Genomic DNA, 126,232 nt, shown 5'->3' with positions numbered 1-126,232 from the left:
TCTTATGTGTCTAAAGGGCCTGTGGTATGTTAAATTTAGACTCTTACCTGCATTTCTGGGGGAAAGGAATACTAGGCAAACTGAAGCACTCTATCCAAAACAATGCTAACTAAACATTAGCCTTTATTCTAGATTTCTGCATCTTAGCACTGTGGAATTTTGCATGTGCTGGCAAATGTGCAGGAGAATTATGATACGAGAAGCGTAGCTGTATTAAGGGGGAGACAGTTGGGAAGTGGTTCGGAAAGTCAGTAGACAGCCATTGGGACTCTAGGAAGCAAGGAGGAAGAGAAGCCAAGGAACAACAGCTTGCAAGGTTGCAGGTAAGTAGACACTTGGGACGGAACAGATAAGTCAGTGGCAAGTTAGTCTGGAGACTGGAGAAGATCTAAGCGGTGTCTAAGGAGCGAAGGTCTAAGAAGCTGTCAGAAACGTGATTTAGTTATATTTGTTTTAAATGTTTTGTTGATTTTATATTTGTTTTTCTTGGTGGTTTTATGTATATTTGTTTTTAATTTATTTGTGTATTTTAAGTCATGGTTTATATATAATTTGACTTGTATACTACTTGGGAGACTTTTTTGAGCAAGTGGGTTTGTACATTTTCTAAATAATTGTGGGAGGAATTTAAAGAGGTGTTGTATACAGTGGTACCTTGGGTTAAGTACTTAATTTGTTCCGAAGGTCCGTTCTTAACTTGAAACTGTTCTTAACCTGAAGCACCACTTTAGCTAATGGGGCCTCCTGCTGCCGCCACACCACCGGAGCACAATTTCTCAATCTGAAGCAAAGTTCTTAACCCGAGGTACTATTTCTGGGTTAGTGGAGTCTGTAACCTGAAGCGTCTGTAGCCTGAAGTGTATGTAACCTGAGGTACCACTGTACCTGCCTTCCCTCTGATGAACATTCCTTCTTTTGCCACCCCTCCTTCCATGCCACTCTTCTCCTCTCATTGTGTTTGGGTCTGGGATACATCTTTCTGTCTTCCTGTGCTTGTAAGTGTAGTCATAAGAGGCTACACTGGCCAGCTTTAGCCATGCAAGAAGTGGGCTTCTGAAAGAGTTGGGCAGAGAAACAATGAAATGTGTCAAGCACTGCAGCCTCAGGGATGTTTATACATCTTATCCCCTTACCTTGAACAGTGTTGTCTGATTACAGTTGGCCCAAGCCCACTCCTTGATTTTGTTCAAGACCCCTATTTATAATTCCTGAGGGGAAGAGGTTGTTGGGAGGGCGGAAGAGGCACTTGAAGAAGAGACTGGATGCTGGAACAATACTGCTTGTGGCCCAGGAATAGGACTTGCATGTCTGGTTGCTAAAAATTAGGATTCCAACTTGCAATTCAGGGCAGTTCATGGACATTGATGACTCGGGCAATAGGATGCAGATAGCATGTATATGTTGTTAGGCTTTCCAACTTGTGGTTCAGAAAACCCAAGTGGTTTTATTAAAAAGAGGAGGGAGATTAACAACACAATCCTATGCAGATCTGCTTGGAAAAAAGTCCTGTGGAGTTCATTTGAACTCCCAGGTAAATAATAATAATAATAATAATAATAATAATAATAATAATAATAATAATTTATTATTTATACCCAGTTTCCCCAGCCACTCTGGGCAGCTCCCAATCAAATATTAAAAACAATACAGTGTTAAATATTAAAAACTTCCCTGAACAGGCCTGCCTTCAGATGTCTTTTAAAAATAGGATAGCTACTTATTTCCTTCACATTATGTGCAGGTTTGCTGCTTGAGTTAATAAGAGATTTGTTGTTGATGGTAAAGGCAAGTTTTAAATGTTCCGTAGTTTGGTAGTTGTCACTTTCTGAACTGGCCCCCATGAAATACCTTTACATCTTCAGACTAACGCAATGGTTAAATATTTCCAAAATTATCTGGTCCAATGGGAAGCCCTTTAAATGGCTCCTGTGCATTTCCACAGCCTCCTAAGTGGAAAAGTTTTGCAGAAATGGAGTTCTGTAAGCCCAGGCAAAGCATAGGTCCACTTAGATAAGTATTGTTTGCAGCAACTGGCATCAGCCATCCAGGGTTTCAGACATAAATCTTGCCTGGAGGTGTCAGGGGTTGAATCAGACCTTTCATATAGAAATTGTATATTCTAGCAGTGAATTATGACCCCTGAATTTGAGCAGGGAGGAACTATACTATGTGACGTATTTAGGTGATATCCAGGGCAAAACCTTGTGAGCTCCTCAGAAAAAAAGGGTTGTCTTTTCATTTAGATCAGGGCAAACTTCTAGCTTTCATGCTTTTAGGTGGAACGTAAAACCATTAATGAGCAGTGTACGTTTTGTGACAATGCAGAACTTAAGAGGCTGCTATGCAACTGGTCTGATAGCACTGCATCACCAGATACAAGTCGGTGATGCTGTCCTTTGCTTTCAGAGCAAAAGAATGGCTCTTAGAAGCACTTCTCCATCTCTAGTCACAATCAGGTCAAGAGGCCCACACACGCACACTTGATTAGTGTGGAGCTTGCATTGCCATGGTAACTATGCTCTTCACATACTTTTTGGCACTTGGAAAAACTCATTGGTTTCTTCCCACGATCTAAGAGATTGGAGGACTGTTCAGTGCCCTTGCAAGATTAGGTCTGTAATGATGGAAACAAAGAGATTGCTTCTGTCAACTACAGGCCTTAATCTTGCACTGCACTGAACTTCCTGCTCTAGTGAACCCTGCAAGCCCAATGGCCAATAAATATTTATTGCTTGTAGCCATAGGCCATTGCAAATGCAGTAAAAGACCTATTAGCACAGGCATAAAACATGAATAAGTATACACTCTGCTTAAAATGCAATCAAGATTGAAACTTCCTGGGGTTAGATTTAGCTTGCTCAAATTAACAAGTCACTAACAGTTCGTTGAAAGATTCTCACTTGGATTTTCTTCGCTGCTGTTGCATATAGTGCAGCTTGATAGTATATGTACTCCTATGGGTTGGATAACAAGTCAGTGACTCTGTTTTGCACTGGTCACCCACTCCATTGCATGCAATGTAAAAGAATGGTTTCTTTTCTAGGACAGGCATACAGTGGGCAGTGCAATGAATGTTATTGGCATCATCTGTCTGGAAAGACAATGGCAGGAAGTTAAACCGCTGCATTAGCAGCACTGAAGTGACTTCCCCAGGGCACATTTAGTCTCTGGCTAGACTAAAAACAAGCACGTGAACACCTCTGTGCCCTGGCTACACCATGCATGGATTTTCTATATCATCACCATATGCTATGAGCCCCAGCCTTCAAAGTTAATATGAACCGTAAAGGCCTCCAAACTCCCCAGTTTCCCATCAGCTGCAAGCTTGGCAACTTTGCTATCTCTGATTGAATCTGTGTTTTCCCTCCACAAATCACCTGTGTTTGCTTTGGGATTCAAGCTCCATCAGTATGGTACAGAGGATGACAACCATATAAATTTCCAGAGAGAGAGATGCAATCCTTGTAAGAGCAAGCTTATTATATTTTACTTGCACTAAGGCACCAGATGTTCTTGTGCATTGCCTTCCGTTCTCAGAAGGACATGCATAGGAGATGATAATGGGCAATTGCTTTTCTCTGTGTTCAAGGCAAAGATTTCATCAGCTCCACAGAAGTATCTGTCAGCTAGCCAGTTATGAGTTATGGTCACAGCTGTTGTACCATGGCCAGGAATATGGGAGGAGTCACCTTATTTTGTGATTGTAAATTGCTCTAAACTGTTTTCAGCATTGTGTTTTAACAAGGCAGGTGTTCTTGTTGTATATTTGTAAATTCATATTAGAAAAATACATAAAGGTTGCTTCCAGACAACTTGTTTATTGAGCATTCATCCTGATTTGTTTGCAGGGAGATTAAGACAACGTTGGCTATTTAATAAGCATAAGGTTAGATGACGTTGCATAAAGCGAGTGTTACTCCACGCCTTCCAGTGCAGTCCCCCTTTACTTTCCTTATCACAAAAAGTCTGATCTTTTGTGAAAGTAGCTTTGTTGCTCAAGACAGTGTGGTCAACTACAATTGCATAAACCAGATTTGCCAGTTTTTGACTGGGCCCTCCTGCAAAATAGCAACCATCTGGAAGTGGCCCCTCCTTCAGAAGGAAGTCAGATCTGAGAAACACTGCCCCTGGCACTTTTCATCATTTAGGAAAGTAAGGAGTAATGCATAGTCGTCTTTTTCTGAGCTGTAATTCTCAAACCACTTGCCACTTTTGACTAGAATGTTTCCTCTCTAATACAGAACAGTTGTTTGGTAATTATAATGGTTCCATCTCTTTTTATAACTGTGCATTGTGCTGTTGCCACCACCCTGGGACCTCATGGTGAAGGGTGGGTAAGAAATATAAATGGAATAAAATAAATAATAAAAATCAAGGGTAATTTAATTTAAAAGTTAACTCTTAAATGTGCATGAGCTCTCTGAACCCAGTAATCCACTGTCGTGAGTATCACATGGATGTGTGGGATCTGTCCATCTAAGTCAGGTGCGGGTTCCGAAAAAGGAATCTAGTGCCAGTTATGTGATCCAGTCTGAAACTGACATCCAGTTCTTTTTGTTGTCCACTCTGTTTGGTATGGTTCCTTTTAAAGGTTTTGTTTTATTTCACAATGTTTACTTGAAGATTAATATCCCATTTCTTTCATTTATTCTTTTGGGGTGGAAACTGCTGTTGCTTAGAGAGTCAGTAAGTATGCAGTCTGCCTCTGTATAATCTAAAAGCAAATCTGTAACAAATAATCTGCATCCCCTATCCGGAAAATTAATTTCCATATTAAGTTTGGAGCTTGCAACGCACTGAAGTGGAAAGTAAAGAATGATGCACAAGATTTTTGACAGAACACTGCCTCCCAGTTTTATTGGTTTAATTTTTCCTAATGACTAAAACTGACACATTTCCCAGCACCACCAGAAGGTATTTAGTGAAATTACAGAGCTCTAATCGACATTAATACACATGTCAGTTTGTTAGCATATAAACTGAGTGAGTCCTGGAATTAAATTGTGAAGCTGGTGATCTGAGAGATAAAACTTTTGTTCCCCATCCCACGCTGTAAGGTTCTGTCAGCTATAGTGTAAATTTGAAATATCCTTGCTGAGGACAGTTTTGCAGATGTCGCTACAAGATTTTGGCTGAATGTGCATGTCACGCTTAACCATGTTCAGGGCGATGTGCAGGAGTGGGCTACAATGAGACCCCGAATTGTGTATTCCCTTCTCCTGTGCCCGCATCACCCAGAAGAGTTCAGAAGCTCCTAAGCCTGCTTTTGGTTAGCAGTGGTTAGTTATGTCATCTGAAGTGGCAATCTGGTTAACATTAACCATGGTTAGCATGAAACAAGCCAACTTCATGGTTTCTAGAGCTGGCTTATTTGAACTAACCATGGTAAACAATAATTACTGTTCTGGGCTTGGATGATAGGAGAAGATGTGGTTAACTAAATGGAAAGGAAATCTTCTGAACTCTTATGGGTTGCATGGAAGGAAGGAATGGGACTGAGAGAGCGGACAAACCCAAAGTTCACTGTGTCTCATTCCTGTTTGTGCACACCTTGCTAAAACCATGCTGTGTGGCACAGCCAAAGAAGATAAATGAGATCAGCATTGGGAGAATTACCGGTAGATCAAAGTAATTTCCACATCAGCCTAGCTCCTCTACCAAGTGAATGAAATCCTGAGAGAGCAATCCTCACAAGTTAATTCTGATTTGATGGCTGAAGTAGAGCAGGACAATCAAAACAATAACAAAATGTAAGACTGCTAGTTAATCTTTAACATTTGGCATGTAAAGTATCTCTTAGCTATTCATGAACGCTGTGTACATGAATCAGAAGTGAGATAGGCCCTTCCCCAGAGGTCTTGCAATTTGCATTAGGTTGGTCAGGATCAGTAAGAGACAAAAAGAGTTCAGGAGAGTTATCTAGCAATAAAATGGTATTGGAGCATTGTTGCTTTAACATCTATTGATTGCCACAAATCAGATGTATGTGGCAAATGGTAAATGTGGCTAGGTTTTATCTTCCTGCCTTTCACTAGGCGGAAATGGTTTTCGTTTTACTGCATTTGTCAATACTATCACACATCGTTAATGACTAAGAACGTGTTTTGTTTTAATTAGAAGTTTCTTATACTGTGTATCACGAAATATTAAGACGTTTTATAACAATTAAGCAATAATAAATCAAACAATACAACAAGAGCACTTAAAAAACCAAAAACCCTGAGTAATTGACCATATGTTTATGAGATACTGATAACACCCTTCCTCCTGTTTTCTCAAATCTTAAAAAACCTTTTCTTTCTGCTGAAACCTCCCAGATCCATCAGATTCCCCCCCCCCACTTCGCATGACTTTTCTTTTATACAGCCACTCTTCAAAAAATAATTAACACACGATGCAGCCAAAGCTAATCATTTTATGCTCCATGGAATTCAAGGAAGATAATTAAAGATGGGGGTGTCATCCAATGAAGCTGAATGGTGGGGGGCCATAGGACAGGTAAGAGGAAGTACAGTGCATTGTAAAACTATGGAATTTGGGGGTTGTTTTGAGGGGGGGTTGTAGCTGGGGGGCTTTCCGTATCTTTATTTTAGATCTTGTGATTTATGAGGAAATTGTTCAGTTTGTGTATTTTTTTAATCTTTTATTTATTGTTTATGTCTACTTTTGTTATGTTGTAGTTAGGCATTTTTTCTCCCATATTGTAAGCCGCCTTGAGCATGGTTTGAACTGTGGAAAGGCAACATGCAAATAAAATTATGCATTATATGTAAAATTTGCTGCCACATTGTGATGGCTACCGAGTTGGGTGGCTTTAAAATGGGCAGCAACAACAGCGGCAAGAATTATATTAGCACAAGCTTGGAAGACAGAAGAAATACCAACGAAAGAACAATGGCAAGGGAAACTTACGGAATATGCAGAACTGGCAAAATTAACAGATAAATTACATGAAAAGGATAACAAAGATTTTAAAAGAGAATGGGAACCATTTACTACATATATGAAGAGACAACATAAAGAATTGGACTCACTGGCAGGCTTTGAATAAACAAACACAATTGTATATAACAAAAAGTAAGACTATTGGGAAATTTTTGGGAAACACACAGGGAGAGTAATATGGAAATAAAACAAAATGGGAATTATGAGGGAAGTCCAGGGGAGGGAGGGGGGGAATATGGAAAATTGTTAGAGAAATGTTAGAGGATGTATACATGGAAAAACAAAACAAAACAAAAATTCAAAATAAAATGGGATTAGGCAAATCCATGAAGGGTCATCATCAAATAGCTACTAGCCAAGACGGCTGTATATTAATTCCGGTGCCAGAGGAACATGCTTCCGAATGATAAGTCTATGGAGCAACACTGCTATTGTTCTCATGACTTCCTGGGTGGCCTCTGTTTGGCCACTGCACTAAACACAATGCTGATCTGGATGGGTGTTAAGTTTGATCCAGCAGGGATCTCCTGGGAGGTGTGCCGAAAAATAACAATACCAATTCTGAGACACAAAGTACAAATGTGGTTATTCCTAAACTTTTCCACTAGAGGGTACTCATTCCACATTAATTATACCAGAAAGTAAATATACGTTCTGAACTTCCAAATCTCTTGCAATTGCTCCCAAACCTATAGTCCGTAAAACCTCATCAGGTGCCCCGTGTGCACATTAAATATCCATGCTGATTTTTATTGCAGCTTATTGAGTCTTTCATTTCTTATAAGAAACATTGGGATGTGGGTGGCAATGTGGTCTAAGCCACTGAGCCTCTTGGGCTTGCTGATCAGAAGGTTGGCGGTTCGAATCCCCACAACGAAGTGAGCTCCTGTTGCTCTGTCCCAGCTCCTACCTACCTAGCAGTTTGAAAGCACGCCAGTGCAAGTAGATAAATAGGTATCACTGTGGCGGGAAGGTAAACGGCGTTTCCGTGCGCTCTGTTTTCCATCATAGTGTTCCGTTGCACCAGAAGCAGTTTAGTCATGCTGGTCACATGACCCGGAAAGCTGTCTGTGGACAAACGCCGGCTCCCTCGGCCTGAAACCGAGATGAGCGCCGCAACCCCATAGCTGCCTTTGACCGTCCAGGGGTCCTTTACCTTTAAAGAAATAAAAGGTGTGATGAAAAATACAATGAAAAAATCATATAGTATCTAGCACAGAGCAATACAATTGCCACAATTGGTAGGGGGGAAATAATTAAGTGGGCCATCACAAACATCAGCAGTTTTATGTGGGGATATTCCAAACTTGATCTATTCCATTGGTCTTGGTGGAAGGCCCCTCCCCATGTGCCATTTTAGGCAATCGTGGCTGGTGTTCTTTGGGATTTGTAGGACAGAAGACAGGGAACTTGACAGTAGCTGGAGCCAGAGTGAATGACAGGGAGGGTCAATAAATACTTGTTTTGTCCCCATCCTTGTCAGGAACAAGCTGGCAGGATTTATATTTTAAATTTCTTTGTATACTGCCCTGAAATCCATTTTTTTGGGTTGAGTGGTTAGTAAAATAAATGGATAGTAAAAGTGTTACCAGTTACCTGTCTTCCTTGCATGCATATACCAGCAGAGCTACTACAGTGATGTTTAAGGTGCATTTTGAGCTACTGTGCAATTAATTAGCTAGCTCCTAGATGTCGCTGTTCTACACACTTGGAAGAAACACTTCCTCAGCTGTGATCAGTTCTATTATTTTCTTGGTTTAATTTCCCCTGCTTCCCCCCCCCCCCAAACACACACACAGGATAGAAATGGAATAATCTATTATTTACACACCACGAGCTTTTTAAAGAGTTTGGAGAGAAATATCCAATTAGTTTGCACAATGTCAGCCCAGCAGTTCCCGAAAGACTGCAATCTATGGTTTTCCTCTTCTTTTTTCTGGGATGTGGTTAGATCCTTATTCACATTGGGGGCCGGGGAAATTCATTCAAAATTAATCTTCACCAGGAGAAGACAGTGGCAGAGAATCATCACTTCATGGCATTTTTTCCTGTTTGGGGGACAAAAGGGAAAGGAAAGATGAAGTACTATTGAGCAAACCACAGTTTTATGGGGCTTGGCCAACTTTTTCGCTATTCTAATGGACAATACCAGTGATCTTCAACTTGCCCAGGCCAGACACCCACCATGCCTGGAATATGGGACCCACTTTCACATATCCACTTTTGATTTCTTCATAATAGCACTAACAAGGCACATTATTCATCCTAAAATGAAAATTCAGAGAGTTCATAGTGTTACCTTAGCACTGCTACTAAATGAAAATCAGTGGGGTCTTTTTGTTTTTAAAGATCCAAGTGTCCCTATTTTGCAGGAATAGTCCTAGATTTACAGAAGCCGTCCCTGCTTCTGGGGACGGATTTACAGAAGCCGTCTCCAGAATTTCCTGCTTTTCCTTAGGACATCTGCGAAATGTTGGAGGGTATGGTTATGCAACACCTGAGCCAACCTTTAGAAGACATCTGAGGGCAGCCCAGTATAATGAAGGTTTTAAAAAATGTTTTACTATGTTTTTATATACAGTCGTACCTTGGTTGTCAAACGGAATCCATTCTGGAAGCCCGTTTGACTTCCAAAAACCAAGGCACGGCTTCAGATTGGCTGCAGGAGCTTCCTGCAGCCAATTGAAAGCCGCATCAGACATTAGGGTTCCAAAGAACGTATGCAAACCGGAACTCTCACTTCCAGGTTTGTGGTGTTCGGTAGCCAAAACATTTGAGTCGCAAGGCATTGGGGATCCAAGGTATGACTGTATGTTGGAAGGTGCCCAGAATGGCTAGGGCAGCCCAGTCAGATGGGTGGGGTATATATAAAATAATAATAATAATAATAATAATAATAATAATAATAATAATAATAATAATAGGACATCCCTATTTTCATTGGAGAAATGTTGGAGGCCTTGCACACATATTCAGCATGTGTAAATGGCTGTTGCCTGTATTTATTGCTAAATGTAAATTTTAAAATTAGAAAGTGCCTTGAGGACCCATATAGCAATGGAGACGAGGATAAATTTGACCTGAACAAAGGTTCCCCACTGCTGCCCATATATTTTCAGCTGGCAAAATCACCCGACGGCTTTAGCATCATGTGGGCTTGGCTGTAGAGAGATGACATGCCATTAATATAAATGATACACTCAGCAACCTGTATGTAGAGTTCAATGCCAACCGTTTCCCTTTATGTTTCCATGCAGGTGAGCATACAGGGCTTAAATAGCTGATGACAGTGCCATCTGCAAAAGGCTAACGGCACGCTTATTAATCAGTACGAGCTGCTATTTAATCAGGCGTGTGTGCAATGAATTATTCAGCGGTGACCGGCATATCTTTAATACATATTAAGAGAAGCAAAACCGCACATCTGGTACAACAAAGAGATGTGGAGAAACTGGCATTTTCAAGTTTTCCTAAGCGGATGAGCCTGATTAGACAAGGCATTAATTGTGTGTGCACTTAACACCCGCCGAATTTGAGTCATACGTTCAAAGGCCAGGTAATTGTCCTTGAAGAGCTTGTTCCGGCAAAGTTTGATTGTAGAGCTAAAGGTATCGAAGGAATCGAAATGATACAATGTGAAGTTTGGGTGGTGGGGAGCAGCAGAGTGAAATCTCGTTTCTAAAATTGCCACCACACTCCTGCACTCATGTTTCCACCTCAGAAATTCGCCCTTGAACACTGGTTTCGCAGTTTGAGGGTGTGGATTGCGTCCAATGTTATTCATTCCCCAGAGTAGACCCATTGAAATTAATGGACACAAGCATTGCTTCTTTGGTTTAAAAAAATGAGGTGCCAGTATTCATACCCTGAGAAAAGGGCCGAGGGGGCCAGCACAAAATGGCTGCCACAGGGAGCAAAAAAGAGGTGATAGTATTCTGTACTGATGAATACCAACCATGACAAAAAAGCATCAAACATGACTAACAGAGGTCCATTAATACTTTGAGCAGAATGTATTTGGATACAAAACCCTGTTTCACAATGAGAAACATTCCCTATCTTCTTAGGAATGTTGGAAGGTATGAAGCAACAGGGGAAAAATGTAATTTTGTGAGAGAGCTTTTTCTATAGGCCAGAGCTGGCTCCAGCATTAGGTAAAATGAGTTGGCTGCCTCAGGCAGATGATTTTGGCTGTTGCGAAAGGGAAACATAAACTTTTTCCTGCCAGGGAGGGGGAGAGCACTTGAGTGGTCTTTGGCTTTGACCAGCCGTGAGCGCTACCCACCTTGACTTGAGGGTGGGCACCATTAGCTGCTTGGTCTCAGGAAACAAATGTCCTGGGACAGTCCTGAGTGGAGCTGGAATGTCTGTTCCCGGCACAATTAAATGCAGGGCTGGCTCTACTATTAGGCAGTTCCAACCCACTGGCTGTTCCTCCAAAGTCCTCGGCCAAGCACCTCTGTTGCAGACTAGAGTTGTGCATGTCACACGGCCTGCTCTGCAACCCTTAAATGTGCCTGCTATCTTCAGGTTTCCTGGAGGATATTGTGCTACCTTCCTGTTAGCGGATTTGTAGTAAGATCCAGTTGAAATTCAGTGTAGGAAGCTCAAGCTTGAAGAACTCCTGGCTAAGTGAGATTGCACAGACACCCTCCTTACTAATCTTCAGGTGTGTGACTAATAATTTCTTGCTCATTTTAAGGTAATCTTTCGTTTTGTGATATTGTTTTGCCATTTCATTTTGTGTGTGGTTTGGTTTTCTGTACACCACATGGAAATGTCCATGATTAAGTAGTATATAAATGTCTTATCTGCCAGTACAATTGACTTCTGCACATGGATTTGAGTTGTGTGTGTTCTCTTCTCCTTAGCCTCAGGCAGCAAAATGCCTTGGGCCAGTCCAGTCTATCATTCGGCAACTCTAAGGTTTGCTGTTAGCTGTTACAGCAGGCTTCCTTAACCTCAGCCCTCCAGATGTTTTTGGCCTACAACTCCCATGATCCCTAGCTAGCAGGACCAGTGGTCAGGGATGATGGGAATTGTAGTCTCAAAACATCTGGAGGGCCGAGGTTGAGGAAGCCTGTATTACCGTATATCAGAGTCCTGCCCATTTTGTTTTCAGGGACCAAGATCAGAACTCTAGAGCAGTAGTGTTCAAACTTCCTACATTGAGGGAACCCATGTACACATCAACTCATCTGCCAAGGGACCCTTGAATATATGTCACAGAACCTCTGCTCATTCAGAGAATATTTTAGCATTTAGTTCCCAAATTCCCCCCTCCATGGATGACTCGAGATTTCCAAGGGCCATAGAATCATAGAATTGTAGAGTTGGGACCCTGAGGACCACTGCAGTGCAGGACTACTGGGATCGAAACCGCAACCTTGGCATTATCAGCACCATGCTCTAACCAAACGCGGCTGACCACTTAATGATTTTTCTGCCTATTTTGTTGTTGTTTAGTCGTTTAGTCGTGTCAGACTCTTCATGACCCCATGGACCAGAGCACGCCAGGCACTCCTGTCTTCCACTGCCTCCTGCAGTTTGGTCAAACTCATGCTGGTGGCTTCGAGAACACTGTCCAACCATCTCGTCCTCTGTCGTCCCCTTCTCCTTGTGCCCTCAATATTTCTGCCTATTACTGTATAGCAATCACAATGCACCATGCTAGATGGTTTTAAACTGCAAATTTTTTTATTGCTGCTTTTATTTGTTACATGCTGTATTTTATTGTATTCCAAATAATTCAAATCTTAATGCAATAAAATGCAGTGTTAAGAAATAATGGCAGCAATTAAAATACAGTTAAAAATCAATATTAACTAAGCTGATGGATGTGCCATATTGTCTTCACCACAAATCCACAGACATGTTGAAAACCACCTGAACGAAGATTGGCCCATGGACCGCAATTTGGGAAAATCTGTCCTGGTGTGCACATTCTGTTCAAAGCACTGGCCAAACCTTTTTGGTCTCACTGCCACCGCAAATGTACTGGGAGTTCATCCTAAAAAGGATTGGTCATGTTTGTGATCCACTTTTCTGTTGTTATGAAACTTTGCTCCATAGAGTTCTTGGCTCACCTCACACTTACGCACTGAACAGCTCTAGGTTGGTACTTCATGTCTTCACACTATACCCTTTGAAGGGGGAGATCGGTAGTTAAGGGCAATCTTGTCTTTTTCCGAAATCTTAGAAAGTAATACAAAGCACATTAAAAATCATATTAAAGGCCTCTCACAAACAGTAGTGAATATATTGCTTAAGTTTGTAAATAATAACACAACGCTGATCGCTTTGGGAACATGCCTCAAGTTAGCAATTAAGCTTCTAGTCTACTGCTGTTTTAATAAAAGTTTTAAAGATGCTTGATAGAAATATTTTTGACTTCCAGGTAAAATTTAATGAAACATACACGTTTGTTAGTCCACCAAAAATGCGGGGGCAGATGAGGTGAGGGTTTTCTTTCTAAAATACAGCTTCGAGAAAGGCGCTGTCACTGATAAACTTGTGCGTTTATCTGACATACTGAAACGGGAAAATTTAAGGGTTTGGTTGTCTAAAGACTCCTTTTTAAGAATTGTTTTAATTTAGAGTTCAAATGGACAACAATATGCTCATTTATTTCACCTTCCAAAAGGGCTCCGTTCCCAAGGGAAAGATAAAGGATCCCTAGGTGGTTAAATCCAATCGAATTTGACTATGGGGTGTGGCACTCATCTCTGCTTTCAGGCCGAGGGAGCCTGTCTTGTTATAAGAATTTAAGGTCTCAAATATATAAATTAAATGTTCATAAATGTATCAGACAAACACATACATAAATATATAAACCACATGTCTGAAACAGTACAGGAAATCAGTCCTGAAACCATTTTGACTCTCCCAAATTGACCTCAAATGTTTCTCTGCAAGGAGGAAGGAAATGGGAAAACCTCCCCATTGTCTCTTTGCTCACAAATCCTGTCTTAAGGGCGTATCTCTGTATGAAAAGAATCATAGAATCATAGAGTTGGAAGAGACCACAAGGGCCATCGAGTCCAACCCCCTGCCAAGCAGGAAACACCATCAGAGCACTCCTGACATATGGTTGTCAAGCCTCTGCTTAAAGACTTCCAAAGTAGGAGACTCCACCACACTCCTTGGCAGCAAATTCCACTGCCGAACAACTCTTACTGTCAGGAAGTTCTTCCTAATGTTTAGGTGGAATCTTCTTTCTTGTAGTTTGGATCCATTGCTCCGTGTCCGCTTCTCTGGAGCAGCAGAAAAACAACCTTTCTCCCTCCTCTATGTGACATCCTTTTCTATATTTGAACATGGCTATCATATCACCCCTTAACCTCCTCTTCTCCAGGCTAAACATGCCCAGCTCCCTTAGCCGTTCCTCATAAGGCATCGTTTCCAGGCCTTTGACCGTTTTGGTTGCCCTCCTCTGGACACGTTCCAGTTTGTCAGTGTCCTTCTTGAATTGTGGTGCCCAGAACTGGACACAGTACTCCAGGTGTGGTCTGACCAGAGCAGAATACAGTGGCATTATTACTTCCCTTGATCTAGATGCTATACTCCTATTGATGCAGCCCAGAATTGCATTGGCTTTTTTAGCTGCCGCGTCACACTGTTGGCTCATGTCAAGTTTGTGGTCAACCAAGACTCCTAGATCCTTTTCACATGTACTGCTCTCAAGCCAAGTGTCACCCATCTTGTATTTGTGCCTCTCATTTTTTTTGCCCAAGTGCAATACTTTACATTTCTCCCTGTTAAAATTCATCTTGTTTGTTTTTGCCCAGTTCTCTAATCTGTCAAGGTCGTTTTGAAGTGTGATCCTGTCCTCTGGGGTGTTAGCCACCCCCTCCCAGAATAGGGTGAGCCTGTGACCTGGATTCAGGAACTGAGTATTTACCATCACAAAAGAATGGCCAGACTGCCTAAGTAATGCAATCAATGACCATTATCAGATCCTGGCACACAGAATTTCTGCTGTAGACCGCCCTTTCAGTAATGTATGTATGATGTATTGGGGGGTGGTCTTGGGCTACAGGGTGGGCAATTTCAAAAGTATATAAGAGCTTGCACATCAATGTTCTGGGTTCTTTCTCCCTCCTGCATGTGATGAGTGAGCACCTTGTTGCAAGATCAGGCTTACTAGCTGCTTTGCTTCTCAATATTCTCTGGTTGGCCTGTTATTTTCTCCTACCAATAGGGAACCCACTTAACGACGCTATACAGGTTCTTGGATACCCCATAAGGGAAAAAGGGAAGATTTTGTTTACAGCAGCCTGCAGACAGCTTTTCTGGGTCATGTGGCCAGCATGACTAAACCACTTCTGGTGCAATGGGACACCACGTTGGACACAGAAATGCCGTTTACCTTCCCACCGCAGCAGTACCTATTTATCTACTCATGGTGGTTTGCTTTCGAACTGCTAGGTTGGCAGGAGCTGGGACAAAGCATCGGGAGCTCGCCCCATCACACCGATCTGAACTGCTGACCTTACCCAAGTATTCCTAATGGTCGCATTGGGTCTGATGGAGTCTCATAATAATTAGGTATTGATAGAGAAACAGCTTTGAGTAGAATATGGTCTTAACTCAAGAGGTGGGGAACCAGAGACCCTTCAAACGCCCGTCATTCCCAGCCAGCATTTCCCTCTACTGCATGTGCAGTGACCACCTTCTTGCACTGGACCCACATTGATCTCACCCCAATGCGCCAGAGCCTATCTTCACATGCAGAAAATATCCCTAACTCACTGAAGTTTTGAGACTGACCAGCTCCAATTTTCAGATGCAAATTTGCTGTTAGCAAAGTGGTAAGCACATGCTTTTACATGTAGACAGTCCCAGCGTCAATCTTCAGCTTCTCTATTAAGAAGGGTCAGGCTACAGGAAAGAACCCTCTCTGCCTGATCCCCTGGAAAGCTGCTAAATAGGACAATATTGGGCAAAATTGGCAAATATGGCGACCCGATGCATGGCTATAGCCAGGATTTTTGTTAAGGGGGGCAGGCCTTTTTTAGAGGGGGGCAGAACCTGTTTGCTATGTATTTGTATTGAATTTTATTGATGGGGGCAGCTGCTCCCCTGTCACTCCCCCCCAACACACACCCATGGCCTGATGCTAGGAATTTTCCTTGGCTCCTAACACATGGTATGCATGCAAATATGCCCCCAAGAGAGAGAGAAGAAAATGCACCTATAGAAAGAGGGGGTGCGAAATGGGCACTGCATTTATGCTATGGAAAAACAGGCAATGCAGTTCCCAGAACAAAAAAGGTGTTGACATGCAGATTAATTGCAAAAGCACTGAAAACTGCTGTGATGCATAGTTGAGGGATGCTGCTGCTTTGTCAGTTAAGAAAACCTAATTTTCCAAGAATACAGATGCTTATCAGAGAAGTAGTCAAGAGACTCACTTGAGAATGGGCCAAGAAAATAAAGGGGAAATTGTTTCCTTGCCTCCATGGTGCAGAGTTGAAAAAAATATCTGTGTACATGTGTGTGTGTGGGGGGGGGGGTTAAATCAAGGGTTTAAAATGTCTTCTGTTTTTATTGAGCCACATGAATTATGCTCCCAAACAAAGACATCCTTATGATTTTAACACTGGCACATTTGCTGTATAAAGCAAGGTAAGTGTGAACCAAGATAAACCCGCCGCAGAAGCAGGTTGTTAGCAGCAGCTTAATGTGGACACGCCAGTAAAATTACAGTGGTACCTCGCAAGACGAATGCCTCGCAAGACGAAAGAGTTTTCCGTTTTTTGAGTCATTCCGCAAGACGAATTTCCCTATGGGCTTGCTTCGCAAGACGAAACGTCTTGCGAGTTTGTTTCCTTTTTCTTAAAGCCGCTAATAGCTGCTAAGCCGCTAATAGCCGTGCTTCGCAAGACGAAAAAACCGCAAGGCGAAGAGACTCGCGGAACGGATTAATTTCGTCTTGCGAGGCACCACTGTAGAACCAGTGGTGGGCTAGCTCACATACATTATTCTTCTGCCCTTATTCCTCAAGACTTCTTCATGAGGCCCAAACTAGGGATGAAGCAAAACCTGCTTCCATTTTCTGCTTCGCCATCCGTATTTGCTCCCATACCAGATTGTTATTTTACTCTTTACACTAGACAGAGCCTTTTAAAAACAGGGCACAACTGCCCCCCCAAACCCCTGAGAATATCAGTCTGAGGAAAATCCATCATTCTTTGTTCACCTGAATTATATATCCATGTTTGTTATGTACGTGGATGTGTGTGTGTCTATCTATCTCACCTGTCTTCCAACCTAAGGTATAAAATATAAAATTATTCAGATTTATACTACACAGGCATGTCAGACACACACATTTTAATTGAGCTTTACCTCAAGGAAAGTGGGTGGAGGGGAGGGGGGGAACCTCTTTACTTTTGTTTCCTTGTCAGCCCAACTCCGGCCTGCTCAATCTAGTTTCCTGAGGAAGGTTGCAAAACGCAACCAGCATCGCAATCCCTGCACATTGCAGCCTTTTCGCAGGTCCCTTTTTTTCTTCACCTCAGGAGCCTCGCCTTTTCTTCCTTGCCTGTAATTAAAACATGCCAGGGGAGGGGAATGGCTTTTAACTCCTTTCTCCACAAGAGGGAACCCCTGATTTCTAAAGTGGGGGTGGGGGTGGGAGAGAAGCTTCTAGAGACGAACCACCAATAAAAGGGGGAAAAAATAAATTCCTTCCTTCTCTCCCCCCTCGCCTCCGTTTTCTTCACACTCTGGTGACAAGTTTTAAATTGAATCCACAGGGGAGATCTCTTCCACCTACCCAACCCCAGCCATCCCTCCATCCCTTTTTCCAAGCCACAGAGGCACCCCCCACCCCCACCTTTCCCCCCTCCTAGTCCTTGCAAGAGCCTCGCGCGCGCTCTCCCCCTCTGCCTGCCTTGCCTGCCATTATGTGCAACCATCTTTTTTAAAGCCAGGCCTCTCTCGCTCTCGCTCTCTCTCCTCTCTGCAGGCTCCTCTTGGCAAAGGAGAGAGAGCAGTGAGCTCTTAAACATGTCTGCCTGAAAGCACCCCTTGCAGGAACAGCCCCTCCCCGGGTGGCAGCACACTGGCCTCTTGCCCAAGGCTACCAGCAGCAGCAGGTCTGTTTGCATGGGGGTGTGAGCAGTTTGCATGCGGTGCGGGGAGAGCCGGGGAGAGAGAGAGAGAGGAAAAAAAAGGAGAGAGGCGGTGGTTTTTTTTTGGTGGCGATGATGATGATGATGATGGTGCTGATTTCCCTTCCTTGCCTCTTTTCTTTCCCACCCTGGTGGGGCCTCTGCCTGATGCACCTCCCACGGGAGAACCCTTAAAAAAAATAAATACACAGGACAAGCTATTTCAACACCCTCTCTCTCCCTCCCGCCTCGATATTTGCAGGAGCTTGCAAGGGAAGGAAAATCCAAAAGCAGCAAACGCTTGGTTCCTCTCCGGAGCAGCCGCTGCAGCTCCTACGCGGCATGGAAAGGAGGAACCGTCCTGGCCGGGTGGTGGTGAAGCGAGGCGAAGCTGCAGAGCACTTGCAGCAGCCGCGCGGGAGAAGCTAGGGAAGGAAGCCGGCGCTTGCCAGGCAGGAAGGCCGCTGGAGCCTTTCTGCAGCCCGGGAGCTCGCAAGGCGCCTGCTGCTGCAGCAGCCGCCGGAGATTAGGCCTCTGCCGCGCGCTGCAGACCCGGGAGAAGGGATTGCTGCCGGGGGCATCTTGGAGCTGGCCTGCATCGCCAAGCCATGGGAGGGAGGCCTTCTCCTGGCTAAATTTCAAACGCCGTTGTGTGCTTTTTAAAAATAAATAAAGCGTGTGTGCTTAAACAGCCCCCCCCTTTAAAGTGCTTTCTTTGCAGCCGGATATGGGGCCAAGCGATTTTCCTGGGGAGGGCCTTTCTTTGTGTGTCTCTTAACATTAAATGCATTAGGAGGCCATGTCTGCTTCCCCCCCCTGCCCCATGCACACAGTCCGTAAGTGGGTATTTCTTGCGTGCCCGCAGGAGACTGCAGCACAATGGCCTCTTCCATGTATACCTTCTGGGCCTCTTTTGTTTTTCCAAAACTGGCGCAGCCTCCTGCTCTCGCCCGCGGCGCCCTTCCTGGGCCTCTTGGTGCAACGCAGGCCTGCGCGCTTTTACTCAGGATTTCTGCAGTGGCGCTTACTCCCAGGTAATGGGTGCGTAACTTTCGCAGCCCCAATTAGAGTGGAGCTGGATTGAAAAGACCCAGAGGCCAGGAATCGTTGTCTTGCTGTCAGATGGGGCCACTGGGTGAGGTCGCTCACACCTTGAAGGCATCCTTTAGTAAATAGGAACAAGAAAGGTTGCTGTGTTGGTCCATAAAGGCGAGGAGGAGTGGGGAGGTGCAGATCCACAGCTGAGCAACGTTTGGGTTGGATCCAACCCAAAAGTGTGCCACCCAATGAAGTTAATTCCCAGCTATGGATTTTGGAGTTCTTGGTAAACATGATTTTCTTGCAGCAAGGGGTAGTAAATCTTACTCACTGAATGTTGCACCAGTATGGGAGTAGCGAAAGCTATGTTACTTATGCTTGCTTCGGAAGGGGGTAGGTTTTCAGTGTCCCTGTGCTGCCAAGATAACAAAATGGCCTCTCCTCTGTAGAGATCTTAGGACTATTGGTTAGCTGCTTTATACTAGGCTAGACTTATTTGTCCGTCTAGACCTGCCCAGTCTGCTCCCCAGCAAAAGCCTTTCACATCACCTGCTACCTAAACTGGAGATGCCAGGGACCTTCTGCACGCAAAATGTGTGGTTTGCTACTGAGCTGTGGCCCTGCACCTAGGAACAATGGCGAGGGACTTTTGAGCGAGGGGTGGCGGCATGTGACAGAGTATGGAAGGAGATGAGGAAGCATGTGGTAGAGAAAATGTGGGTAGGACCCACGTTGTTGAGAAGAAAGTGGGGGTGGGTGATAGTGAGATGGTATCAGGAGGATCCTAGCCTGATCAGGTCTTCCGGTGGTTGGGCAATGCAGAATTCCATATCTTCCCAGTACGGAAGCAGCCAAGCTGTTATAGTCAGAAATAGGGAAATTACCCTATTTCCCTATTTTATATTATAAGATAAGATAAGATAATGAAGCTGTAATTATGTCAGGATGGTGGAGACTCCTGTATTTGTTCGCAAACCAAGTCAATGGTGGTTGCTCTGTTCTAGGGTTGGCAATAAGCTATTAAGTAAATTTGAGCCTTCTGCCCTGTCCTGGATGGGGCACCAGTGACCCACCCGATGATGTTGGACTCCAACCTCATCATCCCTGCTTGTTGACCATACTGGCTGGGAATGATGGGAAATGGAGTCCCAACAGCTCAGCTTCCCCATCCCGGATTGAATGAAATGGCCTAATCCTTTAAAAAGCCTATGCAAATACAAACACAAACAAAGAAACTGGTAAAAATGGTTTTGAATTACCCTCATGGGTAATTCAGATGTTGTTGGTTTCCCATCTGCCCCAGTCAGAAGGACCAGTAGCAATGGATGATGGGAGATGTAGTCCAGCAGTAGTTTGAAATGATCGAACTTGCCCCCCTAAGGTTGTTAAAGGCAGAGGTTGGAGCCTGTGTCCAGGGGACGTGTGGAAAACCATGGTTTGGTGTTGCACTTTATGCCACAGCATCCCTCATTGGTCCATTAGGGTGAATGGGGCACTGCCTCCACCAACCTGAATCGGCTCTCAAGCCAGCCCACTCCTGCCTACCTGCCGGTTGTGATTTCTCCTCCTTAGCCTCACGGTTGACCTTGTAGACCTCAACGGGCAGGAGGATGAAGGCAGAACTAGAATAGGTTGGGTCTCTGCCTTCGGTTCCCTGCCTTCCACTCCGCCAACCCCAGTGGACTCCATCATCCATTTGCAAAGGATAGACAGCTCTTCATGAGGATGGAGATGTTGGTAGGTGAGGGAAAGGTCTTGATCTTCAATCACCTTCTAGTGAGAGGGGGGGGGGGAGAGACCCTGTCTCCACAAGGCCAGGGTTTTAGATATGTGTTGCTGTAACCAGCAGGGTGGGATGAACAGACCCATAATAAGCAGTGTTGGACCGGGGCAGAGGATTCCTTTCAGTCTCCCCAAACATTGCAAGGACGGGTTGGTTTCTGAGTCAGGAAGCCTTGCTTTGAAGATGCCCTGGTGAAGAGGGCAGTAAGAGAAGCGATGGCTCTCATTAGAAGCATCTTATTCTCTTGGGGAGCCGCGATTTGGGGGAGGGGGGGGGACTCTGCTTGGCAGCAGCCACCCTCTTGCTCTTCTGTCCGAGAATCCTTTGTGCAGCAAAAGGAGATCCTGTGGGGATTTCTTTTTATTTTTATTGCGGTCTCTCTCTTGTTAGCTACAGACACACACACAGCTTTTCGGCCAGGTTTCTGGGGGAGGTAAGTTGTGGAGGAAGACGAAAAGAGGAGGCTGGGGTTGTGTGATACTGTTGTGTGCTTGTGTAGGGGGGGGAAAGGGGGTCTGCGATTGAAAACAGGAGGGCACCCAGGGCAGAAATTGCCCTTGCACCAGAGAAGAAAACAACCCGAGTCCCTCTGATTTTCAGGGACTTGTTGGCAACTCAGCGAGGGTTGCCATAGCTTTTTATGTAGGGTGACCAGAACCGGCTGAAACTGGTTTGAGGCAGATCAGCTCCTGAACACAATGCAGTCATTGAGCTACTACAGTGGGAGAGCTTCCTCCCTCCATGGCAGCCAAAAGCAGAGGATCTTGCAGAAAGATACCATCCCATAACAATATGTGAATGCACACTTTAGACACACAGCACTGGTATGTGGCTACTGTAATAGTCATAAAGGATTCTGTGTATCTGTGTACATATTTTCAGTAACTGAGATTACTTTTGGCTGGTTCATGCCTTTTTATCTCCTTTTTTTTTGGTTTGCTTTTGCTGAAGTAATGGGCAAGAACTGAGATTTATCACCCTTTTTGTAAAGGAGAAAAAATGGTTTGCTTTGCTAGGTGGCACACTTGGATATGTAGGTGTTGGGTTGTGGTGTTTTTTGTTTTTTCCAGCTGCACAAAATAATAAAAAAAATGGATTGAAAGATTTGTATTTCTATGCTTGTGAGTCAGGATTGCTGCTTTTGCATGCTGTTTTGTATTTGCAGGGTGCTGCTGTCGTTTCTTTTCAGGAAAGAAAATAGCATTATTAAGTCTATATGTCTCTCTGTGTGTTGTGTCACTGTTAAAGGCCAAGAGGGAACCCTGTGTGTTGTTGTAGAATTGCTCATGAAAGCATTTTCAAAAGAGGCTTAAAAAGCATTCTCTCTTCTTTTTCTCCTTGCAGGCCTATTGATTGGGGCTGCCTTTAACCCTTTCAGGTTTGCAGTGGCTATGCATCTGTGGTTGCATAGCTGATCATTGGCATTAAAAAAACCCAAAACAAAAATCTTGTCACAGGCCAAGGTACACAAGGTGAGCTATGGTATTATTTGACTATGATCACAATGGCATTGAGGAACATGTATGCAGAGCCTGAATGCAGTTTTGTGGTTGCACACCCAGGCACCTTGGTGGAAAAAAAGCAGTGGTCTAAATTGGGCGAAGGAACGCAATTAAATTTGTCCAGATTTAATAGGATTAAAGCTATGGTTTATATTGATAGCCAGGCTAACAGTACTGCATTTGTTTGGTGTACAGTACCTTAAAGGCAGGAATTCTCTTTCCTCTGCTGATTCATAAAAGAACAGGCCCCTGTATGACAATCATAAATCATGGACCACATGGTAGAGGGCTGTTTTGCATTACTGGCCCATTGAACTTTTATAATTTTCCATCTAATCATCAAAAAAGTGATGATTTCTTATGTCCTTCCGCTTTCGGCCAAACTAAATAACCTTGTTCCTTTTCCTTCTTTCTCGTGTTTTTTTTTTTTTTTTTTGAGAGGTAAGGGAAAGGAGTTTTTGAGGCAGACATTGAGTGTGTGTACAAATGCCAGATAAGCTATGCATTTTGCTTACTAAATTGTATTGTAAATGGAAGCTTTTGCAGTCCAACAGAGAGGATGCTTTTTTTAAAGGTTTTGTGTAGAACTCCAGTGGATTACTAGTAGCATGAATTACAATACTCGAGAATTAATTACATACAAATAGGAAACCGGATGGACAGTGCATCAGCTGGTAAGGAATGTCTCCTCCTGACTCAAAGCTTCAGAGCATTAGATAATGGATAAGATTTGTTTTCCTTCCTTAAAAAATGAATGTGTGCTTGGATTAGAGCAGGCATTTTGCATCTTCTGCTGAAGCTGGGAGACTCAAGAGAAAGGGAGCGGGGGAGGTAGGAGAAAGCAATAATGAATGTGGCAAAAGGAAGAACAAAGGCTCTCAGAGATTATATTGGAGCACTAAACATTTCTTTGCCTTTGGGGGTTCTGTGGCTAGAAAACTCTGACTTCCTAAAACAGGAAATTGTCAGGAACGCTGGAATTTTTACGTGCATTATGATGTTTCTGAAAATCCAGCCTGCCCTAGGTGGCAGCTGGTATTATAAATCTGCAGTCATGGGAAAAAAAGAAAAGGGGGGGGGGGATGTGCGGAGAGAAGGAACCCAAATAAAGATGGAGGATAAACAGTAGGATGAAAAAAATTGTCCTGATCTAGTTTGAAATTTAGGTTGTCCATTGTATTCAAGCGGAATAAAGTAGACCTTGGGAGTATTTTGATTGGGTAAGTTCCATGGAGGCTGGTGACAGGCAAGGTTGGCTGCATTTAGAGGGTGACACAAGCATTAAGGAACCTCTTTATTTCCTGATTGTGCAGCAGATGACATAAGGTATTTAAGGAATAAATTGCAGTGTATTGAAAGTTGCATGTGGTCTCTTAAGCCTGCAGACATTTGATATGGAGGCTTTTTAAAAAAAACAAAAAAACCCACCAGGTATACTGTTTTGTGCGTCTCAGATCTGACAGGGCATTAAATAGCTTGCATGGCTGGGGGTGGGGAGAGGGACAACTGTGCTGTGATTCCATTTTTGTGCGTTGAATTTAATGTCAGTATACAGTGGTTCGGTGGTTGGGCTGTAGATAATGCTGTTTTAGGCAGCACCAGCCCATGTAACATAATGGGGAGAATATGGATGGCTAGTCTGCATTTGGGTCTTTCTCCTCCCTAGGGTCAGCTGAGATCCCTGGGGTTACATGAGATCACCTTTCTGCTTTGTAAGGTTTTTATAAAACTGTAAGTACTAACACTTCATTTTGTGGCAGTGTTCTTGCTGGATTTGGGGTTTGGAAGTGGCATTGCACTATGCATGGATATGTGTGTCTGTGTCGTGTGTGCGCTCTCTCTATTTTTTTCTTACTGCAAAGCATTCCTTCTTTATTTTCAGTTACATTTTGTGCTGGAACTGTTTGCTATAGCTCAAGAAACCCGAACAGATAATTGTTTATGATTCTTTGGATGTTTCTGTATAATGTATTCAAACATTCTGTTCTCTGAGAGATTTTTGAGGATTGGGGTTTGTGTGTGTGTGTGTGTTGTGCCACCCACCCTCCCACCCTCTGCACATGTAGGCCATCCTTTTAAGCTGAAAATGCAGATTATTATTTTTTGAGAGCTGGTCTTCTTAGGAGGAGCTGGAATCTGCTTCGTAGCTGATTCTGAATCAGTTCATGGCTTTTAGGTCTTCTCGGAAATAAAGCAATTTGCTTTGTCTTCACTGGAAGTGTTACCCTAGGTACACATAGGATATTGATTTGTCTGTGCAAGTGTGAAAACGTTAACACAAACATTTCCAGGGCCTACTTCTTCCTAGTTCACTGGGATTACGTGTGGGTGTCTTGAACAATGAATTGCCAGTGCTATCCGTTCACCACTGCTGCAGCAGAGGAAATACTCCCCTCCCCCCCAAAAAAACCCAACCCCAGTGTAAATAGAATACTATTCCTGGATCCAAATAATCCCATGGGTGTGACCAACTACTTTGACACATGTGTGAGAGTTTTCCCACTTTCCATTCCAGTAGGAACCCTACTCTGTCTAGGAGATGGTTCCTGATGTTCTCCTGACTTTCAGGAAGGAGCCTGAGTTTTAGAAGCCCTTAACATGGCCCAGGATATTAATAAATGGCAGAAGTAAATTATCCTTGGAGCGCTCCATCAATCTGATATTCACGCCAGGGATGGGGGACCTGTGTCCCTCCGGAGGTTGCTTGGACTGCAACATCCGTCATCTCTGATCCAGCATAGTAGGCCTGATGTTGTAGTCCAACACCATTGGAAGAGTTGCAGATGTTGTTGGACTCCAGCTCCCAGAAGCTTCGCCCAGCATTGCTAGTGATGAGGAATGATGGGAGTTTATAATCCAACAGCATAGAATTGTGGAGTTGGAAGTGACCTTGAGAGTTGTCTAATCCAACACCCTGCAGAGCAGGAATCTCAGCTAAAGCATCCATGACAGATGGCTGTTCAACCTCTGCTTAAAAACCTTCAATGAATGAAAGTCTTACCACCTTTTGAGGGAGCCCATTCTACTATCGAACAGCTCTTACCATCCATCAGAAAGTTCTTCCTGATGTTTAACATCAGGAGGGTCATGGGTTCCCTATCCTTGTTGTTCGCCAGGGGTAGTCAAAGTGGTGCCCTCCAGATGATACTTGACTACAACTCCCACCATCCCTTTCCATGGGCCATCCTGGCTGTGGCTGATGGGAGTTGTAGTCCAACAACATGTGTAGGCCACTGTGTTAATTACCCAGTGTGATGTTGTGTTGCATTTATACCTTGTTTTTTAATGTACATTGTACATCACCTTGGTATCCTTGTCTGAAGGGCAGTTGGGAAATATTTCTAAATAAATTCTTATTTCATTTAAACTGGTAACATGCATTGGCAATTTCTGCTAGAGGGTTGATGCACATGTTTTGATTCTTTTGAAGGTATCTGCACACAGCATGTACATCAGAGTTGACAACCTGAATGTGTGAAGCAGTTTGCACCAGGTTATTGGTTCAAGGAAATATCCCAAATAGGGCTGGTGAAGCTGAGAAGTGATCAAAAGCAGTGCAGCACTTGGGCGTTGAACCCTCTTCGGTTTGAACGTATTATGGCTTTTCCTCCTCCATCTTTTTTTCAGTTTTATTTTGCATTTCCTTAGATAACCCGCTTTGCTGATGTGCAGAGTGACTTCTTGTCCGTTTGTTTCTCTTGATGCTTCTATAATCACAACTGAAGCTAAAGAGAGGCAAAATTTTCTGAAGTTTAAGAATCCTAGACCCAAGTGGCATGAACCTCAGCGGAAGCCCTGCATAAAGTCTTCTTCTTGTTCAGGAGCCTTCCCCCACCCAGATTGGCTTGGGCAGTGGTAAGAGAACCCCCAGAACAGTACGTAGCGGTGGGGGGGAGCAAATCTTTTCATTTGCAGGCATGGAATGTTTGTAACAGCACAATGTTCAATTCCAACAAAGTTCTAGAATACTCCTGACACTCTCGTTGCCCTAAAGCAGGGATCCTTTGATGTTAGCATCCAGGAAACTGAAAGATTTCTTTAGCTCTTTATATGCAAGCATCTAAAAACCACCACTGAAACCCCAGAAATGGGTGCCTAGGAGTTGGGAGCATGCATTGCAGTGTCACAGCCTCACAAGCCTTGGAGGTCAAGCCCCACTGTGTATTTCCCCCTACATATTATGTTATGTTGTTCCTCTATAGTAGAAGGTTCCAGATGCTAAGAACATTGAAAGAGACCTGCTGGGTTTGGCCAAAGGCCCATCTAAATCAGTGGTCTGAGAGCCAGCGTGGTGTAGTTGTTAAGAGCAGTGGACTCGTAATCTGGTGAACCGGGTTCGCTTCCCCGCTCCTCCACATGTAGCTGCTGGGTGACCTTGGGCTAGTCACACTTCTCTGAAGTCTCTCAGCCCCACTCACCTCACAGAGTGTTTGTTGTGGGGCGGAAGGGAAAGGAGATTGTTAATCGCTTTGAGACTCCTTAAGGGGAGTGAAAGGCGGGATATCAAGTCCAAACTATTCTTCTTCTTCTTCTTCTTCTTCTTCTTCTTCTTCTTCTTCTTCTTCTTCTTCTTCTTCTTCTTCTTCTCCTCACCTGGATGCCCATGAGCAGAGATTTAGTCCAACAAGGCTCTCTCCACCCGAGGTCCCAAGCACATGGTATTCAGAGTCCTACTGCCTCCAACAGTGGAGGTGGAAGATAGTAATCATGGCCACTGGCCACTGATAGCTTTATCTGCCACAAATTTGTCCAGTCTTTTAAAGCCATCAGAGTTGGTGGCCATCACTGCTTCTTAGGGCAGCATTTCCATACTTCCACACAATTATTATTATTATTATTAATATTAATATTAGCCAATCTGGCTAGGTTTCCCCAGCCACTCTGGGCGGCTTCCAACAGAGATTAAAAATACATTAAAACACCAGTCATTTAAAACTTCCCTAAATAGGGCTGCCTTCAGATGTCTTCTAAATGTTGAATAGTTGTTTATTTCTTTGACATCTGCTGGGAGGGCATTCCACAGGGCGGGTGCCACTACTGAGAAGGCCTCTGCCTGGTTCCCTGTAACCTCCACTTCTCGCAGGGAGGGAACCGCCAGAAGGCCCTCAGCGCTGGACCTCAGTGTCCGGGCAGAATGATGGGGATGGAGACGCTCCTTCGGGTATACTGGGCCGAGGCCGTTTAGGGCTTTAAAGGTCAGCAGCAACACTTTGAATTGTGCTTGGAAACGTACTGGGAGCCAATGTAGGTCTTTCAAGACCGGTGTTATGTGGTCTTGGCAGCCGCTCCCAGTCACCAGTCTGGCTGCCGCATTCTGGATTAGTTGTACTGTGCGCAGAAAGACTTCAGTTTTTCTGTCCCAAATCTTCCAGTGTTTAACTTCATTGGTTGACCACAGGTTCTAGCATTGCAGCAAAGGAAGAAAAGTGTCTCTATCCAGATTCCACTTACCATGTGTAAATCTCGTACACCTCTAATGTGTTCCCCTTTACTTGCCTTTTTTTCTAAGCTAAAAGGCCCCAAATCCTCTAACCCTTCCTCACAAGGGATTTGTCCTTTTCTGAACTTTTTCTAAAAAGGTAAAGGTAAAGGACCCCTGACAGTTAAGTCCAGTTGCAGACGACTCCGGGGTTGTGGTGCTCATCTCGCTTTACAGGCCGAGGGAGCCGGCGTTTGTCCACAGACAGTTTTTCCAGGTCATGTGGCCAGCATGACTAAGCCGCTTCTGGCGCAACGGAACACCAAAACCAGAGCAGCACACAGAAACACCATTTACCTTCCCGCTGGAGCGGTACCTATTTATCTACTTGCACTTTTTGGCATGCTTTCGAACTGCTAGGTTGGCAAGAGCTGGGTCAGAGCAACAGGAGCTCACCCTGTTGCGGGGATTTGAACCACCAGCCTTCTGATCAGCAAGCCCAAGAGGCTCAGTGGTTTAGACCACAGCGCCACCCGCTTCCTAGCTCTGCAATATTGTTTGCTCAGACCTGTACACAGCATTCCAAGTGCAGGCTCGCCATATCATCATCATCATCTATACCATCATTCATCTAGAGATCACAGAATGGTTTGCAATATAAAAACACAAAAATACATACTTTTTAACAATACCCCCCCGCAAGAGTATTATTATTAATTAAATTTTTATATTGACAACTGCATTCTCCATCTCTGTTCTCACAATTCTTCACATGGATCGTAAAATCCCAGAGTTAGAAGGGACCCTGAGGATCATGTAGTCCAACCCGCTGCAATTCAGGAATATGCAGCTGTCCCATACGGGGATCAAACCTGTGACTTTGGTGTTAGTAGCAACACGCTTCACCTTTTTGCAGTTACGGCACACTGGACCTTTCTGTTTATTCCACGGCTACTAAGCATACTCGGGTGTCTTTGGTTTATCATAAGCTTTGATATATATCTTTTCTTTTTGGCTGGACTACAACTCCCATCATCCCATCCCTTTCATTGGCCATCCTGGATGGGGCTCAAGGCGTCTTTTGTCATCTGGAGGGCCAGAGTTTCCTCAGCCCTGCTACTTAATCGTAAGAAGATCCTTTTTAATTTTTTTTTTTTTTTACTTTATTTACAACATAGTCCACAACAACTCATACATACAAACAAACAAACCCACCACCATTGGCAATTTAATTATCAGAATTAAACTCCTATCCACGTACACAAAGAAAGCATACCATAAAAATAAAAAGACTTCCTTTATCCTGTAAATTACCTCCTTATTCACTTTTTGTATACTGTTTCTTTTGTATGTGATTATTACAATTTTTCCTAATTGGATCAGACCAAAGGTCCATCTCATTCAGCATTGTATTTCCAGCATGGTCTGCCAGTTCCCATCATCCCTGACCACTGGTCCTGCTAGCTAGGGAAGATGGGAGTTGTAGTCCAAAAACAGCTGGCAACCCAAGTTTGGGAAACCCTGCACTAGTGTATCCAATGTTCTTAAGTATTCTGCATCTGAACATGGAAGTTCCATTGAGCCACCGTTGCTCAAATGTTGATAGACCTCCTTCAATTCCCACCGCCTGTTTTAAAGTCATTTATTTGAAGTTGAGAGAGACCCATCGCACCCCAGTGCCATCTACAGGACAGTAATAAGGTGGTCCCTTTCCCCCCAAGATTACAAAGGCACCACGGGAAAGGAAATCAGAGGAAACAAGCTAACCCAGGCACTATATATTGTCTACAAACTTACTTTAACAGGAATCGAAACAGGAAGAGGAGCCCAAAGTTGCTACTGTCTCAGCAGAGCTGATGGAGAGGCCCTTGTTTTCCTCTTTTCCTCTAGTTACCATACAGCCTGACGGAATCTAAGCTACCGACCATCATTGCATCCCTGAGAAAGTTTTCTTCTAGTTCTCTTCAGCACAAACCTCAGTTCTCCTTCCTCCATTTCGTCTCTCCCAAGACATAGCCCTCCCTGCTTGGTAGCTTGGCTTGAGATGCTCAAAGTGCCCCTGCAGTCGTCTCCTCTTACTGGCTTTGACAGATGATGGGGGAAAGGAATGAATGTGAAGTCTCTTTATTGCAGTGCTTCTCAAACTTGTTTCCTCTGGGCCGCACTTTCAGAATAAAAATTTGCTCGCACCACACCGAATTTTTATATTGATAAGAAATAACGTTGGAAAAGGAAAACAATCAACTCCTTGATTCATAACACAGAACACAGCTACTTTATAGTATGATTGCGGGACAGCTAGAAAGTATGAAACAACGCAGAATCATGCCCCAAAATAATTATAAATGAGCCTCTTGCACCTGGACTTTAAGGATCTATAAACTCAGTGAGAGGTATGAGCTCGCTTTTGCCGGGTAATCTCATTTATATTAGGTCTAATTTGAGACAAACTGCCATCTCCTCATCAACACAAAAGGGCCTTTCTCTTTTCTGATCTTCCATATTTGTCGGGAGTTGAAAATTCCTGTGTTCCATAGAATAGCCAGTGCTCTGGAAGAGAGTCGTGGATGCTGGTTCTAGTTTTATATCCATGCTGCATTGAAATGTTTAAATGTTTCTTTGATTGTCCTTGAATCTTCCTGCCACACTTGCCATCCTCTCCTGCCACACCCTTTGAGAACCATTGCTCTGTTGGAACACATCCGTAGCATACATTTAAATTACATGGCTTTCCCCCAAGGAATTCTAGGAACTATAGTTAGCTAAGGGTGCTGTAAACCATAACTCTGGGAGGGGTAAGCTACAGTTCCCATGATTCTTTGGGGAGAAGCGGCATGCTTTAAATGTATGATGTGCATGTGACCGTGCAATTGGTGCATGCATAAAGCTACTTCCCCCTCCCCCAGCTTAATTGTTTTCCTGTTCATTTCACTCAGTATCTGAATTATTTGAGAGGCTTGTGCAATTTATTGACCAGAACTTGGCTGCCCCTGTATGCATTTATTTAGGGGGGAGGGAAACTGTAGACCCCTTAATCAGAAAACTTTCTTGAGTGTTGCACATAATAAAATTATCAATGAAACACATATATTTTCAGCCAGATGTAGATAACTTAATTATATGTCTGAGTAGGCTTGATGATAATGCATCACTGGTTAAGATTTAAGCTGCAGTCAGTTTTATATAATGACGGTGTTGCTTTGACTGAGGATGTGACTCACAGACTCCGAGACTGCAAGGCATGTTGAAGACATGCATCAGGCATAGGCAATGTTGCCTTGGGTCCTGTCAAGGAAGAAGGCGGGGTATAAATAACTATATAATAGTGTTAAACCCTTGTAACTCCTCCCTTTTCCTGAATTCCTGCAGCATCTTTAAAAAGGCCCACGTTTTTCAGAAGTTAGTGGACTACAACACCCATCCCATCATCCCTGACCGTTGGCTGTGCTGGCTTTTAGTTGATGGGTTGTGGAGACCAATAATTTGTGGAGGGAATTGACTACTAGGCCACCTATACTTTAGGATCTGGAGATGCTTACTAAACCAAGTTCCATTGAGGGCCTAGTGATAGGCATCATCATTCGGTCCATGTTCTGATGCAAGAGTTTCCCAGGGGTCCCTGGAGCATCTTGACTTTTGGATCTACCGTAGTTCCAGAGCTAAGTGTCTTGCTTCATGCCCAACACATGCAGAGAGCAGCTGTTACATGCAAGTAAGAAATGGATATTTGTTCAGGCAAATAATGTTGCAGGTTTGGCACAGACACAGAGTTTGGGAGTCGTGATTCAGGAATCACGCAAGACATTCAGAACTGGACGGAAGCAACGAAGATGTCTCAACAGCTTCCATGACTTGCTCGCCAAGCTTTTAAAGACAAGGCATGGCGTGCTCACTCAAGAGACTCGCTCAGTTTGCAAGAATGTCAGGGTTGCAAAGTGTGTGCTTCAGAAGTGAGTCCCGATTGCAGAAATGGCACCTGGTTCTAGTCAGCAATGCTACACCCTTTTGTTCGGGCTTCTAATCAGTTGATGATGCTTCCTGAGTTGCCTTCTCTCTGGGTTGCCTACAGGCTTAGCCTCCACTGAGACGTTCCTCTCTGTTGGGGAGAGGAGTGGGCATCCCTGCTCCCCTTTCCAAAGTGGCTGAAGTTGAGGCTCAATGAGCAGAGCCCCTCTTCCCATCAAATGTCCCACCCTCTGTTTCTTCCCACTACTGCCCTTGTGTCGGGGCCTGCAAACCCAGGAATGATAGTCGTATCCAAGAGGCACTACTGCAAGGTAGCCTCTGCCCCGATCCACTGTCCCTCTTTACACTGTCTCATTGGGAATAAAGACAACTTCATCCTTTGAAGCAGAGTCTACAAGGCCAGCAGGAGATTAGGACAAGGGTTAACCACGTTGCATCCTGGAATTTCAGGGGAGGCAGGAAATGATGTAGACACAGGCCAAGTGAATGTCTGGTTGCAATCTGTCGAGGATGATCATAAGCAGTTGTGTATATAAAGCTCTGCCTCACAGCTGGCTTTCGTAATTCTGTTCCTGAGGGAGAAGGTGGAGCTGGTCCAAGAAGGTTTGCAACAGACTTTGCTCCTATTCTTTCTCTCTGCGCGAGTTTGCGATTTGATCATCCTCAAGGGCGATTTCGAAAAGCATAGTCAAGGGGCATTGAGAAGAAGCCAAAAAGAATTGGGTTAAAGAGGCAGCCCTCTTTTCCAAGCTGTGTTTTGTCAAGAAGCTATTGGACTTGAATCCATCAAACTACACAGTGCAGTGCAAACACTGCAGTTTCCCAAATGAATTAGCCAGGCTGTCAGCATTGGGCTATTGGCAACGAACACAAGCAAATCCGGATTCGTAGGTAGATGGTCTCTCTATAGGATTGGACGGTGGTGTCCCCAGAATCTGCCAAGTGTGATTTGTCAAGAAGCCAGAATTTTAAATGCCTGCGGGGTTGAAGCATTGTGCAGAGGCTACAGTTGCATCATACACAAACCAGAAAAAGAGACGCAAGGTTGAGGGCTAAACAGCATGTGGCATTTATTTTATGGACACAATAAACATGCATTTTCTCTCTCTTGAATGTAAATGGCAGCATAGGCTGAGGAATGCTTGGGCCTGTGCTGGGACTGTTTGTCACCTTACTCTGTAGTGCTGTTGAAAATCCCTACTCAAACCCCTCCATCTGAATGCTCCCATCGCTTCCTGGATCATTTTAACAGAGATGGTATATGTGCATTGTAAATGGTTCTTCTTTTAAAAAAGAAAAAGGGAACTCTCGGACCACCCCATAAGTAATGCATTTTTGCTGTTGCCAGAGCATGCACTGATAGATTCACCTTTGTTCTGATGTTCATGGGTCAGGGGAGGCGGCTGATGCAGGCATGTTGACTCCAGAAATGAGAGTGAATGGCTTCCTTCTCCCATTCCTTGCATGCCAGAAGATTCCCAATTGGCCTTGACCTGCCTTCCGCATGTCTTTGACTGCAACTCCCAGCTGTGCTGGCAGCCAACGGATGGGTGTTGTAATCCGAAGCGTCTGTAGGCGTAAAGTTGGGAGAAGGCTGGCTTTGACCCGACTCCGATCTAGGTGCAATTTAAGATCCTTGCTCTTCCTCCTCATCGTTTAACACCACAGGTAGGTGTGTTCTGTAGTCACAACCCATTAGCAAACCTATTACCGGCTGCAGAGACAGGCAAATAGAGACTGAAGAGAAAAGGAGGGAAATGCTAGTTAAATGCTCGCTTTTATCGTTTTCATAAAATATGCATTTGTGTGATATCAGCTCTGGCTGGCTTGTGGTTTTGGAGGAGAGCAATGGTACTTCTGTAAGGTGGTGAAGAGGAATGAGTGTTCAATAAAATCTATTTCCCCCTTCCTTGCCCTCTGCCGCCTCCCCCAAAACTATATGGGCTGATTTACACAGCTCCCATGACATGTCAGGAAGTGAGCTGAATAAATCCTGGCTGAGTTAGTGAGCTTTATTGTTTTCAGTGATTCACCAAGAAATCAGATTCAAGATGGCCAGGAGGGGTGGAATCACAAAGGATGTGTTTTCCTGATACATGCAGCTTTCCCCTGAACTTGGAACTTCCTGACCTGGAATTCTGTTAATTCCTCTTTTAACTATTCTAAATGCTGTTTAACCGGCTTCTTTCATTGTGATTTTTTTCTCCCCATTGCAATTTTATTTATTAAATTTATGTCTTGCCCTTCTTCCTAAAGGAACCCAGTTACAAAACACTAACAACAAACATCTTAAAGATAATTCCAGTACAGATGCAGTCCTGGGAAAGATCTCGGCTTAAAAGTCCTGATGAAGTTTTAATTATGAATGCTTTTAAGGTTTTGGTGGAATTGTTTTATTGTGTGTTTTAATTATAGATTATACACCTGCTCATGGGGTAGAGGAGCTGCAAACAAAATCTCACATTTGGCAACCAGTGCACCCCTTTGGTTTCAGATAGTACATGGGTAGAGGAGTCTAAGAAGCCTGTGACACAAATTTTTCAAGGCCCTCTAGTGGCTATGCTGGCTCTTTTACCAGAAGTAATGTATTTAGTGTTAACTCTGGAAATGTTTACTCAATTCTGACCAAACTGTGCTTCCTAATGTGCTCTAGGAGGCTAAGTTTGGTCAGAATCCAGTGAAATATATTGACATTATTTTCAGCTCTCCTACCCCACTATGACCTCCTGCCAACCTAGCAGTTCGAAAGCACGTCAAAGTGCAAGTAGATAAATAGGTACCGCTCCGGCGGGAAGGTAAACGGCGTTTCCGTGTGCTGCTCTGGTTCGCCAGAAGCAGCTTAGTCATGCTGGCCACATGACCCGGAAGCTGTACGCCGGCTCCCATGGCCAATAAAGTGAGATGAGCGCCGCCACCTCAGAGTCGGCCACGACTGGACCTAATGGTCAGGGGTACCTTTACCTTTACCTTTTTACCCCACTATGACAGCTTCCTATATACTGTTCGTATATACTGTAGTGTGTTTTCTTTTTGGATGCTACAGTTGTCAGTGGGCCCAGAAGGCAGAATTCCCTGAACCCTGTGTTCCTGGGTTTTTAAATCTCTTTCCTTGGAGAAATCTAGGACTGCCCACAACTAGGGACAATTGAAATGTTGCTTACTTGCAGCCAAAGGGTGTGATTTTAAAAAAGCTCCATACTGTGTACAGTGTTACAACTCCATGCGACTTTTGGCATTTGCCTAGTCCCATGCTTTAATTATTTAGCTAACTCTTCAGGGCTTTCATCCTTGAATTATCTTGGAATCTGTGGAGCAACACTTTTAATGGAATTTGAATTTGGGGTTGTTATTTTAAAATAGAAAATAAAATAAAAACCCCTCCAGGAATGACTAGCTTGTGGCTGCTTAAAAGGGTATTATTTCATAGAGGAGTTGTTTTTTTTAAAAAAAGAAAAAAATATTTTGTGCATCTTATACTGAATTCGTGCTTCAGCAAATGTAATTATGATAATCTAGCTTTTGCAATAATCTCTGAAGAAGATGCATATCCATTTGCAGCAACTCAGCTGAGCGAAATCTTTTCAGTATTTCAAGATTAGTGACTGGTCTCAGCAGTTTGCCTAATTTAAAGGCAATAAATAAGAAATCATGAACTTTTGGAAGAAAGGGCCTTGGTTTGGGGAGGTTTGTATTGGAGAGATTTAGAAATTGGATATAGGGATAATAAGTGGATAAAAAGTGACTTGTTTGCTGTTAACAGGGCTTTTGAGTCATTGGTATGTGAATGCTAGTGATCCCAGCATTTTATTTTGCCATGTGAATTATGACTTCAGGCAATCTGAATGCCTTTGGTATTCAGCATACTTATGATAGATATAAAGAGATTTCATAGCTGGGTTTGTTTTGCTTTATACTAGCCTCCTTGTGATGCTTCAACTGTATCAAAAGTAACTTTGGTGCACTCTCAGTTGGTTTTCATTCGGTTCAGTATTGGATCACTGCATTTCACAGAGGTGCTGTGAAATTAACATTGTAGGCCCAAACTGGAATTAGAATTACATTCTGTGCCACCACATTTCTAGAGTTGTTGAATTGCCTCCACCGATGACTTCCTGTTGGATTTTGGTTTCTGTCCTTTTTTCAGCTCCCTATTAAATCCTCTTGATTTCTCGTGTATATTTTGGGGCTGTTGTGGGCATATTAGCACGGTAGTACAGAGATGGCACTCCCTGGGGGTCAATAGGAAGATCGATTCAACTGGGATCTGTATCACTAGGATTAAATTCAGCCTTGAATAGCCAAATGGATGGTTAGCTGCCAGCACCTGCTGAATATGGAAAAGTAGGACTCTGCTGTCTCTTGTGTGAAGGTCCAAGGCACAGACGTGGAATGACAGATACTATAGGTCAGGTATGGGGAGATAGTTTTCTCTCCCACCCCTCATGGGCCAAGCTTGAAAGGTGGGCAGAGTTGCCTATCTGTCAGTCACAGTGACATACCCTAGAGCAGGCATATCCAACTCCCAAGAGACTGTGATCTACTCCCAGTATAAAAAAACTGGCAGTAATCTACCCATTGTCATTGGAGGGAGGAGGAGCGTGCATGGAGTGGGTGGATTGCTCAGAGTTGTTGACCTTTTTTGGGGAGGATTGCACAGCACAGTATTTTTAGCTCCCCCCCCCCCATAACTTTTTGTACACAATAAGGACCCCGTGATCTACCAGGATCAGCTGGGGATCTACCGGTAGATCACAATCTACTGGTTGGACATCCCTGTCCTAGAGGTCCAAGATTTGGAGAGCAAATGACAGTTAACATGCCCACTCTGTAATTCTTGCCTTTCATTGACTGCTTTCAGTCATGCTGCTATCCATGAACAGGAAGCTAGCCCGTTCACAAGCTCGGTGTTGGTGCATGCAGCTCATAGCTGTCAACTTTTCCCTTTTCTTGCGAGGAATCCTATTCGGAATACGGGAATTTCCCTTTTAAAAAGGGAAACGTTGACGGCTATGATGCAGCTTGAGCAGTCCTTGCTTTGCTCCTCCCTTCCTAGAAGGGAAGCCAAGAACAGACCTTCGTTTCCAATTATGGTTTGCCTTGAGAAGAGCAAACTACAAACACTGGTTTGCACATAGCACTGTGGTTTGTTTCCCCTTTATAAGAAAGAAGCAAAGGGCAAGGTGCTTGAGCTGCGTGCATAACCATCGTTTATGGCCAGCATTACGTGTGAATGAAGCCACTGGTGACTTGGGCTGCTGGTTCTGAAACACAGTTTTGGAGGTACATGGAAGACTTTCCTTGGAATTTCCACCCTGTAGGCTATCATGTTTTTATTTCCTACTATATTTTTATTATATCCTACTATATTTTTTTGGCTATCCATCACGAAGGAGCAGCAAGGGGAAGATTTGGTAATTCTGTGAAACCATTTCCACCCTTTTTTCTTGTAGGCAGAAAGCCTGACCCTCTCTGAAATAATTCCTGGCTGTTCTTGAAGACGTATGTCTATTCAGTCATGTTTCCTTCTGTGTTCAGAACTGAAAATCGAATGCATTTTTTTATATTAAGTGTTGCCCGTCATTCTTTGTTTCCCCCCCCTGATCAAGAGTTTTCCTTTTGAATTTTTCTCTTGCACGAGTTGCCATTTATCTGTAGACCTGCAGGTGTGTCCCCTCTGTTAAAATTCACTCCCCCCCCCCAGCCCTGGGGAGGGTCTCTGCTTTGAGACTATCCACCTGCAAAGTGAGTGGGGAGGGGGAGAGAAGCAGTTTCCCAAGTAAATAGCAAATCCCCCCCACCAAAATCTACAACATTCTAACTTTATATTACCTGGATATTAAACTGATTCCCACATATTACCAGATTCAGAATTGTTTATTTGTGTCTCATCACCAGACCATCATAAAGCTAGAACTAAACAAAAGGGTGCTTCGTATCTGTAATGAAATTAACAAAATGTAGAATGAATAATAATTTCACAAACCTAAGTAAGATTGTATAAAACTGTCAGCACACCTAAAATATTAAATCTTCCTATCAAAGAGGCAGCATTAAATTAGTGTGTATGGTGCTGGGCAGATAAAGCTTTTTTTAGCATAAAGAAGATAGGCTCTTCATGTTCCACTAGAACTTTAATGATGCCATATATGTTCTAAACTCGGTGGAAAATGTGAATGGAATGTTTTGATGGAACTCCATAACATTTTCTTGACGCTCTGTGCCTGTTCACTTCCATGCTACGTCCAGTACTGTTATGATAACTGAGATACTGATCTTTTGTGGATGAAATGCCCTGGAGTTTTGGTAAATAACTAGCACTGACATACTTTGCTCGCCTCTTATCCCTGTTATTGAATTTATATACCACCCTATACCCGGAGGTCTCAGGGCAGTTCACATAAAAAATATCACAGTATATAAAATAAAAATAAAAGCAATAACCCAATAATACTGCCCCCCAAAAGAGCCACATTTTAAAAGGGTATGGGATGTTGATCAGGTCAACCAAAGGCCTGATTAAAAAGGAACGTTTTTGCCTGGCGCCTAAAGGTGTGTAATGAAGGCGCCAGGCGGACTTCCCTGAGGAGAGCATTCCACAGACAGGGAGCCACTGCAGAGAAGGCCCTGTTCTCGTGTTGCCACCCATCGGACCTCTCAAGGAGGCGGCACATGAAGGAGGGCCTCAGAAGATGATCTCAGGGTCTGGGTAGGTTCATATGGAAAGAGGCAGTCCTTGAGAAGAAAGGTTTCCCTTGCAATTTGCTTAAAAAGCAAAATTGTTTCCTTACTTGCAAGTCCTCAAAGTAATTAGAAATCCTTCAGAAAGTTTGTGTAAGTTTCTTGGCAGAACGAAACAACTTGAGTGGGCTTCATTTTCCACCGGTGTGGGTATTTTTTGCATGTTAAAAATCACAGTACTGATAGGAAACATTTCTATTCATTTTGTAGATTTGCTTCTAAGCCATTAGCGTGACCATGGGAGATATGAAGACCCCGGACTTTGACGACCTCCTTGCGGCATTTGACATCCCAGATATGGTTGACCCTAAAGCTGCTATTGAGTCAGGACACGATGACCACGAAAGCCACATCAAGCAGAATGTGCATGCTGATGACGATTCTCACGCACCGTCATCGTCCGATGTTGGCGTCAGCGTCATTGTGAAAAACGTGCGGACGATTGATTCCTCTGAAGGAGCGGAGAAGGAGGGTCACCCCTCTACAGGCAATGGCTTGCATAACGGGTTTTTAACTGTTTCGACTCTAGATGGTTACAATAAAGAAGACTGCAAATCTCACAAAGACGAGGGCTCTGTTTCTGAGACAACACTGAAAGAGTCTACCTTCAACCAATTTAGCCCTATCTCAAGTGCTGAAGAATTCGACGACGATGAAAAAATTGAGGTGGATGACCCCCCTGATAAGGAAGAGATGCGTGGGAGCTTCAGAGCGAACGTACTGACGGGGTCCGTCTCCCAGCAGGATTATGAGAAATTAAAGGTACTTGGAGGGGAAAACCTGATGAAACCTGGAGTTGCAGGTTCCGGTAATGCCGATAAAAATAAACTTGTTAAAAGAGACTCAGAAACAAACTCTACGCCTTTGGGTATGTACGAACCCTTTAAAGCGAGAAAAACAGATGATAAGCTACACAAAGAAAATCCCGAAAAGGTACATGAAAACCGGGTACTTGATGGGAAAATAGGCGCCGAGAAAGCGGAAGCAAACCTCACCAGTGTTTCGCAGTCGAAAGCAAAGTCATCAGCAAAACTCTCCTCATGTATTGCTGCCATCGCGGCACTTAGTGCTAAAAAAGCAGCAACAGACCCTGTGAAAGACCCACAGTCTACTTCAAGAGAGCCATCTCCCTTGCCAAAAGATATGAATGAAAGCCCTAGGGCCATTGACAAATCACCTGAACCTCAGAGTCTCATTGACTGTGCTAAGAAACCCTCCGTTAAGCAGCCTGACAGTCCCCGGAGCGTATCGAGCGAAAACAGCAGCAAAGGGTCTCCGCCGTCACCCGCAGGCTCGACACCAGCAATCCCGAAAGTCCGCATCAAAACCATCAAGACGTCGTCTGGCGAAATCAAGAGGACGGTTACGAGAGTGTTGCCGGAAGTTGATTTGGACGGCAGCCGCAAAGCAGAACAAACGGCTTCCATGGTGGCGTCCATGACTTCGCTGCTCTCTTCCCCGACTTCCGCCGCAGTCCTTTCTTCTCCCCCTCGGGCACCCCTTCAGTCGACGGTCGTCACCAACGCCGTTGCGTCTGCAGAACTCGCTCCGAAGCAGGTCACCATTAAACCCGTGGCTACTGCTTTCCTTCCGGTGTCGGCTGTTAAGACAGCAGGATCCCAAGTTATCAACCTGAAGCTCGCGAACAACACGACGGTGAAAGCCACCGTGATATCTGCTGCTTCGGTGCAGAGTGCCAGCAGTGCCATTATCAAAGCTGCCAACGCCATACAGCAGCAGACTGTGGTGGTGCCAGCGTCCAGCCTTGCCAGCGCCAAACTCGTGCCAAAGACAGTCCATCTTGCCAACCTTAACCTACTGCCTCAAAGCGCTCAGGCCACCTCCGAACTCCGCCAGGTGCTCACCAAACCCCAGCAGCAGATCAAGCAGGCAATAATCTCTGCGGCGGCTTCACAGCCTTCGAAGAAAGTGTCCCGGGTCCAGGTGGTGTCGTCTTTGCAGAGCTCCGTGGTCGAGGCTTTCAACAAGGTGCTCAGCAGTGTTAACCCTGTCCCTGTTTACATCCCAAACCTAAGCCCCCCTGCCAACGCGGGCATCGCTTTGCCCCCGCGTGGCTACAAGTGTTTGGAGTGCGGAGACTCCTTCGCCCTGGAAAGGAGCCTGACGCAGCACTACGACCGGAGGAGCGTGCGGATCGAGGTCACCTGCAACCACTGCACAAAGAACCTTGTTTTCTACAACAAGTGCAGCCTCCTCTCCCACGCCCGCGGGCATAAGGAGAAAGGGGTGGTGATGCAGTGCTCCCACTTGATTTTGAAACCTGTCCCGGCGGATCAGATGATAGCTTCTCCGACGAGCAATAGTTCCGTCGCCTCGTCCGTCCTTCAGAGTTCCATCGGGATGGGCGCCCATACTGTTGCCAAGATACAGTCCAACATCACCGGAGCGGTCATCTCGGCTCCTGCAAGCACGCCTGTCCCTCCAGCCATGCCCCTGGACGAAGACTCGCCAAAGCTGTGCCGGCATAGCTTGAAGTGTCTGGAGTGCAACGAAGTTTTCCAGGACGAGACGTCTCTAGCAACACACTTCCAGCAGGCTGCAGACTCAAGCGGACAAGTACAGTATCTTATATTTAAATTCCAATGTTCCTGGTACTATGCAAAGGAGATTGAGATGTGCTTCCCCTCCCCCTCCCCTTTATAAATGTGTGCTTTCCTTGGCATCCTTTTTTTTTGGTCATAACTTTTATTTTTTAAGTGGCAAAAGATTGAGAAAAGCAAATTTAAAGTGGGCTGGGAGGAGGAATCGTTGGGAAGCAAAAAACAGCTTTTTGAGAAGAAAAGTGCTCGTAAGAATTCCTAAGTAGTCCTTAAGCTACTTAAACACAATAACGAGGCAAAGTATTTCAACTATTAAGGGTTCCATAGCCTGTCGCCTTCAGAAGTTGTTGGACTATAACTCCCATCAGCTCCAGCCAGCATAGCCTGTGGTGGAATGGGAGTTATAGTTCAAATTTGGAAGGTACCAAGTTGTGGGAGACTGCTGTGAAACAGTTTTCTGCATGCTGGTGGAGAGGTTCAAATTTCAAGGGTTCCGGTTAAATGCTTAGCTGTGAAGGAGGCCATTGAGGTTACTGTTGTGTTACTTTTCTGGGGTCTGGAAGCAGCATGGTTCCTGATAGAGAACTTTCAGTCCATATATCTTTCTGCATGTAGCACTCTCATACAGACTTGGTTTTTCTAGTGGTGAGTGTGCACATGCAGAGACATGCGCAGACACATGTTCTGTATCTATCCTGATCTGCTCCAGAAATAATCTGGAGGCATCTAGAACAGACTCCGGATTGTGTTGGGTTTCATCTTTCCCCCCTCACCCCCGCAATCAACTTAATTTGCGTTTTCCAAAATGGTATCAGAAACAAAACACAGTTATCCAAGTTTTGCATTTTGGTTCTTCGGCCAAGTTATGTATACAAAAAATGCATAAACTAGGCTAAAATGTGCCTAAGATGTGCAGATAGATAGATAGATAGATGATAGATAGATAGATAGATAGATAGATGATAGATAGATAGATAGATAGATAGATAGATAGATGATAGATAGAACCTATAAAATGCATTATATTTGCAAATAGCTTTGCAAAAAACATGTGTCACATGGAATTGTATACAGAAATGTGGCTATTAAGTGGAATTCACACTAAGATGCTGGACATATGTGTATATATATATATGTGCCTATATACACACACAGAGAGAGACAGGCATTTTGCAAACTGATGTGGAGAACTGCAATTAGGCCTGGAAAATGAGAAAGTGAAATTGAAAGGTTCACGGTCATGCTTATGTACAATGCATTTTGTTGAATTGCTACCCTTTTAATAATTTGCCAGTTAGTTGACAGACACAATTGTTGCTTTGTTCTCCGTCCCCCCCCACCCCCATAGTTAAATTTCCTGCATGAAGTTTCCTTACCATATTGGGCGCTTGCCTTCTGAGCTTTGTTAATGTGTGAAGTCCATGGAAAGACATGCCCACCATGATTTGCAAGCCTGCGTCAAGAATACTGCTGAAAAGTGATTAATAGGTCTCATTTTCTGCTCCATGGTAGCCTGCGTGCTTAACACTGCTTTTCATATACAGTCAAACCTCGGTTGTCGAACGTGATCTGTTCCGGAAGCCCGTTCGGCTTCCGAAACGTTCAACAACTGAATCGCGCCTTCCGATTGGTTGCAAGAGCTTCCTGCACTCAGTGGAAGCTGCGTTAGACGTTTGGCTTCCGAAAAACGTTCTAAAAAACCGGAACATTTACTTCTGGGTTTTCTGCATTTGGGAGCCGAAACAATCCAAAATGGAGCCGTTTGGGAGCCAAGGTTTGATTGTACTTACTGGCTGTTAAAGATTTATCGTTCTCCTCCGGTGGCGGTCTGTGTATTTTACTGCAGCTGCAAAGATACTGTACATAGTGAGGTATCAAAGTAAAGCACAGGCTTGGTCTTCCCCCAAAAATATAGTTTTGCAAAAACAAAAGTTTAGGAAGTTTTTTAAAAAGAACCAATCAAGCTAAAACAGGCCAGCAAGTACCATATTTTTTGCTCTATAAGACGCACCAGACCATAAGACGCACCTAGTTTTTGGAGGAGGAAAACAAGAAAAAAAATATTTTGTATCCCAGAAGCCAGAACAGTAAGAGGGATCACTGTGCCACGAAAACAACGATCTCTCTTTCTGTTCTGGCTTCTGGGATAGCTGCGCAGCCTGCATTCGCTCCATAAGACGCACACACATTTCTCCTTACTTTTTAGGAGGGGAAAAATGAGTCTTATAGAGCAAAAAATACGGTACGTATTAATACCTAAGTCCTTCCTAAGCATTGGTCGAGCTGTGATGCCATGGAATTTTGACAAACATTTTGACTGCTCAAGTAAAATTTAGAAGAAAGAAGCTTTGGGGCAGAAAAGGCTGTATACTGTTTGATAGAAGAGGTGCAGAGGGTTTAGATGTGTGAGCCAGCGTGAACTTCTGGTGTCCCTGTTTCTGCTCATGAGTATTCGCTGCCCTTTCTGGTGCAGGGCGAAATGAACTGAAATTCTCTTAGGGATAGTTCCTCAGTATTCCCTCTTGTGCTGTTGGGTGTGGAGAGGCGAAGAGAGCTGCTTTCAGGACAAGCGGAATAGAACGAACCTGCCTGCACATTTTTCGCAGTATAACATTGTTATCTGCAGAGTGGAGCAGCCCATTGCTTGGGGAAAGCAACTTTAGCAGCCATGACAAACTCTGCGCATATGATCCTTTAGGGCTGATTCCCACTCTTAAGGTACATGTCTGTGACAGATATTATAGCCAATGAGACCTTGCTGGCACCCCCCCATCAAAATGGTTAAAAAGCTTCCAAATCTTGGCATTTCTTCTCGTGTCCTTTATAAAACAGCACAGTCCCTCTCAACATGTGTACAACTTGACCTGACGTTTATCCCCCAGCCCTATAGTTATTCTACCCTTCCTCCTCTCTCTGCGAGGGATGGCATCTCTAAGGAAACCTTTAGGATCTTTGCCTAATAAGAGAAATGAGGAGTGAAACTTATAGAATGGCACCAAGACACACACAGTTTCAGTACAGTGGTACCTTGGTTGTCAAACTTAATCTGTTCTGGGAGTCCGTTCGACTCAAAGAACCATTTGAAAACCAAGGCACAGCTTCCAGTTGACTGCAGGAGCTTCCTGCAACTCAATTGGAAGCTGCGTTGGACGTTTGGCTTCCAAAGAACATTTGAAAACCGGAAAACCACTTACTTTTAGGTTTTCAGCATTCGGGAGCCGAAATGTACGAGTACCAAGGCGTTCGAGAACCAAGGTACGGCTGTACTGGTTTTGGAGCAGTGGTTTACAGCAGTGTTCTCACAACCCCTGTTTGAGCATTCAGATGAATGTGTGAAGGTTCACGTTTTTGTGATTGGGGCCATGTGCACTGGCTTCACCCCTATGAAACCCCACCTCCCTTTGTCCTGACGGTTTCTTTCTGTGTTGCCCATAACAGTCGGAAGGGGGAATCCCACAGTGTTTAGCTAAATGTAGTTGAAATCGCCCCTTTCATCCGGGTGATCTCGCTCGGAGGATTCCGTCTGTGGCCACATGAATGAGTTAGAATTTCCCTGGATATTGTTGTGCTCCATGCAAAGAAAGGTTGGAAGAGGAGGAGACAGGATGGTGTTGCATACAGATCTTGGAAGTGGGGATGGCATCTGTACCCTTGCACCTCTGCACAGTTTGAGTCCTCCTGTGTTGTTGAAGAAGGTTACTGCTCTCACCTTTCCGGGAGATCATAGATTATGTGTCAGTCAGAGAGAGGGGATAAATACCTCCCCTGAAAGGCTCCCTCATGACCCATATTCTCCAGAAGAAGGGATGTGCATTCATCCAGTATTGTAAAAGTTTGTGGGAAAGAGTTTGTGAGTTGTACTAGCTACATCTGCTGTTTCTGTTTGGGTTCTGAGCTCAGGTTATGGTGCTAGTAATATCTGTTCATTTTATTTCATTTGAAACATTTCTGTGCTGCCTGTCCCCTTGAGGAAGGATACCTATTTAAAAAGCTCACACACCAGGCAGTATCATACACAGTATAAAATGTGGCTGCACCAGGCAGGACTAAAACCAGAATTAGATATTTGTAAAAGCACAGTTAAATAAGTAGGTTTTAAGGAGGCACTGAAATAAAATCGGAAATGTCACTTACCCAAATTAAGTGCTACAGCTGGAGAATAACTTGATCCCAAACTTACGGACATAGAAAACTACCTGGGATTTTTAGTCTGTGATTAGCAAATACCTGATTGATAAGCAACTGGGACAGTGCCTTCTTCGTGGTGGTGCTACAGTTGTGGAAGTCTACCCCCTCATAGATCCTGCAAGCCTTCCTTCTGTCCCATTTTTATATGGCGCTTGAACACATTTTTATTCCTGTCAGGGAACTGACATCGGAGGGAGAGGCGAAGGGGAGGCTCCCAGATGATGCTGGTGAAGGACCCAGCAGCAGGGGGAGAAACAGCTCAGTAGAGGGGGAAGCCAATCAGCGCAACACCGGGAATAAAGGGAGGCAGACGGGGGAAGTGGAGAGAGGGCTCCAGGACTCTTCACTGGACATCAGTGAGGAGAGCCCAGGTCCTCCGCTACCCACGCCTTCCCTGCGCAGAAGACTCCCGCGCAGTGAGAGGAGGAGGAGATTGGGTGTCAAACAACTTTTATGTTGGAAGAGGTTCAAGAAACGCCCACTGACGGATTCTGCCAGTGACTGAGGCAGCCACGATGAGAAGGCTTTCAGTCAGAAAGGTTTAACAAGGCAAAATTAACTGAGAAAGGCACCAGCTTACGCACGAGTAACTCATACCTATTACAATTCCAGAAGTCATTTTGCGATGGACTCTGGATGTTTTCATTGGGCTTTCCTTTCTTCCTTTTCATGCCACCTTTCCATCAAGAAGCATTCCCAGGGCAGGTTACATCATCCACGTAAAATGTACACCGTAACAGTAACTTTAAAAACAACAGAAAAACCTACAAATAGAATTGTTCTGTCTGCTCCTTCTGAATACCAGAGCCCCTTCTGCACCACCAAAATCCTGGAAGAAGAGGTGGCAATGAAGGCTGAGCAATGCCAGGGCCAGCTCTGCTTCTGAGGGGAGTTACCTCCACAACTGGTGGCAGTGCTGGGTTTTGCGGCCAACAGTATTTTAGTACTTCATTCAATTTTTATTTGTTACGTCTCCAAAGCTGCTTACATTAAAATGAGAATATGTGGTATTCAACTGACTTTTGTGCTACTGCAAGGATTAACACTAGCACAAACAGACATACACTTACCCCAGGTGTCACACGCTGTCCCCAGATCTGTTCTAGAGGGGTGGGGAAACCCTGAGAACAGATTTAGAGGGTACACAGGGGAAGGACAGAGTAATTCCGTTGTGCAAAGAGAAATCCTTGTGCCAACAGAATCTGAGACTTAGCGCACAGTGAGATTGGAAAAGCAGGACATAAACAACTTAAATGAATAGATAGATCTTTTATTTCTCTAGGCCATGAATCATGAATGGAATTTATTACCGTCAGAGACCAGCTTGAGAAACACAACTGGAACTACAATCCCAAAAGCAAAACAAACATTTAAAACAATATACAACAATGGATTTTAAGTTTAAAAGTGCGATAGGCATATAAACACATAAAAACTTTAAAATAGACTATCTTAGAGAAATGACCCAAAGTTGCCCGTGGATCCAAATTTGGGAATTTTCTTAACAAACTAGATTGAATCAGGGGATGGTCTGCGCCTACAGATCTGTGCGCAGAATCTGGTGACAATCCGGGTCGTCTTGTGGTCTTTGCCTAACAGGAGAAGAGCGAATTTTTGCTTTACCGGGAGGTCAGCAAGCCTCACCAGCAGGGGGTCAATGGTTTCTCTATGTGCCTCATCGTAAAAGGGACATCTAAAAAATATGTAAAAATAAAAAAATTCCTTCCTGTAGCACCTTAAAGACCAACTAAGTTAGTTCTTGGTATAAGCTTTCGTGTGCATGCACACTTCTTCAGATACACTGAAACAGAAGTTGCCAGATCCTTCTATATAGTGAGAAGGTGGGGAGGGGTATTACTCAGAAGGGTGGTGGGAATTGGAGATTGGCAGATAGCTGAGATGAGCCTGTTGACGACTCTTAACGACTGTAATGGGTCTTGCAGGAAAAGGCAAGGCGTGAGAAGGTGAGAAATGGCTTAGTCATGTATAATGAGATAAGAATCCAATGTCTCTGTTCAGACCAGGTCTCTCCATTGTTTTAAGTTTGGTAATGAGTTGTAATTCAGCAGCTTCTCTTTCCAGTCTATTTCTGAAATTCCTTTGTAGTAAAACAGCTACTTTGAGATCTTGTATAGAATGTCCTGGGAGATTGAAGTGTTCTCCTACTGGTTTCTCTGTTTTGTGATTCTTGATGTCAGATTTATGTCCGTTTATTCTTTGGCGTAAGGTTTGGCCTGTTTGTCCAATATAGAGAGCTGAAGGACACTGTTGGCATTTGATGGCATACACAATGTTAGACGATGAGCAATTAAATAGTCCCGAGATGGTATGTGTGATGTTGTTGGGGCCAGTAATGGTGTTGTCCGGGTGTATGTGGCAGCAAAGTTGGCATCTGGGTTTATTGCAGGCTCTGGTGCCAGTGTCCGTGTTAAGTCTGGTTGTAGTATTATTGTGGGTTAGGAGTTGTTTAAGATTGGGTGGCTGTCTGTAGGCAATGAAAGGTCTTTCTCCCAGAGCTTGAGAAAGAGAACTGTCATTGTCCAGGAGAGGTTGTAGATCTCTGATGATGCGTTGAACTGTTTTAACTTGGGAGCTGTATGTGATGACTAGTGGTGTTCTGTTATTTTCTTTTTCTAAAAAATATGTGTTCAGGGCTTCCTATATCCCCGTATTTCTCTAGGTCAAAGAGCAAGAACATTTTACATGAAATACATAACAACAACAAAAAGTTCATTCAAAAACAAGATAATGTATGTCATAGAATCCTAGAGTTGGAAGGGACCATGAGGATCTTCTGGTCTGCAACACAGGAATCTTTTGGCCCAACGTGGGGCTTGAACCCATAACCAAGAGATTAAGAGTCTCATTCTCTACCAACTGAGCTATGTAGCCAAACAGTCTTCAGGAGAATGATGTAGCTAAAACCACTGATGAACAAGCATAGCCAATTAACATGGCTGTGCTTCAGATGGTGAAGCAATTTGTCCAGTTAACTGCAGTTAACGAACCGGACTCTGGCATGGTAACTAGATCTGTAGCTCATCAGTGAGAAATCCATATTTTACATCATGTTTACTCATACAGTTACAGAGAGGGAGGTTCTAGTAAACAGCCTTTGCCTCATCTCCTGAGCCAAGATATATCTACATATGAGTAGGGATGGGAGAGAAATATGATTCGTTTCAAAGCAAAGTTACCTAATTTGCACTTCTGAAACCAATAAAATAACTGGAATGCTGCTATCCTTTGAAATCTACACTAACCAAATTTTGCTCTGCAGTTCTCCAGCCAAGTAATGTTTCGATAGATGTGTATACTGGGGTTAATTGTGCACGCAAATGTCTATATTAGTGAAAATAACATACAAAAGTGAATTATATTAGGGAAAATTTATCTGCAAAAAAATGTATATTAGGCAAAATTCACACAAAAATGTCAATGAATTAAAACAAACAAATACATTGCAAACTGATACGGGTATGTAGAGAACTGAAATTGAGACTGGAAAAACAATAAACAGAGGGAAACCAAAATTTGTAGATTTCACCCATCCCTGTACATAAGGTAGATTCATTTGTGTGTGTTTTCAAAAGTGGTTTGTTCATTATCCAGAGTTCATGTTGCTCAGGATTTTTAGTCATATCATTCTCTTGTGGATTGTTTGGATCCATGTACAGTATATTACTCTCTTCTTCTTTTTTGGACTCTTGGGACAGTGTGTGTGTGTTGCTATATTTGCATTGCATTAGTTTTGGTTTATGGGGCAACCTGTGATTCTAGATCTACTGTTGACAATAAACATCAGCTGCTTTCTGGAATTGACTGCATACTTTATTTAGGGTTTACTCTTGGGGTTTGGGGGATCAAGAACTTGGGCTGCCTTTTTGTGCCTTTCTGTTGCCCGAGTCCCAAGTCTGAAGAGCGGTTTGCTTTGGGAGCAGAAAGGCTAGGAGAAAATGTGTATGTTTCTGTCCTGAATATACTTTTGACATCTTGCTTTCTAAAGTAGAAGAATCTACCCCAGCTGGAAAAAAAAGTCTTCCCCAACCCTTTCCTGGCTCTGTTGCAAACTGTGATCAAAGCAAGAGTTGGTCCCTACAGTGAGTATCAAGGCATTTCCAAAGCTGGCTAGCTAGCTGCTCCTGTTTAGAATGGAAATTTACCAGGGGATTAAGAGGCTGTGGAAGATGAAGTCTCTGCAGTAGAGCTGATTATGATTTGAACTTCTTAAACGAGCCAGCATGTGAGATAGCAGAGCCTTTTTGCAAGCCGTTCACCACCAGTAGACTGTAAACTAGCCCCCGTTTTTCCTTCTAGAAATCCTATGTAATTATAGTTGCTAATCTTAATAAAAGCTTGAAAGCCAAATTGGAGCAAGGGCCATGCTGCCTGCCATCACTCTGAATGTACGAACACTGTTACAAATTTTGAGGAAGGGGAGAGCAGCCAAATGAACAAAGCAGCGTGAATGGGTTGCAGGAGTGAAGTTTATTTGTGAAAGTAATATTTACCACCCTTTGGGGCTTATGTCTTATATATTGGTAGCTTTTAAAATCAAGCAATACCACTTTTGGAAATCTAGAATTCGTCATAAATTGTGTAATGCTTTTTTGTAAGCTCAAAATGTTAATATTACCTCTGGTTTACTTTCCTTATTTGTTTGTTGGTTTGTTATTCATTGATATGAAAGCAAAACCACTAACACGCACAATTATATTTTAAATGTAAAATTTAGCAAGGAAACATTTCTGGGGGAAAAAGAGAATTTACAGATCATGTTCAGCTTTAGGATGAGGAAAGCAAGAAGCAAAATAAAATATTGGCTCAGATCCCAGCAAAATAACTGGGTGGCTTCAGTTGCTGATGCGCACCCCCATTCCCAGCAAAAGGCACATCTGGCCAATTCGGTGTAATGTAGATCGGGCTGTGCATATATAGATGCAAATTGTTCCTGGCAGAGCACACTCTTAAATCTGAGCTTGTACACATCTTGTGTGATTTATGAATTGGTTATAATTTCAAACAAGCTAGAAATCTCTCTTTTTTAAAAAAAATAAATAGCTAGCTTCTGTGGCAAATTGTACTTGTGGAGCTGAGTGAAATTCCTTCCAGGTTGCTAGGTTACCCATGGATTAACTGCAGAACCTCATTTATCTCTTCTTTCCAAACTGAAAAGCCCAAGCACACACAAAACGCTAACATTCTAGTTTGCACCTACTTTAGGCCACAGGTGGGGCAGGGCTTGTATTGTTGAATACTCCCTCAATCCCTGCATGTAATAATGAACCAGAATACCTGAGAGAAATGTGTGGCGCAGGTCTCTCCGAATGTTAGTTCGTTGCATATAAGGCATATTCCCTCGCTCCCCCCCCCCAGTTGATGGTGCCTTCCAAAATTCGACCCCTGAAGGTCTGAAGTGATTCAGTCCAGAACTGCAGAACCTCATAATGGCAAACTCAGGGGTTAAGTGCTGACAGGATTGGAGGCCACTGGGGAACAAGCGAGGAAGGTTGCAGCATTGTAATGGGATTCCTGAGGTTTGCAGGTATATAAATTTTGGTGGGCATCCCCCTCAACCTTCCAGCGAAGACTGAGCATGCTCAGTAGTTGCAGAATGTCGGATATCAGTTGGAAGGAGTGCTTCTGATAGAGGGAGGATATACTGCAACATTTTGCTGCTGCTCCTCTCACATGTTCTATGTACTGGGTTTTAGGCGCTACAAGCCTATGTGCATTGTCTCAGAAGACAGCCCCATTGTGTCTTGTGGGTCTTACTAAAGAGTAAGGCTACACCAGCAACATACATTTAAACCAATATCGTGCTACTCCAAGCAGTCATGGCGGGGTGATTTAGCAACCAGTCTTCCAGGGAGCTCTGGGAATTGTAGCTCTGTGTGGTTTCCAGTCACTCTCAAAGCCCGTAAAAAACAACACCCAGGAAATCCATGCCTATTCAAAGGGGTATCTTAACTGCTGTGTTGATGGCACCTACGCATGATTAGGATTATATTCCAAAGAGGCGAGTCTGATACTGAGGGCTGGTGGGGAGGGGCAGATAAAAGACTAGACAGTGCTTCAAATTTTCTCTTGCAAAATATTAAAATAGCTTTATTTATTTATTTATTTATTTATTTATTTATTTATTTATTTATTTATTTATAGAAAAGACAGCAAGGGGTCAACATTACATCCATTGCTGCTGTACTCTCTTGTTCTGTTTTCTATACTGCTCTTCCCTCCAAGGTTATTAGAGTTGGTGTGGACATAGGACGTTGATGCCGTAGTGGCGCTGTGCTCTAAACCACTCAGCCTCTTGGGCTTGCGGATCAGAAGGTTGGCGGTTCGAATCCGCACAACGGGGTGAGCTCCTGTTGCTCTGACCCAGCTCCTGCCTACATGGCAGTCCGAAAGCACACCAGTGCAAGTAGATAAATAGGTACGGCTGTGCCGGGAAGGTAAATGGCATTTCCGTGCGCTCTGGTTTCCGTCAAGGTGTTCCGTTGCGCCAGAAGCTGTTTAGTCATGTTGGCCACATGGCCCGGAAAGTTGTCTGTGGACAAACGCCTGCTCCCTCGGTCTGAAAGCGAGATGAGCGCTGCAACCCCATAGTCGCCTTTGACTGGACTTAACCGTCCAGGTTACCTTTACCTTTCACCTATTGATGCAGTCTCCCATCCCCAGGGAATAACCGGACTCAAAGCTTGGGGAGATGGAACTGACCAATGGGGTTTGTGAGGGTTCACGAGCTGGACCAGACAGAACTGAATTCAAAACCCTGTCCAGCTGCATGGTTTCCTGGCTGATCTTGAGCCAGTTGCTGTCTCTCACCTTAACCAATATTGTTGTATGGATGCATAAGACCACCCAGAGCTCTGGAGGAAGAGCAGTACGAAAACGAAATCAGCATAGCCTGATGTAGATTTGTTGTGGATGCCATGACACCCCTAACCAGTCTTTGCAACCCATCCGCAAACCTCATTTGCTACAGCTGTAGATCAGGGTTTTGAAATGACGATGAATTATGAAAAACAGCTCATTTCTGTTCGGTTTTTCACCTTCCCTAAAGTTTCTGATTTCTTCTTGAATAAAAAGGGAGCCTCCTCCCCCCCCCCCGACTCGCCCCATGCCTTTCAATACAGTCCGTAAAGCACATGATGTTTCATTTACAACTTAAGCAAAAGAAGGCAAAGTTCCTCCTTCGTGGAGTTTAACCCTTCAGGGTTGCATCTAACAATGGCTCTGCACAAGCAAGTGGAATGATTTCTGCTTGTGCAACGTAACTTTCCCTTTCTTCCTCCTGTGCAACCCCCCCCCACGCCCCCCCACCCCAACTTTGGTGGTTCTCCCAACTGGCCCAAACACATTACAGGGGCTTGGAACTAACAGAAAAGTTAGCAAAATATATTGGAACTCTACCCAATCCGAAAAAGGACAACTTTTCTAAAGTTTGGCATCTGTTTGTTGAACCCATTCAAGTTAAGGAACATGACTGGCAGCTGCCCTCTACTCATGAGTTCCTTTGGAAAAACATTCTTGGATAACATGCTGACGAAAGACAATTGTTTTTTTTATATATATATAATTTTTTATTGGTTTTACAACATTTTTTAAACAATACAAACAAATAAAAAGACAGACAAACATGTATAATTTCATAACCTTTTTTCTGTAACCTTCGTTTCTCGGACTCCCCCATACCTCCCCTTTCTGCATCCCTGTTTCCAAGATTATTTCAGCAGCTTCTAAACAATTTTATCAAATATGTGTCCTCTTAGTCCTTTCTCTAGCTTAATCTTATGTCACTGTTTCTCTTTTTCTCTCACCACCTCGGCATTTTAGCTTTCATCAATTTTATAATAACTCTTAAGATAGATTTTAAATTTCTTCCAGTCCTCTTCCGCCGTCTCTTTCCTCTGATCACGGATTCTGCCAGTCATCTCAGCCAGTGTCATATAGTCCATCACTTTCAAACAATTGACTGGAATTATAATGTCGTTTTTTTTGGAATACTCCCTCCTTTCTCCTTGCACCCTTCCTTTCTTTTGTTTTCCTTCCTTGCTTTGATTTCTTTTCCTTTACTCTCTTCTTTATTGTTGTCGTTATGCTTTTTAATGTATGAGGGAAGGGGAGGGAGGCTGGGAGAAGAGAGGGGTGAGAGGTGAAGGGACACATCTTTGTATGAGACAACAGTTAAGATATATTTGTGAGAGGGGATCTTGAATTCTTCTTTCTCTATCGCTTTTCTTTTCTCTTTATTATTATTATTTTTGTAGATTAGCTTGTCTTGTATTGTGAAAAAATGTTAACATAACTTTATATAGAAAAGAAAATGCAAGGAGAAATTTCATAGCTCAAGCGGAATGGCTTCGTTGGATTCAACCCTTAGGTTCTAATCTAATTAAAAGAGGAGAAAGAGTTGTGACAGTGAATGTGGTTAGCAAATGCAGTTACCTGTACTTTACAGGATATAATGCACCTGTCCTTTCTTAACCTGGACCTAAGAGACAGGAATTCAGTTTAAAGGAACAGTGGTGTAATGGGTCCATTTTATTGCTTTGTTCTTATCCCTTTTAACTGAAACACCCATAATGGTACTTTCTATGATGATGATGATGTGATGAATCGTGACTACCTTTATTAAATGTTAACGTGTGCCCAGGACAAACAATTGGCTTATCATCTCATTTGTTTCCGGTTTATTGTGTAGAAGACGTGTAGTATATGTCAAATGCTGCTCCCCAACCTGTGCAGCTTTGCATCGCATCAGAGAATTCATCAGCACAAATCGCCGTACACCTGTCCCGAGTGTGGTGCAATCTGTAGATCGGTACATTTCCAGACCCACGTCACAAAGAACTGCCTGCACTACACTCGAAGAGTTGGATTTCGGTCAGTATAATAAAAATACTTTTGAGACTGTGAAGTGGTATGCTGTATAAAGTTTCAGAAAGCCAAAACTTCAGGGGAAATGGCATATTGTTAGTGCCACATAATTATTCGAGTACATTTTTTAAAAATACCTGAATCTACAGGCACATAGCAAGGGTCCAAATTTTACAAGCTTAGTCTTTAAACAAGTTTCAAAATCTGTTATATGCATATTTCAGAATAATAATTATGGTATTTTGTGGTAGCTCATCCACTTGATGAGGATATTTTGAATTGACTCTCAACATGCTTCTTCTAGAACAAGTTCCATGAGTAAATTACAGATGGAAAGATATGTGGGAATAAGTTAATCACATAATTTTTCCAGGGGCGAGATGCAAAAACCTCCTTACTTTGGCATCTGGCCACTAGCTGTACAGCATCCTCAAGCTTCAAATTTGGGGGATGACATTTTCATTAATATTGGTAGGTTTGTTAAGGCAGAGCTGCTCAAAGTATGCAGGCTACTTCGGCATGGCTCTGAACTTTGCTTTTGTTCCACCTATGAGTATCTTTGTGGCATGATATCAGAAAGGGAGAGAGGGTCACAGGGGTTTTTGTTTTATCTTTTGCTTCTTTCATCATGAGACTTTTCCTGCATGCAGAACAGAGCTGTCGGCTTCTTAACAACCTTGTACAGAGGAAGATAAAATCCTTGGTCTGGGCCACAGTCCTTTGTGCCCTGAGTCCCAGGGTTGAGAATCTTTCAGTGATACAGTGGTACCTTGGTTCTCAAACTTAATCTGTTCCGGAAGTCCGTTCCAAAACCAAAGCGTTCCACAACCAAGGCATGCTTTCCCATAGAAAGTAATGCAAAATGGATTAATCCATTTAAAAACAACCCCTAAAACAGCAATTTAACATGAATTTTACTATCTAATGAGACCTCTGATCCATAAAATGAAAGCAATATTCAATGTACTCCAGTCACACAATCAATCAATCAATCAATCAATCAGTAGCTGAACTGGGTTCCGCACAGTCACAAAAACAAAACAAAAAAGCCACAAAAATGCAAGAGAAATAGCAAAAGCAGAGAGACCTCAGTGTAAAACTCAAAATGGAAGTGTGGCACTCAAATCAGAAGCATAACACTCAAAACAGAGGATGTTCGGCTTCCGGAAAAAGTTCACAAACTGGAACACTTATTCCTGGGTTTGCAGTGTTTGGGTTCCAAGTTGTTGAGTACCAAGGTGTTTGAGAACCAAGGTATCACTGTACTTAGAAAGAGTAGAGCATACTGAATACATTTTGTATCCTTTATTTGTTCTGTGTGCAGTTATAGCTGTGTCCTTGGCCATTTTCTACACGCTGTAGAAGGATGCTGGCACTTAGACCCTATGGTGTTGCGTTGCACTGCACAACAGAAAACACTGACATAACTCTCCATCTCTTGCAGCTGTGTCCATTGCAATGTGGTATACTCTGATGTGGCGGCGCTCAAATCCCACATCCAAGGTTCTCACTGTGAAGTCTTCTACAAGTGTCCCATTTGTCCAATGGCATTCAAGTCGGCGCCCAGCACTCATTCCCACGCCTATACGCAGCACCCTGGAATCAAGATAGGGGAGCCCAAGTAAGCAGCTCTGATCTTTGCATCCTTCTTAACTATTGACTTGCAATGCTACGGTTATCATGCTCAGAAATGAATGTTGCGTGTCATGACCAGAACTCCCCATATGCCATCAGAGAAGCGGGAACAGTCCTGGCAGGAGCTCGTTCACCTACTTTCCACGGTGTTTCTAAAATTAAAGGACAGGTGCAATATATAAATGAGACAAAAGAGCAGCATGTTCGACAGCATGTGCTTAGAATGCTTAATTCAAGAAGGTTATGAGTGAAATTGGTGAGAGTGTATGAGCACCCTGCTCCCGTGTAACTGAAAAAGTTGCACAGAGATCCATTTATTTTTAGCGTGTTGAAAAGGTCTTGCGTCAAAGCAAATTTTAGGCCATGTTTTCCCACACAGAGCCGACCTTTCAAATAGGGATTTTGCAGTGGTTGAAGCCTCGCTGTTTTCCTCTCCCCAGATTTCTCATATTCACTTCAGTACTTCCTTGCTGATGGTCTAGGGCAGTGATGGCCAAACTTGGCCCTCCAGCTGTTTTGGGACTACAATTCCCATCATCCCTGACCACTGGTCCTGTTAGCTAGGGATGATGGGAGTTGTAGTCCCAAAACAGCTGGAGGGCCAAGTTTGGCCATCACTGGTCTAGGGGAACCTGTTTCAGCCCAAGGGCACGTCCCCCGTACGGACAGTTTTCCAGAGGCCACACGTCAATGGTAGGCAGGGCCAGAGGCAAAAAAAATATGGGTGGAGCCAGAGGTAAAAGTAGGCGGGGCAATGGGTACAACTTTGTACGACAGGCTACATTCCAATTATGCACATACAAACATATATACACATATCTTCATTCTACATGTAGACAGGAAAAAGGCAGTTCACAGGCACATTCCAACCAGGCAAAAGAATGTGAGGAGAGTGAAGCCAGGCAGGGGCCAAGGAAGAGCCACGAGAGGCCGGAAGCCTCCCCCCCCCCAAAAAAAACCCCTCTGCAGTTTCCTGCTCCTTAAATAGGGGTATCTGTGCTCACTCCAGATGCAAATGGCCATTCCTCTCCCAAGGGAGCACTCTGTGTGAGAGAATGATAAGGGTCTTTAATAGAGAAATCTAAGCATCCTTGCTAGATTACATTTCCCAGGGTTTCTTAAGTCAGAACCGGTATGCCGCTGTTATAAATGCATAATGCAGATACAGCATCTACAATGCGTCTTCATAGAAAAAGGAGGAAAGTGCAAAATGAGAATTTAATTATTATTTTTGCCGTTCCTTTCAAACGTTCCTCTGGCTGCCCTTGACGTCTCTCCAATTCTTCAGCTGAATTTTGCTCCGGGTGAAAATTCAGTGTCAGTTCTAATGATAAGTGGCTGGTAATGCTTCCCTTATTAGGAGCAAGAGTCCTTTGTCTGCGTTTATGGAAAGGCACTGAAACCACCAAGATGATTTACAGCCTCAAGGGGTCGTTTGAAAGCCCATTGCCATGCAAGCACTACTTTCAGTTCTGCAAAGGTTGTTCTTATGAGCCTTAGAAATGAAAACGCCTGATTGCCACGGAGTGACCTACATATCTGGACCTTTTCGGGTATTGCTTCCGTGCATTGGGCTTATGTGTGGTTAGCTTCACCTACAATTTCACACTGCCCCGTGAGGCAGTATGAGGTAGTGGTTAGAGTGCTGGATTAGGACCTGGGAGACCAGGGTCCAAATCTCTACCTGCCTGCTTTCATGTGTAAGCCCCTTTGAGCAGCCCCTTTGTGGGACATAAAATTGGGGTACGGTTTAAAAACCTATGCCAATAATGCAGTCTTTTGGAATAAATGAAATGCCACAACAGACTGACGTTATGTCTTCAACAGCCTTTTTCTGTGTGTTTTTCTTTTAAAAGGATAATCTACAAATGCTCCATGTGCGACACAGTGTTTACCCTGCAGCCTTTGCTGTATCGCCACTTTGACCAACACATCGAAAACCAGAAAGTGTCTGTCTTCAAGTGTCCAGACTGTTCGCTTTTGTACGCACAGAAGCAACTCATGATGGATCATATCAAGGTGTGTGGACTTTGTTTGGCAACCATAACGGGGAGCCACCAGAAGTAGATGAAAGTAGGTGTAATGATCTCTGGCAGGCAAGTAAGCCTGTAATGTAATGACTCTCCAGCAGTTTTATGCATGTTTATTTACAAAAAAGACACATCCAGAGCCCGGCTGCTTGCCTGCCCGCATTTACAATTGGTCAGTCTGAATTTTCATCCCTCCTACAGCAGGAAGGATGCCAAATTCCCGCCTTTCCCCTCTTGCCCTTCCATTGCCATCTGATATTATCCAGACACCAAAACGGGGACTGAGAGACTGGCCTGCCCCCTCCCCACTCCCACTTGACTGACTCAGACCTCTGCTTATCTGCTGATTGCCTAGCAGTGCTCTGGCTGCCGTACAACTCCGCCTCTTCTTGAGATCTAACAGAGTCTTCCCCAGGAAGGGGGGTCGAACTGCCCCTTCTCAACTCTGTCAGCCAGTTCTCATCTGCAGAGTCAGACCCTCATGCACCTAGTTCAATTTCTGAGTCTAACTCTTCCCCTGCGCTCGGGGGGACGGGGACGTTCCTGACACCAGTTTAGATGCCCTTGTAATCACAAGGGGAGCAGGCTTGCAAACGATAAAACTGTGAATGCGTGAAACGGCATTATATTGTAGGAACCAGGTCACTAAACTGCTTAACCCAGTACTGTCTACTCAGGCTGGCAGCTGCTCTTCCCCAAGTCTCAGAGCAGAGGACTTTCCCAAATCTTTGAACTGAATAGATCAAAGCCTGAACCTGGACCTTATGCCAGGGGTGCAGTGCAATGCCTTCCAAATGTTGTTGGCCCGCAGCTTTCATCAGCCGCAGCCAGCGTGGCCTGCAGTCATGGATGATGAGAGGTGTCCCAGCCTCTGCGCTATAGTACTCAGTATAGTTACTGAGTTATGGCCAATCCCTTAATCTGCATAGATTCTAAACTTTATGCAGATTACTATGAAGTTACAGAATCCACTTTCAGAGACTTTTTCTTTCTCTATATTATAGGTTAAAAGAAAACAAACCCCCACAAAATTTTTCTGCAGTGGTGTTTTGAGGCTGACTACTACTTCTGGTAGGGACGCAGGTGGTGCTGTGGGTTAAACCACAGAGCCTAGGACTCGCCGATCAGAAGGTCAGCGGTTCGAATCCCCGCGATGGGGTGAGCTCCCGTTGCTCGGTCCCTGCTTCTGCCGACCTAGCAGTTCGAAAGCACGTCAAAATGCAAATAGATAAATAGGTACCGCTCTGGCGGGAAGGTAAACGGCGTTTCTGTGTGCTGCTCTGGCTCGCCAGAAGTGGCTTAGTCATGCTGGCCACATGACCTGGAAGCTGTCTACCGGCTCCCTCGGCCAGTAAAGCGAGATGAATCATAGAATAGAATCATAGAATCATAGAGTTGGAAGAGACCACAAGGGCCATCGAGTCCAACCCCCTGCCAAGCAGGGAACACCATCAGAGCACTCCTGACATATGGTTGTCAAGCCTCTGCTTAAAGACCTCCAAAGAAGGAGACTCCACCACACTCCTTGGCAGCAAATTCCACTGTCAAACAGCTCTTACTGTCAGGAAGTTCTTCCTAATGTTTAGGTGGAATCTTCTTTCTTGTAGTTTGGATCCATTGCTCTGTGTCCGCTTCTCTGGAGCAGCAGAAAACAACCTTTCTCCCTCCTCTATGTGACATCCTTTTATATATTTGAACATGGCTATCATAACCTCCTCTTCTCCAGGCTAAACATGCCCAGCTCAACCCTAGAGTCGGTCACGACTGGACCTAATGGTCAGGGGTCCCTTTACCTTACTACTTCTGGTAGTTTCATTCCTTTGAACTTTGGTATTTATAATGATATATATTTATAGTAAGGCATTAGACAATCAGTAGCCTTTTCCCACTGGACTTCTGCTTTTAAGCTATTGGCTTTACCGCAGTGACTTTCAGCTTGCGTTCTGGTCAAACCCAGGGATTCCTCAGTGAGATTTTTATCCGTAGCGGACAACCTTGACAGAATATAAGGGGAAAGGCTAGTCTAGAACACTCCCCGCCCCCCCCCCCCGACATGGCAGCTCTCTCTATGCAAGGTAATGGCGGGTAGGGGGAATTCAGACATGCAGTCCCCCATCTTTGAAGTGGTACAGTCCAGCTGTGTCATGTGGTTTTTTCCGCCTCTGTACATTGGCCTATGGGTGCCATGGATTCGTGAAACTTAATCTACAAGCATTTATTTTATTTTATTTATCACATATCTGTATTCTACTTTTCGTCCAAGGAGTTGAAAGTGGCTTTCGTGGTTCTCCTCCTCCCCATTTTATCCTCCATCAACCCTGGGAGGCTGGCAGTGAGTGACTGGCCGAAGGTCACCCAGTGACATAGCTGTCAACTTACAGATTTGAAAATAAGGGACCAGCAGCCTTGAAAATAAGGGATCAGCAGCCAAAATAAGGGATCAACAATTACTTTGATAAAATACATATTTTGATGCGTGCAAATGGCTTTAGATACCTATTAGGTCTATAAATTACCAAATAGCATATATTCAACACAAAAAAACAGCAACAATTTGTGGTTGACAAAGCACAGCTGGACATAGAAAGGGCCCCATTACCTTCAGTAGCTTATTTAAGGGACATCATCAATAAGGGACAGCAGCGGGATATGGCGCTGGGACAAGGGACTGTCCCGCCAAATAAGGGACGCTTGACAGCTATGCCCAGTGAGTTTTGTGGCAGAGTGGGGATTTGAACCCTGTTGGCTTCCCAGGTACTAGTCCAACGCGCTAACCACTACACCACACTGGCTTTTCCAGCCTTCCGCCTGCTGGCCATCGCACCTTGTATTCTCTCTAGATAGCAAGTGCCACCTTGCTTTGTTCTTTCTTTTTGAATTAGTCTATGCACGGGACGCTGAAAAGTGTTGAGGGGCCTCCGAACCTGGGTATCAGTTTGCCGCTGAGCACGAAGCCCACCACTCAGAACTCGGTCAGTCACAACAAGGAGGACTCCAAATCCGTCAACGGGACAGAAAAGACAGAGAAGAAGTCCCCCTCCCCTGTGAAGAAAGCAGAGCCCCAGAAAGTCCCCAATCCTGGCTGGACGTGTTGGGAATGTGATCGGCTGTTTACTCAGAGAGATGTTTACATATCCCACATGAGGAAAGAACACGGAAAGGTAAATTGCGGGTGTTGAGCGGAGAATTAGAAGATTAGATCTGGGCCGTTTTCAGGTTGTTGACGAGGATGTTTAGCATGGAAAGAATTTGTCCCTGTTAGTCGCCCACCTTGCAACCAAACCAGCAATGAGGTTTATTGTTTACACTTACCTGTTGCTGAAAAGTTATTATAAAAGATAATACCCCACCCCTGGCAAAAAAAATAAATCCCTTCACCATGGTGAAGCCCAGGACAAACTGACTGATGTCAATTCTGCATTCTGGAATGGGCTCTTCCTCTCTTTCTAAGCCAGGCCAGGCAGATTTGATTGCATTTTAAGTAACCAGCCACCACACAATTTCAGCGAAAGAAAGGCCACTATTTAGTTTTATGTAAGCATAAATCTAGAGAATAAATAAGATCATGCACGCTAAAAGGGACAGGGTTATGGAGGGAAATAAAATACAAATCAACACAATGGATCAGCCTGGTTTACATTTCCTACAGCGCCGAAGGGAGAGTCAACGCTAGAAATTTTCACGAGTACGTTATTGCCTAGATCCGTTAAATTTTAAGCGCTTTTCAAAGTGTCGCCTACCAACTTGGATGACTTTGAAAGAGGGTTAGACGAATTCGTGGAAGAGAAGACTGTAGAAGTCTACCAGCCACAATGGCTATGATGTCCCCTGCACAGTTGGGAGCACATCGCCCCTGAGTGCTGTTTTCCTGGGAGTAACAGTGGGCAGACGGCTGTTGTTTCAGGCTTCTCCCAGGAATCTGGTTGGTCCCTGTGAGAGCCAGTTGTTCGCCTGGTTGAGCCATTGGCCTCATCCAGCAGGCTCTTCTTATGTTCTTAAAGCTGCTGCGATGAATTAACATGACGGGCGTGCCCTGATTAGTCAGTCCTATTGAGCAGAATGCGTCTGATCCTATTTTTATGCATTTCGAATAGGAGTACAGTCATACCTCGGGTTGAATGTGCTTCGGGATGAGCGCGTTCAAGTTGCGCTCCACGGCAACCCAGAAGTAACCGAACGTGTTACTTCCGGGTTTTGCCGCATGCGCAGACGCTCAAAATGACGTCACGCGCATAAGCGGCGAAAAGCGACGCATGCGTGCACAGACGTGCCGTGGCTGGTTACATTTGCTTCTAGATGCGAACGGGGCTCCGGAATGGATCCCGTTCGCATCTAGAGGTACCACTGTACAGCAAAAAGGGCTTGCAGTAAGTTACTCGGACCAGTGGTGTGGGGAGGTGCAATAAACAGAAAGGCCCCCTGTTCTTACTCCTCACAGATTGGTTTTCCTAGGCTCTGTGGTTTAACCCACAGCGCCACCCACATTCCTGGTCCAAAAATGAGTTTGCATGTGTTAACGTCTTGGTTCCATCTTGGCCACATGTAAAAACCTGTATTTGCTTTGTTTGCCATGAATAATAAACCTTAAGTTTATTCTTTCAGTCACCAGTCTTACTAGACTGTTTCCTTGGTCACACTGCTGCAAAATATGTACCAAACTCCAAGCAGGGTGGGCAGGCAGTATGCTCAGTGTGCACAAAAAAGGCACCTCAGAAGAGGAATAGAAACAGAAGTGGAGAGAGGGAATGTAATGGAGTGTCCTGAAAGAGCACTGGCTGGCTGGAACCCTGAGCAGGAACACTCCATACTGTAATATTTTCTTGAAAGTCCCACTTCTCTGAACTAATAACAGTCTTATCGACTCCAACCTGCTTTTGGCTCCCCCCTGCCAACGAGGCTTTCAGAGTAGTAAAATTAAAAAGAAGGAAGAAATTTTAAAAGCTCATAATTTTTCATGGTTGATGTTCAGCACAGGCCCCTAGGCAGGAGTAAAACTAATAAAAACCATGTCAGTTTTGCTGCCTTGGGTAGAAGGAGAGAGACGTGAGAGAAAGCCATATGGGAAATACCACGAAAATGTAATAAGCTCAGAGGTGTTGGTAAAGACAGAAGAAAGCTCGTAATAAGCAGGCTCTCATGGGTAGGAGATGCTATAATGAAACACCCATGTAGCAGCTTTCAAAGATGGAAGCTGAAATAAAGCAGTGTGTGTGTGAATTGTTCCAGAGTAGGAAAAATTCTCGGATACGGGTCGTTGGTTAAAATGTTTTACTGCTTCTTGGGTCATTTATGTAGGTCATCATGTAGCAAGCCTTGTTTGCTGCTGTTTATCATTTGTGTTGTGAATGGCTACTAAAGCAACCTTACAGAGAGAGCTGTAAGGGGTTGCCTAGCAACCTTGGGTTTGGCTTGGGCCTAGCAAGCTGGTCAGCCAGAGGCGAGGAATGCCAGTGATGGATCTGTGTCCCGCAGGTGGACTGGTTAAGAGCATCACATAACTTGCTGGACACAGACCTCTTTCCACTGTGGTCCAGCAACCAGTTAGACCCTTCTGGGACTCACAGAGCAGTGCAAGAACTGCTCTACGTTCTCTGCATCTCGTACCTCAAGGCAGGCTTGGAGGTTCCATGTATCCAACATGGCTCGTAGCCATTTACTAGTCCCCGCTTATTTTGGATTGGGGGGGGGGAAGGGGGACGGACACTATGGTCCATAGGTCTTGTGAGTCAAATGACAGGTGTGTGAGCCACCTGTTCAGGAAGATCTGAGCACAGGGCATGGAAATAATGCACATGTATCCCTCCATATGCTGCTCTGCATTTAACAGCTGGCTTTTGTGTACGACGCCATTCCTCCTCTCGTTAGCTGATTTCCATTTTGCCTGGTTAATTTCCCCCACTCGATTGACTTCTAGGGCAGAGCAGCTGCAACTGGTAATTGCAAATCTGGGAAACCACACAAGTAGGTCTTTCAAAGCATTGTGTTTGTAGAGCCATCCGGCTACCTATACTGGATCAGAATTAGTAAGGGGGAAGTGGCTTCCATTGCTTTCTAGAAATAATTTGCTGTACAACCCAGCCCTGCTCCCTCTGGTGGACACATCACGTCATAACGGTGCCCTGGGAGGTGTCATGCTCGCGACATTGCTTTGTTTAAGGTAAAGTTTTAAGTTAACTGGCACATATCATAATGTACCTCCTTTTTAAAAAACGTTTTGACTTCCTTTCTTTACAGCAAATGAAGAAGCATCCTTGCCGACAGTGCGACAAATCCTTCAGTTCCTCGCACAGCCTTTGCCGCCACAATCGTATCAAGCACAAAGGCATTAGGAAAGTTTATACCTGCTCGTAAGTTCTGCTTTTTAGAGTTCTGTGCAACTATGTTTGTTATAATAATTCTTAGACCTTTTAAAAAAACAACGACCTGCCCTTCTCTCATTGAGAGGCCAGGTAGCATATCTGGAGACAATCTGCTCTCATTTCAGCCTAGTCTTTAGAGGAAATGAGTCTCCAGGTGGAGCCACACAGTGTTCTTCAACCTTTTGGTCCCCAAATGTTGTTGGACTACAATGCCCATCATTTTCAGCTAGCTTTGCCAGTTGTCGGGAATGGTGGGAGCTGGAGTCCTGCAGCATGTGAGGACCCAGAGTTGAAGAACAAGGTTCTACAGAACCCCGTTCTTGTCTGTCATGTAAGACTGCCTACCACAGAGGAGGGATAGCCGACACGGTGCCCTGCAGAAGTTCTGGACTACAAATCCCATCATCCCTGCTATCGGCCATGCTGACTGGGCCCCATAGGAGTCCAGAACATCTGGAGGACTCATTGTGGTTTCAGACGTCTAGTGGGACCACATTATGTACCCTTGGTTGTAGAGGATTATGGGGCAATTGCTAAAGTGCGTTCTCAGCACATGCATGGTGGCAGTACTGAAACCAGAAGTGTGTCCTGGAATGCACCCAGCTGTTTCCTAAGGTAGCTTGTTGCTGGATAAAATAGGTAGCAGCAGTCAAGCTGCATTTTATGCATCAAATAAGTTAAAATGGCCTGGGTGTATGTATGTGTAAGAGAGAGTGCTCCTATTGTTCTTCTGGTTGAATCTAAGTAAAATGTGTGTGTGTGTGTTTATTAAAGACTTACTTGTGTTACAAAACAAAGGAAAGTACATATAGCATCTCCATTTTCGGTTCATAGAGTCTTTTCCACAGTCTGTTTACGTTCGGCAACCAAGTACGATGTAATCCCATACATCCTAGAAGATGAAACAAAACAATGGGTGTAGATGGAGATAGATAACATCGGGAAAAGCCCTCCTCTAGTGTACCCATTCCTCCAAAACAAACCAAGGAAAATTCCCACAATACTAACCAAGTTCAAGGAAAAAGCAGGAAAACTGGCCCCATTCCTACTAATTACCCTGGCCCACCACCCACTATTCCACCCTGCATCCCCAAACCTTCCGAATAAAGACCTGGCAAGCTGAAGGCCTGTATCACCTCACTGAATTTTACAAAAGTAAATTATATTTTTGAGTACACCCATTGAAATCAGTAAGATCTTAGTTAGCCATGTTCATTCATTTTAAGGGTGGGCACTCAAGCACCTGTGCAAACACTGTTAGTACCAACCAGTTTATCATAACTGTTGATGGTCTGCTATGCATTTTATTCATGCAGGCACTGTCCGGATTCAAGGCGTACTTTTACCAAGCGGTTGATGCTCGAAAAGCATATTCAGCTGATGCACGGCATTAAAGAGCCCGATGTGAAAGAGATGACAGAATCAAGCAATGTAGCACAAAGCGCCGTAAAAGAAGACGCGAAGGTGAGCTCTTATTTGTATGCAAGTCCTGGTCTTTAAAAAGAAACATGGAATACCAGCGGAATAAACTTCTGTGTCCTCTCAACAAATCAGAGTTGGGAGACTTGAAGCTTCTTTTGTCTTTTGAGGGGAAGAGTGAAGAAAGCACTTTGTGACCCGCATGTGTGCAGACACGCGGGTTGCGGGTTGCGAACGTGCATCCTGCACGGATCACGTTTGCAACCCGAGCATCCACTGTAAATAAATAACAGCTGTTGTAAAACCTGTCCTCCGTGTCGGATACACCTCTACGTTTTTGAAAGCCATCTAAGGTAGTAACCATCACCACCCCAAACACATACACAAACTTTGGCAGAGTTCCATAAGTTAAATTGTGCCTTGTGTCAAGAAGTGCTTCCCAGTTGGCTGATTCCGAACACGATCCTTAGCTCAATACACACACTTATTTCTAGTGCAGAAGCAGTGAACATTCATGAGAACAGCTACATGATCATAGCTGGGTTGTTTATTTTAAAACTGATTTGTTCCAACTTCAGGTTCCCAGTCCGAAGCGTAAATTGGAAGAGCCTGTGCTGGAATTCAGGCCCCCTCGAGGCGCCATCACTCAGCCGCTGAAGAAGCTAAAGATCAACGTTTTCAAAGTCCACAAGTGCGCAGTCTGCGGCTTCACGACCGAGAACCTCCTTCAGTTCCACGAACATATTCCCCAGCACAAATCTGACGGCTCTTCATTCCAGTGCAGGGAATGTGGCCTCTGCTACACCTCCCACGTCTCCCTGTCCCGCCACCTCTTCATCGTACACAAGCTGAAGGAGCCCCAGCCTGTCTCGAAACAGAATGGGTCGGGGGAAGACAGCCAACAGGAGAACAAGCCCAGCCGCGAGGAGGAGTCGTCTGACAGTGCCGTGTCCGACAGGAAGTGCAAAGTTTGCGCAAAGACCTTTGAAACAGAAGCGGCCTTAAACACCCACATGCGGACACATGGAATGGCCTTCATCAAATCCAAAAGAATGAGCTCGACTGAAAAATGACCCTCCCTCCCTCCCCACACGCATATCCCAAAAGCGAGAGAAAGAAGAAGAAGCCTTCTCTACTTCAGAACGTGACTGACCTTTCTTTCTTTCATTCATTTTTGGTACAGAAAACCTGCCACACAATGGAGATAACAGCTCTTCACACGCTGTTGCAATATATTCTGTACTGAAAACAATATCTTCTTCACCTCATCGCTAGAGAGAGAGATATATAGAGAAATATATATATACATAGATATATATAAGCCCCCTAAAGACTTTTTTTAAAAAAAAAAAACACTCCACGTGAAATAAAGCAGTATTTGAGTTGAACAGAGTTTGTATATATTTAAACAGATAATTTTTATACTCTTTGTTATGTGTTGGTATTGGTATTTAGTGGGAAATCCTTGTTTCGTTTTGTTTTTCGGTTTTGGTCAGTTGTTTCTGTTTTTTTTTTTCTGGACAGCAAGTTCGTTTTAAAACAGAGTTCTTCATGTTAGGGCATTGCTTAGGTTTCCATTAAACCGCTTCGTGGGGGTGGTCCCTTTCTGATGTCACTAAAACATCAAGGGAACACGCCCGTCTGTCCCATAACTCTATGATCATGCTAGAGGTCACATGGGAGGAGCCATGATTCCCCCAGCTCTTTTCCATGTTACCATCATCCTTCCTGGAAACCCTGGTTAATTCTGGCATGGTAAGGAGCTGTACCATGTGTCACTGGACTGCCACACGATCTACAGCTTCTGAAATTGCCAGCGTTGTGTGTGTGGAAACGTCACACATTGTAGTGGCTCACACAACTTAGCATTGAAGTCACGAGGAAGCCTACGAATATATATATACCCAAGGGCAGATTGACAAAACTGCACTAGAAAGCAAAAGTTAAAAGAAGATAAATGAAAGGCAAGTAGCTTTTTTGTTTGTCTGATTGCTTTGTAGTTACTGGATTTATGCCCCCAAATAACATTCTTAACGATCAGGAGGATTTAGAATAATTTTATTATGGCCTCTTGCATAAACATTATAGGTGCTTTTTTTGGAAAATCTCCCTGTATTAATGTGAGAGGGCATTTCCGTGTGTAGACAACACATCGGCTACAGAACCCAGCTGCAGTTTCCTGCAGAAAAGCCCCCCTGAAATAATGGGAGCTGCCCCAAAGCGCTATCCTTCCTTTTCACCACTTCTTACATGTAAGGAATGCCCTGGAGGGTCTGTGCTGCTTGTGTTTTAAGCATCATGTTCTTTTGCTCTCCTCCACTGCACTTTTGAGAGAGGTCCTTGGACTCTTTCGAAAGGCCTGTTGAGGTGCTTCAGTATTTTGCTGCTTAGCTGCTCCCAGTTAAACAAATATGTAGAGTACTGTGAATTGAGTTTACAATGGTGGAGAGGCAGGGAGAAGGATCGTGCGCGGTGTCATTTCTTAAACACTACATTGAAAAACCCGTGAAATGATGTATTTTTTGTTTGACGGAGAAGGCTGAAGCCTGGATGCTTGCATAAGATGGTAGGCGGCGCCAGTTTTATGTCAGATCAGGAGCTCAGAGGCGTAGGATAAATTTGTAGCCCCCATTGAAAAGCTAACACCCCGTAGGTCAGACTATGCATCCATTTAGCCCAGTATTGTATTCTCTTGTTTCGCAACAGCTTTACCAGGATCTCAGGCAGAAAAAGGGTCTTTTCTGTCACCTGCTACCTGATTCGCTTTAACTGAGGCCGCCAAGGATTTGCTTCCCTCTCCTACAGATTTTCTTTCCGTTGCTTATTGAAACGTAGACTAGATCGGACACCAAAATGCACAACCAGGAATCTGGGAGGCTTTCTAGAGCTGCCTTCCTCTTCCGGGTAGAGTTCTGCAAAGAGCGTGCAGTCCCCACTTTCCCATGCTCACATGGGAAGTCTTAAAGCAAGGACAAGGGATTTGTACAGGTGGGTAGGGCAGCCCACCTGTCCATCATATAATTGACAGGGGGGGGGTTGCCCTGCCCACCTGCCAAAGCTGGCACAGTCCCATCAGTCTCAGCCAGCAAGGCCCAGTGCTGGGAGATGCTGAGAGTTGTAATGATCTGGACCACAGTGATCCTTGCAAACCATGGTGTTCTTATAGCAGTTCCTGTTATGTGATTTGGGAATAGCACGGACTGTGGGAACAAGAGGGATTTAGTGCAGCGCTGTGTGTAGGAAGCTGCAATGCTTCTGAATAACCGTTGCCGGAAATCACAGAAGGGGAAAGATCTCTTGTGCTCACCAGCATTTGGTCAGCTGCTGTAAGAACAGGATGGCGGACGAGATGGGCCATTGGCCTGATCCAGCACACCCTTCTCTAGTTCTTAACGTATTCAGCAGTTCGGTTGCATAAACAGGGCTTGGTACCTGGCACAGAATCCTGTATCGTTTGAAATACTCTTGTTTTACTCTTTTTAAAACAAGTCTCTAGTTCTCAGAGGATGGCTGTCAAATTCTAAGAAGCCAAAGGACAGTATGAACAGGATTTCCCGTGGCTAGGCTCTAGCCACTAGGAAATGGTGCTTCTGTGTATAGGGTGGTTCTTTGCCACTCGCTGTGACTAGGAGAGACGTTTTAAATCATGCAAGGTATATGAGTATATGGAGATGTGGTTAATTTGCATAACTCGCACAGGTGGCAGAATTCAGTTTTTGTTGATGCAGCGTATACATAGTGCAGGCCTGAATTTGTGTGAGCTATGCTTGACCCTTCATAGCAAGCAATGGGACTTGCCTCTGGTGCTGTGTTGTAATCTGAGGCTTGAGTGATCTCTTACTGATTGGTGAGCTGCTGAGACAGGGTAGCCAAACAAACTATGATTGAGGAAGGGCACTGGGGTCATATGTAATGCCAAGCCAGATCTAAAACAAACCAAATGTTCATAAGCTAGCAGCTAACCATTATTTCAGACTGTGTTTTGCTGGTAGAAGTAAAAAATAGAAAACCAAAATATAGTTAAGCTGCTGGGCAGGCTTCACACATAACACTACGCCATTGTTCAGGAAACCATGGTTTAGCATTATGTGCAAACCAGGCCAATGCTTTAATGTGTGTTTGAGGATGGTTCTGGTTTGCAATGGTTGGTTTGTGCACTTAGGAATACATAGGAGTGAGCTGATTTCTAGTGTGTTCCTCTGAATTGGCCACCTAGTGAGTTTCAGCTTCACGTGCCCTTCCTTCCTCACAGTCTCTTGGTCTCGCTCTCCAATTAGTCGAGTAAAGTTTTGAATTCTGAACTACACGGTTACTACTTTCAAGGTTGATTATCTTCTGGTTAACACAGACATAAGCCAAGCACCTCCCACTGGCTCTTTATGTTGCTTTCAGCTTGTTTTAGCCTCTCGGTTTACATATATGAGGAGGAGATGCATTCAGGTGCAAGCAATCGCAGAAATATGAACTGAGAGGTATGTTGCCAAGGTGATAGATGGAAAGGGTACTATTTGAGCACTATTGTGAGTCTTTTTCAGAGCGCCATCGTATAGTACCAGGCTGCATCACATAAAGATGAAGGACCATGAAGCACTCTGAATAATGAAACTGTTCTATACGTGAATAATACTACCTACATAGTAGTTCTAATTTTGCAGCTAAAATGTAATTTCTTTTTTTAAAAAAATGAAAAAGAGCGAGGCCTGCTGTGTAATTCACACATCTCATAGATTTCTTAAAGGTTGTGGACAATACCAGCAATTATAAAATGTTTTGGAATATTCAGAGTGCTTCACATAAATTATCTCAGTAATCCTTACAACAACCTTGTAAGGTAGGTCAGTATTATTATTATTGTCATCCCCAGATTGCAGATGGCTGCATGTGCGAAGACAGAGCTCATATTTAAGGCAAGATTTGAACGTGGGGTTTCTCAGCTCATGGTCTTAACCCTCTGCACTAAACGTACGCTCTCGTCTACTCTGAATTGCACCCAGAGTCTCTTGGGACAAATCGTGTTAGCTCAGTGTTATGCAGTTCCCAGATCACCCAAATTCTCTACCAAAATGTGTTACGTGGTGGAGTATTTGAGATTAATGGGGAAGCTGGTGGCGTGTGTTTAAAAACACACACCATGTTGCTAGATCTCATGGTTATGGAGTTAGCAAGGATTTGAAGAAGGCTGTCAGTGGTTTCTAGCCTTGATGGCTTTGCCCTGTCACCATGGTTGAAGCCAATAGTGCTTCTGAATACCAGTTCCTGGAAACTGCAGAAGGGGAGAGTACGCTTGTGCTGGCAGGTTTCCCACAGACATTTGGTTGGCCGCTGTGAGAACAGGAAGCTGGACTAGATCTTAAGATCTTCTAGTTTTATTTTCAGCATTTAAGGCAGCTTTCTCCATGCATTTGTCCATGCCGCGCACTCACATCCCCATGCAAGTTTTAACAGACACCCACAAGACTGTGCCTCTTACAAAAAAACCAGCCCCGAGATGACTGCAAAGTACAGTGGTACCTCTGCTAACGTACTTAATTCGTTCCGGAGGTCCGTTCTTAACCTGAAACTGTTCTTAACCTGAAGCACCACTTTAGCTAATGGGGCCTCCTGCTGCCGCCGCGCCGGCGGAGCACGATTTCTGTTCTCATCCTGAAGCAAAGTTCTTAACCCAAGGTACTATTTCTGGGTTAGCGGAGTCTGTAACCTGAAGAGTATGTAACCCGAGGTACCACTGTATATATAAGCCAACTTGCAAAAAGTGCAGCTGGTGGCCACGAACCAGGTGTCTGCAGTAATTAAATGTTCAAACCACCGCCGGTGTACCCGTTTTCTTCTGGGCTGGCAAATGCTCCGTACGGAGCTCTCATGTGCGAAAAGCTCCCCCTGGTTTGTGACAGAACGTGTGCCTGAGGTGCTCTGTGTACAAGCCAGCTGCACCACATTGTTGGATTTGTGTGGCTCTTAACAGGAGACACCCTTCGGAGGCAGGTAAGCGATCTTGCACTATGTGCTGATCCTTCCTCCTCCTCCTATCGTGGCATAAACCTGTTAATTTAGCACCTTTTGATTTGCATTTCCTAAATACTGTCGATCTCCTCAGTGGAAAGTTTGGTGCTTTTGGAGGTGGGGAACACCTCAGAATGTACCTTCTATCGATAACTTGTGTTTTTATGGAAGTACAGAAGAGGTTCCATGCGCTGCCCTTCTTACACTAGGTTGGATTTTTGTGGGTTGCTTTTATACCATATATGTATTCCCTGAACCCAATTTTGTACTTTTTTAGAAGGGGGGAAAAACACATTGAAAACAAAATGTTCAGTGTATGTACGTATGTATGTATGTATATATAAATATATATATGTATGTATGTATAGGGGGAGAGAGAGAAAGAAAACTGCATGATTATACTGTAGTTAAACGTTCCATTCTTGAAAACCAAGGGAAGGCGTCGCTGCTCTCGGGAATTATACATTTTGTCCATAGTTACTTGTATGAAGACACATGTTGTATGTAAATAAATGTGGGGTTCCCCCTCCCACATCTCTTTTGCCCCTAAAGAATTGTGATATTCCGTTATTTATTGAGCAGAGGAAATACTGATCCACTGGTGTCCAAAGGGGGTAGTAGCTGTGTTAAGTCTTTTGCAGCAAAAAAATATCCAAAAGCCTTGTGTGGCACCTGAATCATAAGTTTCCAGCTTGGAGGTTTCCAGATGTTTTGGCCTTCCATTCCCATCAGCCCCAGCTGGCATAGTCTATACTGGCAGGGGGCTGGATGGGAGTTAGAACCCATAGAACCGGAGAGTTCGAAGGGACCATGAGGGCCATCTAGTCCAACCCCCTTTTGCCCAACGCAAAACTCGAATCCACGACCCTGGGATTTAAGAGTCTCTACCGACTGAGCTGTAGGCCAAAACACTCTGTTGGCAAGAAAACCGTGTTAGCCTTTAAGGTGCCTCCAGATTCCTTGCCATCTTCTAACGTTTTCCCCGGATATTCTGTCAGAAGCAAAAAGAGTTCTCAGTAGCTGAACATTATTTGTTCTTCGCTTCGTTGATGATGACCAGTGAATGCTTGTTATTCCTTTTCTCCCTCTTTTTGTACTCATCAAATATCGGGAGGTTATGGAGAACGTCTTGATTCTACCCTGTAGCTGAATATGCAGGATCCTGTTACACTTCTGTCAGTGATGTATACTAGCTTGTCACTGCCTTTTAAAACTTTTTCTAAAAAAGAAGCTGTGTACCTCTTAAAGCCTCACGCTTGTCGATGTGCACTTTTTGACCTGTGTAACAAATGGGCAGTCACTATGCAGTGATGGTGTTTTATTTTGGGGGGGTTTTTTGTACAGAGTGAATGGAATAATAAAGGTTACCTTTTTATTACAAGACTCTTTCCATTGTTGTTGTTTTGTTTATATTTGTATGGCCTTCCCATTATCGCAGTCTTCCAAGACAAAATGCTGTTCTAAACTTTATCCCTGCCACCACAATCAAGTACATTTTTAGGCAGTCAAATGCGTTCATTCAGATATATTCTTGAAGCTGGTCTGTACCTTTGTGTGTAAGCCTATGTTGAATTTTCGGAAGTGTATACTTTCGTGATAGTTCTGAAATTGTGGTGCGAGAGCACCATCGAAAGGTAACAATCACCTGCCTTGATCTCTGTAACAAATTGCAGCAGGTGATTTTAAAAAGCACAGAGGAAGTAAGCAAGACATCCAAGCTGAGAAAACACTGAGGCGCAAAGAGCCCTTTTCACGCTATTTGTGCAATTTCCACAGCATTGCATCTGTTTTGCAAGGCGAATTGATCCTTTTTCAATTAAGACACGGTTGCCTTGTCTTCTCACCTAAGGCAAGTGGCCTGAGACCCTAATATATACCGCCAGGCCTAAAGGAAGAAGTCTAGAGGTAAACGAGGTGTAGAAATGGCTTCTGGGTTCAAACTCCTCCTGCTTCTTTTACTGCCTTTTGCTTCTGTTGCAATAAATATAACTCTTGGATGCTGGGAAGACGTCGCAGAATTCCTTTCTGACCTGAATGCAGAAGAACCCAAAGCTTACGCCGTAAAGAGTAAGTAGAATTTTTTTAAAGTGTGCTTGCTTGAGTTTTCTTGGCCTGTTAATTTATTTGAAATAGGTATCTCCCACCTTCTAACTGGGATTATTGGTGTGGCTTAAAAAAGTATATCAAATACGTATAATTAAAGCGGCAATCAGGATATTAGCTGAGGTGGTTGTTGTCCATTAGAAAGGTTAGAGTGAACATCAGGAAGACCAACAGTAATTATAGCCAGAGCCAATGACAGGCAGAACCAACTACCGTATTTTTTGCTCTATAAGACTCACTTTTTTCCTCTTAAAAGGTAAGGGAAAATGTGTGTGCGTCTTATGCAGCGAATGCAGGCTACACAGCTATCCCAGAAGCCAGAACAGCAAGAGGGATTGCTGCTTTCACTGCGCAGCGATCCCTCTTGCTGTTCTGGCTTCTGAGATTCAGAATATTTTTTTTCTTGTTTTCCTCCTCCAAAAACTAGGTGCGTCTTGTGATCTGGTGCGTCTTATAGAGCGAAAAATACGGTGATTTTTGTTTTGTCCTCCAATCTTCCGGCTGAATTCCACAAGTAAGCTACCATCTCACCCCCCTTAGGAACACTTTGGCCCAGGCAGGAATGCTTTCTGGGTTCCAAGGCAAATTCTTGAAAGGGAAACAGAGATGGCATCCGGCTCATCCGTCACTCTCCAGAAACCAACTCCCTCTCATACAAAAATATAGCCTGGACCGATGGGCTAGGTGCATGCGGGGTTGGACTAACCCCGGGGCTCTGGCAAAAATGCACTCAAGACCACACCAGCCAAATTTTATGATGTTTATTAATAATAAAAATGTTAAGGAAGAAGACAAGCAGAAGAGGCAGAATGTTGCTTCAATAAAATTTTAAAAAGGAACCTTTCAGTTTAAGTCTATCCAAATACACCTGCTTACAAACAGGCTTCTGGTCTACTCACGTGTAGCAGTCGTTGGATGGGATTTGTGGGACAGGGACCATTTGGCCGCAGTCCATTTTTAAGGGGTTTGGACCCAGGTGGGACTTGTCTGACAACAGACTATGTCCTGCCAGTCACCAATAATGTCATTTTAGGTAGACTGACACCTTTTGGGGTTTGTGTGGCCTTCATGGTCTTAATTACCACCAGAATTCTCAATCTCTTTGCCAGATGGAAGAATTTTACTGGCATTACTTTTTCATTGCAGTTGGGTAAGAATAATCACCCAGGTGATGCATTTCCCTACACAACTATTAACTAGGATGGAATATCAGTGGTTGTCTCCATCTCTCGGCCTGTGTATTCAGGGAGAGGCATAACTTCTTCTCTAAGGCAGATGTAAGAAATCAGGGCTCTTTGCTACACCCCCAGGCTAATGCCAGCTTTGGGGAACCCATCCTTAACTACCATGTCCTAGGGTATCATAATGCAAGTATAAATAACCAAATTAGTAAAAAGTAGAACCGGGTGGCACTGTGGGTTAAACCAAAGAGCCTGGGACTTGCCGATCGGAAGGTCGGTGGTTCGAATCCCCGCGACAGGGTGAGCTCCCGTTGCTCGGTCCCTGCTCCTGCCAACCTTGCAGTTCGAAAGCACGTCAAAGTGCAAGTAGATAAATGGGTACCGTTCCGGCGGGAAGGTAAATGGCGTTTCCGTGCGCTACTCTGGTTCGCCAGAAGCGGCTTAGTCATGCTGGCCACATGACCTGGAAGCTGTACGCCGGTTCCCTCGGCCAGTAAAGCGAGATGAGCGCCGCAACCCCAGAGTCGTCTGCGACTGGACCTAATGGTCAGGGGTCCCTTTAGCTTTACCTAGGACCATTCCAACCAAAGCATTCGGCAGAGTAGCGGTGGGTGCAGGCAGCTGAACCCTCTCATTTCCCCCAAAATGCCTCTGGCCCCCCTTCCTTTCATTGCATCCTTCCTTTAGTCAGTTTATGGGTGGACCATGAGTAGTTTGCCCGGCATCCTTGCTTTGATTTTACAGTGTACGATTCTGTTGGGAAACCTGGCAGCAATGTCCTTGGTGGGAATGTGGACAGACTGGGATCTTACACTGAATGCATTTCTGCTGAGGCACCTTCCGGAAGATTCCGAGGGCAGTACTGCAAACTCCAAGTACAGCAGGTGTGTGACCTACTTTGGGTTGGCTGAATGACTATGTTGGAAGGGCAACTCCCAAAGGTTCTTCAGCAAAAAAAGAGAGAGACTCCATGTGAAGACAGAGGTAAAATTGGTGAAGACAGAGGTAATATTCTAAGGTGAGGATAAGTTACCTTGAGGCATTTCATAGGTGGAAAGTGTCCTGTCTCCTCCTCTCCGCACCCTGTACTCCTTAAAAACTGCTCTGGAAGGTTGGGGCACACACTGACTAATGTGGAATGAAGTGGGGGGACTTCTAGGGGAGAGGGTATAATCCAAAATTAGGCAGGAATTCAGACTATATGGAGCTGGCCGAAATGACTGGCAGAATCCGAGACTTGGGAGAAGAGACAATGGCAGAGGACTGGAAAAAATTTAAGGACTATTTACAAAAACAGCATAAACTGTATGAATGCTAAGAGATTGCACGATTGAAAAGAACATGGTACCAGCAACTTAGCTGTAAGACATATGAGACTAAGTGATGTTTGAGAAAAAGACGAAATCTGAAGCATTATTATGTTTGAATTAAGTTGATAAGTATTGGATAAAAATTATTTGAGGTTTGAGACATAATATTTGAGAAGTACAAATTAAGAATTGAAACAAGGTAATAAATTGCTGTTTACAATTTTACTATTGAGAACGCAGGGAAGGGAGATGTGAGGAAGTCCAGTTAGGTATGAAAAAATGTGTTATGAACAGTCATGATTTCTTTATTTTAGGTTTATGTTTTTGTTTATGTATGTTTTTCTTTGTTATTTCTTGGTGAAGGGATTGTATATGTTTGGTGATTTTTCTTTATTTGAAATTTGCAATAAAAAATATTTTAAAAAAATAAAAAAAATTAGGCCGGAATTCTAAAATAAATTAAGGAAGTTAACAGCAGTCATTATCTCTGCTGTTTGTTAGAGCTCTGCTAAATTAAAATCTTAAATACGTGGTCTCAAATGCCTACTCATACGTGAGCAAAGCACTGGCTTCTAGGCTACAGGTTTATTCTGAGGATAAAAAGCTCAGGATACCAATGGAATTCATACCTAACTGGCAAGTCCTGTAACTTTTAATAATTATACAGAAAGAAGGATTTTTAGCAGGCTTTCCTACTTTGACTTCAGCCCCTCAGACAGCTCATTTTGAGTGTCAGGGAAGAGCAGCGAATTGTTAGTTTTTTAATTTACTGGGGTTGCATTTTTACTGGCAGGGAGTGGGCAAGGGGCACCATTTCTTATTGCACCACAGGCAACAAAATGTCTTGGGCTGTACTTTTAAACCCCAGAGCAGATCTGTAACTGTCCCCGGCTGCATGACAGCCTGGCCTCTGGTGAATCTTCTTGTCCCGCTGATGTGCAGAATCTCAGTATTTTTCAAGTTTTGCCAGAATGCCCTTGAAATCAGTGCATCTTGGGTATCTACTCTATTTGTCTACTTTTGCCAGTATCTCTATTTTCTCTTAAACCTATTGCAACAAGAGAACTGAAAAGCATTCTACTTCTTAGGACAGAATTGATTACTACAATGGATTATGTGCCCCCAGTTCCTGCCACGAAGAAGAAATTACGGCACTGGCCATGCTAGGTAAATTGACTCTGATTTTGTTGCTTGTTGCTGTATAACATCTTGTAGGTGAAACTGAAGATCCAATGTGTGTGGATTTATGAAACGTGTCTTGAGTTCACACACCGTGTGTAAACCGTCACTCATGCTTTTTAACATGAGTTTTATTATTTGCAGATTAAACAAAGAAAACAAAGGAGGGGAATTATTAAAGAAAATAAAGAAAAGGAAATAATATATGGAGAATACTAATAGTAACCACGAGCCACCATCCATTCACACCACAGACACATTAATGTCAGTACATGCATCTGGTAATTAAACATATAAGTTTGGAGAGAAACAAACCACGGGTCTGCATTCAGATGACATGGCAAGCCAAGGGTTATGGTTTGTTGCTCCTAGTGCAACCCGAAGCAGAATAGTGCAGACTTCGTGCACCAGCATGATGTTCATAAACCATAGTCAAAACCTTGTTTGTGGTTTAACATGACATTACAAACAGGCTAGAGTGTGTACCTAGACGGATCTACTTTTGCTCTCCCTCAAAGCTCCCGTGCTTACTATCTAAAAATAAATAACACCCCATTTCGACAGAAAACTGTCAGTTTACATTTCTTAGTACAGAATGTATTGATCGGATGTGTAGAGATCTTTCCTGTTCTGCTTAGTTCAGGAGGGTTCTGGAAGGTTTATTTCTATGTGAAAGAAACAAGCGGACGGTTTCTGGTGTTTGGGTTATTCCTTCAGAGAAGCCGAGTACAGCTGGTTTAAACTGGTTCTGTTATCTCTTCTATCAGGGTCATGCTGACTATATTAATAGAAAGAGCCTGGGATTACTTTCTCTTTCTATCTCTTTCTTCTGGTGTAGTGTTCTGTATGCTCAGTGTTAAGGTTTAGTCTTATTATAACTTCTTGTAAGTTTAAGATAAGTCTAAGATAAGCTGCAACTGGATTTCTTATGAACAGTGCCAATCCTGAATTTATTGGATTTGTGACCATTTTGCTCATTTCCCTTCAGTAGCAGCTGTGCTTTTTTCCTTAAAAAAATGTTTAAGGGTACTCTCATTTTCCTACTCATATTGAGTAGGAAATGAGGCCAAACTTAGATTCACAAAATGTTTAGGGGTACGAGTACCCCTGCGTCCCCCCATTAAAAAGCAGTAAGGCTCTGCTGGATGAAATACAATTGCCTCTGGTCTATTTTTGGGGAATCCAAAGTCGTTTAAGTGCTTAAGTCGTTACTCCTATTTTTCTTCCTTCTCATTTTTCACTGGCCTCTTTGTTCTTTACAAAGAACAGGAAAAACAACATTATAAGTACTTTTGAAAGGGAGAATGGATACTTTTATTTTCCTGATTGCGCTGTATGCTAGCCTTCCCCATCCTGTCACCCTCCAACGGCTGAAGAACTCCATATCCCATCGTCCCTGACCCTTGGCCATTCTGACTGGGGTCCAACAACATTTAGCAGACCTCAGGTTCTAAGACCTAGGTCACTGTTGGTCACCTGCAATTTGGCCCTTAAACTGACCTCTCATGGGCTTATACCAACTCCTTTTCTTCCATATTTCTGCAAGGAAGGTGAAACAACCAAGGGAATTCATGTGAGAGATTCATTTCCTAAGGCCACTAGAAGTTTATAATTTTTTGGAAAATGTGCATTAAAACCTTTGTGCTGAATAGAAACGCTTTCTGGGACTTAAAAGAGCAAATGTTTCCATTTACTCCGTTGAATAAGCTGGTAAAAATTGTGATCACAAAAGGCTCCATTGTCCTGACCGTGAAATTATTAACTTATTCTTCCTTTGACAGGTGTATTTAAATTCAAGACCATCTCTTTCCTATTGCCTTTTCCGTCTCTGTTTGTTGTGAATTCAACGGCCTCGTTCCCGACTGTGGCCAGATGCGCTAAGAACCTTTTCCCTATTGATGTGTTTGTAGCGGTTTGTTTGTAAGTACTGACCGTGGACGTCTCAGCCCAGCCGTGAAACTGACCCTGAAGACCGTGCCTCTCAGGAGCGAGAGTCACTCTGCAGTAATGAACTTCTATTTCCCTTCCAGGTTCATTAGCGTTTCCTTCATCATCTTGCCAATCATCGGAACCATTTACACCGCTGATGTATGGAAGAAGGCTAAGCGCGATGAATTGCCATCGGACGGTTTGCCTGCTGCAAATTACGGGAGCACATCTTTCGTTGCAAGAGATGCAAGCGAATCAAAAGCAGAGAGGAAACATAGTCATGAACCTGTATCAGAAACGTTGGCCGCAGTTGATGGTTCAAAGCAAAGTAGGCGTTGCATTATTATTAATGGTGATGTTGGTAATTATTTTTATGGCACCTACTGTGAGCAGGAAGCATCACAGAGTGTGGGGTGTGGGAAGGGCAGGTCTCCGTCCCGAGGAGTTTACAGTCTATTTTGAGATAGTAGGAAAGGCAACAGAGGGAATCAAGGACAAGGAGGTGGGAGAAAGCCAGCCCTGAAATCTTCAACTCCCGCAGGGTTCATTTGGGTTCAGGTTCAGGATAATTTTAGGAGGATTAAAAATTCCGTGTCAGGTTTCTATGTGGCAATCTATCCAAAACAAATTCTGAAAGGTATTGAGTTGTATTCCATGTAACACCAAGGAACCATCTCCATCTCTCCTCCACCCACACCCCTCCCCCAAATCTGTTCTGAGTTTCTCCCCCCAACCCCCCGGAGCAGAGAAGGGGGAAGTCCTGTGGCCCTAGCAATAATCCTTGCACAGGCTTCCCCTTTGCAGATAGATGTGACTCCAAGTGCAGCCTATGAAGCTGGAAGAAAAGCACTGTTGTTTGTTCTGGAAGCTGTTTGTCCATTAATTATCCCCCATCATCTGCCAGTTTTAAAATGCGACCCCATGCATGTCTACTCAGAAGTAAGCCCCATGGAGTTAAGTGCATACATGCTTTCAAAAAAGGACTATTTCTTCACTCTACGTGGCAGAACACGTATAATCTACATGGTATAATGAATTAATTTCTGCTGCTTTAATATTCTTAGGTACCTTGGACTGTGTTCTGAAGTGTTTTTCCTTGCAAAACCATCTCCCAGCCATTTGGCTGATGAAACCCTGTAAAGAAGTCTCCTTGTCTCTAAATGGTATCAGAGCGCTGAGTCTCTTGTGGGTAATTTCTGGGCATACAAGTCAAATGACAGCGTGGCAGAATTTAGGTATGAGCTGAAGCTACAAAGGCAGATCCATTCCTGTTTTAAAGGAAACACAGTGTTCTCTAAATGAACTCACTACTCATTTCAACTGCTGTTTTATTCCATATTTGACACTCGGGATTGCAGTTCATGGGCTGTGACTTGCTGCTAAATAGCCCTGGCTTTGGGTTTTTTTCTTTTTTTTGACAGGGCGATCAGTTATGTAGAGGCAATGAGATTTGTTCAATAGAGAGTTGTAAAGAACAACGAGAGTCCTCGCTTGATATATCTCATTCAGCGCATTTCACATCTTTCCTGGGTCCTTTAAGAATGATTATAGAGAGGCTGAGCTGCTGTTTGAACTGGAAAGGACCTTTTCAGTGACCAAACCAAAACTTTGTGATTCTCTGCTTCAGAGAGAAGAATCTGATGTTCTTTCCCCACACTGTGGAAGACCTGTTTGCTTCTGAACTTTGGCTGATAGGATTTCACAGCTTTCCTCTATTTCTCTCTCTCTGTTTCTCTCCCTCCTTGTGTGTGTGTGTAATTTCAGAGGCAGGAAACCTGTGGCTCTCCAGATGTTGCTGACCTCCAACTCCCATAATCCCCATCCACTGAAGCTGTTAGCCGGGGCTGATGGGAATTAGAGTACAACAATATCTAGAAGCCCGTGAGTTCTCCTCACCTCTGACATATAGTGTGTTTCTTTGTCTTTCTTGGCTGCCTTGGACATTTTGAAAATGTGAGATATAGATGCTGTAAATCAATAAAATTTGGAAGAACATACATTCTGTAAAAGAAGGATTAAGGACACAGCAGTTAAGAACTTCGACAAGAACTTCATTGTCTATCTTGAACAAGAACAAATCAACAACAGGACACTGCTGACTCAGTGTCCCAGATATAACTAAATCTAGTTCCATCTAGTGACACCAGACACATGCCAATTTTCATTCCAGCACCTCAGCCTTCAAGGAGGATAATCACACTACAGTGTGTTTTGTTTCGTTTCTTCCTCGCCTTTGAATGGGCACAGGAGGTTGTGTGATTGTTTCCTGGGTTGCCCCAATTTCAATCCAATATTTCAATCTTCAAGTCAGGCACACACACTCATCCCTTTTAGCTGGAGAGGAGCAGCAGTTCTAACATTTCAAAACATCCTCTGTCTAACAAATAGTTCCTGTAAGTTTCCAAGAGACATGGAAACATCAGTAGGGCACTGTATTTGCAAACTCTAGCCTAACATAAAGTATGAATGCCATAGCCTGAACATTCAAAGACTCATTTTTTGAACTGCTAATATTTGTAAGCTGCTTTGGAAATGTATTAAGTGAGAGGAAGGGAACTTATTTTTTAAAAAAAACATAGACACAATTGGACCTGATTTGTTCCATGTTTCTCTTCGTTTGCAGAGATATGCTCGAGTTAAGTAGATTTCCAAATATCTCCTGACTGTTTATCTCTCTCTCTCTCTTCCTTATATGTTACCACAGATAATGAGTTGGAATGGGAAGCTAAAGTGCTTAAAAACCCTATTTACGTATTTTCTCTAAGTGGACCATTTTATTTAGGCGTTGACACATTTTTTCTCATCAGGTAAGTCAGATATTAGGGGATGCGGGTGGCGCTGTGGTCTAAACCACTGAGCCTAGGGCTTGCCGATCAGAAAGTCAGCGGTTCGAATCCCCACAACAGGGTGACCTCCCGTTGTTCGGTCCCTGCTCCTGCCCACCAAGCAGTTTGAATGCATGTCAAGTGCAAGTAGATAAATAGGTACTGCTCTGGCGGGAAGGTAAACGGCGTTTCTGTGCATTGCTCTGGTTCGCCAGAAGAGGCTTAGTCATGCTGGCCACATGACCCGGAAGCTGTCTGCGGACAAACGCTGGCTCTCTCGACCTATAGAGCAAAATGAGCGCCGCAACCCCAGAGTCGCCTGCGACTGGACCTAATGGTCAGGGGTACCTTTACCTTTAAGTCAGAAGTTATTAGAAGTTTTTCTCCCTCTGTTATATTTTTAAATAAAAAATAACCACCTAACATCTCATGGCGGTGAACCTTGCAAAGTCTATAAAGGTGGAACATGAGACTTATTCCCTGGTAATTATTTGAAGAAGCATTGGACAACAACAGGCGTTTTATTCATGCAGGATCTGTAGGACAATAGATCCTGCTGGTAGTCCATGCTGCCTGGCTCTGCTGCTCACCTACTTGACCTCCCCTGCCCCTGGGGGAGCAGGCGCATGGCAGCGCAGAGGACAACAAGCCCAGGGCCGACTCCATGGAGGGAGACCAGATCTGCTACCCATCTATCCAGAGCCTGCTGCCCTGAGGCAACTGCCTCACCTTGCCCCATAGGTTCACACCTTGCCCCTATGGGATCCCTTGCCATAGGGATCACATGGGACTGCTGGTGAGCTCAGACAGCCAGGATTGCGTGGGATCCCTGCTTGTTTGAAGTGGCACCTTCAGCACCAACTACTGTGATCACACAAACTGCGCCCCCTCCTTGTCCATGTTTCATGATGCCTGAGGACATATTTTTCAACAGGATTTTGAATCAGTTGCTTATTACATTGTGATGTCTACTGTGTTTTTTCTTCTTCATTAGGGCTATTTCGTTTTGGGTATTACATCATTATAACGCTGTGTGTTTCCCTGTATTATTGCATTTGAGTTTATTTTTAATTTTGGGGGGCTTGTTTTAGTTCATCACTTTGAATACCTCTGTTTGGAAAGGTAACTGAAGGACAGGCATTTTAGAACAGGCGATTAAACTGCCGTTCTTTTTCTCCTCAGTGGCTTTTTGAGCTGCCGGTCCTTTTTGAACATGTTGAATCTCTCTGAAAAACGGATCACCTTTCGCCTCACAGTAAAGTACCTGTGGCGCCGATTTTTCCGGTAACTGTTTGTGAGGGTTTGATTCATGTTTTTGCTATTTATTTTGCATTTCTGTTTTTGTGGCTTTTTTGTTTTGCTTTTGTGACTGTGTGGAACCCAGTTCAGCTACTGATTGATTGATTGTGTGACTGCAGTGCATTGTTTATTGCTTTCATTTTCTGGATCAATTGTCTCTTTTTGCATTACTTTCTGTGGGAAAGCACGCCTTGGTTTTGGAACGCTTTGGTTTTGGAATGGACTTCTGGAACAGGTTACGTTTGAGAACCAAGGTACCACTGTACTATTAATTACTCCAGTTTGCTATTGAGCTGGGCTTGCAAAGGAATGCAGGGATGAAGTTTAAGGGAAGAGAGTCTGCTTTGCAAATGCAATCACATTTGAATTTGTTTAACAATGTGTTGAAAACTGTGTGCCTGCATGCAACCTGACCACATCTGCTCTTGTGTTTGTAGGCTTCAGCCACTCCATATATATTCCTTGTGCCTTTTAATCGGTTTCTACTCTGTCGCTCCTTGGGGGACATTTTGGGAGCTCTCGAAACTCGAGGTTGATAACTGTAGAAGAACATGGTGGGCCAACCTACTGCTGATCAACAACTTTATTGCTGGGCAAGAGTCAGTAAGTCTGTACGATGGAATATTTATTGGGGCATTGTGTCATAATATATATTTTAAATAATATGTATTAAAAGTATACATTTGTCTTCCCATTCCCACCCCGTTTTCAGTGTAATGGATGGACGTGGTACCTTGCAAATGATTTCCAATTTTATTTCACAACACCTCTGCTGGTCTATATTTCCATGAGGTGAGTATTTCTTCGGCAATGAACATCCACCATGAGGTTTCCTCGTAATTTATTTATTTGATTTATTTCATTTCTATTCCGCTTTGTATTTTGAAGGAAAAACCCTCAAAGTGGTATACAGCATATTAAAACATCAACAAAACAATCCAGAATCAAACATTTCTGAAGATAGTCAAATATAGAGTATACAGTCAAAGCAACATAATTAACAGAAAACTAAAATATTATCTTAAAGATTTCAAAATAAAACATTGCAAAGGAAGTCAACTACAGAATACGTATTTAACACAAACAAAGTTAACAAAAAAACATTTCAAAGAAAAAAACACCATTGCTAAGTGAAGTCAAATATAAATAGCACATTTAAAACAGGGTGTGGGGGAAGGAAGAATGGCAGTTTCCAGAAAAGCCTGCCTAGCCTTCTGCTGCTGCTGCCACCAGAGGGATCTAAGACCCCTCCACCCCACATGGGAGGCACGGATCAGAGTCCTGTTCATCTGAGCCTCTTGGGCTTGCCGATTAGAAGGTCAGCAGTTTGAATCCCCGTGATGGGGTGAGCTCCCATTGCTCTGCCCCAGCTCCTGCCAACCTAGCAGTTTGAAAGCACACCAGTGCAAGTAGATAAATAGGTACTGCTGTGGCGGGAAGGTAAACAGCGTTTCAGTGCGCTCTGGTTTCTGTCACGGTGTTCTGTTGCACCAGAAGCGGTTTAGTCATGCTGTCCACATGACCCAGAAAGCTGTCTGTGGAGAAACGCCAGCTCCCTCAACCTGAAAGCAAGATGAGTGCCGCAACCCCATAGTTGCCTTTGACTGGACTTAACCATCCAGGGGTCCTTTACCTTATCTTTTAGCATCCGTATCTCTGTGAATTTGTTTTAGAACATGAGAAAACTGTACCAAATGGGACCCATTTGGTCTGTTGCTCTGTTTCTTCCAAACTGAATGCATGCCTGTGGGTAATTAGAGTGTCAATTATTATTCTTCCCCTTGGAAAACTACTATTACTTCAGTTATAACAGTGAAATACATGCCCTCTCAAGCAACCCTTTGAATATAAAGGTTAGAGATTTTTGATATTACGTGTTTTATCATTTAAATGAATAATGTGAAGTCCCCCCCCAAAAAGGCCCCATCTGTTGCTTATATTTCTATTTTTGCTTATATTTCTATTGTTTTGGCAGGAGCAAGCAGGGAATTATAATTCTGGGGACTTTGCTGTTCCTGACGACTTTTACAGTGACAGCCCTGCTGTCATCGTTCTACAGGCTTCCTGTTGCAAATCCTCGTGATATGAGGTAAGCTTCTGGAAACTTCCCCCTTCAATAATAGGTCACAATATTATGCTGGGAGAGATCCAAAGCGCAGTCAGGAATCTAATTAATCAAGAGAAAGTAACCCTCTGCGTGTTATGGGGTATGTCGGAGGTTCTTGAATTTTTGGAAACAGAAGTTGGAATGGCACCCTGAGAAGAAAATTGCCCTTAATGGAGATGTCATCTGACTGACTCACTTCATCTGCCTAATGTGTTTTTCTCCCAACCGATTTTAAAAAAAGGCAGAACCTGTGAATTTTGAGAAGCAAATAAACAGGTGGTGTTATCACACTTCCTTTCAGAGCAGAACACTTGGGTTATGCCACATTTGTTAACAGCAGCAACATTCAGACTTGGTTCTCATATATTTTACCTCAGGAGAATCGTTCCATCTGAGTCATTTGGCAAATGTTTTTAGTTAGGAATAGTTATCAGTTAATGCTCTTTCTCTCCCTTCAAGCCTTCCGTATAATCTTTTTATAACCCGTTTCCAATATGCTTGCAGGAAAACGGCCACCGTGATGTATTTCACAGAGTATTACTCAAAACCTTACTGCCGATACGGTCCATTTCTAGTTGGCATTCTTCTTGGGTTGTACATGAACCAGCAGCAAACCCCAGTCCTAAGGAGCAAGGTAAATGGGGGGGGGGCTATTAAACAAACATTTGGGATCCTGTCTGCACAACAAAATGTGTATTGATTTTAAACCATTTTAACTGCGGTGGCGTCCTCCAAAGAAATCTGGGACAGGTTTGGTGAGGTTTGTGTCGTATTCCAATATGACCAACAGCGCCATTCAGAATATCTGGAACTCTGGATCCCTCCTGAGAATGCATTTGTTGTTGTTTCATTTCTGATCCTTTCCCCAAGTTTAACACCCCCACCCCTTTTTTTAATTTACAACAACCGGCTGTTCTGAACTGGCTAGCTCTTTTGTCAAAAGGTGGGACCATCCTCCTGAGCAATTTCTGATTGGCTGTCTCAACCATTTATGTTGGAGATGGAGCTTCTTTCACCATTGGCTCAAACTCCACTCCATCTGAGAAGGGAGACTGGCTTCAGTTGGTCTCAGATCCCCCCAAATATGTGGGGTATCACCCCAAGCCCTCCTTTCCTTTGGAACCATGTGTATTGGGGGACCAAAGATGCTCTGCAAGAGACTAATACCCTCTCAAACTATCTTGTCCTGCAAGGAATTCTGTGCATGCTCTGAAATGCCATCCACTCAGAGTTGATGGTGGAGATGTGTGATTTTCTTTCTTTCTTTCTTTCTTTCTTTCTTTCTTTCTTTCTTTCTTTCTTTCTTTCTTTCTTTCTTTCTTTCCTCTGCTTTCTCATAACCCCCTTTTCCTTCTAAAGTTCATTGGTCTTAAAAGGATATTTCTCTGGAAGATCTTCCTTGTACAGTAGATTCACTGTTATTAAGGTATCCCTTTTGCTCCGAGGGTAGTTCATAAGGCTCTGAAAGATTTTGTATCCTCTGGGCTTTGGAAGAGTCAGTCTAAACCTCCTTACTGGCAGATTTACAGGGCCAACAGCTGGGGGATAATGCCATCCACTGTAATGCAAGTGGATGATGTGCTGTGTGTGTCATGCTATCCACACTTTTCTTTTAGAAGGCAGAAAGGTATCACTAAGGCTTCATCCCCATAATGGGGGCTCCTTCCAGTAGGAGGAATAAAAAATAAAAACAAGCAGGAACTGCAACAAAAACGTTGCAGTGCAGAATGCTCCTGTTCAGGGTTCCAGCAGCCAATCATGCTCTCTTCCAAGATACGCCATTCCTCCTCTCCCCAATGTTCTATCCTCTCCCAAGAGTTGGTTCATATTCTGTTCCCTGTCTTTGGTTCCCTGCCTTCACAGGCAGAAATACAAATTGAAGGGTTTTTTTCTTTTTTTAAAAAGTATACTTCCACAAACCTTGGGGTCCCTCCAGACTGACTGGTATTTCCCTTCCTGTGCCTTGATGGATCCATGTTCAAGGAATTAATTTTGCTATTACAATATATGATGAAACCAAGAAGGGACGAGTCCATTTTGCACAAGCAACATCAGTCTACTGCTGTGAGCCTTTGATGAAGGGTTCCTGGGGCACTGCTTGTTGGCCTGACAAATAAGGGAGCCCCTTTGATTCCAAATATTCAAGCCACCTGGAAGTGCTGTGCAAAATATTACCACAGGGGCAAGTGTTGCCTTGAAGTGATCCCACTGCAAACTGGAGAGAGAGAGTGAAAGCAGCCTTGATCTGACAAGGAGAGAAGTTGGCACGTTTCATGGAACACAATAAATGGGGAAGGTTTTGGCAAGGGGAGCAGCAGCCTCGAGAGGAGAACAAGATGCAGTTGCAGCATCTAAGGGAGACTTTGTAGTTAAAATGAACACCATAAAAACACAAGGGACCCACAGTCTTTAGAACAGCCATGTCATATTCCAGTTTTGAGTGGAGCTGCCTTGCTGGGTGAGAAGTCTCCTCTCCCTTTTGTGTCCTGCACGCCACTTCCCCAGACCTAAATATGTAACCTGTGGTTATTATGCAGGGCCCAGGGAACGTCCTTAGTTTTCCTATTCACCCAGGTATTTGATGGCTGAAATATTCTGTTCCTGACAATCTTGAAATTACTCCATTGTGAGGATTTGTGACTGTTTCAAGATGTTGTTGTTGTTAAAATTTTGTCTTTGCAATTTTGTTGTTTGTTGTCTTAGGGAGGGAGGCTGGGATAATAGTAATTCTTATTATTTATTATTTATGAAGGAAGAAGCTAAATTTATTTTGATTTTGGGTAATGCATGCATATATCATAGTAAGCATCGTTTGAGAAGAGGAATTCCCTCCTATGAGAGAGAAGTGTCTTTCATCTACAGTTTTTTAGAAGTTCTTTAATTAAAATAAGCACTTTTTACAAATCTCCTCTACATTGGTTGGTTTTGTTTTGCTCAATTAATCTAATTGGTTATGATGCATTAAAGACAGCGGGCCTAAATTATATGTATATTTTATTATTAAGTGTCTGAAAGCTGAGTAACTGAACTGAGTAATCTAAACATGTCAATTTGCATTTCTTAGTGCAGAAAGTATTGATCTGATGTATAGAGATCTTTCCTATTCTAATTAATCCAAGAGGGTTCTGGAAGCTTCTCTGTGTGAAAGAAACAAGCAAAAGGTTCATGATGTTTGGGTTATTCCTTCCGAGAAGCTGAGTACAGCTGGCTTAAACTTAATACTGTTATCTCTTCTGTCAAGGTCATGCTGACTATAAAAGTAGAGCCAGAAGAAGCCTGGGTTTCACTTTCTCTTTCTATCTCCTTTCCTTCTGGTGTGGTGTTCTGTATATAGGGTTTAGACTTATTGTAAGTTTAAGTTAAGTCTGCTGCAACTGGATTTCTTATGGACAGGGCCAATCCTGAATGTATTGGACTTGTGACCATTATGCTCATTTGCCTTCAGAAGCAGTAAAGCTCTGCTGGATGAAATTGCCTCTGGTCTATTTTTTGGGAATCCTGCAACGTGTTTAAGTTGTTACTCTGCTAACTATGCATTGGAATCTACTCTGGATCAATATTGAGTAGAATTTCAAGGACAAAACATCCATTCAGAGGAGCATGGAAAGAGATCACCAGCAAGGCATTGTAACAGCTGACAGAGGCAGCGCTGGATTTAGGGCAGTGCATGCAATTGCCCCGCACAGGGCACTGAGCTGAGGGGGCGTAAAATAATGATGATGATGATGATGTTACCAAAGTCTGTTCATGACAGAAGAGACAGGAAGAGAAGGCCTGAACATTCCATTGAAAGAGAAGCAAAGTCGCTTTCCCCAAAACGACCAGAGTCAGGTGGAATTATCCTAATGAACTAAGATGCAATCAAATGTCTCATTCTCATGTTTCCGCAGGTGCAGGCTTCCATCGGATGGCTTTCTGCAATGTTTTCCATGTTTATGGTAGTTGCTTTGGCCTATACGTTACAAGACCCCCTCGACTACTCACCTGCCACAGCCATTTACCAAGCTACTCACCGGACGGTGTGGGCTACCGCTGTGGGGTGGATAATTTTTGCGTGTGAGGAAGGCTATGGAGGTACTCTACAGAGAAGGAATGGGGAACCTCACGCCCGGGCAGTGGGGCGAATGTGACTCTCAGAGCCTCCCCATCTGGCCCACAGGAGTGGGGATTTGGACCTTGGTCTCCCAGGTCCCGATCCAGTACTCTAACCACTACACCACAACTGGGTCTTTAATAGTTTATTATTTGCTGTAGTCTAAACCACAGAGCCTAGGGCTTGCTGATCAGAAGGTTGGCGGTTCGAATCCCTGCGACAGGGTGAGCTCCCGTTGCTCAGTCCCTGCTCCTGCCAACCTAGCATTTCGAAAGCACGTCAAAGTGCAAGTAGATCAATAGGTACCACTCCAGCAGGAAGGTAAACGCCGTTTCTGTGCGCTGCTCTAGTTCGCCAGAAGCGGCTTAGTCATGCTGGCCACATGACCCGGAAGCTGTCTGCGGACAAACACCGGCTCCCTCGGCCTATAGAGTGAGATGAGCGCTGCAACCCCAGAGTCGTCCGCGACTGGACCTAATGGTCAGGGGTCCCTTTACCTTTTAGGTTTCATCAACTGGATGCTTTCATGGGGCTTCTGGTCGGTGGCTGCCAAAATCAGCTACGCCTGCTACTTGGTCCACCCAATGTTGATTTTGTTGTATAATGGACTTCAAGAAACGTCCATGCACTACTCGGACATGAATATGGTGAGTGATTAAGGATAGATGGATCTGTTAATTTTGGTTCTCTTCAGGATCTCGATTTTCCAAATTTTCAATTCAATTCCTTGCATTTCTGCAGCAATTTGAATTTTGTGTGTGTGTGTGTGTGTTTAAACTCCTCTTGAAAATTTGTCAGCGTTTTCGTGCAAATTTCACATTTTTGTGTGAAGTTTTGCCAAACACACACATTCTTTCAAAGCGTTTTCCATAATCTAGTACACTTTGGTATGTTATTTTCACTAATATATACACTTTTATGCACATTTACCCTAGTATGGTTTTTTTGGGGGGGTGAGCACATTACTTGGCAGCAGAACTGCATTATGATCAGAGAAGAAAACCAAAGCTCTGTCTCTCTCATAGCTTGCATTAGCCTGCATCCAGCCTAGGGCTATGCAGCTGCTGTAGAGGCTTCATTATCACATCTTTCTCTGGCTGTGCCTGAGAACAAAAGATTAAGAGGCAATTCCTTTTCAAAATGGAGATTAAAAATTGAATACCTTAATCACATGACCTAAGGCTCATTTGTCATATTTCAAATCAGGAAACAAAACTTGTTGACCTTTTTTTGAAAAAAACACCCCACAATTGAAGGTTTGTGAACTATTTTTCTATGAAAGTCATCAAAATAACCACACTTCTGACATGGGTTGCCATACGCCTGGGTTTCCCCGGACATTTAATAAATTTTTGGAAATTCCACCCGGACCCAATTTCTGAAGTACGAATCCTGGATATGTCTTGGGAATTCTGGACGTATGACAGCCCTATCTAAGGTTAAACACTCAGATGAGAGCTTGCAGAGAACACCAGTTGATTAAGTATCAGCCTGTTAGAGCTCAGAGAGCTTCAGTATGCTTCAGTGGCATGTCCCAATGTTAAACCCTTTCAGCAATATGCATACAGCCAGTCTCCATTTCAGTGTGCAGTTGAACAATTATGCTGAACAGATCTGCCCTTATTTCCGTTTGCACTTATCTTTTTAGTTCTATCTGTTCCTTGGACACTGCCTGATGACATTCATGGTTGGGCTGGCACTGACGATGATGGTTGAGATGCCTCTGCAAGCGTTAAGGCGGGCTGTGCAACGACAAGTGGTTCAGCTGTGAAGGAGGAAGCAGGAAAGGTGTGATGTCTTTAACCCCCCCATACCCTTTCCCTTTGAAGGAGAGGCCCTTCTGCTGTGCTCCAGAAGAACTGTATAGTGATGAAGATCTGAACTTTTGCACGATGAAGATCTGAACCAGGCTCTTCAGCAGTGATGTGGCTAGGGAATTTCAGAATCTGGAATAAATGGTCTTGCCAGGCCTCCCCTTTAATGACCAATTGTGAAGCACACAGCTAACACCCCTCTTCTCTTCATTGCCGCTGTTCCATGCTTTGCAACTACTTCTACATTCCTGCTATGTTACAGTGAACAAATGGTTTACCAACCCTAGTTAAAAGAAAAGAAATACTCTGAGCCCTTGCAGTTCCGCATTTTAAATTCACTGAAATCAGTTGTTCCTAAACATTTTCGGGCCTCCGCCCTCTTGGCTCCATAAACTCACCCCCAGTGCCCCCTGACCTATAAAATGCATTACAGTGGTACCTAACTTAAGTAGTTAAGTACTTAATTCGTTCCGGAGGTCCGTTCTTAACCTGAAACTGTTCTTAACCTGAAGCACCACTTTAGCTAATGGGGCCTCTTGCAGCTGCAACACCGCCGGAGCACGATTTCTGTTCTCATCCTGAAGCAAAGTTCTTAACCTGAGGTATTATTTCTGGGTTAGAGGAGTCTGTAACCTGAAGCATCTGTAACCTGAAGCGTATGTAACCCGAGGTACCACTGTATTTACAACAGCAGTTTGCATGACCCACTAAGGAATATAGTAACACAATAAACTTCAAAACAGTAACAATTGATTTTATCCAAAATCCAATTAAAACTATTTAGCTTACTTATTTCAACAAACGAACACTATTCAGTGATGCCAACTTTTCAGAGTCTGAAAGTCATTCACACCTCCAGTGACCTCCCCACCTGCTTGCATCTTAGTGCCCTCCCCTGTATGGGAAATGCACCCGGGAGACAAAAACGTATCGAGGAGTTAGTGATCTGACACGGTTACCCTTCCTGCCTCTGTTCCTTCCCACTCCCCCGCTCTTGTTAAGTTCTTTGATGGTGTGAGAACAGTCTTTAATGTCCTGAGAATGTTGGGAGGAGGTGAAGTCACACACACAGCTGCCTTAATCAGTTGGGGAGGATAATTCTGGGTACCTTCTTTGATGTTGGACATTGTTTTGAGAAAGTGAGGCATTGGGAGGGGGTGGCTAATGGATGATCTGCACGTAGCCAGTCTTGGAGAGCCAGTGTGGTGTAGTGGTTAAGAGCAGTAGTCTCGTAATCTGGGGAACTGGGTTCACATCTCCGCTCCTCCACATGCAGCTGCTGGGTGGCCTTGGGCTAGTCACACTACTTTGAAGTCTCTCAGCCCCACTCACCTCACAGAGTGTTTGTTGTGGGGGAGGAAGGGAAAAGAGAATGTTGGCCGCTTTGAGACTCCTTCGGGTAGTGATAAAGCGGGATATCAAATCCAAACTCTTCTTCTTCTTCTTGGAAACCACACAGGCTATCTATACAATTGGACGGTTTGGGCAGAGTTTCTTGAAAGCTCATGCACGGACTGATCGGCCGCAGGGCCGTGCAAATCGAGGCTACCTGGGGGAGTCACTTTGCCACTTCTTGAGGGCTTCCAAGTTGTAGATTGAAGTGCTTGCTTGGTATCCTATACATTGCCCCGCTGTTTTAGAATAAAATATTTAATCTTCTCACTCACTTGTGTATTTTGTATTGCTTCTGAATCTCATTTTAAAAGAACTACCTTGCCTTTGGCAAGACATCCCCCCAGGTAATCCTAACACCCCTCACTTGAGGATGTTTCCTCCCACTTTAGGAACCCTGCAATTTAAATCACAGAACCCTCCAGGCTACAGGAATAAAACAGGAGTTTGCTCCTCTTGACCTGATGCTAATTAATACAATGCCTTGGGAATAAATGGCATTTTGTATGTAGAACCTAGAATTGTAGAGTTGGAAGGGACCCTAAGGATCATCTCGGACAACCCCCTGAAATGCAGAAATATGCAGCTGTCTCCTGGGGATCGAACTCATGTAGAAAAGGTTAATATATATTTTTAGAGTAAAAATATCAAAATGGGCATCTTGTAACCAGGTGCACACTTGGCTGGTCATCCCGACTATCTATCTATCTATCTATCATCTATCTATCTATCTATCTATCTATCTATCTATCTATCATCTATCTATCTATCATCTATCTATCTATCTCTTTCTATCTATCTATCTATCTATCTATCTATCTATCTATCTATCTATCTATCATCTATCTATCTATCTATCTATCTATCTATCTATCTAATCATCTATCTATCTATCTATCTATCTATCTATCTATCATCTATCATCTATCTATCATCTATCTATCATCTTTCTATCTATCTATCTATCCATCCATCTATCTATCTATCTATCTATCTATCTATCTATCTATCTTTCTATCTATCTATCTATCTATCTATCTATCTATCTATCTATCTATCTATCTATCATCATCTATCTATCTATCTATCATCTATCTATCTATCTATCTATCTATCTATCTTTCTATCTATCTATCTATCTATCTATCTATCTATCTATCTATCTACAATTCCCATCATCCCTGACCACTGGTCCTGTTAGCTAGGGATCATGGGAGCTGTAGTCCCAAACATCTGGAGGGCCAAGTTTGCCTATGCCTGGACTAGCATCAGCCCCAGAGGGCCCTTGTACACTCATCCTAACCCAGGTGCTGATGACGATTAGGCAACTTTGTAGAGGCTCCTAGCCATGATGGTTGTATCTTTCCCAATAGCAGTCACTGGATACCGCAGGAAGGGAGGGTGCTCTTGTGGTCAGGTCCTGCTTGTGGGTTTCCTGCAGGCGTCTGCTTGGCCACTGTGAGAACACGTTGCTCAGTCCCTTGGCCTAATCCAGCAGTTCTTTCACGGGCCTGTTTGCTGCTGCTGCCCCCCTAATCACCTGCCACTCTCTGGGTGGTCATTTTGGGGTCTGTGGGGCCCTGGATTTTGCCCAATCCGCACCAGTCCTCTTCAGTTCTCCTTTCAAAGTTCTGTCGCCCATCCTAACTGGCTTTGGAAATATATACAGCTTAGTGCATATTTCAGCTTGTTTTCTATTTAAGCGTGTGTTGCTTTGGAGAAACAAATAAAATTAAAACAAGTTTCTCAACTGCATTATTAAGCATTCCCTTCTCGCCTCCCCAGAGCCCAAGCATTCTTGTGAAGGTCAAACTTTGCCCTTAGGTTTTCGCATGTGGGATCAACTGGGCACAATCTTCTCCCGTGTGCTTAGCCTGCATTGATTGGAGGTGTGAACAGGACAGTGTGAACTTCAGGCAGTGAGTTGTCAAGGAGGCAGAATCCTGATTTCTAGCTTGGTGTTATCTTTTTCTCTGGCTGGGTGGAGTTTATTTTGAGCAAAACAAAAGTCACTCTTTCTTACTGTTAACAGAGAAATCTGAGGGCTCCCTTGGACAAAAAAACAAGGACACCAGCCAGGAATACAAGAGCAAAACACCAGCCAGTAGGCTTGGTCTTTATTGAAGACTGTCGCGACAGGACTCCCACCTGCCACCAGGTGGAACAAGATGGAAGCTCAGAAGAAAAGAAGACCCCAACTTTTATTAGCTACTAATCCCCCAAGCTACACCCCTAGAACTACATCACAACTACATCATGACTATGTCATTGATACATCACAAAAAGGAGGGGTTGCAGGAGGGGTTTGTGGAGGTAACCTGAGTATCTTGTCACCTGGCTGGTCCCTCCTTTCCCCCTCCCCATGAGTATTTTCCAGAGGACAAAGGGGAGCTGGCAGTTTCCTGCCCCCAGAGGGAAGAGCTGATCACTGCCCTTTATTTCAGCCCGTGTTGAATCCACTCCCATATGCAAGTTCTTTGTGTCCTTGATGGTCTTCTGTCTAGGACCATCTAGGTTGGCATGCCAACTGGGTCTGGCTCCTGCGTACGTTGGTACGCTCAAGGGATTATGGCCGTCCTGTATCAAACCATCCCCTTTTGATAGTCCTTCCTTCAGGGAGCAAAATAAAAGTGGACCAGTGTAGATCTGATATACAGTTGATTTTCTATGAATTTATAACAGAAACATCGCGTATGTCATGTGTGAGTGTGTTGAGTTTGTACAAACTAAATGATTGGGGGGCGGGGGTTTCCTGCAACATTACATAGGAAGATGCAGCGGCTTCTATATCCCTTCTTTTGGTCAGCCAGTTATATGGCCAGTGCTGATTCAGATACTAACCCAATGGCCTTTGCTGCACCGGAGGCAGACTTTGGTCTTTCAAATTTCAGTGGCAACCTGTGCGAGGCCAAAATTTGGCACACCCACCCTTCCCTTTTGCTCTGCTCAATTTTGTAGTTGTGCTGCCCTGCAGCGCCCCCTGGGCTTAGTGCTCAGTGTGTCAGAACTGGTTGTGCTGCCCCACACTTTCTCCTCCCTAAATCTGGATAATTCCATATGCTCTGAAAATCCAAATAGGAGAGATATGTGACTGCCTTGGGAATTTCGTAAACACCACATGGACAAGGGGGAATTAAAGGTGGCACTAGGGCAGGCTTCCTCGACCTCGGCCCTCCAGATGTTTTTGGCCTACAACTCCCATGATCCCTAGCTAGCAGGACCAGTGGTCATGGATGCTGGGAATTGTAGTCTCCAAACATCTGGAGGGCCGAGGTTGAGGAAGCCTGGGCTAAGGGTTCACAATCTGCATTAAGCCAAGGCATGGACGGGCTCTTTGTCTGAGCAGAACCCACAGCTGCAGCTGTTTTCTTTTATTCTTCATAACTTCCCTATAGGTAAAGGTAAAGGGACCCCTGACCATTAGGTCCAGTCGCGGATGACTCTGGGGTTGCAGCGCTCATCTCGCTTTATTGGCTGAGAGAGCCGGCATACAGCTTCCGGGTCATGTGGCCAGCATGACGAAGCCGCTTCTGGTGAACCAGAGCAGCACACGGAAATGCTGTTTACCTTCCTGCCGGAGCGGTACCTATTTATTTACTTGCACTTTGACGTGCTTTTGAACTGCTAGGTTGGCAGGAGCAGGGACCGAGCAATGGGAGCTCACCCCGTTGAGGGGATGCGAACTGCCGACATTCTGATCGGCAAGTCCTAGGCTCTGTGGTTTAACCCTCAGCGCCACCCGCGTCCCTATACTTCCCTATACCCTGCACTAATATTTCTGAAAAGCTGCTGGTTGCTTTCCTAAGGGCACTTCTGTATGGTATGTCACTGTCATACTAAAACCCTGCTCACAAAACCACAGCAAGGCTTCCACCCCTTTTGTTTTTTTAAAAAATAATATTTATTAATTTTCCAACAGTTAAAACACAACACTACTAAAAGAAAAAAAAACATAAAAAAGAGACAATACAATACAAAACCACTACAAAACACTAACACATAAAACTAACAAAACAAAAACAAAACCCATTTGAAACACATCAAACAGTTTCATTATATTATCTTTCATTCACTTATTTCCATGACCTCCTCACACCTCCCTTTTTGTATTCCACTTCTATTAATTGTTTCAGCAATTCCTTTCCATCTCCCTCTGTTTTCTATCCTATAATTATCTTAACACATTCTAACCTTATTTTTCCCTTTAATACTCTATTAATCTATTTATACTTAATTCCTTATAACATTTCTACTAAAGCCATATAACTTCATTCCAACATTTTTCTAACATTCATTAATTTTACAATCTTTCTGCAAATAATCTTTAAATTTTTTCCAGTCTTCTTCCACCAATTCTTCTCCCTGGTCTTGGATTCTGCCAGTCATTTCCGCCATTTCCATATAGTCCATCAACTTCATCTACCATTCTTCCCGGGTGGGTAAATCTTGTGTTTTCCAATACTTCGCAATGAGTATTCTTGCTGCTGTTGTTGCATACATAAAAAAAGTTCTATCCTTCTTTGGCACCAATTGGCCGACCATGCCCAGGAGAAAGGCCTCTGGTTTCTTCAGGAAGGTACCGTATTTTTCGCTCTATAACACGCACCTGACCATAACACGCACATCGTTTTTAGAGGAGGAAAACAAGGGAAAAAACATTCTGAATGAAACAGTAGATGTATCATTTTTGTGCTTCATGCTGTGGCCACAGACATGTGATCTGATGGTGAATTTGGGGTGACCCAATGCAAAAATCCTGAGAATTCCTGTGGATCCATGCTTTGTAACCACGTTTTTGCACCACTGCAGCCCCAGGCAACAGTGGGTGCGTGATTTTTCTGGTGCAGGCTGTAGCCATGGACATGCTATGTGATCTGATGGTGAATTTGGGGTGACCCAATGCAAAGATCCTGAGAATCCCTGTGGATCTATGCTTTGTAACCACATTTTAAGTGGGGAGCGAAGGGAAAACAAAGAAGGGACATGAGAGGGGTGTGCAGAGAAGCAGCTGGCTAAGAATGCAGGAGAGGGATTTAACGGGAGAGAGGAAAGAAAGGCAAAAGTTTCTCCCCACCCAAGCCAGCCATCTCTCTCTCTCTCTCTCTCTCTCTCTCTCTCTCTCTCTCTCTCCCCCTCCTGCCCCCCTCTCTCTCCCTCCCCCCCTCTCTCTCCCTCTCCCCCAGCAGCACCGGAGCACAGAGAGGAATTAGAAGGAAAGACACTCTGCTTTCCCCTCTGCTTGCCTGGAGGGGAGGGGCTTTCCCTGCTCTTTGTTCCGTTTCAGCAAACACAGCAAGGAAACAGAGGAGGGTGGGCAGTAAGACCCTGAGGCAGAATGCAGGAAAGCAGCCGCTTCCTCTTTTCAGGTTTCCCTTCTCCATGAAGCGCGATTTGATTTTTGCCTGATTTTTCGGCTCCAGGGACCACACATTCGCTCAATAACACACACAGACATTTCCCCTTCCTTTTTAGGAGAAAAAATCTGTGTGTTATAGAGGGGAAAATACGGTATATTTAAATACCTTTTTCATTTCGTTATAAATCATCTCCCAGAATGTCTTAATCCTTGGGCATGTCCACCAAAGGTGAAAGAATGTACCTTCAGTCTCATTACATTTCCAGCATTTATTATCGGGCAAATGGTAAATTTTTGCAAGCTTGACTGGTGTCATGTACCACCTATAAATCATTTTCATTAAATTTTCTCTTAGGGCCATGAATTTCATACCTGTGGTCCATAACTATTCCCAGTCAGCCATCATAATATTATGTCCAACATCTTGTGCCCATTTAATCATAGCTGATTTCACCATTTCATCCTGAGTGTTCCATTTCAACAGCAAGTTATACATTCTTGACAAATTCTTAATTTTTGGTTCTAACAATTCTGTTTCCAATTTTGATTTTTCCACCTGGAAACCAACTTTTTTGTCCAAATTGTATGCCTCCATTATTTGGTAATAATGGAGCCAATCTCACACTTTGTTTTTCAATTTTTCAAAACTCTGCAATTTTATTCTGTCTCCATCTTGTTCAAAAATTTCCCAATATTTCGGCCATTTGGCCTCCATATTGAGTTTTTTCTGTGCCTTCGCTTCTATTGGTGACAACCATCTTGGGGTTTTCTTTTCTAACAAATCCTTATATCTTATCCAGACATTAAACAATGCTTTTCTAACAATGTAATTTTTAAACGCTTTGTGTGCTTTTACTTTGTCGTACCACAAATATGCATGCCAACCAAATGCATTATTGAAACCTTCTAAGTCCAACACATCTCTAAGTCCAACACATCCGGCTTCCACCCCTTTTGAAAGTCCCACCTTTCCCCTATTAAACATCTGCCCTCCACATGTCACTGAAGTGACCATTGGCCATGATGTTTGGGGAGCTGGAATCTCAAAAAAAGAAAGAAAGAAAAAAAACCCTCTGGAGGTCATTGCATTGGTATTTTCTGTTATTATGTACAAATAGATTAAATATTCTGGAGAATAAAGTTCTTTTCTTAGCTGGAAACAAAAATGCACAACTCTGATTTAAAAGGCAGAATAATTTGGCTTCGCTAAATGTTCTGCTCAGTTCATGCTCCCCCAAAACATGGTTGCTCATCTTTGCAAATGTCACCTGGATGGAGGAGGAATGCAAATGAGCTACGCAGACAGAATCCAGTTTCATCCAGCAGCGAAGCAACTTCCCTTTGTTTTGGGTGGGTTTTCATAACAACTAATTGCATGTCCAAATGTACATAAGGTGAGCAGTGAGCTGAATTGCCCTTGCCCTATTATGGCTATAAGCACAGTCCTCTCCATGGGGTCGGGCTACCTGCACACACCACTCAACCCTCCATCGAAGTGGAAGTTTCTTTGGGGAGGGGCCATAGCTTAGTGGAAGAGCATCCATTTTCCCTGCAGAAGGTTCCTGGTTGGATCCTCAGCATCTCCAGGTAAGGTTGTCCCCAGTCTGCAGTTCTCAGTCATATATAATTGTCAGGGAACTGACATCGGAGCTAGAGGCGGAGGGAAGGCTCTCAAATGATGCTGGAGAAGGGCCCAGCAGGGAGAGAGGCAGCTCCGCAGATGGGGAAGCAAATCAGCGCAACACCAGGGATATAGAGGGGCTGATGGGGGAATCGGCGAGAGGGCTCCAGGACTCTTCACCGGACACCAGCGGGGAGAGCACGGGTCCTCCGCTACCCATGCCCACCCTGTGCAGAAGACTTCTGCGCAGAGAGAGTAGGAGGAGACTGGGTGTCAAACAACTTTTATGTTGGAAAAGATTTAAGAAACGCCCACTGACGGATTCTGCTAGCGACTGAGGCAGCCACGAAGTGAAGGGCTGCCCAGACAGAAAAGGTTTAACAAGCCAACTTAGCCAGGAGTGGCGGCAACTTACGCACGAGCAACCCCATACCCATTACAATAATGAAATGAAAAGGATGTTTAAAATAACGTTTGCAAAAACAAACAAACCCAGAGGCTTTTCTTTTGGGAATTATAGGGACAAAACTACCTAAACTTAGACACTTATTCATGTATACTACTAAATGGCAAGAATGTTACTTGCCCGCAGAAGTCCCAGGAAAGGCAGCCCTTTTTAGGGAAGTTTTTGATGTTTGGTGTTTTATTGTATTTTTAATATTTTATTGGAAGCCGCCCAGAGTGGCTGGGGAAACCCAGCTGGATGGGCAGGGTATAAATATATTATTATTATTATTATTATTTTATTTAGAAGAATAATGGATACAAAAATAACAAACTTTTTATAAAAGAATGGAAATGGTTTATTGAATATTTACAGATGAATTGTAAATGGATAAGAACATTGGCAGGATTATTATAATAACCTGCAGTTTCATAAGAGTATATATTTTAAAGTAGATTAATAAATGAAGAGTTAATTTGGATATGCAGAAGATATGAAAAATAAATTTAAGGAACCACAGAAAGAGGGGGAAGGAGGTCAAGTTCTGAAATGTAAAAATGGTTGTAAAATCAGTGAAATGTATAAACCTGAAAAGTATAAATAATAATAATAAAAAGTCCCCAGTTGGCTGCCAGTCAATGTGCATCAGGGGTAGGCATTGTGGTACCTAGGACCCTCGTACCTACAGGACCGCCTCTCCCGGTATGCCCTACGGAGAGCCTCAAGGTCCAAAAATAGCAACACCCTAGAGCTCCCAGGCCCTAAGGAAGTCAGATTAGCTTCAACCAGAGCCAGGGCCTTTTCAACACTGGCTCCGGCCTGGTGGAACGCTCTGTCTCATGAGACCAGGGCCCTGCAGGATCTGATATCTTTCCGCAGGGCCTGTAAGACAGAGTTGTTCCGCCTGGCCTTTGGCTTGGAGCCAATTTGATTCCCTCCCCCTCTTTCTTTTTCCTTTCTCCTCCTGTGATGAGGCTGCATTTTAATATTTTAATGTTTCAATATTTTAATGTTGTATTTTAATCTTGTTTTTAAGTTGTATTCATTCAACTTGTTTTTATTATTGCTTGTAAGCCGCCCTGAGCCAGGCCTTGGCTGGGGAGGGCGGGGTATAAATAAAAATTCTTCTTATTATTATTACCCGGTGAGCATGGCCAACCGTCAGGGATTATGGGAACTGGGAATCCAACAACAGCTGGAAGGCACCACATTTGCAATCCCTGACATAAGTAGAACTGAACTAGATGCGTCAATGGTTTGACTTACTATAAGGCAAGTTTCTGTTCCTAGTTTGGACAGGGGTCAGAATGTTGATATGTTGACCCCAAGTCTGTGCATGCAAAATAGATGCTTTACCACTGACCAACAACACTTCTCTGATCTGCTACCATCCTGCACACAATGTTACATATGCTCCTTTATGCACACATTGTAAGGCAGTGATCATAAGGTAAGCAATCTTTGTATTGGTGGGGCTTTTGACTAAGCAGTTTGAAATCAGTCCCAGCACCCAGCAATGTGTTCTCCACTATGTTTCTTCCTTCCGTTTGCAGAATCCATGACACTCTCTTTAATTCTTTGGTGTGTGACTCAGCACCTGGAAACGGCAACTTTTAATTAAGGCTCAAGAGATTCGTTTGACATGGGTGGAGATCAGATCAACTCTCCATCTAACATTGATGAGAATAACCTGTCTAAACGTTCCCTCCGGATCAAGGAATAGATGCTTCTGGGTAGATGTGCAGGTCTTGTTTCAAGAGCCAAAGGGCAGAGGGATGGAATTCCTCCTGGGATCCGATTCTCATTTGCAGTGCAATTCTAGAAGCAGCTAATGTTGCCTCACTACCTGGATGGATAACCTATTGCTGTCTGATTACTTCGTCTATGAATTACAACAAAACAAAGGTGGTGGCAGGAACAAGCCAGTAGTAAATCACACAGAGTAAGTGAAGTTAACTCTTTATTAGAAAAACAGGATCTGCATAGGGATGCCAGGCCTTAATAAGCACAACAATTCATATTCAGTAGGTTTTGCCCCTATGAGGCAGTTGCAGAGACATTGGAAGGTCCCTGCCTTCCACAGTTGCCTAAGTCCTCTCCTCTCCAGGGTTTCCCCCAAGCAATCTGAGACTGCACCAAGATGCCTGCCTTTGCTCCTCCCACTTCATGCCTCTACTGTTCCTGGGAGATGAGGGGGAAAGGGTCACAGCAGGAAGGAGAGACACCTGTGCCTCTTCACCAGCCTGACTCCTCTCTGTCTCTTGGCCTTTCTCGTCCCCCTCTCCTGCTTCAGCTTCTGCCTCTGGACTTCTCTCTGCCACAGACTTCCCCCCTCTCACAGCCCTGTTACCTCTTCAGCTTTTGACACCTCCTCCTCCCAGTCTTCTCCCTCTGACCACTCATCATAGTCCCACCACCAATTCCCAGGCTCTGAACCTTCTTCCCTTGTGGATTCTCCAGCTGGTTCTTCCCATCATTTCTCTGGGTCCAACCAGTCCATGACAGATGGTTAGATAGGGCACTTTCAGTTGTTGTTGTTGTTTGAGATGGACTAGACCAAGACCGAGAGCTGGACCATAAAGAAGGCTAAAGAAAGTAGAATTGATGCTTTTGAATTATGGTGCTGGAGGAGACTCTTGAGAGTCCCATGGACTGCAAGAAAATCAAACCTATCCATTCTGAAATAAATCAGCCCTGAGTGCTCACTGGAAGGACAGATCATGAAGCTGAGACTCCAGTACTTTGGCCACTTCATGAGAAGAGAAGACTCCCTGGCAAAGACCTTGATGCTGGGAAAGATGGAGGGCACAAGGAGAAGGGGACGACAGAGGACGAGATGGTTGGACAGTGTTCTCAAAGCTACCAGCATGAGTTTGACCAAACTGCGGGAGGCAGTGGAAGACAGGAGTGCCTGGTGTGCTCTGGTCCATGGGGTCACGAAGAGTCGGACACGACTAAACGACTAAACAACAACAACAGACCAAGACCCTGTTAATTCACTCTTGGACACTGGGTCTTTGATTTTAGTATGTTTCAGTAAGGTTTAAGGTCTTAGTCTATAATATGTTAAATATTAAACTGTTTTAATGCAGTATATTTTTAAGAAAATTTGATCTGTTTCTATTATTTTTCAAAACAGGTCAAGTCACCCTGCTTTGTTTGTTTGTAAGCAAATCGATTTGTGCCTTTGGCACAACTAGCACATAAGCACATTTAAGTGTTGCTCCTTTAACAATGTAGAGCTCTGGGCTACTTATGATGTAATTGGGCCAGCCCTGTTCTGTTAAAGGGGCAATGCACCAAAATCAGGTAAGGACAGCAAAATTACAATATCCGATGTTGCTCCTACTTCACAACAGGGGCTCATTTTCAATTTGCAGATAAAAGAGCTGCAAATGTCTAAGCAACAATGGCATAATGATTTGTGGGGCGGAAGAGCTCAACAAGAGTGGGTCATGAGACATAGCAAAACAGCCTGTATGGATGCAAACTGCTACTTTAGCACAAAAGGAAACTGAGGTTGCAACAGTGGCGTAGCGTGGGTTGTCAGCACCCGGGGCAAGGCAAGTAATTTGCGCCCCCTAACCCGTGGATTTTAGCAGGGGGCAGAGAGCTGCGAGTGCGAGTGTGCCCCCCCAGATGTTGCGCCCGGTGCGGCCGCCCCCCCTGCACCCCCCACGCTACGCCACTGGGTTGCAATCCTATGCACACACCTGCGGGAAAGCCCCAAGGAACTCAATGCATAGGGTTACACTGTTAAATGCTTGGGAAAGGATTGCAACAGCATCAAATCTAGGGATGGAGGAGAAAATGTATTTGCATTTATGGACAAAACCTATCTAATGTGCACTTTCTGGGACAATTATGCCACAGGCTTTGAGATGAAAAGGCTTGAGATGGGTAAGCTTATTTAAGCATCGTGTATCCATGCTAGTCAGAAGATAAGTGAATTGCCTAGAATTAGCTTTATGTAAAATCCATATGCCTGTTGTCTTTGTCCACGGAGTTTTCTTGGCAGGGATACTGGAGTGGCTTGCCGGTTCAGTGGTTAGATCAGGGGTCGGCAAACTAAGGCCTGGAGGCCTGATCAGGCCCAATTGCCTTCAGGATCCGGCCCGTGGACTGTCCGTGGATCGGCGTGGGGATTCTGTTCATTTGGGCTGCACCATTTCCCCCCCCTGCACCGTTCCATTCCCCCCCCCACACCATGGTGGCACCTCCTCCCTCCCTCCCTCCCTCCTCCTGGCTACTCCCCGCCCTGCCTAGAAGAGGAAGGGGGCTGGGCTGATCTGGCTGAGCACCATTTTAAGCAGCCCCTCTCCAGAGCCAGCCCTTTTGCGCCACTCATCTTCCCACTACCACCGCCCTGGTGCTCCTGTGGGCCAGAGAGCAGAGCGAACGAGCTCCCTCTGCCACGAGAAGCAGCAGTGGCAGTGGTGCTGGTGGTGGTGGCAACAGCCCCTGGGAAGGTAAGCGCAGTGGCTGGGGCTGGGGTTGGGGGGTTGGGAGGAGGACTACTTGCCCCCTTCGCCTCTCCTTCCAGCTCCCCCCCCCCCGGTGCTGCTTCTCAGGCCCGCCACAAGGTCTGAGGGACAGGGGACTGGCCTGTGGCTCAATTTTTTTGCGAAGCCCTGGGTTAGATGGTCATCTGTATGATCTAGTTGAGATTTCTGAATTTCAAGGGGTTGGACTAGAAGACTATCAGGGTCGCTTCCAACTCTACAATTCTATGATTCAAGCTGTGACCGAGCTATGGAAGCTGACTGAGGTTTAGACTCCTCCTTGAAAGGAACAGACTTTTGAGAACAGTGAGAGCTGAAGAAGAGAGAAAGGGGGACATCAGAGCTGAATCTTTTTTTTTTTACAATCTCTTTAAATATGGTTTGAGACAATGAACTTATACTCCAAAGGCGAGGCAGTGCCAAATGAGAAAATGGAATATTTGAAGGCAGGAATCAAAGGTTATATTTTAAAGAAAAGGAAACTCCCATAAGGTCATGAAAAGGCCAATTTTTTTGTACCAACTTACTTTGTGACGTAAGTACTTGCCCAACTTTTCCATGTTGTTAAAGGTACAGAGTTTGCTCGCCTTTCCCATGTTGACAGGAGAGCTAATGAGACTACTTGTGGAGTAAGGTATTAATTAATCCTGGTCCATTTACTGAGCATTTACTCATGCATACCTTAGCCTATCATGGGTCCCAAAATATGCTAGTTAAACAACAAAAACAAACCACCGGTGTTCACTATGTGTCCTGGGATTTTGGAGTGCCAGTCGTATTTAGTTTAAAAAAGAATTTCCTACAGTTTCCTGACCTTTTCATTCTGTTAATATTACTTCCCCTCTGAGCACCAAGAGTACACACTTAGATGCCAGACCAATAATGGGGCACTTAAAAAGCTACTTTGTTTAAAACCATTCACAAATATTGGGATATGCTCGGAGTGGATTTCGCTCTATTTGCATTTCAGATTACTATTAAAAGGTTATCTGTCTTAAGCTCCCACAAGGAAAGTGGAAGGGATGAGAGGAGCAGAATATGGTTGCAAATGTCTTGCACTTTGAATACCAGTCCACCTGCTACAGAGACACACCATATGCAGGCAAATAGAAGGTGAACTGTCTGGTCTCTCCACCCCCGCCCCACAACTGTTAATTTCTTCCTCTTCTACTTAGGAACAAAGGAATCTGTCCTATACTTAGACAGACTGGTTCATCCAGCTCTGTAAATGTCTTAGGAACCACAATACCTCAAGGACCGTATCTCCCCATATAAACCAACCAGGACTCTGTGATCATCCTCTGAGGCCCTTCTTCATGTGCCTCTTTCACGAGAGGCCCAGAGGGTGGCAACGTGAGAATGGACCTTTTCTGCAGTTGTTCCCCATTTGTTCCCCATGGAGCTTCACCTGGTGCCTTCATTGTACATCTTTAGGCACCAGGCAAAAGTTTTTCTTCTTTGACCAGGCCTCTGATCCCAGACGCAGTACACAACCATCATGATTAGTAGCCATTGTTGCTGTTGTAGTTATTTAGGCAATCTTTCAGAGCATAGCCCTCAGAAGGCAGCTTACATCACCATGAAAATAAAACAACAACAGGAAAAATCAACATTACAAATATGAAATACTTATGTTCAGGTGTTGTTGGACTTCATCTCCAATCATCCTGAACCATTGTCTGTGCTGGCTCAGGCTGCTGGAAGGTGATGTTCAACAACACCGGGAGAACATCAGGTTGGAGAAGATTGGCATAGATCAGGGGTCTGCAAACTTTAAGACAAAAAGAGCCACTTGGACCCGTTTCCGAAGGGAAAAAAACCTGGGAGCCGCAAAACTCGTCATTATAAACATAACTTTTTTGTCACATTTTAAAAAAAATTTCTTTGTTTGGCCCCTCAGAATTACTCCTCCTCATAGAAATGAACGTTAAATTAACAAGTTGCCTTTGTGTGTGTGTGTTCTTCACTCCCCTTCAAAACAGTGACCAGCGTACATGCCCCCTTTCAATGCAGTGACCAGCGTACATGCCCCTTACAATGTAGTAGGCGGGCGGGCGGGAAGGTGACGTCGGGACGGTGCGTGACTAACGCACGCACCACCCCATGCGATGTCACAGCCAGTACAGCGCCCGCCACAGTGGGGAGTGTCGGGACGCACAATGCTCCCCTCGCTAGTATCCGCCCCGGAGCCGCGGCAAGGGTGTAAAAGACCCACATGCGGCTCCGGAGCCGCGGGTTGCAGACCCCTGGCATAGATCGTGGATAGCCTTATAGAGCAGTAGAAAATCAATCCTATTGAATCTGGAGTTATGATTTCCATGGACTTTGTAGTTATTCAGCAAATTACATTCAAAACTGCATTATAAAGGTAAAGGTAAACTGCATTATAACTTCTTGCCTGCTGGCATGAGGAATAACAAGCTAAACCAAAGTTTTGCATTGTAAGAGTGAGCAAACTTCTGTTTTTTCAATAAGCTAGTGGCAATGTTAGGACCCAGACAGACTATGGTTAATCTTAACTATGGTTTATTCAAACAAGTCAATTTCAAGTGATAGTTTATGAAGCTGGCTCCCCACCCACCCACCAGCCACAGCTAGGATTAACCATAATTTAGGTTGTGGACAACATGCTAAACTGTGGTTAATCTAAAACTGGAATGAAAGCATCCAGTCTCTTTCTTACAGTCACAGCGGATAAGGAATGGGGAGGGTGAACATGCTCAGGCAAGAGGGCATGGAGTAAGGTGGTGTGTTGGTGCTGATCTGGAGCAAGGCATGCTCAGGATCCTAGTTAGTGCTCTCCCAGAGATTCTTGATATTTCAGGACCATGGCTAGCAACCTTGCTAGTAGGAGGCAAGTTATTGAAATTGAATTGAAACACTTTATTGTCACTTGTACAACTTGTATACAGTGAGATTACACAAGCAGCCCCCACTCAGCTCTCTTAGTCTTAATTCCCCCCGTTTACTGACGCACACCCACCAAACCCAAAAGTCAGTTGCCCTGTCGTTATCTTTGCATTCAGCAGCCTAACAGCCCATGGATAGAAGCTGTTCTTTACCCTGTTGGTGCGACTAATCATGCTTCTATATCTTCTGCCCGAGGGCAGGAGATCAAGAAAGTGTGAATCATCCCTGATAATTTTCCTCACTCTTCTGAGGCAACGTTCTTCCGCGATGTCATCCAGCAGATTCACAGGACAGCCCATAATATCTTGTGCTGTATTCACCACCTTCTGTAGGCACTTCCTATCAGTTGATGTCAAACCAGCGTACCACACCGTGATGCAGCATGAAATGACACTTTCTATTGTGGACCGGTAGAAGGAGATCATCAGATGTTGGTTGACATCGTTATCACAGCCTGGGACAACTTGTGGCTTGACCAGGGAAGTCCTTCTGGAAAACTCCCTCTTTCTCAAATGCTGCAGCAGGCTCTCTTACAGAGCCCACATCATGTCTGCAGTCTCTTGCCCCTTCTTGGAGATGAAGGTTGGAACAGTGATGACCTGGTTGGTGAACTCCTCCCAGGACCTTCCCATCCTTAGAGGGACATCACTTTGCATCTGAGGAGAGTGGCATTTCCCCAGGTTTTAGCAGATGGGATGAAGGGTCCTTCTCAGAGTTTTTGCTGCTGGAGAAGAGAGTCTCTGAAGTCCATGATGCTGGGGAAGCTTCTAACACTAAACTGTGGCTTATTGTTCCATCCAAATGCAGCCTCATGTCTGCCACCTTAGGTAACCAGGTCTAAAACCACCAGACAGACCAAGCATGGAGATTGACCTGGTTTCTTTTGCTTCCTTTAGCATATGTTTGCTGTACACTTAGAGGGGGGAAATAAATGATTTTCAGTCGTAAATCACTAGCTGGACTAAATTGAACTTGGTAGTCATAAATGTGTGCCCGTAATGCAATTCTGTGGAAGCTTTCGCCGCATTTGCTAATGTTATAACTCCTGGGCTGCCTCTTTTGTATTCGCTGATTCCAATATTGTTAGACTTATAAAGATGCACTTAACATATTAAGCAGAGTTCTGCTTGAAGCTCTGCAGTATAACTTGTAAGCCTGGCATGGCCATATTAGTAATTGGGGTCAATGGGGGAATGTATTTTCTGCTCCAAGTTACTGCCACTTTCTCCCACGTTAAAAATGCAGAGCAGCTCCCAGAGGAGGCAAATCATCCATAATTGAAGGACATTCTGTCTCAGGCTGAGCGAACTGCTCACTCCATTTATGCACTATTGCTGCTTTGAGGAATGAATGTTATCCTTCTTTGTATGCAAATAAAGAGCCAAGGGATTTACAAGGGGGCATCTGTCAAGCCCACAAGAACCCACATCTTTTCCAAGATCCTTGCAAACTCCTGAAACCAGACTCCTGCACTCAGGGCTGGCCCTACAACTAAGAAGGCTGAATCAGCTGTCATTGGCAACAGATGGCAATAACAAGAGAGTGATCCCTGCTGTACAAGTTCCGCAGCCTGCCCCATGCCCTTGGGTGAAGAGCTCTGTCCTGTTGCCAGTGCTGAAGTAAGATTCACTGCCAGCCCCCTTGGCTTTTGCACATGGGCTGCTAGAGGCACCACCTTCGCCGCAGGCAGCAAAATGCCTTGGGCTGACCCAACCCACATCCCCAACATGGCTGGAGTGGATTGTAGAATCCACTGCTGTGTTAGGCCCTGATAAACATGCCTCAAGGTAGCAATGATGTAGCAGCACAGCTGTTTCCAGAGTAGTACCTGCAGGAAAGCCATCAGGTCCTTCTGGGTCTGCTGCTCCAGAAATGTTTCTGCCATGATTTGAACTCTGAAGTTCTGGCACAGATTTTGATTGGAAGAGCATTCTGGAACACGCCTACTGTCTGGTTCACCCTCATTTGTTCAGTTTCCCTGATCAGGGATGGGGAACATGTAGCCACCCAGAATGTGTGTGACACTTCTCAGCTCCTGACTTGCTTTTCAACCTGAACTCCTGCTCTGTCCTATAGTCTTGACTTGCTTCATGGGTTCTCGCTCCTGTTATTTCAGTCTGCTTCCGCCTTTTAACTCAGACTGCTGCCCACCCCCCTGATGCAATTCACAGGAAGCTGGAACATAGGACATAAGTCCCGAGTCAGGCCCTCCTGGCTCAGTACTGTCTGCACTGACTGGTAGCAGCTGTCCAGGACATTCAGAGGTCATTCCCAGTTCTACCTGCAAATGCCAGAGCTTGGACCTTCTGCATGCAAAGCACATGTTTTACCCACTGAGCTGCAGTCCCTCCCCTAGGCAGGCCTTGGGACATGGCCAAACTGAGGCCATGTCCTCTTCCCCAGCCCTTGTTTGGTGACAGCTCAGTGGTTGAACATCTGCTTTACATGCTGAAGGTCCCAGAGTCAATCCCCAGCATCTCCAGGTAGGACTTGGAATGTCTTTGTTGTTCATCTCTTTCTCAGTCGAAAGATGCCATCCCTGTTCTGAACCAGCAAAGTGGATGGATTCTTATCCTAACTAGCCTCAGGGGTGCAAAGTCATCAGAGCAATGAGACAAAGGTTAGGCCTGATGGGAAGGTAAGGAGAGGGGAAACACAGCAAAGGCAAAGGTAGAGGAGGAGGATGGGGAGGAAGGATGTAGAACAGGCTTCCTCAACCTCGGCCCTCCAGATGTTTTTGGCCTACAACTCCCATGATCCCTTGCTAGCAGGACCAGTGGTCAGGGATGATGGGAATTGTAGTCTCAAAACATCTGGAGGGCTGAGATTGAGGAAACCTGATGTAGTAAGTCATGGTCCTCTGCCGTCTGTTGGGGAAGGGCACTGGGCATCAGCAACAAGCCATGCGCTATCACATAGTTCTCATTTGTGCCAATGGTGTTTTGCCTGCCGAGGACAGACCTGTGGCTTCACCTCCTTTATTCAAAGAAAATCTGGGGTATTATTATTATTTCTCTTATTCACAACTTCGCCAGCCACACAGCAGGCTGCGTGGTTCTCCAACAGTCTTGTGCTGAAGCTCCGTCAGCCTCCTGGCTTCTTATCGATGCCTCGTTAATTCCCTACATTAAATATCCAGAAACATAAGTGATGCATTGAGTACATACAACGAGATAATTGTGGGTTTTAAAAACATTTGACTTGGTTGTATGTAAAATTGTGGATTAAAATATGGCGAAATGTGAAGGGTGGGTGATGCTGGGAGATTGGCAGCGTTAGAGGTGGGGAATGTATATTATATATTTATACAAAAAATATTCTAGGGGTTTCATTTTCACCCTCTGCATGCTGCACCAGTGAGGCTGAGTTGTTGATTACTGGGGCCAGATGTCAGACAGCAAGGTTCAAGGCCATGTTAGGGAGGAATGTGTGTATTTTGTCTGGGAGGAAGCAAGATCTGTTTTTCTCAGGCAAAGTGTTACTCCAGAGGTATCAAAAGGAAATGTTTGAAAATCGTTGAACGACTATTATAGAAGAGGATTTGCTCTACTCGACTATTTTGAGGACAGGTTATAACAATGTATAAAAACCATAGCAGAAATTGGTAATTGAACAGGTGATGCGTAGGGAGAAGGGATGAATGTATTTTGAAATGCTAGTTGGAAAATGTATTTTATTGGGGGCAGCAAAGGAGGGAGGAAAATAGAGGGGACATTGGAGGTGGGTGGGAAGTCAACTTTTAAATTTGTATTGAATTTGTATTAATTTGGTGACAACTTGTTAAAAGTTATGGAATATCAATAAAAATAACTGGCAAAAAAAAGTGAATTGGGGAGACACAGAGTGAAGCCAGCAGTTTTTGTTATGCATGTAGAGTTTAAAGCTTGTACACCAGGGGTGTAGAACCTCTGACCCATTAGTCTCTCAGGCCTCCCATTTGGCCCACTAGGATATTTTGGCCGTGCCATGCCAACATGATGTCATATATGATGTCAAGTCTGGGGCAGGGCCAAAACGTGGCAGGTTAAAAACGAGGTCTGCAGGCACTGCCAATCATGTATATACTGCTGAGAAAAGCAAAAGTTAAAGGCAAAAGAATTAAGAACGAACATCAGTGGACCATGGTGAGGGATCATCGGATCATCAGCGCAATGTCACTCGATGTCATAGTGGCATTAGATGATTGACAGGTGGCAGCACCACCTAACCTGTCAAAATTCACCTCTGAGAAACAATTTCTCTGCACCGCTTGTATTCCACCTTGGTTTGGTGGCTTGGAGTAAAGGCTAGGGGCTCTTTCTTGAATTTACATTGCTGTTGCTGCTGCTATTGCTAGTAATAATATTTCTAGCAGGCCTACAAAAGCTCAAGCAGCCTGCTTGGGTCTCTCTTTGCTGCTTTACCACTAAAAACCCAAGGTCTGCAGATGCCCCTGCCCCTTTGATCAATACCTATTTGAAACTGAACAGCTTTGGGGGTTGCAGATCGCTTAAATCTGTCTCTGGTCCTACAAATATCGGCTCCATTCACAGCTTCTGCCATGCCCACTTCTCTGAGGTGCTTCCAGTTTCAAATGAATCCATGGTTTGCACTTTTCTCGTAGTGCTCTGTGGTGGCCGTGACTTCTGGCACCATGTGCTGTCTTCAGCTGTGCATGTAGAAACCGAGTTAGTGGTTAAAAAAGCTTTAATTCAGGCGAGAGCTGGGCATAGATCAGTCACCAAGTTCTCCAGACAGGTGACACCTCTGAGTCAGCTCTCCTGGAGCAGTTCCTCTTAAAGGGGGCAGACATTTAGTTGATGATACATACATTATACCTACCATCAACCAGGCACTGGACATCAGAATTAAGACACCAGCTGTGCCCTTATCCTACTAATCTGAAGACAACGCAGGAAGGAGAGGGAGGGAGACCAGGTGGTGAGGGAAAGTGACATTTAGAAGTGATTTAGTAGTAGGATTAACACCAAGTATCAAAAGGCAGGCGTGAATTAGAGAGAACACTCCAAAGGTTTATAAGAAATGGCAATATTGATTTAAGGGCAGGCAATAAGGCGATACAGTAACACTGTATTTGATGTCCATTTTACACGAAGTCTTCTCAAGGGATATTTCTTTAATAGCAAAATGATGACCGTCTGCTGCGTGTTTAACATTGCGAAGAGTAGAAAGGAATATTGAAACGAAGGACGGAGTAAATCAGAAGGAACGGCAAAAACAAGATAAAACAACACGACTGGAAACGGGCCCATTTATGTGGAATAAATACCACATAAAACAGAGGACACTTCGTCTCAAGTCGGTGCTCCAGCTATGGGCATGCCTTAGTCATCAAACGCCACAGCACTGTTGTTTCTTCAGGGTTTAGATGCGACTCTGCAGAACGACTCCCTTTCTTCTGGCAAACAAGTTGAGAACAGATTGTCTTCTCACAATCAGATTAGGGTAGTCATATCCTAGTCCAGAGATCACCAGCAAGGCACCCAGTAGGGGGCAGAGGAAGCTCTTGAGATCTTCCCCTGGTACCCACACATTCTCTTAACCAGGAGGGGTCAGGGCTGCCGGGGAGTAGGTCCCAGCCAACAAAATGGCTGGGGCATGTTCCACAGGGGGGGGGGGGATGCACTGGGACAACCAATCTCAGTGATCACAGGTAGGAGGAGGAGTTACGCTAAGACCAGACCATGTCATTACAGAGGAGGCAGGTTTAGTCGTTGTCTGAGGACCATCCCTGCCTCCGGGTCTGGTCCTGACCGGATGGATACTAGAATCAGCAAGGGATACCCACATGACCTGAAGGTGCTGCTGTGCAATGCCAAGTCAATGATTCATAAGACCACTGCCATCCATGACTTGATCATGGATGGAGGACTGGACCTGGCATGTGTGACAGAGACTTGGTTGGATGAAGCAGATGGGCCTGTCCTTGCCGCTGCTTGTCCACCAGGTTTCTCTTATGCACAGCAACCCAGGTCATGTGGGCGGGGAGGGGGGGTTGCAGTGATTTTTAGGAAGTCATTAGTTTGCACCAGGCATCCTATTGGGAAGACCCAGTTTTCCGAGTGCATGTTCTGGAAGTTGGGCAATAGGGGCAGTACAGGATTCCTTTTGGTGTACCGACCTCCCCGCTGCACCAAGGATTCCCTGCCCGGGCTGCTTCAGGGTGTGGCGGATGTTCTCCTGGAGACACCTAGCTTGGTTGTCCTAGGGGATTTTAACATCCATACCAACACGACCTTACAAGGGGCCGCTCGGGACTTCGTGGAAAGCATGGCCTCCATGGGGCTGTCCCTGAATAAGTCTGGCCCAACCCATAGCCACAGACATGCCTTGGACCTGGTGTTTACTTCTATGGATGTTGGTGATCTGACACTAAGTAAAAGCGAAACGAAAGAAGTGCCATGGTCAGATCACTTCCTGGTGCAACTGGACTTCTCTGCGACCCATCCCCTCTGCAGGGAGGTGGGACTGATTCGGATGGTCCGCCCCCGCCACTTAATGGATCCAAATGGTTTCCAGAGAGTGGTAGGGGATGCTTTATCCCATGTTTCAGCTGATTCCCTGGTGGCCCGCTGAAATGTGGAGTTAACCAGGGCTATTGACTGTTTGGCTCCGAAGCGCCCTCTCCAATTGCATGGAGCCCGGGCAGCCCCGTGGTTTTCCACGGATCTGAGGGCAATGAAACAATCGTTGAGACTGCTAGAGCGCCGGTGGCGGATAACTCATTCCAAATCTGACCGGACACAGGTTAGAGCTCAACGTCGAGCCTACCAAGTGGCGATAGCGACAGCGAAGAAGACTTTCTTCGCCACCTCTATTGCATCTGCAGAAAACAGCAGCAGGAGAATTTTTCAGGTGGTTCACAATTTAGCGGAACCACCTGTGACATTGGGGCCCAGTACGGGCCACATGATCTCCTGCAATGATTTCGCAAAGTTTTTTGCAGATAAAATCGCTCAGATTCGGGAAGAAGTAGACTCCACCGTGGGAGCAGGGCCAGGGCAGGAGAGTGCTAGAGTCCTGTCTAGTCAAGTTGCGTGGGATCAATTCCAATCTGTTACCTCCGAGGATGTGGACAGGCTGCTTGGACGAGTGAAGCCAACCACCTGTCTCCTGGATCCTTGCCCATCCTGGCTTATAAAAGCTAGCCGGGAAGGACTGGGCGATGGGCTTCGTGGGGTGGTGAATGCTTCCCTCCGTGAGGGAGCCTTCCCAGACCCGCTGAAAGAGGCGGTTATTAAACCGCTTCTTAAAAAACCATCTTTACATGCGGCCATGATGGCCAATTATCGCCCAGTCTCAAATCTTCCATTCTTGGGCAAGGTGATTGAGCGAGTGGTTGCTGAACAACTCCAGGCACACCTGGAAGAAGCGGATCATTTGGATCCCTTCCAGTCGGGATTCAGGCCTCATCATGGGACTGAAACTGCCTTGGTCGCACTGGTTGATGATCTCCGGCGGGCTAGGGACAAAGGTGAGAGCTGTTTCCTAGTTCTGCTGGATCTCTCAGCGGTGTTTGATACCATCAACCATAACATCCTTCTGGACCGTCTTGAGGGGCTGGGAGCTGGGGGCACTGTCATACAGTGGTTCCACTCCTTCCTCCTGGGCCGTGTTCAGAAAGTGGTGGTAGGGGATGAGTGTTCAGACCCCTGGGCTCTCACTTGTGGGGTGCCTCAGGGTTCTGTCCTCTCCCCCATGCTTTTCAACATTTACATGCAGCCACTGGGAGAGATCATCAGGAGGTTCGGGCTGGGTGTTCATCAGTATGTGGATGATACCCAGCTCTACCTCTCTTTTGAATCAGAACCAGTGAAGGCGGTGAAGGTCCTGTGTGAGTGTCTGGAGGCGGTTGGAGGATGGATGGTGGCTAACAGATTGAGGTTGAATCCTGACAAGACAGAAGTACTGTTTTTGGGGGACAGCAGGTGGGCAGGTGTGGAGGATTCCCTGGTCCTGAATGGGGTAACTGTGCCCCTGAAGGACCAGGTGCGCAGCCTGGGAGTCATTTTGGACTCATAGCTGTCCATGGAGGCACAGGTCAAATCTGTGTCCAGGGCAGCTGTTTACCAGCTCCATCTGGTACGCAGGCTGAGACCCTACCTGCCAGTGGATTGTCTCGCCAGAGTGGTGCATGCTCTGGTTATCTCCCGCTTGGACTACTGCAGTGTGCTCTACGTGGGGCTACCTTTGAAGGCGACTCAGAAACTACAACTAATCCAGAACGCGGCAGCTAGACTGGTGACTGGGAGCGGCCGCCGAGACCATATAACACCGGTCTTGAAAGACCTACATTGGCTCTCAGTATGTTTCCGAGCACAATTCAAAGTGTTGGTGCTGACCTTTAAAGCCCTAAACAGCCTCGGTCCAGTATATCTGAAGGAGCGTCTCCTCCCCCATCGTTCTGCCCGGACACTGAGGTCCAGCTCCGAGGGCCTTCTGGCGGTTCCCTCACTGCGAGAGGCCAAGTTACAGGGCAGGGAACCAGGCAGAGGGCCTTCTCGGTAGTGGCGCCCGCCCTGTGGAACACCTTCCCTTCAGATGTCTAAGCGATAAACAACTACCTGACATTCAGAAGACATCTGGGAAGTTTTTAATATGTGACATTTTAGTGTATTTTTCATCTTTGTTGGAAGCTGCCCAGAGTGGCTGGGGAAACCCAGCCAGATGGGCGGGGTACAACTAATAAATTATTATTATTATTATATTATTATATTATATGGTGAGAGAGGTGAAAAACGAAATAGAACTGAAGGAGGAAGTTGGGAGAGAGACACTCTTTCCTACTGCCTTGTTATGTGCAGAGTTGAATAGGATCCAGAATGCAGCAGTCTGATTGGTCCTAGAACAATAGGATCCAGAATGCAGCAGTCTGATTGGTCCTAGAACAATAGGATCCAGAATGCAGCAGTCTGATTGGTCCACATGAGCCACCCAATCCCGCTCCAGGTGGAAGTGAATCCGCAACTTGATTGGCCTCCAGGAGAATCCCGGAATTACCTAGCCAATCACATGGAGCCCATTGTGTAAATAATGTATATAAAGCAGACATTCTGGGGGAACTTCCATTCCTCCTCACCACTATGAGCTGAATAAAGAGCATGAAATCCACTCTCGACTCTGAGTATATTTCATTCCTCTTTCACCTCTATGTGCATTCTCAAGGCTCAGATTAATTATTTTATCCAAATCCCTTGAAAAAGTGATCTATCCAGAGTTCTGCTAGCCTCATCCCTAATCTGCTTCATAATCCTGAGGTTTATGCATTGCATTCCTGTCTCTGCCTGTACATATCTGTTTGGAGCTAACAGGCGGCATTGCTTGGGAATATAGTAACAGGAAATTATTCTGGTTGCCATTTTCTGACACCCCCCCCCAACTTTTCAATATATTTTTTGAGGTGAGGAGACTCTCACCCCCACACCATACATTTAAAGCACACATACTACTCTGTCAGGGTTCCCCCCCCCCAAAACTGAGAATCCTGGAAACTGTTGTTCACCGAGGGTGCTGCCCTCACAGAGCTACAATTCCAGTACCTTTAACAAACTACAGTTCCCAGGATTCTCTTAAAGGGGTATGAATGTGCTTTAAATATATGGTGTAGACATGGCCTCAAATAATCAGACTCTCCTCTCTCCCTCCAAATCTGACAACCAAGCAAAAAAATTCTGCTTTATTTATTTATTTATTTGCTTACACATACAGTATACACGCACCAGTTTGTGTCAACTAGTCCAATGTTGTTGTGGTTTTTTTTGAAAAAAGAATTAACCCACAGGGGTCTGTTTTCTTCCATTCAGTAGGCAACTCTTATTCCTCATTTGGAAAATACGGGCCAGTTGCTGTTCTAGGATTTTGGCACCAAGCAGTGACACACATCAGTAGAATTGCCGCACAAACGGTGGATAATAAAACACAGGCATCCACACTTACTGAGAAGCTGGAGGAAATTGTATGGAGGTCAGGAGAGACCATTTCTTTGTGTTTCCAAGTTGGGAACAAAGTGCTCTTCCTCTCTAACGCAAGGCTTTTTGAAGACAGGCTAAACATGCTGCATTTTCGCAAATTGCTCTTACAATAATGAGAAGCTGAGTCAGACACCGTGTACCTTGGACTAGTTTCCAAAACTGTTGTGAAAATGCTTGCACAAGAGTTTTACACAATGCTCCTACAGTTGAATTCAGCAGCCGTTCTCGTGTGGCCACGTAAGCAGGCAGATGAAACTTGTGATTTAATGTTCACTTTCTCACACATCGCTTGAATGCTTCACGGGCCCAAACAATGGCAGGAAACCATCCCAGTAGCTCCTGGAATTTCTGTGTTAAAGTAGGTTGCCATGCAATAATGTAGCTGGAATGGACTAAATAGCTGCCTGACGCCTACGGATCTTGCTGGACTACAATTCCCATCATCCCATGCTAGATGATGGGGCTGATGGGAGTTGGAATCCAACACCTGGGAGATCGCAGGATCCCCACTGCTGATTTTAACCAACCCATTGAAGTAAATCACCTGCTCGCCATCAGCTCTTCAACAAATCTGTTAGCCAAACTCCAGCAGGGGCCATATGATCTGCATAAAGTTTATTCCAGAGGAAGTGCAACAAAACAACTCTTGCAAGTAAGCCAAGGCACACGGTGTAGGCAGTTGGTGTGTGAGAGAGAGCTTCAGACTGAGGAAGGATACATTCACAATTCTCTGTCCAGGCATTGGGACTCTCCACAGGCAATACACCTCACCCGTTGTATTTTGCACCCACCCTTGAGTGTTTTTTGCCTGGCTTGCATGGATGGAGCATAGAGAGGTGTTATGCACTGAAGTTCTCACCCTGGGCCAGCAGGGGGATACTGTAGATAGTTTTCACTCAGGTCTGCATATGCAAATAAGGAATTGAAAGTGACGTTCAGTGATTGGATAGTTACAGAAAGTTGTTACTGTTGCTTTGTAGTTGAGCTCTATATAAGCAGGCTGACTGAACCCTTCAGTTCAGTTCTGGCCTGTGAATAAACAAGAGCTGTTTGAAGAATGGATGTTTCGTCTGATATGTTCACCCACAACTTAACAAGAGGGTTGTGTGAATGTGGAGAATCTACCTGCTGGTGCAAAAGTGAAATTCACATTTATTGAAATTCACCCATTTGTAGCCCTCGAACAGAAAAAAAAAATGGTTCTCCACTAGTGATGTAGGGAAGAGAATAAGGCCCAAAGAGAAAACCCTCCAGGTTTTCTTCCTGTGGTTTCCAGCAGTCTCTGGTCATGCCTAGGGAGGTGAGCGTGCTTGAGGACTACCACCTTGCATTTTATATTTGACACCTCACTATCAAACGCCTTCTCACTAACCCCGCCTCCTCCACCAGCGTCATTCATATCCGTAACGCTGATTCTGAATCTTCAAATCTAACACGGCATCCTTCTTAGCCCCGCCTCCAAATCCCAGCAATGGCTCAGCTTACCACGCCTCTTTACCGCTCGATTACCTCTCTAAGCCCCGCCCCTTTCTTTCCCCCTCTCGCCAATGAACGACGTCCACGGTTTAACAGACTCTCTCGAATGCTTAGCCGTCCTAAGTACCGCCTGACGCGAGTATGCGAATCTGCTTCCCTCGAACCCGAGTCGAATTGGTTCAGCGCGGCGGCCCTGTATCGTGGCTGGTTTTGGTTTTTTAAAAATTAAAAAAATAAATAAGCCTCAACTCTCCTCCCTCCCTGTGACAAAAGATCGGTGCTTTCAGGCACTAGCGCGGCCGCCAAGACAGTAAACGGAAAGGGCCTCCTCCCCCTGCGCAGCTGCATTATGGGAGACGTGGTTCTCCAGTTCTCTTCTGCACCGGGATCGCAGCGAGAGGGGAAAGGGGTGGGACTACAATTCCCAGAAGCCTGCGCGAAAAAGCGTGAGCCCTGTGCCTTGTCCCACCTGGGCCAACTGCTCTGGGGAATGTGAATGGTCGGCGGCGGCGGAGGCAGGGAGGAGGCTGCTGCTGTGAGTAGAGGTCTCGCGAGCCCCTCTCAGGTGGGGCTCATTTGGGGAAGGGGGCTCTAGGGGAGGGGCTTCTTCCAGCAGAGCCTTAGCCCCCCTTGTTTGGCGACCCTCTTTACCTGCTGCTAGGAGGGGGGGCACACGCACAAATAGGGGGTCTAAAGGGTCTAATTGCCAGGTTGCAATTAAGTAGGCTTGCTTTTGGAACTCAGTGGAGGCTGGGGGCTCGCAGTCTTATATATCTATATTTGCACTGTTTTCAAAAACGAATTAATAATAATAATAATATTTAAATTACCAGTCGCTTTATTTTGCAACCTAAAGTTGGTCCTTGGGATAGCTCAGTCGGCAGAGCATGAAACTCTTAAATCTCAGGGTCGTGGGTTCGAGTCTCACATCGGGCAAAAGATTCCTGCATTGCAAGGACCAGCTGACCCTCGTGGTCCCCTTACAACGCTACTTTTCAAAATAAAAAAATTCCTTCCAGTAGCACCTTAAAGACCAGCTAAGTTAGTTCTTGGTATGAGCTTTCGTGTGCATGCACACTTCTTCAGATACACTTCTGTGTATCTGAAGAAGTGTGCATGCACACGAAAGCTCATACCAAGAACTAACTTAGTTGGTCTTTAAGGTGCTACTGGAAGGAATTTTTTTATTTTGACTATGGCAGACCAACACGGCTACCTATCTGCAACTGGAACGCTACTTTTGCATGATGCACCCCAAGCGTATATGGGGGTGGGGTGTTCCTTTCCCCTGCTCCTCCCCATGGTGCTTTGTTTTGGGCTGCCAGTTGGTTCTGACTCTCCGGCCTCATCGTATGGAGTCCGGACATCACCCTGCAACAAGGAGTGAGCAGGGAAGACTTTTGCAACTCATAGACTTGTAGGGGTAGAATGGGCCAGGAGGGTCATCTTGTCCAGCCCACTGCAGTGCAGGAATCTTTTGCCCAAGGTGTGTCTCGAATCCACATCCCTGAGATCGAAAGTCTCATGCTCTACCCTTTGCTCTTGGTCATTTTTCATTTCCTTCTATAGGAACAGCTCTGCTAGATCAGGCCAGCGGCCATCCAGTCCTGCAGCTCGTTTTCACATTGTCCAACCAGATTCCTGTGGGAAACCAGGGAGCCGAACCATGAGCACAAGAGTATTCTCTCTTCCTGTGGTTTCCAGTAGCTGCATTACTTCCTCCACCTGTGGAGGTGAAGCATAACTATGGTGGCCAATAGGAATTGATAGCTCTTTCCTCCACGGATTTTTCCCCCAATCCTCTTTTAAAGCCATCCAAATTTGTGGCATCCCTGTCTCTTGGGGGACACTGGAGGACATTGTTCATGCCACCCCCTCTCTTGCCACACGCTGCTGCAAGGGTGTAAAGGCTGAAGAATACCTAGTGTGGTTTGAGAGGCATCAGATAGGCATCCTTGAACTGTTAGTCTTGCAAACTTTGATGTGTGAGCCCAGAGTGATTTCCGCTGCAGTTCTCTGCTGCTAAGTTAAAATGTTGGAAAGTGTGTGCTAACTTCTCAGATTATAAGGACAGGGGAGGCCAGAGCTTAGTGGTAGAGCATGTGTGTTGCAGGCAGATGGTTTCTGGTTCAGTCCTTGGCATCTTCAGACAAAAGGAGCTTAAATAACAGGTCTGGGGGAAACCCCTGTTGAGCTGCTGTCAGACTTCTTAATACTGTCCTAGGCTGACTAAGCATCTCCAGTTAAGATACGCCAAACCTGGGAAATTGAAATGAATCTGCATTTTGTACTACATGCAAGGTGTATTACTCTTTTGTAGTAATTTTGGAAGCAGATATTGTGTGATTTGTGAGGTTTTCATACATATATCTGTTGAACAGTATGAAGTTCTGGTTCCTTAGCAACCCTCCTGCCTTGCTGGCCTGGTGTCATGTTAAGTAACATGAAATGCTTCTGTCAAAAAGCAAACACTTAAAGAAAATATAGTTGCTTCTATAGGGGAAGTGTAGTAGTTAAGAAACTGAGTTATGAATTGGGAAGCCTGTGGTTTGAATCTCGCCTCTGCCACGCTGGTGTCCTTCCAGATGTGCCATACTACAACTCCCAACAGCCATGCTCACTGTGCCTGATGGGAGTTGTAGTCTAACACATCTGGAAGGGCACCAGGATGGTGAAGACTAGCATAGGTGGTCTACAGTATGAGGGCTAACGATACAAGATTCCCTGAAAGGTAAGTCAATAAGTATTGCAGCTAGATAATGCACGTGAAGCCCTTTGAGCAGTTGAAAGCAACAATTTATTAAAGTTGGCTAGGGGTGTATTTGAAGGCTGGGGAAGCTGTGGCCCTCCATGTTGTTGGACTACAACTCCCATCATCCTTGACCATTTGCCATGCTGGTTGATGGGAGTTGGTGTCCAACAAGATTTGGAAGGCCAAAGGTTACATATTCTTGTCCTAAGTCTCTCCATACAATTGATACCAGAACGAGGGTTGCAGTTCAGTGTTCACTACAACCTAACCATACTTTTTGCCCACATCCTTTCTGTGAAAGATACACCTGGTAGAATTCACAGCTTTGCACTTCAACCTAGTTTAAGAAAAGGGGACACGGGTGGCGCTGTGGTCTAAACCACTGAACCTCTTGGGCTTGCCAATCCAAAGGTTGGTGGTTCGAATCCCCGCAATGGGGTGAGCTCCCGTTGCTCTGTCCCAGCTCCTGCCAACCTAGCAGTTCAAAAGCACAACAGTGCAAGTAGATAAATAGGTACTGCTGTGGCGGGAAGGTAAACGGCATTTCCATGTGCTCTGGCTTCCATCACAATGTTCTCTTGTGCCAGAATCGGTTTAGTCATGCTGGCCACATGACCCGGACAAATGCCAGCTCCCTTGGCCTGAAGCAAGATGAGAGCCGCACCTCATAGTCGCTTTTCACCGGACTTAACCGTCCAGGGGTCCTTTACCTTTTACCTTACCTTACCTAGTTTAAGAATAACATTTCTCTCTCCTTCTCTCTTTCTGTTATTGGCTCCTCAGAAAGCTGCAGCCATGGATATATTTGGTGACCTGCGGCGAATGAACAAGCGCCAGGTAATAGAAAAGCACAATTACAGTTTGTCTTGTTGCCTGCAAGACCTATATATGTATAAACCTTTATAAAAGCAGTTGCATATTTAAAAACAGAAGGCCATCCAACCTCTGTTTAAAAACCTCTTTGGGAGGTTGTAGACTTTCCTTCATTGGAGGTTTTTAAACGGAGGTTGGGTCTATCAGGGATTCTTTAGTTGTGATTTCTGTCTTGCTGGCGGTTCATGATGTTTGGGTTATTCCTTCCGAGAAACTGAGTACAGCTGGCTTAAACTGGTTCTGTTATCTCTTCTTTCACGGTCATGCTGACTATAATAATAGGCCAGAAGGAGCCTGGGCTTCACGTCCTCTTTCAAGCTCTTTTCCTTCTGTTGTTGTGTTCTGTATACAGTGTTAAGGTTTAGTCTTATTTTAAGTTTAAGTTAAGTCTGTTGCAACTGGATTTACTATGGACAGGGCCAACCCTGAATGTATTGGATTTGTGACCATTATGCTCATTTGCCTTCAGTAGCAGTAATGCTCTGCTGGATGAAATACAATTGCCTCTGGTCTGTTTTCTGAGAATCCTGCAACGTGTTTAAGTTGTTACTCGGCTAACTATACAAATATATGTATTCCAAACTATACATTGGATTCTAGTCTGGATCAATATTGAGCAGAATTCCATGGTAGGCTTCTCATTCTGGAAAACAAGAGCTGAAAAGGGTTTGTTTTTCTACTCTTCAGAGTTCCAGTTTCTTTCCTTTCATCCTCCATATTTAAAATTGGTGGGGTTGTGTGTCTGTTTCTCCTCACAGCTGCCCCAAAGCGTCTTAGGAGCAAATAAATGCAGACCCCCCCCCCTTTCGTCATACAGGATGCTGAGAGATAAAATAAGGAAGCCTGGAAGTGCTTGAGAGGAGAATGTTTTGATGGAGGAGAGTTGTCTTGAATGAATGTAACTGTGCCCCTGAAGGACCAGGTGCGCAGCCTGGGAGTCATTTTGGACTCACAGCTGTCCATGGAGGCGCAGGTTAACTTTGTGTCCAGGGCAGCTGTCTACCAGCTCCACCTGGTACACAGGCTAAGACCCTACCTGCCCGCGGACTGTCTCCCCAGAGTGGTGCATGCTCTAGTTATCTCACGCTTGGACTACTGCAACGCGCTCTACGTGGGGCTACCTTTGAAGGTGACCCGGAAACTGCAATTAATCCAGAATGCGGCAGCTAGACTGGTGACTGGGAGTGGCCGCCGGGACCACATAACACCGGTTCTGAGAGATCTGTATTGGCTCCCAGTACGTTTCCGAGCACGATTCAAAGTGTTGGTGCTGACCTTTAAAGCCCTAAACGGCCTCGGTCCTTTATACCTGAAGGAGCGTCTCCACCCCCATCGTTCAGCCCGGACACTGAGATCCAGCGCCGAGGGCCTTCTGGTGGTTCCCTCATTGCGAGAAGTGAGGCTACAGGGAACCAGACAGAGGGCCTTCTCGGTAGTGGCGCCCGCCCTGTGGAACGCCCTCCCATCAGATGTCAAAGAGATAAATAATTACCTGACATTCAGAAGACATCTTAAGGCAGCCCTGTTCAGGAAAGTTTTTAATATGTAACGCTGTACTGTTTTTAACACTGATTGGGAGCTGCCCAGAGTGGCTGGGGAAACTCAGCCAGATGGGTGGGGTATAAATAATAATAAATTATTATTATTATTATTATTATTATTATTATTATTATTATTATTATGGGTTGTGTGCAAAGAGGATGTAGAACACAGCTTTTCCTTTTTTTTACATTTCCGGTCTCTCTTCGGGTGGGTGGGTGATTGATGAAAGGATGATTCATCCAACCCAATTGATGTCTTAAGAATGTAAGTCAAGTGGAGCTTCCTTTTTGAGGTTAAGCAGTTATGACACTTCTTCCACCACCTGCCCAGCATATAATCCAAGTGTACATTTCACTCCCCACGTCTTGGCTGGAGCTTTTTGTCAGCTTTGTGGCGTCATGGGGAATGTGGGGTGAGCCTGTTTGCATGACTATTTCACTGCATGTCAAAATCACAGATCCACTTGAGCACCTAGTCTAGGGAAGGACTAACTTATAGGAACACCAAGTCAGGCTTCTGCACCATTGAACTTAGTATTATCTACACTGACCAGCAGCAGCTGGCCAGAGTTCCAGTAGGGACATTCCCAGCTTTCCCTGGACATGTCAGGAATTGAACTGGGCTGTTCCAAATAATGTTTGTATTTGACTAAGCTGTGCTCAGGATAGAACCATTGAAAGTGAATGGACCTCAGTTAGTCATCTCCATTAATTTCAGTGGACGGTATCTTAGAGGGTGCAACAGTCAATTTAACCCACAAGTAGGAATGAGCATATAAGCAGCAGATAACAGTAAATAAATGAACATTTGAGACAAAAATGGGTGAAATAAAAGACTACCTAGAATGCCAGGGAGAGATGGACTGGGAAGTCTGAGGATAAGGGATAAATGATGGATATTGTATGATGTATATATAAGTTGTAAAAATGCATAAGCAACAAAAACCGATAATTTCAATGGACGCTGTCAGTATGAAGTACTTCTGCTAGTGCAAGCTTTTCTTCTTGCGCAACAGAACTTTCTCTCCCCCTCCTCTCTTGGAGCCCTCACCAGATTTGCTCTGGAGGGTTGGGGGTAACTTCAAGAACAGTTTTTTTGGGGGGGCGGCGGCGTATGGGCAGAGGAGAAGGGAAGGTTCAGTTGTTCAGGCCCAAGTCCTTCTGCTAACGGAACTAATTCACTAGACGCCACCCAATGGGTGGTTTTATATTGATTGATTATTTAATTTCTATACCATTCAATATATTTTTAATCTCTCTAAGCGGTGGTACTCAAAAAACTGAAGCAGCAACAGACATCATAAACAAAATATTACAAAAGCACACAGTTACATATAAAAATGTAACATTAATAAACAGTTTTATCTATAAATCAATATCCATTCATTTTCCTCCCTTTCAGCCACCATATTCTCACCCAGGGTCCAAACAAACCCTACCTAGCTCAGCTGCTTTTTATTGTGTTGTGTTTTTCTCTCTCTCTGTATTTTTTTTAAAAAAATACTGTTATTATTTTAACTTTTGTGAGCAGAGTACATATGTTTTTGGGTGACTACAATAAATCATGGAGGGTGAAGGTAAAAAAATGTTCTAATTTCTCTCCCCCCCACCCCCAGCCTCTGCCTTTGAACAATTTTACCTGTTCTGAAAGAAGCCAGGAAATGAGGCCATCCTTTGGGTTCCTTTTGAGCACTGTACAGCTGCCTTGTGCAGGCAGGTGAAATCGGAGTGCCCTACTTTCCCCTCTGCATTGATCTACTTTCCCCCTCTCTGGTGAGGGCGGCAGTGTTGTGGTCAGTGCACCCCTCTTCCCGGCAGTCTGTTTTTGATTGCCCTGTTTTGTGCAACCCCACCAAGCCGCCTGTTATAAAGGCACAGCGCCCTGGGGAGCCTTCACCTCTGTCGAAGAAGCTCAACGTGTGTCTGTTGAAGATAAAAAGACCCTACCGTATTTACATCTCAGAATGTGC

At 44.4% G+C, this 126,232-nt stretch overlaps 3 protein-coding genes and 1 long non-coding RNA gene across 16 annotated transcripts in view; 3 read left to right on the top strand and 1 right to left on the bottom strand.

The window, feature by feature from the left end:
• Positions 1-6,084: 6,084 nt before the first annotated feature.
• Positions 6,085-17,980, bottom strand: LOC308597385. The gene is made up of 5 exons (XR_014012912.1): positions 17,848-17,980; positions 17,296-17,491; positions 13,043-13,139; positions 8,777-8,993; positions 6,085-8,101 (listed from the first exon to the last, which is right to left on the bottom strand). It is a non-coding gene; the product is annotated as an uncharacterized lncRNA (long non-coding RNA).
• ZNF532 (zinc finger protein 532) lies at positions 17,926-68,999 on the top strand. 11 transcript variants are annotated; one of them, XM_081212662.1, is made up of 10 exons: positions 21,180-21,316; positions 22,228-22,355; positions 38,719-41,085; positions 53,965-54,146; positions 55,585-55,761; positions 57,632-57,794; positions 60,688-60,966; positions 64,040-64,152; positions 65,481-65,628; positions 66,162-68,999. In XM_081212662.1, the coding sequence occupies exons 3-10, from the start codon at positions 38,746-38,748 to the stop codon at positions 66,654-66,656; spliced, it is 3,897 nt and encodes a 1,298-aa protein (XP_081068788.1). In that variant the 5' UTR covers positions 21,180-21,316; positions 22,228-22,355; positions 38,719-38,745; the 3' UTR covers positions 66,657-68,999. The 11 variants fall into 11 exon arrangements, with proteins under 11 accessions (XP_081068785.1, XP_081068794.1, XP_081068788.1 ...); XM_081212664.1 differs by lacking the exons at positions 21,180-21,316; positions 22,228-22,355 and adding exons at positions 23,620-23,711; positions 24,052-24,116; XM_081212659.1 differs by lacking the exons at positions 21,180-21,316; positions 22,228-22,355 and adding an exon at positions 17,926-18,047.
• Positions 69,000-74,887: 5,888 nt separating this feature from the next.
• On the top strand, positions 74,888-91,969 carry LOC308597498 (O-acyltransferase like protein-like; the record flags this gene model as incomplete). Its single annotated transcript, XM_081213330.1, has 15 exons — positions 74,888-74,924; positions 75,612-75,751; positions 77,266-77,344; positions 79,138-79,276; positions 79,387-79,613; positions 80,350-80,520; positions 81,990-82,092; positions 83,293-83,394; positions 83,847-84,012; positions 84,122-84,201; positions 85,385-85,498; positions 86,021-86,150; positions 89,407-89,590; positions 90,114-90,256; positions 91,258-91,969. The coding sequence occupies 15 exons, from the start codon at positions 74,888-74,890 to the stop codon at positions 91,378-91,380; spliced, it is 1,938 nt and encodes a 645-aa protein (XP_081069456.1). The 3' UTR covers positions 91,381-91,969.
• Positions 91,970-119,489: 27,520 nt separating this feature from the next.
• Positions 119,490-126,232, top strand: part of SEC11C (SEC11 homolog C, signal peptidase complex subunit) — a 13,164-nt gene continuing 6,421 nt past the window's right edge. The window contains exons 1-2 of one of the 3 annotated variants that reach the window (XM_081213229.1): positions 119,490-119,631; positions 122,632-122,685. In XM_081213229.1, coding sequence (XP_081069355.1) covers positions 119,593-119,631; positions 122,632-122,685 — 93 coding nt within the window. In that variant the 5' untranslated portion in view covers positions 119,490-119,592. Of the gene's footprint in view, positions 119,662-122,631; positions 122,686-126,232 lie in introns of all 3 variants that reach the window. The other 2 variants (XM_081213228.1, XM_081213230.1) reach the window with 2 other exon arrangements.

This window comes from Podarcis bocagei (genome assembly GCF_964188305.1).
Source record: "Podarcis bocagei genome assembly, chromosome: 11".
Taxonomy (NCBI): Eukaryota; Metazoa; Chordata; class Lepidosauria; order Squamata; family Lacertidae; genus Podarcis; species Podarcis bocagei.
This window is presented reverse-complemented; position numbering and strand designations above follow the sequence as displayed.

Bases quoted from the DNA above. Each gene is read 5' to 3' on its own strand.
- ZNF532 (XM_081212659.1), top strand. From the start codon at position 38,746: ATGGGAGATATGAAGACCCCGGACTTTGACGACCTCCTTGCGGCATTT. The intron at 41,086-53,964 runs GTACAGTATCTT...TTTATTGTGTAG, and splicing joins CTGCAGACTCAAGCGGACAA to AAGACGTGTAGTATATGTCA. The intron at 64,153-65,480 runs GTAAGTTCTGCT...TTATTCATGCAG, and splicing joins AGGAAAGTTTATACCTGCTC to GCACTGTCCGGATTCAAGGC.